The 144,179-nt window shown below is 44.8% G+C and overlaps 5 protein-coding genes across 9 annotated transcripts; 2 read left to right on the top strand and 3 right to left on the bottom strand.

Annotated features, from left to right (window-relative positions):
- Positions 1-25,300: 25,300 nt before the first annotated feature.
- Positions 25,301-27,563, top strand: LOC121582733 (paired mesoderm homeobox protein 2-like). Its single transcript, XM_041898796.1, has 3 exons — positions 25,301-25,612; positions 26,403-26,626; positions 26,842-27,563. Exons 1-3 carry the CDS (start codon positions 25,519-25,521, stop codon positions 27,238-27,240), a joined length of 717 nt encoding a protein of 238 aa, XP_041754730.1. The 5' UTR covers positions 25,301-25,518; the 3' UTR covers positions 27,241-27,563.
- A 9,569-nt stretch (positions 27,564-37,132) lies between these two features.
- On the bottom strand, positions 37,133-45,081 carry LOC121582739 (multiple coagulation factor deficiency protein 2 homolog). Its single transcript, XM_041898810.1, has 4 exons — positions 45,005-45,081; positions 44,368-44,576; positions 37,819-37,978; positions 37,133-37,707 (listed from the first exon to the last, which is right to left on the bottom strand). The coding sequence occupies exons 1-4, from the start codon at positions 45,074-45,076 to the stop codon at positions 37,576-37,578; spliced, it is 573 nt and encodes a 190-aa protein (XP_041754744.1). The 5' UTR covers positions 45,077-45,081; the 3' UTR covers positions 37,133-37,575.
- Positions 45,082-45,174: 93 nt separating this feature from the next.
- Positions 45,175-99,516, top strand: LOC121569325 (tetratricopeptide repeat protein 7A-like). Of its 5 annotated transcripts, XM_041880197.1 has the most exons (22): positions 45,175-45,319; positions 46,907-47,105; positions 48,471-48,634; positions 48,927-49,095; positions 53,099-53,229; positions 53,359-53,483; positions 53,973-54,051; positions 57,524-57,693; positions 61,188-61,251; positions 61,730-61,867; positions 62,493-62,576; positions 63,207-63,311; positions 66,302-66,419; positions 66,791-66,848; positions 67,255-67,327; positions 67,480-67,640; positions 81,148-81,264; positions 81,568-81,674; positions 85,510-85,638; positions 90,418-90,620; positions 98,453-98,685; positions 98,896-99,516. In XM_041880197.1, exons 1-21 carry the CDS (start codon positions 45,263-45,265, stop codon positions 98,669-98,671), a joined length of 2,670 nt encoding a protein of 889 aa, XP_041736131.1. In that variant the 5' UTR covers positions 45,175-45,262; the 3' UTR covers positions 98,672-98,685; positions 98,896-99,516. The 5 variants fall into 5 exon arrangements, with proteins under 5 accessions (XP_041736131.1, XP_041736148.1, XP_041736122.1 ...); XM_041880214.1 differs by having other exon boundaries at positions 45,175-45,509; positions 98,453-99,516; XM_041880188.1 differs by having other exon boundaries at positions 98,453-99,516.
- A 32,408-nt stretch (positions 99,517-131,924) lies between these two features.
- On the bottom strand, positions 131,925-136,444 carry LOC121569354 (protein STPG4-like). Its single transcript, XM_041880246.2, has 3 exons — positions 135,260-136,444; positions 134,891-134,942; positions 131,925-132,965 (listed from the first exon to the last, which is right to left on the bottom strand). Exons 1-3 carry the CDS (start codon positions 135,286-135,288, stop codon positions 132,816-132,818), a joined length of 231 nt encoding a protein of 76 aa, XP_041736180.1. The 5' UTR covers positions 135,289-136,444; the 3' UTR covers positions 131,925-132,815.
- An 825-nt stretch (positions 136,445-137,269) lies between these two features.
- LOC121569347 (calmodulin-1) lies at positions 137,270-141,453 on the bottom strand. Its single transcript, XM_041880234.1, has 6 exons — positions 141,348-141,453; positions 140,442-140,472; positions 138,403-138,546; positions 138,200-138,306; positions 137,984-138,119; positions 137,270-137,889 (listed from the first exon to the last, which is right to left on the bottom strand). Exons 1-6 carry the CDS (start codon positions 141,348-141,350, stop codon positions 137,861-137,863), a joined length of 450 nt encoding a protein of 149 aa, XP_041736168.1. The 5' UTR covers positions 141,351-141,453; the 3' UTR covers positions 137,270-137,860.
- Positions 141,454-144,179: the final 2,726 nt, after the last annotated feature.

The following is a 144,179-nucleotide window of genomic DNA, read 5'->3' on the forward strand; positions in this document are numbered from 1 at the left end:
AAGAACTTGAACGACTGTTATCCAGTTAGCATATCTATTGCGTTCCCAAATTAACTCTGGCTATCTACTCTGATATCAGAGCACTCTCATCTGAGTGTGCCAGAGGGCAGAACAACTGATGAATTTACGAACGCGCAACACCCGCTGAATATGACCGGTGTCAGTAAATGTAGGCAAAAAAAGTAATAGTTAGTCACAAACGCTCTAGATAACATGTTAACAGCCTAACCAGCTCTGCTATGGCGAGTAAAATGGTCAGAGTGAGGTGTTCTCTCATTTGTGTCTGGAAGTAGCTAGCTAGCAAGCTAGCCAACTTTAGCCAGTTAGCTTGGGTGCTTGGTTGGGACAAGCATGCATTGGCAGGCAAGCTGCAGAAGGACGAGGAGCTACAATTCCCCATCGTTTATCAGTGCAATTTTGACGGCCAACTAGCTGAAAAAGTTTGAGAGGGTTTATCTAATGTTCCTTCGTTAGATTTTTAGCTCATCTTGCTCTGGCTAGCATTAGTTGTTGATTTTGTTGTTGTTGATGTGCAAAACTGAGGGAGAGAGAGCCTACCTTTTCATGGTTGTTTGATCAATAGGACTGTAAAGTTCCCAAATGTAAGAGGACTCCCGTGGTGTTTACATATTCGCAGAAATCTATTCAGGTGTATTTTGTAGCTTTTGGCGAATGCGTTTTAATGATCTAAAGTTGCGATGTTGTAATTGCCTGTAAACACACAGTCCAGTTCAAAGTGAATGATGGCAGGCCCGTGTGACAATGGCTTGTTTGTATAAAGGCCTGCTGTAGCTCTGATTGGCTATAGCGCACCGGTCTGTGTAGACTCCGGCCCTGGACAAGACAGATGTTTTTATTCAGTTTTATTCACTGCAGTGTCTATTAATTGCCCAAACGCTCTGCCGCTGTGACCTGTTGGCTTTCAAGAAGGCAGAAGTTTCCATACGTTTTTGTAAAAACTGTCCCACCCATTAAGTCAAAATGTGATTGGTTGATTCCACTGTCACTCCCAAATTTTGCCCTAATACAGTTGAATGGCAGATGCCTTTACAGTGGGGGAAAAAAGTATTTAGTCAGCCACCAATTGTGCAAGTTCTCCCACTTAAAAAGATGAGAGCGGCCTGTAATTTTCATCATAGGTACACGTCAACTATGACAGACAAATTGAGAAAAATAATTCCAGAAAATCACATTGTAGGATTTTTAATGAATTTATTTGCAAATTATGGTGGAAAATAAGTATTTGGTCACCTACAAACAAGCAAGATTTCTGGCTCTCACAGACCTGTAACTTCTTCTTTAAGAGGCTCCTCTGTCCTCCACTCGTTACCTGTATTAATGGCACCTTTTTGAACTTGTTATCAGTATAAAAGACACCTGTCCGCAACCTCAAACAGTCACACTCCAAACTCCACTATGGCCAAGACCAAAGAGCTGTCAAAGGACACCAGAAACAAAATTGTAGACCTGCACCAGGCTGGGAAGACTGAATCTGCAATAGGTAAGCAGCTTGGTTTGAAGAAATCAACTGTGGGAGCAATTATTAGGAAATGGAAGACATACAAGACCACTGATAATCTCCCTCGATCTGGGGCTCCACGCAAGATCTCACCCCGTGGGGTCAAAATGATCACAAGAACGGTGAGCAAAAATCCCAGAACCACACGGGGGGACCTAGTGAATGACCTGCAGAGAGCTGGGACCAAAGTAACAAAGCCTACCATCAGTAACACACTACGCCGCCAGGGACTCAAATCCTGCAGTGCCAGACGTGTCCCCCTGCTTAAGCCAGTACATGTCCAGGCCCGTCTGAAGTTTGCTAGAGTGCATTTGGATGATCCAGAAGAGGATTGGGAGAATGTCATATGGTCAGATGAAACCAAAATATAACTTTTTGGTAAAAACTCAACTCGTCGTGTTTGGAGGACAAAGAATGCTGTTGTATCCAAAGAACACCATACCTACTGTGAAGCATGGGGGTGGAAACATCATGCTTTAGGGCTGTTTTTCTGCAAAGGGACCAGGACGACTGATCCGTGTAAAGGAAAGAATGAATGGGGCCATGTATCGTGAGATTTTGAGTGAAAACCTCCTTCCATCAGCAAGGGCATTGAAGATGAAACGTGGCTGGGTCTTTCAGCATGACAATGATCCCAAACACACCGCCCGGGCAACGAAGGAGTGGCTTCGTAAGAAGCATTTCAAGGTCCTGGAGTGGCCTAGCCAGTCTCCAGATCTCAACCCCATAGAAAATCTTTGGAGGGAGTTGAAAGTCCGTGTTGCCCAGCGACAGCCCCAAAACATCACTGCTCTAGAGGAGATCTGCATGGAGGAATGGGCCAAAATACCAGCAACAGTGTGTGAAAACCTTGTGAAGACTTACAGAAAACGTTTGACCTGTGTCAACAAAGGGTATATAACAAAGTATTGAGAAACTTTTGTTATTGACCAAATACTTATTTTCCACCATAATTTGCAAATAAATTCATTAAAATTCCTACAATGTGATTTTCTGGAGAAAAAAAATCTCATTTTGTCTCTCATAGTTGACGTGTACCTATGATGAAAATTACAGGCCTCTCTCATCTTTTTAAGTGGGAGAACTTGCACAATTGGTGGCTGACTAAATACTTTTTTCCCCACTGTATCTAGCTTCTGATGGCCTAGCCAATGGCTGACTTAGCTAGCTAGATTTATCTCCCCAGAGACCATCAAAGAAAAATCCTGATTGGATTTTTTTCTCTCTTCAGTGTTAACCCTTTCCTTTCCAACAAAAACTGAAGCGATTAAATCAGAACATGTGGTCCTCTGTAGCTCAGCTGGTAGAGCACGGCGCTTGTAACGCCAAGGTAGTGGGTTCGATCCCCGGGACCACCCATATACAAAAATGTATGCACGCATGACTGTAAGTCGCTTTGGATAAAAGCGTCTGCTAAATGGCATATTATTATTATTATTTAGAACATCATTGAAAATAAATATATATCCTTAGCCTTCTCTGAAGGAATAGTAGGCCCATTGTTCTCCACTGTGTTTGGGTTAGTAATCATTTGTAGACTGGCTCTTTTTTCCCTTAGCATGCATTTTTTCACTATTCTGAATGTCTAAAGAATCCATATGTTTTTCTGAAATATGAACACAGAAATACTGGACATTTTGAACTCTTATTATGGTGGTGATTTGACAAAATTACAATCATGGTCTTGAATTGGACTCACATTTTTCTGGTCTCGGTCTTGACTTGGTCTCGGACCCCTTGTCCCCCTGCCGGTCTCGGTCTTGACTCGGTCTCGCCCCCCCTCCAGTCTTGGCCTTGACTCGGACTCGATTTGCTCCGGTCTTGGTCTTGAATCGGTCTCGAACACAACACTGCCGGTAGCCAAATGCACATTCGCACGTAGCCTACTGCCTGGTGCGCATTGCTGCGCTAATAATGTTAACAAATAATAGTTTATCAACATTAAGCTAAACATTCTGATCTGTTGCACCAGATTCATTGCGTTTTAATGTTTTTTTAATGTAGCCTAGGCCTACTGGTTGTATGAATTTGGGGTCTATCGTCCCACAACTGTCCCAGAGTCTGTTTGGGCCGTTTCTTTCTCGACAAGCTGACCAATAGAATAGGTAAACTTTCCTACTATGGGGGATAGTAGATTGACATAGGCTCATAGGCACAGCGCGTCCATAAGGCTAGGAGAAGCTTTCCCTAAGTAAATGTAATTACATTTCCAAAATTATATAGCCTATTTAGCCTACTCAAATTAAATTGTATTTGCCACATGTGCCAAATACAACAGGTGTAGACCTTAGTGAAATGCTTACTTACAAGCCCTTAACCCACAACGCAGATTTAAGAAAAATAAGTGTTAAGTAAAGAATTGATGTTAAAAATAAAAAATAATTAAAGAGCAGCAGTAAAATAAAATAACAGTAGGGAGGCTATATTTACATTTACATTTACGTCATTTAGCAGATGCTCTTATCCTGAGCGACTTACAAATTGGTGCATTCACCTTATAGCCAGTGGGATAACCACTTTACAATGTTTTTTTTTTTTTTGGGGGGGGTAGAAGGATTACTTTATCCTATCCCAGGTATTCCTTAAAGAGGTGGGGTTTCAAATGTCTCCGGAAGATGATGAGTGACTCCGCTGTCCTGGCGTCGTGAGAGAGCTTGTTCCACCATTGGGGTGCCAGAGCAGCGAACAGTTTTGACTGGGCTGAGCAGGAACTGTGCTTCCGCAGAGGTAGGGGAGCCAGCAGGCCAGAGGTGGATGAACGCAATGCCCTCGTTTGGGTGTAGGGACTGATCAGAGCCTGAAGGTACGGAGGTGCCGTTCCCCTCACAGCTCCGTAGGCAAGCACCATGGTCTTGTAGCAGATGCGAGCTTCAACTGGAAGCCAGTGGAGTGTGCGGAGGAGCGGGGTGACGTGAGAGAACTTGGGAAGGTTGAACACCAGACGGGCTGAGGCATTCTGGATGAGTTGTAGGGGTTTAATGGCACAGGCAGGGAGCCCAGCCAACAGCGAGTTGCAGTAATCCAGACGGGAGATGACAAGTGCCTGGATTAGGACCTGTGCCGCTTCCTGTGAAAGGCAGGGTCGTACTCTCCGAATGTTGTAGAGCATGAACCTACAGGATCGGGTCACCAGCTTGATGTTAGCGGAGAACGACAGGGTGTTGTCTAGGGTCACGCCAAGGCTCTTCGCACTCTGGGAGGAGGACACAACGGAGTTGTCAACCGTGATGGCGAGATCATGGAACGGGCAGTCCTTCCCCGGGAGGAAGAGCAGCTCCGTCTTGCCAAGGTTCAGCTTGAGGTGGTGATCCGTCATCCATACTGATATGTCTGCCAGACATGCAGAGATGCGATTCGCCACCTGGTTATCAGAAGGGGGAAAGGAGAAGATTAGTTGTGTGTCGTCTGCGTAGCAATGATAGGAGAGGCCATGTGAGGATATGACAGGGCCAAGTGACTTGGTGTATAGCGAGAATAGGAGAGGGCCTAGAACTGAGCCCTGGGGGACACCAGTGGTGAGAGCACGTGGTGCGGAGACAGCTTCTCGCCACGCCACTTGGTAGGAGCGACCGGTCAGGTAGGACGCAATCCAAGAGTGAGCCGCGCCGGAGATGCCCAGCTTGGAGAGGGTGGAGAGGAGGATCTGATGGTTTACAGTATCAAAGGCAGCAGACAGGTCTAGAAGGACAAGAGCAGAGGAGAGAGAGTTAGCTTTAGCAGTGCGGAGAGCCTCCGTGACACAGAGAAGAGCAGTCTCAGTTGAATGACCAGTCTTGAAACCTGACTGGTTTGGATCAAGAAGGTCATTCTGAGAGAGATAGCAAGAGAGTTGGCTAAAGACGGCACGCTCAATAGTTTTGGAGAGAAAGAAGGGATACTGGTCTGTAGTTGTTGACATCAGATGGATCGAGTGTTGGTTTTTTGAGAAGGGGTGCAACTCTCGCTCTCTTGAAGACAGAAGGGACATAGCCAGCGGTCAAGGATGAGTTGATCAGCGAGGTGAGGTAAGGGAGAAGGTCACCGGAGATGGTCTGGAGAAGAGAGGAGGGGATAGGGTCAAGCGGGCAGGTTGTTGGGTGGCCGGCCGTCACAAGTCGCAATATTTTATCTGGAGAGAGAGGGGAGAAAGAGTCAAAGCATAGGGTAGGGCAGTGTGAGCAGGACCAGCAGTGTCATTTGACTTAACAAACGAGGATCGGATGTCGTCAACCTTCTTTTCAAAATGGTTGAAGAAGTCATCCACAGAGAGGGAGGTGGGGGGGGAGGGGGAGGAGGATTCAGCAGGGTGGAGAAGGTGGCAAAGAGCTTCCTAGGGTTAGAGGCAGATCCTTGGAATTTAGAGTGGTAGAAAGTGGCCTTAGCAGCAGAAACAGATTAAGAAAATGTAGAGAGGAGGGAGTGAAAAGATGCCAGGTCCGCAGGGAGTCTAGTTTTCCTCCATTGCCGCTCGGCTGCCCGGAGCCCTGTTCTGTGAGCTCGCAATGAGTCATCAAGCCACGGAGCTGGAGGGGAGGACCGAGCCGGCCGGGAGGATAGGGGACATAGAGAGTCAAAGGATGCAGAAAGGGAGGAGAGGAGGGTTGAGGAGGCAGAATCAGGAGATTGGAGGGAGAAGGATTGAGCAGAGGGAAGAGATGATAGGATGGAAGAGGAGAGAGTAGCGGGAGAGAGAGAGCGAAGGTTGCGACGGCGCATTACCATCTGAGTAGGGACAGAGTGAGTAGTGTTGGAGGAGAGCGAGAGAGAAAAGGATACAAAGTAGTGGTCGGAGACATGGAGGGGAGTTGCAGTGAGATTAGTAGAAGAACAGCAGGGGGTACCGGTATATACAGGGGGTACCGGTACAGAGTCAATATGCGGGGGCACAGGTTAGTCGAGGTAATTGAGGTAATATGTACATGTGGGTAGAGTTAAAGTGACTATGCATAGATAATAAACAGAGAGTAGCAGCAGCGTAAAATGCAAATAGTCCAGGTAGCCATGATTAGCTGTTCAGGAGCCTTATTTTTTATTTTTTTACATTTTAGTCATTTAGCAGATGCTCTTATCCAGAGCGACTTACAGTTAGTGAGTGCATACATTATTTTATTTAATTTTTTCATACTGGCCCCCCGTGGGGGTTAGAAGCTGTTAAGAAGCCTTTTGGAACTAGACTTGGCGCTCCAGTACCACTTGCCGTGCGGTAGCAGAGAGAACAGTCTATGACTTATTGGCCCCAGCAAAGAGCATCAGCCATATCCCCGGTGAGTGCGCACTGCCCATATTCACTCAATCATTGTTGGGGCAGTGCCACTAAAGTTTGTTTTTGGACAATAATATCCTCCAGTTTAGATGGACATCATATTATATGCGTCTCCCCCTCTCATAGGCCTATTATATCGACGTTGTTTTAATTGATCTGTTTTCTCATTGTCAGCATAGTAGGCTACCCTGTAATTGGTCATATTTAAAAATATTCTGCAAATGTCTCCAGTCATAAATTCTAGTAGAATTGCATGAAATGTGTTTTTCCCATGCAAAGAAAGCAGAAACGTATCTTATATAGCCTATAGCCCAGGCCTCTATACGTGCTCAGGCATGCATTGAACTGTCTTTTTTGCGAACAGTGATTGAGTTAAACTATCCTAAATTATGGATATCCAATCTACATCACAAATAGTAGGCTATTTTACATTAATCCACAAATGCGATGCATGGAATTCTTTATTATAATGATGCATTGTTATGGTGAAAATTTGCTTCCCCAAACTTGCAACTCACATGCCACCTATGCATAGGCTAGGGATTTTGCCGTTCGTTGCTCGTCTTGTTGGCTGAGGAAAAGTATGTGGACAGTTATTCTAACATCTTCAAAATGCGCGGTAAAGACACGTCATTGCATCCTCGACTTGCATGTTCTGTTAAGATTATTTACCATAATCTAAATGTGATCTGTCATTCTGAGCACCATGTGTGGACACCCTAATCAGGTCACGCACCCAATGCATATGGTCCGGTACATTTCTCAAATGTCCGGTAAATTAAAATGCTGCTGGTCAAATGTGATTTTCATAACGGAAACCCTGGCAGGCAGGCAGATAAATATAGACACATGCACATGCACACAGAGGCAAATGGAAAGAATCAGTTGTTTAGCCCAGTGGTTGGGAACAGGAGAGATTAATGTGGGATCTGTAGGAGTTGGAACAGACATGATGCTGCATTATGCCCTCAGACATTAGACCAAGGAAAGGGACTTTCTCAAGACAAGATCTACAAGTAAATTAAAATTTAACATGTAATTATTGGGCAATTCAATAAGAGATTTTTCAGGCGAAAGTTGATCAGTTATTCAGTGGGTTTCATAATCTGGGTATCAGCAGTGTATAAAACTTTATAGGGGGGCATGCCTGCTTATGACAAGTCTTACAATGCATTATAACTGCAGCATAATGCATTATACTGTACACGCAGGCTATGAAGTGTAACCCTTTTTTCGTAGTGAAGTGCTGGGAATACAAACGATCTCTAGTCCCTACTACACTCTTACATGTTGCTTCCTTAGATTGAATGTTCCTGACACTTATAAGTGTTACTTGGAGACTCTAGTAAATGTACAGACAGACACACATACACACTACACACGTAGCGCTCGTGATAGCCCATCCCATGTAGTAGCAAGGTAGATTTTTTTTACATTGAGGATAAATTGACATGGCAGCCAATTTAGAGTAATGACTTCGGTATATTTGGGACTCTGCCCAGTGTCCACTCGTGTGAAAAGGCCATTCTTCTGCACTGGACTGCATAGAGTTTAGCATCATGGGAATGACTGCCAACACTTGATACCAGCTCATTTCCCATGAGAACTTTTGAGTTGAACCAAATAAAATGAATGAGGGAGTGAAATTCTTAGAGAAGTAAGAAGTACTTAATTTTTCCCCCTACAGCCTAATCGTTTTTTATTATCGCATTGGTGCAATTTTCACAAGTATGTGGTACATTTTCACAACTCTTAGTACAAAACTCAAAACAGATCAAAGAGGCAGTTCTCAAAATCAACATTTATTTGGCATATGCACAAGATACAGTGGGATGTATACAAGAATATGACATTGCATTTTACCGTGCGAAGAACTTGGTTGGAAACTTTTGTTCATACATAATGGCAGACATTACACTCGTTACAAGTATTTTGAGTATACTTGAGAAATGTATATACAATTACATTGAGTTTGAATCAATACTATGAAAACTTGGTGTACATTTTACATTTAAGTCATTTAGCAGACGCTCTTATCCAGAGCGACTTACAGTTAGTGAGTGCATACATTATTTTTCATACTGGCCCCCCGTGGGAATCGAACCCACAACCCTGGCGTTGCAAACGCCATGCTCTACCAATTGTGCGCCGCCCCATGGGTCTCCCGGTCGCGGCCGGCTACGACAGAGCCTGGATTCGAACCAGGATCTCTAGTGGCACAGCTAGCACTGCGCTGCAGTGCCTTAGACCACTGCGCCACTCGGGATCCTGTGCATATGCCAAATAAACGTTATATTTTGATAACATAATATTGATGGAATATGACTACATTATAGTGAGAACGTATGCACCGTTTATGAATTCAACCATATCTTCAATGCTCTCCAGGGTTGTGAATCACCATCAATGCTCTGTTGACTACAGCTAAAACATTACCACCAAATAAGTCAGTGTCACAACTGTGGCCTTCACATACATAGGATGTGGTGTAGTGCTGTAACCAGTGTCATGCTAATGTTACCATCCTATGACTTGATGGCCCATAGTCCACCAATATGTCATACAGATGAACCATTGTTTACTTGATTGACCATGCTGGGTGTTCATTCAGTCATTCTGGTGTGTAGTTCACACTAGGTAGGAATTAGTGCATTCGGAAAGTATTCAGACCCCTTGACATTTTCCACAATTTGTTACGTTACAGCCTTATTCTAAAATGGATTAAATAAATAAAAATTCCTCATCAATCTACACAGAATAAATACAAATTCCTCATCAATCTACACACAATACCCCCTAAATGACAAAGCGAAACCAGGTTTAGACATTTTTGCAAATGTATTAAAAATAAAAAACAGAAATAACTTATTTACGTAAGTATTCAGACCCTTTGCTATGAGACTCTAAATTGAGCTCAGATGCATCCTGTTTCCATTGATCATCCTTGAGATGTTTCTACAACTCGATTGGAGTCTACCTGTGGTAAATTAAATTGATTGGACATGATTTGGAAAGGCACACACACCTGTCTATACAAGGTCCCACAGTTGACAGTGCATGTCAGATCAAAAACCAAGCCATGAGGTCGAAGGAATTGTCCGTAGCGCTCCGAGACAGGATTGTGTCGAGGCACAGATCTGGGGGAAAAAAGACTCAACAATCTCCATATCTATATTTAGCTAGCTAACATTAGCTAGTTGAAATGAAGGCATTGGGTATCTTGTGGGGTTTGTGCAATGTAGCTACATGATGCTATTGTTAGATTCCTTTGAGTACAAAACAGTCCAAATACATTCGATTTTAGCTAGCAAGTAGCTGTGGTTGTTAGCTTGAACATTGAAAACACCAAGGTTAGCAGCTAACATAGCTAACAACCCAACACTTACAAGATTGCGCCAGAAGAGATGGCTGCCGTTTTTTATGGCCCTCTAACCAATTGTGCTATTATGTGTGTTTTTTATGATTATTTATAATTTATTCTGTACATAATGTTTCTGCCACCGTCTCTTATGACTAAAACGAGCTTCTGGATATCAGGACAGCGATTACTCACCTCGTATTGGACAAAGATTTTTTCTTCAACGAGGCGGCCGCAAAGGATTTTCTACAGACACACGACAAGGCTCAAATCCCCGTCATTCGCATGAGAAAGAGATATCGTGGACGTAGGTCGGGGTGCCTTGTAATGATCCGACAGCGAGCGAGTAATCTGCCTCTTCCATCAATCCTATTAGCCAATGTACAATCATTGGAAAACAAAATGGACGACCTAAGATCAAGATATCCTACCAACGGCACATTAAAAACTGTATCTTATGTTTCACCGAGTTGTGGCTGAACGACGACATGGATAACATACAGCTGGCGGGATATACACTACATCGGCAGGATAGAACGGCTGACTCCGGTAAGACAAGGGGTGGCGGTCTGTGTATATTTGTAAACAACAGCTGGTGCATAAAATCGAATACTATGGAAGTCTCGAGGTTTTGCTCGCCTGAGGTAGAGTACCTCATTAGCTGTAGACCAAACTATTTACCAAGAGAGTTTTCTATATTTTTCGTAGCTGTCTATTTACCACCACAAACCGATGCTGGCACTAAGATTGCACTCAATGAGCTGTATAAGGCCATATGCAAACAGGAAAAAGCTCATCCAGAGGCAGCACTCCTAGTGGCCAGGGACTTTAATGCAGGGAAACTTAAATCTGTTCTATCTCATTTCTACCAGCATGTTAAATGTGCAACGAGAGAGAAAAAAAATAATAACTCTAGACCACCTTTAACCACACACAGAGACGCGTACAAAGCTCTCCCTCGCCATCCATTTGGCAAATCTGACCATAATTATATCCTCCTGATTCCTGCTTATAAGCAAAAACTAAAGCAGGAAGCACCAGTGACTCGGTTAATAAGGAAGTGGTCAGATGACGCAGATGCTAAGCTACAGGACTGTTTTGCTAGCACAGACTGGAATATGTTCCGGGATTCTTCCGATGGCATTGAGGAGTACACCACATCAGTCACTGGCTTCATCAATAAGTGCATCGATGACGTCGTTCCCACAGTGACCGTACGTACATACACCAACCAGAAACCATGGATTACAGGCAACATCCGCACTGAGCTAAAGGGTAGAGCTGCCGCTTTCAAGGAGCAGGACTAACCCGGACGCTTATAAGAAATCCCGCAATGCTCTCAGACGAACCATCAAACAGGCAAAGAGTCAATACAGGACTAAGATTGAATCATACTACACCGGCTCCAACGCTCATCGGATGTGGTAGGGCTTGCAAACTATTACAGACTACAAAGGGAAGCACAGCCGCGAGCTGTCCAGCTACCAGATGAGCTAAATCACTTCTATGCTCGCTTCGAGGCAAGCAACACTGAAGCATGCATGAGAGCATCAGCTGATGACTATGTGATCACGCTCTCCGTAGCCGATGTGAGTAAGACTTTTATGCAGGTCAACATTCACAAGGCCGCAGGGCCAGACGGATTACCAGGACGTGTACTCCGAACATGCGCTGACCAACTGGCAAGTGTCTTCACTGACATTTTCAACATGTCCCTGACTGAGTCTGTAATACCAACATGTTTCAAGCAGACCACCATAGTCCCTGTGCCCAAGAACACTAAGATAACCTGCCTAAATGACTACCAAACCCGTAGCACTCACGTCAGTAGCCATGAAGTGCTTTGAAAGGCTCGTCATGGCTCACATCAACACCATTATCCCAGAAACCCTAGACCCACTCCAATTTGCATACCGCCCCAACAGATCCACAGATGATGCAATCTCTATTGCACTCCACACTGCCCTTTCCCACCTGGACAAGAGGAACACCTATGTGAGAATGCTATTCATTGACTACAGCTCAGCGTTCAACATCATAGTGCCCTCAAAACTCATCACTAAGCTAAGGAACCTGGGACTGCAATTGATCCTGTACTAGGTAACACATCTGCCACGCTGATCCTCAACACGGGGGCCCCTCAGGGGTGCGTGCTCAGTCCTCTCCTGTACTCCCTGTTCACCCATGACTGCATGGCCAGGCACAACTCAACACCATCATTAAGTTTGCCGAAGACACAACAGTGGTAGGCCTGATCACCGACAATGATGAGACAGCCTATAGGGAGGAGGTCAGAGACCTGGCTGTGTGGTGCCAGGATAACAACCTCTCCCTCAACGTGATCAAGACAAAGGAGATGATTGTGGCCTACAGGGGAAAAAAAGAGGACTGAGCACGCCCCCATTCTCATCGACAGAGCTGTAGTGGAACAGGTTGAGAGCTTCAAGTTCCTTGGTGTCCACATCACCAACAAACTATCATGGTCCAAAAACACCAAGACAGTCGTGAAGAGGGCACGACAAAGCCTATTCCCCCTCAGGAGACTGAAAATATTTGGCATGGGTCCTCCGATCCTCAAAAAGTTATACAGCTGCACCATCGAGAGCATCCTGACTGGTTGCATCACCGCCTGGTATGGCAACTGCTCAGCCTCCGACTGCAAGGCGCAACATAAGGTAGTGTGTAAGGCCCAGTACATCACTGGGGCCAAGCTTCCTGCCATCCAGGACCTCTATACCAGGCGGTGTCAGAGGAAGGCCCTAAAAATGGTCAAAGACTCCAGCCACCTTAGTCATAGACTGTTCTCTCTGCTACCACACGGCAAGCGGTACCGGAGTGCCAAGTCTAGGTCCAAAAGGCTTCTTAACAGCTTCTACCCCCAAGCCATAAGACTCCTGAACAGCTAATCATGGCTACCCGGACTATTTGCATTGTTCCCCCTCACCCCTCCCCACCCCCTCTTTTACGCTGCTGCTACTCTGTTTATTATCTGTGCATAGTCACATTAACTCTACCCACATGTACATATTACCTCGACTAACCGGTGCCCCCGTACATTGACTCTGTACCGGTACCCCCTGTATATAGCCTCCCTACTGTTATTTTATTTTACTGCTGCTCTTTATTTGTTATTTTTTACTTATATATGTTTTACTTAACATCACTCTTCCACCTTTCAAAATTAATTTAAATGTTTATCCGTTTCTGGATTGGTCACAAGCAATCTTTTTCTCGCTCTCTTTTGAGTTGATTTAGATCCAAGAACACAGAATGCTGCTTGTTGGCTTCATCTGTTCTGTTTGTTTCTGGGAGCTGTAAGGTTAGTTTGTAAGTGACTTTCACTTCCTCTCCAGCTCCAGGGCAGCAGGGTCATTTGAGTAGGCGGGATTAGCGCAAGACAAAGACACACCTAGGCCAGAAGTCCAGCCCAAGGCAGTTCAGGGCTCAACCCCCTTGTTTATGTTCAAAGTAAAAATGATACACAAGAAGTGGGGCCGCATAGGGTCACCCATGACCTGCGGATTCCTGCTTTAAGTACAACACACAAAATCATAGTCACTTTTTCACCAAACTTAATCAGTGTTCCATCTAAAAAATACATGTTTCACATTGCAATACATTTCATATAAAGTAACTGACTTTCACAATGCAATGCTCACATTACTTTAGATATGATTTCTCTTCTCTTTAAAAAAACAAAAAACAATTTACTATTACTTAAGTGTAATAAGCTTGCTAGACCACCCGAGATGTGGGGCGAGTACTGGATTGAGCAGAGTAGCCTAACGCTGCCACCACCTTTGTTTGACCAGTATGGTCTCGTGTCAGAGGATAGGACACCAAAACTCAACACAGATATGGCAAACAATGATTACAACACATACACATTGATACCATAAAGAGGGTATGGTATATCGTGAATAACCAATTACTCTTAACCAATCAGATTGCGAGGTCGGAACTAATATTCTTACTAATGGCAGTCCTCTCCCTCCTTGCCATCCTCTTAGAATAGCCATAAAACAAGACAGGAGACAAACAGAAAATATTAAAGGCAAATTGTCTTCTAAATTAGATGCATCTATTGAAATGACCAAATAAATAGTGTTGATGATTGTATAATTGTCTTTTCTTTCTCCTTTCTTGGACTTCATGTAGTCCTCTGCTGATTTGTTACTCTGCAAATTGGTATACAATGCAAACACCTAAATGTAATCTTTATAAAATAAAAACTATGTAGATGCAAGCTGGGAGTCATCAAGATTGCAGACATTTTTGCTTCAATTACATGATCAAGGATGCGCCGCAGAGCCTTCCTGAGGCCACAATTGTTGGGAAAGACAAGCAGGATATCACCAGCATCCATTTCCAGCAGGTCGTCCCCTGTGACAGCCTGGCCTGGAAAATAATTAACAGTTAGCTCCATAGCTGGCTACCCTAGATACCAATACCAGCAAAATACGTTTTACATCGCCTCTTTCTCTTAACGTTTTCTAGCTAGCAAACTTATGGCCGCTAGGACCTCCAGTTTTGTCTAACGTTAGTCAAACTCACTGTGAAGAGCGTCAGCAATTTGAGGATGGTTCTCTGCTAAACTGTCCCTCAATGCATCTCCTGTCAAGCCTCTGTACTTCTCACAGGTCCTATAACATGGAACAGAATACTTCAGGAGAAGCTAGCTAACTGTAGTCTAATTTAGCTAGTCTAGCTAGCTAAATGCTCTTTAGAATCAAAGGCAGACTAGCAAGCTAGCTAGCTAACATTAGCTTGCTATCTGTTACCTAGCTGGCTAGATAGCTAGCTAACATTAACGGTTAGGTTGTTAGCTAGGTAGCTAGCATTAGCTAGATCAACAGCTAGCCAGCTAGCTAGTTTGAGAAAATTAAATTTGGCAGCTTTTTAAAATAGAGCTAGTTTACGTTACCTTTCATTATTGGTCTCCATGTCCATTTTACTCATTGTCTTGCTTGCTAACAAACGATGTAGTAGAGAACCCAACGGCCACTGCCTTCAAAAACGTCAACTGTCACCTCACTAAAACCACATTCACAAAATCTGTTCGCGCTCATGACATCACTAGTTAAAAAATAAAATAAAATTGGGTGCAGTGCCATAATTAGTCGAAAGGATGCAGTATTTTTAAGAAGCGCGATGTGTTCCTTAATCGGCACTTCATCTGAAAATGTAAGGATACATTTAAAACATCTCAATTAATGTATAGAGTAATTAAGGGAATGCTCCACATTTAAAACATCTCAATTAATGTATAGAGTAATTAAGGGAATGCTCCATATATCCCTTAGCCTCTCCTTAAACCCAAAAAGCAAGGGAGCTATCAAACATTTTGTAGTACGGTATTATTAAGGATAAGTTTCCTGATATCCTTCCTTGATATTCTATTCTACAATATTCTATTGGATCTTAGTCCATGCCGCTCTGTCATTGCTTGTCCATATATGTATATATTCTTAAATTCCATTCCTTACTAGTTTTGTGTGTATTGGGTATATGTTGTGAAATTGTTAGATGACTTGTTAGATATTACTGCACTGTCGGATCTAGAAGCACAAGCATTTCGCTACACCCGCTATAACATCTGCTAAACACGTGTATGTGACAAATAACATTTGATTTGAATTGAAAAATAAAGGTCACTGACCAACAATTGAAATTAAGGTATGTTTAAGAGGCCAATTGTTTAATTTAAGGACAATTTTATTCATATTATGGGGTCTTGGTATGTTTTGAGGGGAAATTAAAGGTACATTTAATTATAATTGAAGGCAGTCCTGTTTCCTAGTGCTTAGCTCTCCTAGCTAATGGACCCCCCTCCCCCTATGGGGTCTGGGCTTGTGCACTACTGGTCCTCATGGCTAGTGTCAGACCCGCAGTGGACATATCCATGGTGCACTGAATAGGCTACAAACTGGACATGAACAACTAGGCTATACTCAGATTCAGGTTGATCACTGTAGGTTTTAGCCTGATTAATGACATAAAATAGAGGAGCGCACTACACTCGCAGCGTGCTCTGTTTACAAACACAAAGCTTAAGTAGTTAATTTGCATGTCCAAGAACACGCTACAAGGTGCAGTTTGGTCTGTTCCCAAAAGCCGATGAAATGGCTCCAAGCAACCCCACACTCCTAGCAACCCCACTATCTTATCTGGTTCCCCAAATACCCCCTCACTACCTGTCTTCGTCACCAGCTGCCCTACCCAGCAGCGAACGACAACCTCCCCAGTGCAATCAACCCGCCAAGATCTGCCTGTACTTCTTCAATGAGGTTTAACGGTGGTTGGCATCCAATAAATGTTGCATTACCTTCACCTACTAGACTGTAGTATACATTTAAAACATCTAAATAAAATCAACAAATACCCTACCATCTAACCCTAAACTCACTAAAAACCCACCACTCTACTCCACTATTTTTTTTTTGTCATTTAGCAGACGCTCTTATCCAGAGCGACTTACATGAGCAATTAGGGTTAAGTGCCTTGCTCAAGGGCACATCGACAGATTTTTCACCTAGTCTGCTCAGGGATTAGAACCAGCAACATTTCAGTTACTGGCACAACGTTCTTAACCACTAAGCTACCTGCCGCCCATCTATCTAGTCCTACCTCAGGCCAACAGCCTGAAAGGATGCGACACCACCACTCAACACACCCTGTAAGTCTTCTGATGTCAAGTCTCACACACCCAAATACCTCTCTGCAGCTCACACCACTCCTCTCAGGATCCCTCCCCCTTGAACCATCTTCCTATACTTTCTGCACTGCCTCAGCATACGACAACTTCTGCACTACTAACCCTGGAAACCTTAACCTGCCTCTCACACCGGACATTTCTGATCAAATCAAATCAAATCAAATTGTATTGGCCACATGCGCCGAATACAACAGGTGCAGACATTACAGTGAAATGCTTACTTACAGCCCTTAACCAACAGTGCATTTATTTTAAACAAAAAAGTAAAAATTAAACAACAACAAAAAAAGTGTTGAGAAAAAAAGAGCAGAAGTAAAATAAAATAACAGTAGGGAGGCTATATATACAGGGGGGTGCCGGTGCAGAGTCAATGTGCGGGGGCACCGGCTAGTTGAGGTAGTTGAAGTAATATGTACATGTGGGCAGAGTTAAAGTGACTATGCATAAATAATTAACAGAGTAGCAGCAGCGTAAAAGAATGGGGTGGGGGGGCAGTGCATATAGTCTGGGTAGCCATGATTAGCTGTTCAGGAGTCTTATGGCTTGGGGGTAGAAGCTGTTGAGAAGTCTTTTGGACCTAGACTTGGCACTCCGGTACCGCTTGCCGTGCGGTAGCAGAGAGAACAGTCTATGACTAGGGTGGCTGGAGTCTTTGACAATTTTGAGGGCTTTCCTCTGACACCGCCTGGTATAGAGGTCCTGGATGGCAGGAAGCTTGGCCCCAGTGATGTACTGGGCCGTATGCACTACCCTCTGTAGTGCCTTGCGGTCGGAGGCCAAGCAGTTGCCATACCAGGCGGTGATGCAACCAGTCAGGATGCTCTCGATGGTGCAGCTGTATAATTTTTTGAGGATCTGAGGACCCATGCCAAATCTTTTCAGTCTCCTGAGGGGGGAATAGGCTTTGTCGTGCCCTCTTCACGACTGTCTTGGTGTGTTTGGACCATGATAGTTCGTTGGTGATGTGGACACCAAGGAACTTGAAGCTCTCAACCTGTTCCACTACAGCCCTGTCGATGAGAATGGGGGCGTGCTCAGTCCTCTTTTTTTTCCTGTAGTCCACAATCATCTCCTTTGTCTTGGTCACGTTGAGGGAGAGGTTGTTGTCCTGGCACCACACGGCCAGGTCTCTGACCTCCTCCCTATAGGCTGTCTCATCGTTGTCGGTGATCAGGCCTACCACTGTTGTGTCGTCGGCAAACTTAATGATGGTGTTGGAGTCGTGCCTGGCCATGCAGTCATGGGTGAACAGGGAGTACAGGAGGGGACTGAGCACGCACCCCTGAGGGGCCCCCGTGTTGAGGATCAGTGTGGCAGATGTGTTGTTACCTACCCTTACCACTTGAGGGCGGCCTGTCAGGAAGTCCAGGATCCAGTTGCAGAGGGAGGTGTTTAGTCCCAGGATCCTTAGCTTAGTGATGAGCTTTGAGGGCACTATGGTGTTGAATGCTGAGCTGTAGTCAATGAATAGCATTCTCACGTAGGTGTTCCTCTTGTCCAGGTGGGAAAGGGCAGTGTGGAGTGCAATAGAGATTGCATCATCTGTGGATCTGTTGGGGCGGTATGCAAATTGGAGTGGGTCTAGGGTTTCTGGGATAATGCTGTTGATGTGAGCCATGACCAGCCTTTCGAAGCACTTCATGGCTACAGACGTCAGTGCTACGGGTCGGTAGTCATTTAGGCAGGTTATCTTAGAGTCCTTGGGCATGGGGACTATGGTGGTCTGCTTGAAACATGTTGGTATTACAGACTCAGTCAGGGACATGTTGAAAATGTCAGTGAAGACACTTGCCAGTTGGTCAGCACATGCTCGGAGTACACATCCTGGTAATCCATCTGGCCCTGCGGCCTTGTGAATGTTGACCTGCTTAAAAATCTTACTCACATCGGCTACGGAGAGCGTGATCACATAGTCATCCGGAACAGCTGGTGCTCTCATGCATGCTTCAGTGTTGCTTGCCTCGAAGCGAGCATAGAAGTGGTTTAGCTCGTCTGGAAGTCTTGTGTCACTGGGCAGCTCGCGGCTGTGCTTCCCTTTGTAGTCTGTAATAGTTTTCAAGCCCTGCCACATCCGACGAGCGTCAGAGCCAGTGTAGTACGATTCAATCTTAGGTGCATGATCCCCAGCCCCATGGGCACCCCTACAATTAACTCATACCACTACTTTCCCCAATGCTACACATTCCTTTGTCTCATGCCCTTCTGTCCCGTGTAACTCAGTTGGTAGAGCATGGCGTTTGCAACGCCAGGGTTGTGGGTTCGTTTCCCACTTGGGACCAGTATGAAAAAAAATGATGTATGCACTCTGGATAAGAGCGTCTGCTAAATGACTAAAATGTAAATGCACGCTTCTCACACCTAGGAACCTCCCTCTCACGCCACCCTGTCTGCGTCACACCAAACGATGAGCATCACAAACACCAGGAATCTTCCCCTTCAGTTGGTCAACTTTCACATTTACCGCTACCCCAGTAATCACTCTTTTCAATGGCACCCTTTTCTTGAGAGCAAAACAATTCACATCTCGTCCCCATTCGTTTAACAAGGAGCGCCTGCTCCCTCTGACCAGCAGAAACCAAATTATCACCAGACCATTTCTGGTTACCTTCACCGATTCCACAGCACCCAATTCTGTTTTCACCCACCCTGAAACCATAAATGGATCAGCCAAAGGGCAAGGATCCACTTTTTCCAAGAATTTCACTCCAACCCTCACAGACTCATCTTTATCCTGACCCTCGGTGCAAGTCTCGGGTTCCGAGAACTTCACCACACATACCCCCTCCGATACTTCGACCTCACTCACTTCCATTTCTCCTCCTGTCTTCGATCCGGCATACAACTCACTCTGCTTACACTTTCTACCATTCTTCTTTAACAAACCATCTCCCTTTTTTCCGCCATTTTTAACCGATTCAAGCTCACCCTCTCTCTCTTCGACCTCCTCTGCCTCTCTTTTCCCCTCCATTCCGCCTCCGTATTCCAAGTATACATGTCCTTATGATAATACTGCACTTCTCCTGACATACATGTTGTTCTTGCCCTCTCAAAAAACGCCATTTTAGAACTAACTCCTGATTTGGATGTAAACCGACCTGGCTGCACTCTCGGGTCTGCCGTATATCAGTTCTCAGAGTCCTGCAAGCAGGCACAGGTGCAAGCAATTAGTTCATGATTTATGGATGTACTCCCTTACAAGCTGTCCCACAGCTTCACCACACTTAATCTGACTGCTCTTAATTGATGCTCACTTAAAACCTCTTAAACTGACAGTCCCCAAAATCGGGGCCCTAGAATTACTTGAAAGAATATGTACAGTGCATTCGGAAAGAACCCTTGACTTTTTCCAAATGTTGTTACGTTACAGCCTTATTCTAAAATACATTAATAAAACATTGCCCTCTTACTAGACTGATGACTGAAACCATATTGAAACAGTGAAAAACGTCTGTCAGCTGAACCAGTACCATCCTCCTTCAGGCCATGGATGAGGCATGCAATGATTTCAATCCAGACCTATGTCTGTCTTGGATTCGCCATGCCAAAAGGTTTTTCCCCAGGTGCATGAACAATGAGTATATTTACTGCGATTTCGATGAGAACCTATGTCCGAACGCTGAAGACAGGCATTATGCAAACTAATGCCTGCTAAACATTGTTTCTTTAATTTATTTAATTTGATTACATTGTGAAAGATGTCTTCAATGGTCACACATTTGTTGACACATGGGATAGAAATTGTATTGCCTAATGTCAAAACTGTGTAATATACTGTAATATACAGTACTGTAGCATACTACATTCAAAGGGCAATTTTGAAACATGTATCATACATTTTTTGCTAATAGATTAACTGGTTGTTAAAATAACTAAATTGAGAAGATATCATTATGTTGCATTTTGGTGATTAAACCAATGTACTCATTATATTTCACAGTAAACTTATATTTTGGATCAATGGTTGTGTGGTGAAATCCAAGATGGCGTAGCAGTGCGGTCGTGGTCTTTATGGTGTGTCTGTGTATATAGCCTGTTTTTTGTATTTTTTTGTATTTTTCGTACATATTTCCCATCACACTTTTCATCCTTCTACAAAATATACTTTCCTGCAACCCGCCTCACTCAATGTGGAACGGATTCTATTATTGACTTACCTTTTATCTAGAATCTCCAGTTGAAACCAGCTAGCCAGCTAACTAGCTACTTGCTATTAGCCATCGTTAGCGGTTTTCACCCAGAACATCTGATTTTCTGCCGGAATAACTGAATCACTGGACATTAACACCGGATCGCAACTAGCTAGCCGCAACCGAATGGATGTTGCTATTTGGCTAATCACCATTGCCCCCGAAGCAAGCACCAGTTAGCCTTGAGCTAGCCACTGGATCATCGCAACTAGCTAGCTGCAGCCAAATGGACGTTGTTGTTGGCTAATCAGCCTTGAGCTAGCCGCGAGCCAGGCCCATCTCCCGGCTATCTACCTCTCTGTCAACCGGACGGGACCTCCTAGTGTTGACATGGAGCCCCGCCGATCCAACACGACTGGTCTGCCGACAAGATCGTCTGATGTGGTTACAACAGGCTTCCCGTTACGACGTCGACCACGAAGATCCATCTGCTAGCCCCGGCCCGCTAGCACACGCTAGCCGTGGCCTCTTGCTCGCCAGTGCTATAGCAGCCCCCGAACTACCTCCGAACTCTCCTATTGCTGTTCACCGGACCTTATGATAACTCAGCTATACAGCTGATGCCTGCTGAATTGTTCCTTTATACGGTACCGCATCCTGTTTATGTTTAGCCTCAGCCCAAACTTTGTCGCCATTACCAGCTGTTGTCTTAGCTCTCTCGAATAACACCTGTGATTGCTTTATGCCTCTCTCCCATGTCAATATGCCTTGCTTATTGCTGTTTCGGTTATTTCTTATTGTACTATTTCACTGTAGATCCCCCAGCCCAGCTCAACCTGCCATAGATAGCTCCCACCCCCCATACACGCGGAGACCGACTCAATCAGTGCCTCCAGTGATGCTATCTCTTTCATCGTTACCCAACGCTTAGGTTTACCTCCACTGTACTCATATCCTTCCATATCCTTTTCTGTACATAATGCCCTGAATCTATTCTACAATGCCCGGAAACCTGCCCCTTTTTTTTCTCTGTACCCAATGCACTAGAAGACCAGTACTTAAAGCCTTTAGCCATATCCTTCTTCTACTCCTCCTCTGTTCCTCTGGTGATGTAGAGGTTAACCCAGGCCCTGTAGCCCCCAGTATCACTCCTACTCCCTAGGCGTTATCATTTGTTGACTTCTGTAACCGTAAAAGCCTTGGTTTCTTGCACGTTAACATCCGAAGCCTCCTCCCTAAGTTTGAGTTATTCACTGCGTTAGCACACTCCGCCAACCCTGATGTTCTAGCAGTATCTGAATCGTGGCTTAGGAAGGCCACCAAAAATTCAGAAATGTCCACCCCCAACTACAACATTTTCCGTCTCGATAGAACTGCCAAAGGGGGTGGGGTTGCAATCTACCGTAGAGATAGCCTGCAGAGCTCTATCGTACTATCCAGGTCTGTGCCCAAACAGTTTGAGCTTCTACTTCTAAAAATCCACCTTTACAGAAATAAGTCTCTCACTGTTGCCGCTCGCTACAGACCCCCCTCAGCCCAGAGCTGTGCCATGGACACCATATGTGAACTGATTGCCCCCCATCTATCCTCAGAGTTCGTACTGCTTGGTGACTTAAACTGGGATATGCTTAACACCCCGGCCAACCTACAATCTAAACTAGATGCCCTCAATCTCACACAAATTATCAACGAACCTACCAGGTACAACCCTAAATCTGTAAACATGGGCACCCTCATAGATATCATCCTGACAAATTTACCCTCTAAATACACCCCCCCCCCTCCCCCCACCCCTCACACAAATTCAGACAGCTGATGTTCTGAAAGAGCTGAAAAATCTGGACCCCTACAAATCAGCCGGGCTAGACAATCTGGACCCTTTCTTTCTAAAATTAGCCGGCAAAATTGTCGCAACCCCTATTACTAGCCTATTTGGAAAGCTGCTGCGGTCATCCCCCTCTTCAAAGGGGGTGACACTCTAGATCCAAACTGTTATAGACCTATATCCATCCTGCCCTGCCTTTCGAAAGTATTTGAAAGCCAAGTTAACAAACAGATCACCGACCATTTCGAATCCCACCGTACCTTCTCCGCTAAGCAATCTGGTTTCAGAGCTGGTCATGGGTGCACCTCAGCCACGCTCAAGGTCCTAAATGATATTATAACCGCGATCGATAAAAGACAGTACTGGGCAGCCGTCTTCATCGACCTGGCCAAGGCTTTCGACTCTGTCAACCACCGCATTCTTATTGGCAGACTAAATAGCCTTGGTTTCTCTAATGACTGCCTCGCCTGGTTCACCAACTACTTCTCAGATAGAGTTCAATGTGTCAAATCGGAGGGCCTGTTGTCTGGACCTCTGGCCATCTCTATGGGGGTGCCACAGGGTTCAATTCTCGGGCCGACTCTATTCTCTGTGTATATCAATGATGTCGCTCTTGCTGCTGGTGACACTCGGATCCACCTCTATGCGGACGACACCATTTTGTATACATCTGGCCCTTCATCGGACACTGTGTTAACAAACCTCCAAACGAGCTTCAACGCCATACATCACTCCTTCCATAGCCTCCAACTGCTCTTAAACACTAGTAAAACTAAATGCATGCTCTTCAACCGAATGCTGCTTGCACCCGCCCACCCGACTAGAATCACTACTCTCGGCGGGTCTGACCTAGAGTATGTGGACAACTACAAATACCTAGGTGTCTGGTTAGACTGTAAACTCTCCTTCCAGACTCACATTAAGCATCTCCAATCAAAAGTTATTCCTATTTCGCAACAAAGCCTCCTTCACTCATGCTGCCAAACATGCCCTCGTAAAACTGACTATCCTACCGATCCTTGACTTTGGCGATGTCATTTCCAAAATAGCCTCCAACACTCTACTCAGCAAATTGGATGTAGTCTATCACAGTGCCATCCGTTTTGTCACCAAAGCCCCATATACTACCCACCATTGTGACCTGTACGCTCTTGTTGGCTGGCCCTCACTACATATTAGTCGCCAAACCCACTGGCTCCAGGTCATCTATAAATCACTGCTAGGCAAATCCCAGTCTTATCTTAGCTCACTGGTCACCATAGCAACACACACCCGTAGTCTGCGCTCCAGCAGGTATATCTCACTGGTCATCCCCAAAGCCACCACCTCCTTTGGCCGCCATTCCTTCCAGTTCTCTGCTGCCAATGACTGGAACGAACTGCAAAAATATCTGAAGCTGGAGACTCTTATCTCCCTCACTAACTTTAAGCGTCAGTTGTCAGAGCAGCTTACCGATCACTGCACCTGTACACAGCCATTCTGAAATTAGCCCACCCAACTACCTCATCCCCATATTGTTATTTATTTTGCTAATTTGCACCCCAGTATCTCTATTTGCACATCATCTTTTGCACATCTATCATTCCAGTGTTAATACGAAATTGTAACTATTTTGCACTATGGCCTATTTATTGCCTTACCTCCATAACTTACTACATTTGCACACACTGTATATATATTTTCTGTTGTATTTTTGACTTTATGTTTTGTTTACCCCATATGTAACTCTGTGTTGTTGTTTTTATCGCACTGCTTTGCTTTATCTTGGCCAGGTCGCAGTTGTAAATGAGAACTTGTTCTCAACTGGCTTACCTGGTTAAATAAAGGTAAAAAAATATATATCTACAAACAAAATGAATGCACAATGAAAGGTTTTGAATGTAAGAGTGTTACCAGTTTGGAGTTTTGTACTAAGAGTTTTGAAAATTCACCACATACTTGTTAAAATAGTACCAAAGCGATTAAAACAAACTGTACATCAAGACGAAATAGGACATGAGAGCGTGCTGGTGAGGGACTACTCTGTAAGGAGCACAGTCTACCCAGCACACGCTCATGGACAGATGCTGTAGGTTGTGTCGCCTCCTAGTGGACATAGGCACAATTGCAATTTCACTCAGCAAATGTCACTCAGTTTGTTTTATGTCCTATTTGCACTTTAGGAACATTGTAAAGAAATGAATGCACACACCCTTTTTGAAATCCAAGTTAGACCATGGTATTATGGTATTAATACAGTTCTGCATTATCTGTAGTTTGATTTCATATCAAGAATAAACATGATAAATTAGGATACAGGACCTGTGTAGCTCAGTTGGTAGAGCATGGCGCTTGCAACGCCAGGGTTGTGGGTTCGTTTCCCACAGGGGGCCAGTATGAAAATGTATGCACTAACTGTAAGTCGCTCTGGATAAGAACGTCTGCTAAATGACTAAAAATGTAAATGTAATAGGCATTTTCAATGAACAGTTTTCAATGGTTTCAATTCCATAGACAAGCTTAATGTTTCAATTTTTGTTGTTCAGTGAGCATTTTGCCACTTTCCATCTGTCTTGAGTAAATTCTGTAGCCCTTTTGTGACCGGAAAGATACTTGAGTAAAGCCAGGTAAAGGTAGAGGTGGGTGGGAATGGCATGTGATGTTGGCTAGACACGGTTGGAAAAGCAACAGGTAGCTAGCTCAATGTATGCCAAGCGCTCCTGACTGTAGCATCACAGACCACACCCGTGAAGATGGCCCAGGGAAAGTCACCCACGGATGGTGTCAAGAGTCAGCAGAAGTGGGCAGAGATGTACTCTGAAATTACCACTGTCAGCTCCAGCGCAGGTCAGTCAACATTTTATTTTCAGTCAAAAATTTATTTTCAGTCAAAATGTTGTTGTATGATGAAGTTATATTATTAATAACAAACTATACATTGTCGTAGGCCTTTCATTTATATCTGCCTGAATTAAATGTAAATATCATGAATTGATGCTGTAGTTTTAGTTAATAAGCCTTGTTTTCATTCAAATATTTTGACAATGGACTGAAAAATTTAAGTAATTTTTGTAAAATTCCATTATATTTCTGGACTTTGATGAAAAAGATTGAGAAAGAATACAAACAAAAATGTTACTAATAAAATACTATAAAATACTATTTTGGCCAGTTCCCTGTTCATTCGGTCTGTTCACCATCCAGTGTAATGTGAACAGCCAGTCAACTATGTCAACCAATTTGACAAATTAGTCATTGTTAGCTTTTGTTAACTTAATCTTGGTCAAATCCCCACGTCTCTGGTATCTCTTTCTCACGAGATTGAATTTGGTCAGCAAAGCCTTGTGGCTATTAGGTTGCCCGAGATTGATGGAAAAGATAAAGTCATGTAATCCCTCTTTTTTGAAGGACAGTCCTCAGTGAAATGGGTCCTTACAAATTTTGGCGACTTCCTATATGGTGAAAGTGAAACACAAGTAGGCCTATAGGCCTGGCCAGCCTACATCATGAAACCTGAACTAGAGTATAATCAAGAAACTCAGCCAAAATGTACAGTTTAATTAAAGTCAGAGGGAATGCCTTTGCAGCATCCATTCAAAGTCCTCACACATTCAACCTATCCTTATCCCGACTACAGATGTGGGCAGCCCAGCCAGAAAAGGCCCATTTGACAGTATGGCCATAGGCCTCAGCAGGCGTGGGAGAGCCTACCCATCCCCAGCGCGCAGGCGCCATCGCACCACCTTCAGTCACAAGCAGCTGGACCAGCTGGAGATGGCCTTTGGACAGAACCACTACCCCGACATCTACTGCCGTGAGGAACTAGCGCGGCTCACCAAACTCAATGAAGCACGCATACAGGTCAGTGGGCCTAGGCCTATTTATCAGTCCACACGGATTGTATAAACATTTTTTATCCTGTGTGGGGGGGGGGGGAGTTGATAATACTTGCAATTTCTAACTCAGACTGTTTTCATTTACAAATTAAACGCCATGACATACTTATCCATTATCCTATAAAATGGTAAAATCTCAAATACAAGCTGGTTAAGACTTTTTCTTATTGTATTTGACAGGTATGGTTCCAAAATCGCCGTGCCAAATACCGCAGGCAGGAGCGTGCGTCTCAAAAGGTCTTGCCAATGGGCATGATGCCAGGGCACAGGGCACTGTTGAGCAGCATGTGTGTTCAGTCCACAGGGATGACCTGTCAGTACTACCCTCACTCTCTGGCTCACCATATCCCCCGGTTCCCCTCTATGCTGCCCCAAGGTGGTTACTCCCACTCCCACCACACAAGCTCAGCCAGCCAGTGTCACTGCCCTACAGTCCCACCACAGCCACAATCCCCCCGCCAGCATGAGGACTGGTACAGCCCGCTCCGGAACATTGGAGCCCCACCCAACAACCTGGCCACACCTGTGTTCTCCCTGACCTCCATGCCTGCTCTAGACCCTGCCTCTCACTGGAACTAAAGAAAGGGCAACTTCTATGTCAGGAGGTAGATAACTGTTAATTCTTCGAAAAACACAGCCTATTCATTGCACTGTAGATCAGATTTTTTAAATACAGCTTTTTGTATCTGTGCAGTGATAGGAACTAAGGAACATGAAGAATTTAGAGATTAGTGAGAACGACTTAACTCTTTCACCCCTTGAATACCTGACATTGAATGCATTGCATGTTACATGTTCTGTGACTAGCAGGTTTAAAGTTCAAGGTAGCCTAACTGAGACATTTGTGGGTAATCTAAATAGACTGGCTGAAATATATGCTATCTTTCTCCTAACAATGTATTTTGTATTTTCACAGTAAATAAAGTAGTGTGTATTGGGAGTGATTTGTTTGTTTATGTTAAAAGTGATGCTACACTCTAAAAATTAGGGGTTCAACAAGGGTTCTTCTAAGATCCTCAAAGTTCATCGAGGAACCTCCTTAGTTGGTGGGGGTTCTTGCAGGAACCTAACTGCCCAACTGAAACATTTGGATTTGAATTTGAAAGGACAGCAGGTGAAGGCACTTTACTGAAAAATGTAAAGATCTCAATTTAAGGTAAGGTTTATCCCTTGTATGACCTAAATTGATATTGTTTTATGATGATACAATCTATCTTTCTAAAACAGAAAATGGACACAATTCAATGGATATCAATCAACAAAGAGGTAAGAATATGTAGGCTATAACAATATGTTGAAGGCTAGCTGTATTGGGTGCAGATGACTGAACTGCTCACTTTTGTGTCTGTCTGCAGATATAGATGAGGAGGCATACAAAGGGATGTCAGTTGGTATTGGTATGTTATGCAGATCGCATTTATCATCCTCCTCCCTTACCTCTTCAATGAAAATCCCATCGGCCTCTACATTATGGACAAGGTATGTGTATGAAAACTATTATCAAAACAGTTTGTCATTCACATTCACCACAAAAACCAAGGTATGAATACTGTTGTATGCATGTTTTGTTAATCTGTATAATTACATTTTTGGGGATTCACAGACTTCACCCTCCCTACACCTCTGATGAATATAACAGGAAACCTGTTCGATCACCATGCACTGCAAAATCATTCTGGCTATGGATACGGAGAACACAACATTAACATCAACATGCCAGAGGACTTGGACTTGGGGCAGTGCTGGGAGTTTACCTCATATTTGGATTTTTTAAATTCTATTTTGCCACTAAAATCACAAGACACTGAGAACTAAAATAGTGTTATTGCTATGCATATTATTATCATTAATAATAACAACAACAACAAAAATTAACCCCAAAGTTTCTTCGCAGATCCATTAAATGGGGTTCATTGAAGAACATATAGGGGTTCCCCCACAGTTTCAATTTGAAGAACCCCTAAAGGATACTCCAGGAACCTTTTCTTTTCAGAGTGTAGAAAGTTTTTGTATAATTTCAGCCAGTAGTTGTGAAAATAGCGCTCATGAGTCAAAACTGGTCCCCGGAAATTGTGCACAATTGTGTACAACGTCATCCATTTCGTATGATGTTACTTTTCTGCAATTCATATATGTTACGAATTCCAATTTCTACAATATGTTACGAAATGCTTAAGATCCCATTCAATCTTTTAAAGTGCAAGGTGTGAGTACAATAGGTGTCAATTAACTCAGAGAGAACTGCACTAACATGCACTAAGTGTGCGAATGCCACTGAGACATAATCAACATAAAACGACATCAGAAAATACTTTCATATTTGTTTATTAAAGCATATTACACAGACAACACAGTTGCATCTGTCTACTAATGTCATTTTATAGCTTTCAATTACAAATTTCTAGTCAAATAACTGGATTCACTGAACAACCAACACTGAATGATTAAAATAACTATTTTGTAACAAATAATGTTTCAGTATTGGAAATGTTATAAATGGGTTGAATATAGACCTGGGCCTTATAACATAAAGACCTGGTAACCTTATAATGATATGTTGCTGTTTGAAAGCAATGCATCTCATTAGGAAAAAATAAAGTGTGGTGTATCTACACATAACATTGTCACTTCAATAGGAAGCTAACATTTATAGCAACATAACCATGCATTCTACTAATAGCACATCTGTACAATTAAGTTATCCCTTGAGTATTGGCATCACCCAGAGATTTCACTGTGCTGCAAGTCAAGTGAATCCAGTGAAGAAGAAATCACAAAGCGCAGCACAACATCTCCTGTATTACATTCAGATTATGTTCATCTCAAGTATCAGCCCTGCTGTAAGCAGAGTAAGTAGGTAGATAACAGACCATGTTAGGGATGTATGTGTGGATCAGCAGAAAAAGTACTAATTTGTTATTGCCCGTGTTTGACCAGAACCAGACCTGTACCACGCGTGGCTTTTATGTTACCTGGGTCACATTCAGTACGAACAAATGGAAGAAAGCATTTTGAAAAGAAGAATGCGCATACTTATAGGACTAGCCGAGGTATTACTTTCTCTGTTTTAAAACACTGTCTTCCGTTTTGTTCCAACTGTAGGCAACCCTGTTCATGGCCTGTTTCTGTGTTCAGACAAATCCTACAAACCTGCTTTGCCATTCCCACACTCTCATATTTATTCTGTGGTACAGTATGCTGCAGCTGAGCCGTAACATTCCCACTATGAGTAATAGAAAAGGCCACACTTAAAGTTAAGGACCACAGGCAGTTGTCGTTAATGGCCTAACTTGATTGGATGCATAAATATAAGATATTTTGGTCCATAATCTTAGATTTCATACAGCAAAGCAGCTCTTAGGTGAATATTAAATTCCAACATGACTGAACTCATTTAGTTGTTAGCATACAGTAGGCAAATTTGGCAGTTTCTGTAATAATTTAATAATATACTGATATATATATATATATATATATATATATACACAGTACCAGTCAAAAGTTTGGACACACCTACTCATTCAAGGGTTTTTCTTTATTTTTACTATTTTTTACATTGAAATAACACATATGGAATCATGTAGTAACCAAAAAAGTCTTAGTTTTTTTCAATTGCTTACACATTAAAATTAAAACTTTCCCACAATTAGCAAAACCTTACACTCAGGGAGCAAAACACCGGCCTAGATTTGCACAACTGTAAGCACATTGTCAGCTTCACACTTTTTGCAAAACATTACACACAGTGATTTGCAAAACACTAAACACACTTGTATGCATTTGACACAAATGTATCATGATGTCATTTCCTTGCAATTTAAAGCAAAGGCTTTCAAATGAACACACCCATGAACCAATTGGTTAAACACAGCCACCAGGTGTGCACACACACTGGCGCTTAATTGTAGACACACCAATCAGGTTTAAGCACTATAAAAAGGCAACAGGTAAGTTCACCTGTCTTCAAAAAAAATGGACGGTGTCAGAGGGAGAGGGAGACCTGGAGGAGGGGTAGGACATGCACAAAGAAGAAGACAACCAAATCTGTGTAACGATATTCGTGCTACAATTGTGGACCATGTTATAAACCACGGACTAACAACGAGGGAGGCTGGACTGAGAGTACAGCCTAACCTAAGCAGGTACACGGTGGCATCAATAGTTCGGACATTTCGTCAAGAGCACAGGTGAGAAACGTATCTTCTGTCAACAGAAAATACATACAGTGGGGAAAAAAAGTATTTAGTCAGCCTACAATTGTGCAAGTTCTCCCACTTAAAAAGATGAGAGAGGCCTGTAATTTTCATCATAGGTACATGTCAACTATGACAGACAAAATGAGAAGAAAAAAATCCAGAAAATCACATTGTAGGATTTTTTATGAATTTATTTGCAAATTATGGTGGAAAATAAGTATTTGGTCAATAACAAAAGTTTCTCAATACTTTGTTATATACCCCTTGTAGGCAATGACACAGGTCAAACGTTTTCTGTAAGTCTTCACAAGGTTTTCACACACTGTTGCTGGTATTTTGGCCCATTCCTCCATGCAGATCTCCTCTAGAGCAGTGATGTTTTGGGGCTGTCGCTGGGCAACACGGACTTTTAACTCCCTCCAAAGATTTTCTATGGGGTTGAGATCTGGAGACTGGCTAGGCCACTCCAGGACCTTGAAATGCTTCTTACGAAGCCACTCCTTCGTTGCCCGGGAGGTGTGTTTGCGATCATTGTCATGCTAAAAGACCCAGCCACGTTTCATCTTCAATGCCCTTGCTGATGGAAGGAGGTTTTCACTCAAAATCTCACGATACATGGCCCCATTCATTCTTTCCTTTACACGGATCAGTCGTCCTGGTCCCTTTGCAGAAAAAACAGCCCCAAAGCATGAAGTTTCCACCCCCATGCTTCACAGTAGGTATGGTGTTCTTTGGATGCAACTCAGCATTCTTTGTCCTCCAAACACGATGAGTTGAGTTTTTACCAAAAAGTTATATTTTGGTTTCATCTGACCATATGACATTCTCCCAATCCTCTTCTGGATCATCCAAATGCACTCTAGCAAACTTCAGACGGGCCTGGACATGTACTGGCTTAAGCAGGGGGGACACGTCTGGCAATGCAGGATTTGAGTCCCTGGCGGAGTAGTGTGTTACTGATGGTAGGCTTTGTTACTTTGGTCCCAGCTCTCTGCAGGTCATTCACTAGGTCCCCCCGTGTGGTTCTGGGATTTTTGCTCACCGTTCTTGTGATCATTTTGACCCCACGGGGTGAGATCTTGCGTGGAGCCCCAGATCGAGGGAGTTTATCAGTGGTCTTGTATGTCTTCCATTTCCTAATAATTGCTCCCACAGTTGATTTCTTCAAACCAAGCTGCTTACCTATTGCAGATTCAGTCTTCCCAGCCTGGTGCAGGTCTACAATTTTGTTTCTGGTGTCCTTTGACAGCTCTTTGGTCTTGACCATAGTGGAGTTTGGAGTGTGACTGTTTGAGGTTGTGGACAGGTGTCTTTTATACTGATAACAAGTTCAAACAGGTGCCATTAATACAGGTAACGAGTGGAGGACAGAGGAGCCTCTTAAAGAAGAAGTTACAGGTCTGTGAGAGCCAGAAATCTTGCTTGTTTGTAGGTGACCAAATACTTATTTTCCACCATAATTTGCAAATAAATTCATTAAAAATCCTACAATGTGATTTTCTGGATTTTTTTTTCTCAATTTGTCTGTCATAGTTGATGTGTACCTATGATGAAAATGACAGGCCTCTCTCATCTTTTTAAGTGGGAGAACTTGCACAATTGGTGGCTGACTAAATACTTTTTTTCCCCACTGTAGCTTACTGCATGTACTATATCAACAGTTTTGGTATCTATTCCTGTATCATTTTACAGTAAGCTACATGTATTTTGTTTGGCCAACATAGGTTTGAACGTCGAGAACACCAAGGAGGGAGGGGCCCCATATTCACACAGGAGCAAGAGAGAGAGATCATAAACCTCGTTTTGGCCAATAATGCAATCAGACTTAGAGAAATTCAAGCCCATATTGTCAATGATCACCGAATTTTCAATAATGTCCAACAGGTCTTTCTGTCAACAATAGCCCGTATCCTTAAAAAAACATCAAGTTCTGATGAAACAACTGTATAAAGTGCCATTTGAAAGAAATTCAGACCGGGTGAAAGGCCTGCGGCGTGAATATGTGGTGGAATGTTTTGTTCACTGACTGTAGTATTGTGTACTGCACACATAACCTTTATACTGTACATGTAATTTTACTGTATAACAGACCTATAGTAAATTGATCTACACAATGTGATCTTTTGCTGTATTTCAGAGTTTTGCAAATGGATGCGGAGGAAGTCCCGCATGAGTTGATATATATTGATGAGGCTGGATTTAACCTGACAACAGTGAGAAGAAGGGGAAGAAACATCATTGGCCACAGGGCTATTGTCAATGTACCAGGGCAACGTGGGGGTAACATTACCCTTTGTGCTGCCATTACACAGAATAGGGTCCTCCACCGCCATTCCAACTTGGGTCCTTACAACACTGACCTCATTCTTACATTTTTAGACAGATTACACAATATTATCACAGCAGCAAACCAAAGGGACCAGATGCAATACATTGTCGTCTGGGACAATGTAGCTTTCAATCGTTCTGCTCTGGTCCAAAACTGGTTTCATCAACACCCACAATTTACAGTTCAATACCTTCCACCATACTCCCCCTTCCTAAACCCCATCGAGGAGTTCTGCTCAGCATGGCGGTGGAAGGTTTATGATCTCCGGCCCTATGTCCAGATGGCCCTCATTCAAACTATGGTGGAAGCATATGATCAAATTGAAGCAGCATCCATACAAGGGTGGATTCGTCACTCCAAAAGACTCTTCCCACGTTGCCTTGCAAATGAAAATATAGCCTGTGATGTTGACGAGTCCCTGTGGCCAGATCCAGCTAGGCGGAGAGATGTTTAGGTTATTTTTCTTTTTTATTCGGTACTGAACTGGATATGTAATTTGTTACAGTATTACTGTAAGCTTACAGTATAAACGGTACGTTCAGTAATACTGTATGAAAACTGGAAAATGTTTTGTTGAAATGTTCAGTATTGACTGACTTGAGTACATGAAAATAAATAAATATTTTCATTAGTCTGCACAATTGGTGTCATGTGGTGTTGGTTAATTTATTTTTACACTTTCTCTGTGTAAATGCTAAAAGTGTTTTATGTTGAGCACAGGAGTGTTTAACTGATTCAAACAGAATCAGACCATATGATGGTTGGGTTTATGTTATGACAACAAAATAAGGTTTTTATAAGACATTGTATAGTTTTGACAAAAGTGTTCCATTTTGCAAATGATCTGAGGTGTTGTGCTAATTGTGTGAAGGGGTTTGAAAAACTGGGCCCTGTTTTCAAAATTGTGCTTAAGCACTTGAAAAAAAACTGTAAACAAATCAAAATATATTTTATATTTGAGATTCTTCAAATAGCCACCCTTTGCCTTGATGACAGCTTTGCACACTTGGCATTCTCTCAACCAGCTTCATGAGGTAGTCACCTGGAATGCATTTCAATTAACAGGTGTGCCTTCTTAAAAGTTAATTTGTGGAATTTCTTTCCTTCTTAATGCGTTTGAGCCGATCAGTTGTGTTGTGACAGGTAGAGTGGGTATACAGAGGATATCCCTATTTGGTAAAAGACCAAGTCCATATTATGGCAAGAACAGCTCAAATAAGCAAAGAGAAACGACAGTCCATCATTACTTCAAGACATGAAGGTCAGTCAATACGGAACATTAAGAACTTTTAAAGTTTCTTCAAGTGCAGTCGCAAAAACCATCAAGCGCTATAATGAAACTGGCTCTCATGAGGACCGCCACAGGAATGGAAGAGTTACCTCCGCTGCAGAGGATAAGTTCATTAGAGTTACCAGTCTTAGAAATTGCAGCCCAAATAAATGCTTCAGAGTTCAAGTCACAGACACATCACAACATCAACTGTTCAGAGGGGACTGTGTGAATCAGGCTTTCATTGTCAAATTACCACTACTAAAGGACACCAATAATAAGAAGAGACCTGCTTGGGCCAAGAAACACGAGCAATGGACATTAGACCGGTGGAAATTTGTCCTTAGGTCTGGAGTCCAAATTGAAGATTTTTGGTTCCAACAGCCGTGGCTTTGTGAGACACAGTGTGGGTGAACGGATGATATCCGCATGTGTGGTTCCCACCGTGAAGCACGGAGGAGGAGGTGTGATGGTGCTTTGCTTATGACACTGTCAGTGGTTTATTTAGAATTCAAGGCACACTTAACCAGCATGGCTACCACGGCATTCTGCAGCGTTACGCCATCCCATCTGGTTTGCGCTTAGTGGGACTATCATTTGTTTTTCAACAGGACAATGACCTAACACACCTCCAGGCTGTCTAAGGGCTATTTGACCAAGAAGGAGAGATGACCTGGCCTCCACAATCACCCGATCTCAACCCAATTTAGATGGTTTGGGATGAGTTGGACCGCAGAGTGAAGGAAAAGCAGCCAACAAGTGCTCAGCATATGTGGGAACTCCTTCAAGACTGTTGCATTCTGAAGCATTCCAAGTGAAGCTGGTTGAGAGAATGCCAAGAGTGTGTGCAAAGCTGTCATCAAGGCAAAGGGTGGCTACTTTGAAGAATCTAAAATCTAAAATATATTTTTATTTGTTTAACACTTATTTGGTTACTACATGATTCCATGTGTGATTTCATAGTTTTGATGTCTTCACCATTATTGTACAATGTAGAAAATTGAGTAGATGTGTCAAACATTTTGACTGGTACTGTGTGTGTCATATACAGTGGCTTGCAAAAGTATTCACCCCCCTTGGCATTTTTCCTATTTTGTTGCCTTACAACCTGGAATTAAAATGGATTTTTGGAGAATTGTATCATTTGATTTACACAACATGCCTACCACTTTGAAGATGCAAAATATTTTTTATTGTGAAACAAACAAGACAAAAAAACAGAACTTGAGCGTGCATAACTATTCACCCCCCAAAAAGTCAATACTTTGTAGAGCCACCTTTTGCAGCAATTACAGCTGCAAGTCTCTTGGGGTATGTCTCTATAAGCTTGGCACATCTAGCCACTGGGATTTATGCCCATGCTTCAAGGCAAAACTGCTCCAGCTCCTTCAAGTTGGATGGGTTCCGCTGGTGTACAGCAATCTTTAAGTCATACCACAGATTCTCAATTGGATTGAGGCCTGGGCTTTGACTAGGCCATTCCAAGACATTTAAATGTTTCCCCTTAAACCACTCGAGTGTTGCTTTAGCAGTATGCTTAGGGTCATTGTCCTGCTGGAAGGTGAACCTCCGTCCCAGTCTCAAATCTCTGGAAGACTGAAACAGGTTTCCTTCAAGAATGTCCCTGTATTTAGCGCCATCCATCATTCCTTCAATTCTGACCAGTTTCCCAGTCTCTGCCGATGAAAAACACCCCCACAGCATGATGCTGCCACCACCATGTTTCACTGTGGGGATGGTGTTCTCGGGGTGATGAGAGGTGTTGGGTTTGCGCCATACATAGCGTTTTCCTTGATGGCCAAAAAGCTCAATTTTAGTCTCATCTGACCAGAGTACCTTCTTCCATATGTTTGGGGAGTCTCCCACATGCCTTTTGGCAAACACCAAACATGTTTGCTTATTTTTTCTTTAAGCAATGGCTTTTTTCTGGCCACTCTTCCATAAAGCCCAGCTCTGTGGAGTGTACGGCTTAAAGTGGTCCTATGGACAGATACTTCAATCTCCGCTGTGGAACTTTGCAGCTCCTTCAGGGTTATCTTTGGTCTCTTTGTTGCCTCTCTGATTAATGCCCTCCTTGCCTGGTCCGTGAGTTTTGGTGTGCGGCCCTCTCTTTGCAGGTTTGTTGTGGTGCCATATTCTTTCCATTTTTTAATAATGGATTTAAATGGTGCTCCGTGGGATGTTCAAAGTTTCAGATATTTTTTTATAACCCAACCCTGATCTGTACTTCTCCACAACTTTGTCCCTGACCTGTTTGGAGAGCTCCTTGGTCTTCATGGTGCCACTTGCTTGGTGGTGCCCCTTGCTTAGTGGTGTTGCAGACTCTGGGACCTTTCAGAACAGGTGTATATATACACTGAGCTCATGCGACAGATCATGTGACACTTAAATAGTCCACCTGTGTGCAATCTAACTAATTATATGACTTCTGAAGGTAATTGGTTGCACCAGATGTTATTTAGGGGCTTCATAGCAACGGGGGTGAGTACATATGCACGCACCACTTTTCCGTTATTTATGTTTTAGAATTTTTTGAAACAAGTTTTTTTTTTTTTTTTTTCACTTCACCAATTTGGACTATTTTGTGTACGTCCATTACATGAAATCCAAATAAAAATCCATTTAAATTACAGGTTGCAATGCAACAAAATAGGAAAAATGCCAAGGGAGATTAATACTTTTGCAAGGCACTGTATATACACATCTCTCTAACTCTCTCTCTCTTTCTCAGGGGGGAGGGGGGATTATTTCGGGTAAAATAAAACACCAGGCCACACTTGAACGTCTAAAACGAGATAGAAAGTATGTAGAAATTATAATGGTGCTATATATTTTCAAATTACTGCCCTTTTACTGGCCCGAAAATTGATTTTGACAAACCAATCGGTCAAAAGAAAATCTGTGCGTCCCTCCGTTGAATTTCAAAATCCCGATGTGGCCCTCGAGACAAAAAGTTTGTCCACACCTGGTATGCTGTCTGGATAGGTAAAGGATAGTGATAGCACCACAGAGAGTGTGACAGGTAAATTAAAACAATATATTTTGCTTTGAGATGGAAAGTGTTGTGGTTGTGGGCAGTGCACTGAGCCAGACCTCAGCAGTTAGGCAGCGTCTCGCCTCTACTCCAGGGACTTGGCAAACTCGGCGTAGTCTATGTACCCGTCGTTGTTTTTGTCATCGTCCCTTAGAACGTCATCTATAAGGCTTATGAGGTCTTCCTCTTTCATAGGCTGGCTTTCCTCTCCTCTTTCCTACAGAAAGGTGGAAAAACACACATGCATGAGTGTGTGTGTGTGCGCATAGATGAATAAAATGCATACATGGCATCATTGGCTGTTAATATCATTTGTAATTACACATACCTCTTTGTGTACATGAGTGATGGCTGTGGCCAACTCCAGCCCATCCAGTAAGTTGTTGCCATCATAGTCATGCATCTTAAAGTAGTGTAACTGTAGCTCCTGCGGCAACATATCTGACTCCGGCTTGTCAATCACACCTTCCAGATGCTCCATGATGTGTCTTATACAGAGAGGACATAGGAGAGACACTGGTCAGTGCATTAACCATGTCATATACTGTCAGCCAAATGGTAGGTAAAGCTTTAATTCAAGCGTCTGGGAGACTTCGGCTGAGAGACTGTTTGAGCTCAGGGGTTCGGTGCCGTAGTGAGCTGTTTGGATAATATACAGTACATGGCCATAAGTATGTGGACAGCTGCTTGTCGAACATCTCATTCCAAAATGGTGGGCATTAATATGGAGTTGGTCCCCCCTTTGCTGCTATAACAGCCTCCACTCTTTTGGGAAGGCTTTCCACTAGAAAGAACATTGCTGCCGGGACTTGCTGATGTTGGGCGATTAGGCCTGGCTCACAGTCGGCAATCCAATTCATCCCAAAGGTGTTCGATGGGGTTGAGGTCAGGGCTCTGCGCAGGCCAGTCAAGTTCTTCCACACCGATCTCAACAAACCATTTCTGTATGGACCTCGCTTTGTGCACAGGGGCATTGTCATGCTGAAACAGGAAAAGGCCTTCCCCAAACTGTTGCCACAAAGTTGGAAGCACAGAATCGTCTAGAATGTAATTTAATGCTGTAGCGTTACTTCCCTTCACTGGAACTAAGGGGCCTAGCCCAAACCATGAAAAACAGCCCAAAACCATTATTCCTCCTCCACCAAACTTCACAGTTGGCATTTTGCATTGGGGCAGGTAGCGTTCTCCTGGCATCCGCCAAACCCAGATTCTTCCATCAGACTGCCAGATGGTGAAGCGTGAGTCATCACTCCAGAGAACGTGTTTCCACTGCTCCAGAGTCCAATGGTGTCGAGATTTACACCACTTCAGCCGACGCCTGGCATTGTGATCTTAGGCTTGTGTGTGGCTGCTCGGCCATGGAAACCTATTTCATGAAGCTCCCGACGAACAGTTATTGTGTGGATGTTGCTTCCAGAGGCAGTTTGGAACTCGGTAGTGAGTGTTGCAACCGAGGACAGGCGATTTTTTACGCTCTACGCGCTTCAGCACTCGCCGGTCCCGTTCTGTGAGTTTGTGTGGGCTACCACTTCCCGGCTGAGCCTTTGCTGCTCCTAGACGTTTCCACTTCAGAATAGCTCTAGCAGGGCAGAAATTTTACGAACTGACTTGTTGGAAAGGTGGTATCCTATGACGGTGCCACGTTGAAAGTCACTGAGCTCTTCAGTACGGACCATTCTACTGCCAATATTTGTCAATGGAGATTGCATGGCTGTGTGCTCGATTTTATACACCTGTCAGGAACGGGTGTGGCTGAAAAAGCCAAATCCACTAATTTGGTGTCCACATACATTTGGATATACAGTACCAGTCAAAAGTTTGGACACCTACTCATTCAAGGGTTTTTCTTTATTTCAACTATTTTCTACATTGTAGAATAATAGTGAAGACATCAAAACTATGAAATAACACATATGGAATCATGTAGTAACCAAAAAAAGTGTTAAACAAATCAAAATATATTTGAGATTCTTCAAAGTAGCCACCCTTTGCCTTGATGACAGCTTTGCACACTCTTGCCATTCTCTCAACCAGCTTCACCTGGAATTATTTTCCAACAGTCTTAAAGGAGTTCCCACATATGCTGAGCACTTGTTGGCTGCTTTTCCTTCACTCTGCGGTCCAACTCATCCCAAACCATCTCAATTGGGTTGAGGTCGGGTAATTGTGGAGGCCAGGTCATCTGATGCAGCACTCCATCACTCTCCTTCTTGGTCAAATAGCCCTTACACAGCCTAGAGGTATGTTTTAGGTCACTGTCCTGTTGAAAAAAAAAAAAAAAAGTTCCACTAAACGCGTATCGCTGCAGAATGATGTGGAAGCCATGCTGGTTAATTGTCCCTTGAATTCTAAATAAATCACTGACAGCGTCACCAGCAAAGCACCCCCACACCATCACACCTCCTCCTCCATGCTTCACGGTGGGACCCACACATGCAGAGGTCATACGTTCACCTACAGTCGTGGTCAAAAGTTTTGAGAATTACATTTACATTTACATTTTAATCATTTAGCAGACGCTCTTATCCAGAGCGACTTACAGGAGCAATTAGGGTTAAGTGCCTTGCTCAAGGGCACATTGACAGATTTTTCACCTAGTCAGCTCGGGGATTAGAACCAGCGACCTTTCGGTTACTGGCACAACGCTCTTAACCACTAAGCTAATTACACAAATATTAATTTTCACAAAGTCTGCTGCCTCAGTTTTTATGATGGCAATTTGCATATACTCCAGAATGTTATGAAGAGTGATCAGATTTGCCATGAAAATGAACTTAATCCCCAAAAAACATTTCCACTGCATTTCAGCCCTGCCACAAAAGGACTAGCTGACATCATGTCAGTGATTCTCTCGTTAACACAGGTGAGAGTGTTGACGAGGACAAGGCTGCAGATCACTCTGTCATGCTGATTGAGTTATAATAACAGACTGGAAGCTTTAAAAGGAGGGTGGTGCTTGAAATCATTGTTCTTCCTCTGTTAACCATGGTTACCTGCAAGGAAACACGTGCCTTCATCATTGCTTTGCACAAAAAGGCTTACATTTTAGTAATTTAGCAGACGCTCTTATCCAAAGCAACTTACAGTTAGTGAGTGCATACATTTTCATACTGGCCCCCCATGGGAAACAAACCCACAACCCTGGCGTTGCAAGCACCATGCTCTACCAACTGAGCTACAGGGGACTACTGCCTGCTTCACAGGCAAGGATATTGCTGCTGGTAAGATTGCACCTAAATCAACTATTTATCGGATCATCAAGAACTTCAAGGAGAGAGGTTCAATTGTTGTGAAGAAGGCTTCAGGGCGCCCAAAAAGGTCCAGCAAGCGCCAGGACCGTCTCCTAAAGTTGATTCAGCTGCGGGATCGGGGCAACACCATTGCAGAGCTTGCTCAGGAATGGCAGCAGGCAGGTGTGAGTGCATCTGCACGCACAGTGAGGCAAAGACTTTTGGAGGATGGCCTGGTGTCAAGAAGGGCAGCGAGGAAGCCACTTCTCTCCAGGAAAAACATCAGGGACAGACTGATATTCTGCTAAAGGTACAGGGATTGGACTGCTGAGGACTGGGGTAAAGTCATTTTCTCTCATGAATCCCCTTTCCGATTGTTTGGGGCATTCAGAAAAAAGCTTGTCCGGAGAAGATAAGGTGAGCGCTACCATCAGTCCTGTGTCATGCCAACAGTAAAGCATCCTGAGACCATTCATGTGTGGGGTTGCTTCTCAGCCAAGGGAGAGGGCTCACTCACAATTTTGCCTAAGAACACAGCCATGAATAAAGAATGATACCAACACATCCTCCGAGAGCAACTTCTCCCAACCATCCAAGAACAGTTTGGTGACGAACAATGCCTTTTCCAGCATGATGGAGCACCTTGCCATAAGGCAAAAGTGATAACTAAGTGGCTCGGGGAACAAAACATAGAAATGTTGGGTCCATGCACAGGAAACTCCCCAGACCTTAATCCCATTGAGAATTTGTGGTCAATCCTCAAGAGGCGGGTGGACAAACAAAAACCCACAAATTCTAACAAACTCCAAGCATTGATTATGCAAGAATGGGCTGCCATCAGTCAGGATGTGGCCCAGAAGTTAATTGACAGCATGCCAGGGCGGATTGCAGAGTTCTTGAAAAAGAAGGGTCAACACTGCAAATATTGACTCTTTGCATAAACTTAATGTAATTGTCAATAAAAGCCTGACACATATGGAATGCTTGTAATTATACTTCAGTATACCATAGTAACATCTGACAAAAATATCTAGAAACACTGAAGCAGCAAACTTTGTGAAGACCAATACTTGTGTCATTCTCAAAACTTTTGACCACGACTGTACTCTGCGTCTCACAAAGACATGGCGGTTGGAACCAAAAATCTCAAATTTTGACTCATCAGACCAAAGGACAGATTTCCACCAGTCTAATGTCCATTGGTTGTGTTTCTTGGCCCAAGCAAGTCTCTTCTTCTTATTATTGTCCTTTAGTAGTGGTTTCTTTGCAGAAATTCGACCATGAAGGCCTGTGGCGGTCCTCATGAGAGCCAGTTTCATCATAGTGCTTGATGTTTTTTTCGACTGCACTTGAATAAAGTTTCAAAGTTCTTGAAATGTTCTGGATTGATTGACCTTCATGTCTTAAAGTAATGATGGACTGTCGTTTCTCTTTGCTTATTTGAGCTGTTCTTGCCATAATATGGACTTGGTCTTCTGTATACCACCCCTAACTTGTCACAACACAACTGATTGGCTCAAATGCATTAAGAAGGAAAGAAATCCCACAAATTAACTTTTAACAAGGCACACCTGTTAATTGAAATGCATTCCAGGTGACTACCTCATGAAGCTGGTTGAGAGAATGCCAAGAGTGTGCAAAGCTGTCATCAAGGCAAAGGGTGGCTACTTTGAAGAAACAAAGATATTTGTTTAACACTTTTTTGGTTACTACATGATTCTATATGTGTTATTTTATATTGTTTTGATGTCTTCACTATTATTCTACAATGTACAACTTTTGACTGGTACTGTATATAGAACAAAAATATAAAATGCAACATGTAAAGTGTTAGTCCCATGTTTAATGAGCTGAAATAAAAGATCCCAGAAATGTTCCATATGCACAAAAACTTCTCAACCATGTTGTGCACAAATTAGTTTACATCCCTGTTAGTGAGCATTTCTCCTTTGCCAAGATAATCCATCCACCTGACAAGTGTGGAATATCAAGAAGCTGATTAAACAGCATGATCATTACACAGGTGCACCTTGTGCTGAGGACAATAAAAGGCCACTCTAAAATGTGCAGTTTTGTCACAACACAATGCCACAAATGTCTCATGTTTTGAGGGAGCTTGCAATTGGCATGCTGATTGCAGGAATGTCCACCAGAGTTGTTGCCAGAGAATTGAATGTTAAATTCTCTACCATAAGCCACCTCAAGTCATTTTATCGAATTTGGCAATACCTCCAACCGGCCTCACAACCGCAGACCACGTGTATGGCGTCGTGTGGGCGAACGATTTGCTGATGTCAACAGAGTGCCCCATTGTGGCAGTGGGGTTACATTTTTGTTCAGTATACAAAACATTTGGAACACCTTCCTAATATTTAGTTGCACCCCCCTTTGCCCTCAGAACAGCCTAAATTTGTCAGAGCAGGGAGTACAAGGTGTCGAAAGTGTTCCACAGGGATGCTGGCCCATGTTGACTACAATGCTTCCCACAGTCGTGTCATGTTATCTCCCGAGTGGCGCAGTGGTCTAAGGCGGTCCTGGAGATCCTGGTTCGAATCCAGGCTCTGTCGTAGCCGGCCGCGACCGGGAGACCCATGGGGTGGCGCACAATTTGTCCAGGGTAGGGGAGGGAATGGCTGGCAGGGATGTAGCTCAGTTGGTAGAGCATGGTGTTTGCAACGCCAGGGTTGTGGGTTTGATTCCCACGGGGGGCCAGTATGGAGAAAAAAGAAAAGAAAAATGTAAGTCGCTCTGGATAAGAGCGTCTGCTAAATGACGTAAATGTAATGTTGGGAAAGGGGGATGCCTTGTCAGTTGTACAACTGAATGAATTCAACTGAAATGTGTCTTCTGCATTTAACCCAACCCCTCTGAATCAGAGCGGTGCAGGGGGCTGCCTTAATCGATATCGGCGCCCGGGGAACAGTAGGTTAACTGCCTTGCTCAGGGGCAGAACGACTGATTTTTTACCTTGTCAGCTTGGGGATTCGATCCAGCAACCTTTCCGTTACTGGCCCAATGCTCCTACCCGCCAGGCTACCTGTCACTGGATGTCTTTTGGGTGGTGGACCATTCTTGACACACAGGGTAAACTGTTGAGTGTGAAAAACCCAGCAGCGTTGCAGTTCTTGACACACTCAAACCGGTGCACCTGGGACCTACTACCATACCCCGTTCAAAGGCGCTTCAATATTTTGTCTTGCCCATTCACCCTCTGAATGGCACACATACACAATCCATGTCTCAAGGCTTAAAAATCCTTCTTTAATCTGTCTCCTCCCCTTCATCTACACTGATTGAAGTGGATTTAACAGGTGACATCAATAAGGGATCAATCATAGCTTTCACCTGGATTCACCTGGTCAGTCTGTCATGGAAAGAGCAGGTGTTCCTAATGTTTTGTAAACAGAATTTGGCTCCTAACGTTCTTTTGGCAGGCAATAGTATTGCAAACAAAAGTTATCAAAGTTAATTGTTCTACCCATTCACATTTATGTGGCCTGTTCTTTAGACACAGAATGGAAGAAAATGCTCAGAAACCGAGAGAAAAAGGAAGGTACCTGTACTTGTCCAATAAGAAATGTTTGCTTTTGTTCTGTTGCAAAGCATTTTGGAGCAGTGTACCCTAATGAACACGACCCAGTACTCACTCTCTGTCATGGACCATGTTCTTGTCCAGGTGCAGGTTAGGATGGTGAATCTCCGGTGGGTGTTCGTGGGCTGCCTGCTCATTTGAACTGACAGACAGCAGAAAGCAAGAGACCAGGAGTAGCCAGCCCCACACCACGCTCCTCCTGCCACTTTTTCTTAACACCATTCTGGGCTGTACAGTAACTACACAGACAGCCAGACAGACCAGCTGAGAGAGAGAGAGAGAGAGAGAGAGAGAGAGAGAGAGAGAGAGAGAGAGAGAGAGAGAGAGAGAGAGAGAGAGAGAGAGAGAGAGAGAGAGAGAGAGAGAGAGAGAGCTCCATCTATGAACCCATATGTACATTTTTGGAAACACATAGATAGCAGAAGAATGAGAAGATTGAAAAAATGGAATTGCAATTGTTTCAGTGATATGTTATTCTATGTACAGTTCGGTATGCAAATTAGCTAGTGATGTTGTAGACACAGACACATGGCTGGCTACCGTTAATTATACTATGAGAGTGCACCTTTAGACAAATCTATTTTGTTTTCAAGATCATCCGTTAGTTTAGCAAGATAATCAATACGGTGATAACAAGACCACCATAATGAACTGGATCTTCAGCGATGTGAATGATCGAAATGCATACTCACCAGCTGAAAAACAGATTTGGAACCGTTAGCTTTAACTATTTGTATTTTAACGTCTTCACTCTTTTTGGGCATTGCTGTGAGCCGTAGTCACCTTTCAACCCATGGACACGACAGCTAAATTCTGATTGGATATTGGCATTTTGCGTCAGAGATTTGAAGGCGTGCAGTAGTCTAACCAGACACCTGACAGTGTCCAAAACACGAACATGAATGTAGTTGTTTCGTTGAATTTGAGAAGTAAACACATCTGACAAGCAAATGTCAACCTTTCATATGGAAAATGAAGCCGCCAAATTTATTTTCCGAAGATTTGAGGTTGGATTAGCTATAGAAAACTGTCCTGTGATAGCTTGTAGTCGTAGGTACTGCACTTGACCTAAACATTAGTTTGCTGTGTAGCTAGTTAAGTGCCTCGAGCTGTCGTTTTGTAATGTTTTTGTGAAAGACAATTTAGCAGCCGTCCTGCGAAACTGGCTGCTAAAATGTGTTCTGCCACCATGTCAAGGTATATGAAATAATGTATTGTATTCTTGACAAATGGTCATTAAGATAATCATTCACAAATAGTGTATGTTGTAACATTCAATGAACTTTACTGTACGACCACCATTGGACTGCTTAATGTGTTCGACCCGCCCCTTACTCACAAATAAGGCAGGCGCCAATGAAATGTATAAATTTTTGTATCCAGTTTGTGTAACATGTAAAGTGTCACATTCTTGCCAATGGATTTGCAAAAGGTGTAATCCTCGATCACACCTACAGTGTCATTGCGCAAAATGGCACGCAGCATCATCTGGATATATGTGCAACAAAAGTTCAACATTCACCTTCAGCTACCATTTCTGTCAACCCGTCTACGGATACAATTTGATGCATATATTCGATCATTCCAATGTATGTACCACTCAGAACGCTCTGCAACGCAATGCTTCAAGGCAAACGCAGCGTTCCATTGGAAATGAATGTACTTCTAGTGTACCAAAACGCAAAAAATTGTTGTGATCGAGGCATATACTCAGTCAGTCATGTGTTACCGTGCAGTGCTGAATTGTCTGAGCAGACCATATGGCAGGTGTAGGCTTAGCTACCTATAGCACTAAATCCTGAAGTCGGTCAATGAAAATAGTTGATCATTGACCTTTTAAATACAGTAGCCTACTTGGGATTTTTTTGAGGGATTGGACATACACTGCGGTAAAATCATGAATAATAACTTGCCACCTGTGTGTCTCAGATCCACAGAATTTTACTGTTTTATCTATAAACTCTGAACTCTGGTAGGCTATTAGCGCTAATCCCAGTAGGCTAATTGATCTAGTTAGGGAAAGCTTTTGAAGGAAAGTCTAGGACGGGTTATCTAGGACAAAAGGCACTTCAATACAAACACCTTACGGTGGCATATATGATAGCTAATGTGTTCCCTCTACCGTATTACAATGGTTTGTAGCGTAAGTTGGCTAAAGAAAATAAGAAACAAATAAAATACTTAGACAAGCATTATTGTTTCCTAAAATCTTTACGGTGTGTTGGCCTATTGTATGCTAAATAAATACAAGCATAATAGGGTACAGTCGACTATCGACTGGCTATATAATAACCGAATTCATTAAATAGATAGTTATTATGAAAAATAAACTAAACTGAGTTTACGAAAGTTGAAAAAAATTAACTCACACAATGGGTATACACACATCTCCCTATCTTATCCTCAAACTGAAGAACCTGTACAATAGTATCTTGAGTTTGTTTACAACTCTTTTTCGTTGTGTGTGCTATTTAAGTATACATTATGGTAAAATATTATTTTGACATGTCCACCCAGAATTTGTATGAGGGAAGGTAGGGCAGCAGCACATGCTCATTGATTACATTACACTTTTTTCATGGTCTGTTTGTCAGTGCGCAGTTACTCCCCGGGTATCAGGGGAGTACGGTCACCGAGACAGATCGGGATCTAGAGCGAGCATGGCATCAAGGAGGGTATCCTTCTCGCAATACCGTCTGGAAGCGGAGATCGACCGCTACAGAGCAGAGTGCCAGTGGGACAAGATACCCCCTATCGTAGAGCAACTCGTGGCCGCACGATTTCACGAAGACGGTGAGTGGTGACTACATGTTGGATTTTTGTATAGGTTTGTTTTTTCTCAGTAAGTTTTTGTCACATGTCCAGACAGGGATGGCAATAGTTCTGCATGTGTTGGACTTTGTACTCTGCAAGTAACTTAATGTCATTCCCCTACTCTGCAAACAATTAACAACTTTACTGCAGTTTGGGCATATCTGAAGCTGTTCGTTGTATACATCAATACCGTACACTTCTCAATGGGCGATGTTCAAAACACAGAACATATTGTAATGAACATGTATTAACTGATTGTCACTGTCACTGTAATTCTTTGTCCGTTTTATTATTTTCAATGTATGTAGGCCTATGTATTCAAACACACTACTCAAACACTCAGTGGGTAGGCAAATGTAGCTACTCACCTCACCTGGCTAAAGTAAACATGGGGTAAGGTGACATGGCTCACGACCTTGCTGCTTGCCACTGTTATTGTGTCAATAACCAAATATTTTATGTCATATTATTGGCTGGATGGGGTGCCTACTGCCCACCTGAAACTGTTTTCACCTTTCACCATGCTTGCAAGTGTACATAACTCTTAATGTGTTATTCTAGACTGAAGTGTGTAGAATTCAAGTCATCCCTAGCTGGTCTGCTGTTAAAGTCTGTCTTGACAGTGACAGTTTGCCCACTGTCTTGACACTGTCCCTAGTTGTTGCAATTCAAGACAAGGGTGAAATCACAATCAGTCTCTGACCATGATGTTTTGAGATTACAACACGTGTGTTGGAAATAATGTAACTTTATTCAGATGCTCTGTAGAAGATTTGTTCTTCTCCTGAATAATTAAGAAAAGTTATGCACCTCATTAACATACCCCATGAAACTGATTTGTAACACATTGCTGTTATACTGTAGTTAATGTTTTATAGAGCAGAATGATTTGTTTTATGTGTTTAGACACCATACTGTACATCACATTAAACATTCTGCAGCCCTTATCCTCCCTTTCAGTGATTAACCTTGACTGGGACAGTCTCATAAACATGATGGGCTACAGTATGTCAGAGATGCCAGAACATAAACACCAGTCTCAGACTTGGCGTCAGAACACACCACCAGAGACAGGAGAGGAGTGAGAGAAGTGAGAGCTGGACCAAACAGGAAGGCTCTAATCCAGAATGTGTAAACAAGTGACTTTTATTGCCATCCAGTGACACCACTGGTGTTTTTTCTCCCTTCTCTCTGGGGCTTGTGGGGAATTATGCTATGGTGGACTGGGCTGGGTTTATTTGGGCTACCAAAGCTGCTGACCCCTGACCCTGAACTCCCACTCTGCACTCCACTTAACCTTCCAATACTCTGAATTCTGTCCCAATTCCCTCTGCCCTCCTCCAGATGACTACGGGACGCTGTTATTGGCCGAGGCCCTTCTGGAGGAGTGTCTACAGGACAACCTGAGTCTGTTACGCAACGCCACACCTTTGACGGACATCAACCAGCCCAAACTGTCCCGGTCCAAGGGCTACCTCAACTCCATCCTGAGCAGGGGGCTGCTGGCGGTCTGTCTGAGCATCTCCCCTCTGTGTCACCTCCTTCTACACCTCACTTCCTCCGATTGTACTCAGCTTTCTATCTCGTTAACTTGTCTCACCAAGTTTCCAATTAGTCTATTATTTTCATATTTACCTGTTTTCTCTGTCACCCTTCACTTAGTCTCTCGTAACAGTCTTAACAATAAAATGATGGTTCTGGGTGCCTTCCCTTGGTTCACTTATCTGTTTGTCATTGTGGTGTCAACAACTCACACCCCTCGTGTTGTGTCTCTCTGTCTGTCTGTCTGTCCCCACACAGCCCAGGCACCTGAACGAGGCTCTTCTCCTGATGGCCAAAATACACTATGTCCAGGGCTGTTACCGTGATGCCCAGGGCATGTGTGCAAGGGTGGGTATAGACGAGCTGACGGGGGATGAGCAGCCCCTCTACCACCTGCGTCTGCTCGCAGAGGCCTTTGTCATCAAAGGTACCAATCCTTTCATAAGCAAATACTGGGTGATATGGAATATGGAAAACACATCATGTTTGACCTGTGTGGTATTTGGTTATGGCAATTTGTTTAGTAGACAGACTAAACATTCTGTGTGACCTGAGATTTTTACTTGATTATGACCTATGCTAAAATGGACATTCAATGCACAAAATAAACAAATGACCATGGCCCGTTTTCATCAAGCATCTATTCATTATAATGCAAACGTCAAAACTGATCCTAGATCAACACTCCTACTCTGAGATGCTATTTGAATACGAGCCCAGAGCTACAAATTATGATTTCTATCAGGTATCCTCTGGTTTTAGTCTCCATCTGTACAGTGTTATGATTACATGGAGCTCAGATATGATTTGCATACTGGCACTACTCCCTCTCCGATGAACTAGACAAAGAGAGAGCCAAAGCCTGCAGACTGGCACGTTTCCCTGAAAAACACTAAAGTTGAACAGCACTGTGCATAACTGTGATCTAATGATCTAGTTCCTAATCCCCATGGCAGGAGTTATTATAGGCCTGTGATGACTATAACCTTGTATGGGTTTAGAAGTCGAATGTAGATCAGCTAAATCTTTATCTAAAGGCATGAACAGACCAGTAGGATTGTCGAGGGTCTGCCTGCCGAGAGTGCTTAGCACCTCTGAACAGAGTGCCAGCTGTAATTTGCAAACCTTGTGCAAACCGATTATTCATGTAGAAACGGACAAAAATGATGCCCACCAGCGGTGGTCCCTATAACAGACGCACCGTCTGCAAACGAACAGCCCCCTACTGTACAGACCGACAATCGGTCTGGTGAGTTTTCTCCTTTAGGCTGTGAAAGGAAGGAGGCATTGACCATGTGTTCTTTCTCATTCATTTATATGAGGGAGGACATTTTACTTGACACATTGCTTTACATTGATTTACTTGCAAAATGTATTGTTATCAAATAAAATACAATTTAATTGTCACATGCTTCGTAAACAACAGGTGTAGACTAACAGTGAAATTATTTCTTACGGCCCCTTACCAACAATATAATCAAATAAATCAATAATAATAATAGAAAAACAATATTTAGTAACACAAGGAATAAATACACAATGAGCAATGATAGTGTAGCTTGGCTATATACATAGGGTACCAATACCGAGTCGATGTGGAGGGATACGAGGAAATTGAGGTTGATATGTACAATACAGATACAGTTGAAGTCAGAAGTTTACATACACTTAGGTTGGAGTCATTAAAACTCGTTTTTTAACAAATACACAAATGTCTTGTTAACAAATTATAGTTTTGGCAAGTCGGTTAGGACATCTACTTTGTGCATGACACAAGTAATTGTTCCAACAATTGTTTACAGACAGATTATTTCACTTATAATTCACTGAATCACAATTCCAGTGAGTCAGAAGTTTACATACACTAAGTTGACTGTGCCTTTAAACAGCTTGGAAAATTCCTGAAAATGATGTCATGGCTTTAGAAGCGTCTGATAGGCTAATTGACACCATTTGAGTCACTTGGAGGTGTACCTGTGGATGTATTCCAAGGCCTACCTTCAAACTCAGTGCCTCTTTGCTTGACATCATGGGAAAATCTAAAGAAATCAGCCAAGACCTCAGAAAAAAAGGTGTAGACCTCCACAAGTCTGGTTCATCCTTGGGAGCAATTTCCAAATGCCTGAAGGTACCACGTTCATCTGTACAAACAATAGTACACAAGTATAAACACCATGGGACCACGCAGCCATCATACCACTCAGGAAGGAGACGCGTTCTGTCTCCTAGAGATGAACGTACTTTGGTGCGAAAAGTGCAAATCAATCCCAGAACAACAGCAAAGGACCTTGTGAAGATGCTGGAGGAAACAGGTACAAAAGTATCTATATCCACAGTAAAACGAGGCCATATATCGCCATAACCTGAAAGGAAGAAACCACTGCTCCAAAACCGCCATAAAAAAGCCAGACTACGGTTTGCAACTGCACATGGGGACAAAGATCTTACTTTTTGGAGAAATGTCCTCTGGTCTGATGAAACAAAAATAGAACTGTTTGGCCATAATGACCATCGTTATGTTTGGAGGAAAAAGGGGGACGCTTGCAAGCCGAAGAACACCATCCCAACCGTGAAGCACGGGGGTGGCAGCATCATGCTGTGGGGGTGCTTTGCTCCAGGAGGGACTGGTGCACTTCACAAAATAGATGGCATCATGAGGAAGGAGAATTATGTGGATATATTGAAGCAACATCTCAAGACATCAGTCAGGAAGTTAAAGCTTGGTCGCAAATGGGTCTTCCAAATGGACACTGACCCCAAGCATACTTACAAAGTTGTGGCAAAATGCCTTAAGGACAACAAAGTCAAGGTATTGTAGTGGCCATCAGAAAGCCCTGACCTCAATCATATAGAACATTTGTTGGCAGAACTGAAAAAGCGTGTGCAAGCAAGGAGACCTACAAACCTGACTCAGTTACACCAGCTCTGTCAGGAGGAATGGGCCAAAATTCACCCAACTTATTGTGGGAAGCTTGTGGAAGGCTACCCGAAACGTTTGACCCAGGTTAAACAATTTAAAGGCAATGCCACCAAATACTAATTGAGTGTATGTAAACTTCTAACCCACTGGGAATGTGGATAAAAATAGAATGTGAAATAAATAAAAGCTGAAATAAATCATTCTCTCTACTATTATTCTGACATTTCACATTCTTAAAATAAAGTGGTGATCCTAACTGACCTAAGACAGGGAATCTTTACTAGGATTAAATGTCAGGAATTGTGAAAAACTGAGTTTAAATGTATTTGGTGTATGTAAACTTCCGACTTCAACTGTAGTTAGGGGTAAAGTGACTAGGCAACAGGATAGATAATGTTATGTGTGTGTCTTTGTGTCTGTTTGTTCCGCAACGCAAATCAGTTCCTGGTTTCAGCAGTGGTTACAAATAAAATGGGAGCCTATTCAGAATTTAGTCTAAGTAATGCAATAAAGCTGTCTCTAGGGCAGTGTTTACCAACTCCAGTCCTCGAGTACCCCCAACAGTAAAAACAATTTTGTAGAGTCAGACAAGCACACCTGATTCAACTTGTCAACTAATCATCAAGCCCTTGGCAGTGTTTCCCCAACTCGTTCCTCGCGACCCCAGGGGGTGCATGTTTAGATTTTTGCCCTAGCACTACACAGCTGATTAAAATAATCAACTAATCATTAAGCGCACGCACACAGTGAAAAAGAGGGCATTGTCCATTGTCACACAGCACACTGCTGGTCCATGTCTGGGTAATTGTGTTTGATAAGCATCACTCATCATCATCATGAGATTCATTACATTCAAGGAGTCATTGCTTCCTGGCCATTGACACATTGACGTCATCACAGGGTCTGCTGCTTAAATTGAAGGGAAGAATTCATGAAGCAGCCTTGTTGAGGTCTATCATTTAATAAACCATAATGGACTATAAATAATGTTAGTAGAATAATACTAGAGTCAAGCCAATATGCTAAAAGGAAAGTGCTTAAGAGAGAGAAGATCTAATGGGAATCACTCAACTATGTAAAGGGTTTGACATTGCATAGTTTCTCAACGTCTTTCCAAAGTTTCCATGATATTGTTTAGGGAATGTTATGCGATAGGAATATTTGTTAGATGAGGTCTTGTCTATTGGCAGCTGCTCCTTATTTGATTAAGGCTGACATCTGGTCTTAAATGTTATCCTCCCTACCGCCCTGCAGTCCTGGAGGTCTCCTCTCACTCTATTTATTCATGCCAATAACCTTATTCCCCCTCCAGCCATCTACTGACTGTCTCGAAATGTCACAATAGCAACAGTATTATTTGTTTTCAGTGTCAAATGCATCACCTAACTTTCTTTCTTTCTTTCTTTCTTTCTTTCTTTCTTTCTTTCTTTATTTCTTTCCTCGTTCTCTCTCTCACTCTCTCGCTGTCTGTCTCTTTTTCTCTCTCTCTCTATCTCTCCCTCTCTCCCAGGTCTGTCCCTGGACCACCAGGCAGTGTCAGCTGCCTCCCGTGTCCGTCTGTCTGAGAGAGAGGAGGAATGTCTTTCCTGCTACCTGAGGGCCTGTGACACCGCTCTCGTTTACCTGCAAGAGCTCGATAAGGTGTGTGTGTGTGTGTGTTTTTGCTGGTTATTTCTACCCACATTTTCAGATAATACTTGTTATTTCATGATGAAAAGCAGCACAAAACTACTTTTTTACCAACTTAAGTTTTTACTGTTGTGTTGGCAGACGGTGGTCACCCCTAGTTCTAAAGCAGCTAAGACCAGTTTGGCCCCTCCACCACTGGACATTGACCTGGGCTTCTTCCAGCAGGCGGCTCTACAGAGTGCATACCTGTGTCTGCTGCATAGGGGGTGAGTCAATGGCCCAGTAGAGCAGTCAAAGATGGTGGAGGCTTCGCCTCTCTCTGGAGCAGTGCATTATAATTTCAGCAACAGCGAGTGGCACTTTTATTTTTGACCAGTAGGTGTCAATATTGCACCTCAGATAGGACAGAGTTATTGCTTGTAGTGGCATGATTGAGCAACACTCATTTATACTTAGATGGAACAGCATGCCGTGCTGCTGGCACTGAATAACAAAGCCCTAAGCTCTGAATAAAGCCCTAAGCTTTTCATGTTATCTGTGTTGTCCTAATCAGCTACATATTCTGTTAGCATCATTCTCACTTTGTGAGGCCTTTGTCACTGACAGCTCAGCTGTTTGACTTGTTTAATTGACGTGTCTGTCTGTCCGTCTGTGTGTGTGTGTCTGTCTGCCTGTCTGTGTATTTGTCTGACCGTCTGTCCATCTCTCTGTCTTGTCTGTCTGTCCATCTGTCTGTCTGTCTGCCTGTCTGTCAGGCACCTGGCCCAGGGAGCCCATCAGCTGCGCAGGGTCCTCAGGGTGGTGGAGTCTCGGGGCTCCCAGACTTTCAGAAAGGTGAGGAGGGCTCATATTGTCACATAGCTAGCAGGATGAGTCACTGACTGTCTATATGTTGTGACGTCACGAGAGGCTACACAGCTTTCAGCGGGGTTGCTCAAGTAGTGCAAGGAGACAAGGTTCAAACAAAACAAGGATTTTATTATAGGTCTTGGGAAATTAACGAAAATATAACAAAATTCTGTTCTCTTGTGGCTCTTTAAGGGTTAACAGTTCAGGGATGTCTCTTCCACATCCAAAGTCATAATTCTCACTCGCTCAGATAACTTTTCCCCAGCCTTACTGTAGTCCACGTTGCAGCTAGTGGCCAACCCAGCAAAAAGTCCTTCCAAATGTCTCTCACGTATTTCCACAGGTGCATATATCCAAAGGTGAGTATTTCCCAAAGGTAAGTATCTCCAAATCCGTATATTCCTCATGGAAGTGGACGTGCAGCACTCTTGTCCTCCAGAGAGCCCAGGTTGGAGACTGTGTCTCTTCACCCCCACACACTCCCTCAGTGTGTCTCTTCACTTCCCAAACCTTCAGCTCATCAGCTCCTCATTTGTTTCAGCTGCGTGGGAAGATTGGCCATAGAGGGGTGGAGTTCCCGACCATACCAGCAGATGGAGCCATAGCTGTCTGGGTTTGCAGCCACCTCAGGGGGATGTAACGTCCCTCCAGGACACAGCCCTCGTGACATCACACATCCCCTCCTCGGGACCGACGTCCTCGTCGGGGTAAAGGCAGCGAAGAAGGCATCACGCCGGGAGAGGGCGTCCGCATTGCCGTGGTGCTTGCCAGACTGCTCTCTCTTCAACTCCTCCAACTCTAGGACCAGGGACTCAGCCTCCTGTTGTCTCTCCTTGAGTTTCTTACTGAACGCATCAGCCTTGGTTTTAGCAGAGTTTAGCTTCTGTTGAGCAGCTTTCAGTTCCTTCTCTCTCTCTGCCTCCGCATTCTTCATCTTGTTCTCCAACACCTTGTACTTCTCCTCTGCCTTCTTCTGGACCTCCTTACTACTGCGCAGGGTCTCCTCACACTCCTCGATGGTCCTGCGCAGCCTCTCCAGCTCCTCCTGTTGCTTAGGGAAGGAGCTCTGTTGGAGTTTAGCCTGGAGGATATCTAACTCTTCTGTCTTCATGTCTAACTGTTGCTTTAACAAACGATACCTCTCAGCGGTCCCCTTCAGACCAGACAGTTCTTTGTCCAGATTCTGTAGCTCCGTCTCTGTGTCGGTCTGGGCACCTGCCATCCCTATCCGAGCCCGGGGCGGGAGTGAGTAACTCGGAGGATTGCACCGGAGCCTTCCCAGGATGAGTCTTGCCTCTCCGTTTCCGAGGTACTCGGGTTATCCTCTCCTGAGACTCTCTCCAGAGTGGGTAAAAGGCTGGGCAGTCTCGTCCAATTAGGACAGGGACGGGGAGGGAATCAACCACCCCCGCTCGTCGTGTGTATGGTTCCCCGTGTGCTGGTCATTGTAAGTTCAGTAATGGGGTATTCTCTGGTGTCCCCATGGACACAGGAAACTGGGAGGACTTTCCCCGGGGTCAGACACGTTGGGCCCACCAAATCCTTACGCACCAGGGTGGCCCGGCTACCAGAATCCAGTAAGGCCTCCACATCATGGTGATTCACAGTTACCGGGCAGGTGGGGGGTCGATCTGGGCCGCCATCTACGACTCCCAAGAGCGAGGCAAAACGGTGTGTGGGTGCTGAGCTGGAGGACTCCGCAGTGGGCATAGGTTCATCGGCTGGTTTCCCACACTGCCAGGAGATATGTCCCATCTCCCCACACCGGTAACACTGTCGTGTTTCCCCCTCCTGGTGTACTCTTCTTGGACCCGCCTGGTTTCTGGCTCCCCCTGGAGCCGGGATAAGTCCTGACGTGGCTGGGTTCGAGACCTTGGGGTCCTTTGGACGGGTTCTTCCCATTTGTGGTGGGGCCGCACTCCTGGGGTCTTTTCGGGAAGCATTCAGCATCTCCGCTGTGGCCTGGTACTTTTCCACAGCTTCCACGGTCAGATCAGCCGTGGTCAAGGCCTGTTGACTGATGAACCGTTTTGCCTCATAAGGCAGGGGCGCGTAGGTAACGATCCACCACAACGGCCTCCACCACCGCCGCTGCTGTATTCCTCTGCGGATCCAGCCATTTCCTTGCGATTCGGACAAGTTCATGCATCTGCGCCCGAGGAGGTTGGTCTGGTTGGAAGGTCCAGCCGTGAAAGCGCTGGGCCATACCAAACTTTGTGAGTCCATATCTGCTGAGGATCTCAGACTTCAGGGCATCATAGTCAGTAACCTGGTCAGGGCCCAGGTCCCGGACAGCATTCAGCGATTCCCCGGTTAGAAAGGGGGCTAACAGACCAACCCACTGTTGCTTGGGCCAGGCTTCCCTAGTGGCCGTGGCCTCAAATGCATGCAGGTATGCCTCAATGTCATCGGTAGCTCCCATCTTAGATATAAAGTCACTTGCCTTTATTGGGCGGGTATTTTGGACCACCCTCTGTCTCTGTAACTGCAATTCCTCTGCCTTCAGAAGGTTGGCTTTCTTTTGCTCCTCCAAGAGAGCCACGTTTGCTTGCATCTGGGCTTGCTGGCCAGCAACAAGGGCTTTCAATATGTCCTCCATTTCAGTCGGGCGGGGGAGCCTACGGCCAACTTGGAAAACTGGGTGATCAAACCTTCGGTATCCTCCTCTGACATGCACTATTAACGCTTGAGCGTGCCCGTATTCTCCACCATCTGTGACGTCACGAGAGGCTACACAGCTTTCAGCGGGGTTGCTCAAGTAGTGCAAGGAGACAAGGTTCAAACAAAACAAGGATTTTATTATAGGTCTTGGGAAATTAACGAAAATATAACAAAATTCTGTTCTCTTGTGGCTCTTTAAGGGTTAACAGTTCAGGGATGTCTCTTCCACATCCAAAGTCATAATTCTCACTCGCTCAGATAACTTTTCCCCAGCCTTACTGTAGTCCACGTTGCAGCTAGTGGCCAACCCAGCAAAAGTCCTTCCAAATGTCTCTCACGTATTTCCACAGGTGCATATATCCAAAGGTGAGTATTTCCCAAAGGTAAGTATCTCCAAATCCGTATATTCCTCATGGAAGTGGACGTGCAGCACTCTTGTCCTCCAGAGAGCCCAGGTTGGAGACTGTGTCTCTTCACCCCCCACACACTCCCTCAGTGTGTCTCTTCACTTCCCAAACCTTCAGCTCATCAGCTCCTCATTTGTTTCAGCTGCGTGGGAAGATTGGCCATAGAGGGGTGGAGTTCCCGACCATACCAGCAGATGGAGCCATAGCTGTCTGGGTTTGCAGCCACCTCAGGGGGATGTAACGTCCCTCCAGGACACAGCCTCTCGTGACATCACAATGTATTTTATGTTTACGACAACGTGACTTGACTAAGTCAGGAAACAGTCCTGGCCCTAGTTATATCCTAGTTATGTTTTGTGGCATTATGGTATGTTAAATGTGTCTCATAGGCTGCAGCGCGGAAGCTGGCTGAGGTGTTGCTGAGCTCGGTGAGTGAGGACAGCTACTGGGCCCCCATGTCTCTCCCACCCTCCGCCTGGCTGCAGAGAGAAGGGAACGCCGGCCCAAAGGATGCCATGTACCCCTCTTCCAAACCACCCCAACGCTACAGTACTGACAGGTCTATACCTCTCCTCTCTACCTCTTTCCTTCCTTCCTTCCTCTCTCTCTCTCTCTCCCTCCCTTTCTCTCCCCTCTCTTTCTTTTCTATTAATGTGTAGTTCCATGAATCCACTGATATTACTCAATCCCCATTCAACATTAGCACTGGCTTGAGAGATCAGCTCACATTCCCCTACAGTGAGTTGTGTGTGATCCTACTGAACCGTTGAGCTTAAATAGCCCCAGAGCATCAATAAGGTCTAAAACAGACCTCCCTTGACACCCAGATGTCCACTATTCCAGTCATACAAAACCCACACATGGAACATAACTTGATCTCACCACATTCTGACCTCGTATTGGCTAGGAGCTGTGTGGCCAAGGCCTTTATCCATACTACTATAGTGCTTGGCAATCTACGGTATACTTCAGCCACCTCTCGGGTTACTGTATCACCGCCTGGTACGGCAACTGCACCGCCCGCAACCGCAAGGCTCTCCAGAGGGTGGTGCTGTCTGACCAACGCATTACCGGGGGCAAACTACCCCGCCCTCCAGGACACCTACAGCACCCGATGTCACAGGAAAGACAAAAAGATAATCAAGGACAACAAACACCCGAGCCACTGCCTGTTCACCCCGCTATCATCCAGAAGGCGAGGTCAGTACAGGTGCATCAAAGCTGGGACCGAGAGACTGAAAAACAGCTTCTATCTCAAGACCATCAGACTGTTAAACAGCCATTACTAGAACATTAGAGTCTGCTGCCTATAGACATAGACTAGAAATCACTGGCCACTTTAAGAAATGGAACACTAGCCACTTTAATAATGTTAACATATCTTGCATTACTCATCTCATATGTACAGTGGGGGAAAAAAGTATTTAGTCAGCCACCAATTGTGCAAGTTCTCCCACTTAAAAAGATGAGAGAGGCCTGTAATTTTCATCATAGGTTAAAAAAAAAATCCAGAAAATCACATTGTAGGATTTTTAATGAATTTATTTGCAAATTATGGTGGAAAATAAGTATTTGGTCAATAACAAAAGTTTCTCAATACTTTGTTATATACCCTTTGTTGGCAATGACACAGGTCAAACATTTTCTGTAAGTATTCACAAGGTTTTCACACACTGTTGCTGGTATTTTGGCCCATTCCTCCATGCAGATCTCCTCTAGAGCAGTGATGTTTTGGGGCTTTCGCTGAGCAACACGGACTTTCAACTCCCTCCAAAGATTTTCTATGGGGTTGAGATCTGGAGACTGGCTAGGCCACTCCAGGACCTTGAAATGCTTCTTACGAAGCCACTCCTTCGTTGCCCGGGCGGTGTGTTTGGGATCATTGTCATGCTGAAAGACCCAGCCACGTTTCATCTTCAATGCCCTTGCTGATGGAAGGAGGTTTTCACTCAAAATCTCACGATACATGGCCCCATTCATTCTTTCCTTTACACGGATCAGTCGTCCTGGTCCCTTTGCAGAAAAACAGCCCCCAAAGCATGATGTTTCCACCCCCATGCTTCACAGTAGGTATGGTGTTCTTTGGATGCAACTCAGCATTCTTTGTCCTCCAAACACGACGAGTTGAGCTTTTACCAAAAAGTTATATTTTGGTTTCATCTGACCATATGACATTCTCCCAATCCTCTTCTGGATCATCCAAATGCACTCTAGCAAACTTCAGACGGGCCTGGACATGTACTGGCTTAAGCAGGGGACACGTCTGGCACTGCAGGATTTGAGTCCCCGCGGCGTAGTGTGTTACTGATGGTAGGCTTTGTTACTTTGGTCCCAGCTCTCTGCAGGTCATTCACTAGGTCCCCCCGTGTGGTTCTGGGATTTTTGCTCACCGTTCTTGTGATCATTTTGACCCCACGGGGTGAGATCTTGCGTGGAGCCCCAGATCGAGGGAGATTATCAGTGGTCTTGTATGTCTTCCATTTCCTAATAATTGCTCCCACAGTTGATTTCTTCAAACCAAGCTGCTTACCTATTGCAGATTCAGTCTTCCCAGCCTGGTGCAGGTCTACAATGTTGTTTCTGGTGTCCTTTGACAGCTCTTTGGTCTTGGCCATAGTGGAGTTGGAGTGTGACTGTTTGAGGTTTTGGACAGGTGTCTTTTATACTGATAACAAGTTCAAACAGGTGCCATTAATACAGGTAACGAGTGGAGGACAGAGGAGCCTCTTAAAGAAGAAGTTACAGGTCTGTGAGAGCCAGAAATCTTGCTTGTTTGTAGGTGACCAAATACTTATTTTCCACCATAATTTGTAAATACATTTATTAAAAATCCTACAATGTGATTTTCTGGATTTTTTTCTTCTCAATTTGTCTGACATGTACCTATGATGAAAATTACAGGCCGCTCTCATCTTTTTAAGTGGGAGAAAAAAATAAAAAATATAAAAAATAATATGCCATTTAGCAGACGCTTTTATCCAAAGCGACTTACAGTCATGTGTGCATACATTTTTACATATGGGTGGTCCCGGGGATCGAACCCACTACCCTGGCGTTACAAGCGCCATGCTCTACCAATTGAGCTACAGAGAACTTGCACAATTGGTGGCTGACTAAATACTTTTTTCCCCCCACTGTATATACTGTATTCTATACTATCCTACTGTATCTTAGTCCATGCCGCTCTGACATCGCTCGTCCATATATGTATATATTCTTAATTCATTCCTTACTTAGATTTGTGTGTATTGGTTATATGTTGTGAAATTGTTAGATATTACTTGTTAGATATTACTGCACTGTCGGAGCTAGAAGCACAAGCATTTCGCTACACCCGCTATAACATCAGCAAAACACGTGTATGTGACAAATAACATTTGATTTGATTTGATTTGTAGAAGAAGACATACTGTGCATTGCATTCACACTTCCATTGCCTTCTTTTTCCCCAAGGCTCCAAGATGTCGTACTGAGACCTTTGTGCCATTTCTATTCAGCTAAATCTCCCATGCAGATTGTGGACTCTTGTTGCCTTTGGTCGAACTTTAAAGGCTTTGTCATGGACTTACCTTTGGCTGTTCCACCATATCTACTATCTACTATAGGATCTTATTGGTATGAACTATACTCAGAGGAGATCAAGCGCTACACCCCAGGCAACATGCATGAGTGAGAACACCTGAACAGAAATGGAGAATGCACTCAGGGAAGTCAATTACAGATTCATTGTCATGGGTTACTTGTTTAGAAGTGCCCTGATAGTATCTTGTAATTATATCTTTAGTTGGTACGTCATGGGCTCAGTCAGAGGGCAGTTAAGACGAGCACATGTACAAACGTGTACACACGTGCGTGCATGTGCATGTACGTGCGCACACATTTGTGCATGTACGAGTGTGTGCGCGTGAGAGACACCTGAGAGAGTGGCGTACTGAGATACTGTAGGGGTGGTCGGAGGGTTGTGTTACATCACCACAGCAGGTGAAGTAGGAAGGCGTGGGGCAGTTGCGTGACGTGTCACTTCCTGTTCCTATTTCCTGTGTCTCCCCGCAGCGTCTTCTGTCCCCAGGACGTGGTTGAGGAGGCCGTGCTCCTGCTGCTCATCACAGAATCCACGGTGAGACAGCCCTCCTTCCCTCCCTCTCGCGCTCTCTCTGTCTCCCTCTCTCTCTCGCTCACAAATGTGTGTGTGCGCACGTACATGCACACGTATGCACACACGTGTGTAGACGTTTGTACATGTGCGTGTGCCTGCATGTGAGAGATACCTGAGAGAGCCACCTTCCTTGGTTCCTCTCCTTTTTCTCTTGCACCTTTCCCATTCCTCCCACCCATCACTTTGAAGTACAGTATCTCTCTCTCTTCCTCCCTCTCTCTTCCCCCCCCTGAGTCTATATCTATTACCGAAATTGATATGCTTACTTTGACATTTGTTGATTGGACATTCTTGTGGATATTCTTGTGCCCTCCCCTTCATCTACAATGTACAGTATGTCGATTCTACGTTGATCTCAAAACATCTTGATAGGAGTTAGGCTGGCTTTTAGTTGTCCTGTCAATACAGGTGAAGACAGCTATGTGATCTCCCCCTATAGGCCAGCGGAGACGCAGTCATCAGCCGAGCGCCCGACCATAAGGAGGAGCGGGAGACCAGTCTGCAGGACGCCACCTCTGTCTACGACCTGCTGAGCATCGGCATGGCCAGGAGGGGGCAGTATGCCATGCTGTCTGAGGTAAGCCTGCCTCAAAAACACTGGAGGCCAAAGTACTTCAACCTAACTAGCTACACTGTGTGAAGGGAAAGCTTTGCCTTTGACAACTTTTTAATGCCCTTGTTGTGTCGTAAGCAGGGTTAGGGACTCTCTCGCTCTTTCTCTCAGAGAATCTCTCTCTCTCTCTCTCTCTCTCTCTCTCTCTCTCTCTCTCTCTCTCTCTCTCTCTCTCTCTCTCTCTCTCTCTCTCTCTCTCTCTCTCTCTCTCTCTCTCTCTCTCTCTCTCTCTCACCCAGTGTTCTCTCTCTTTACATTCAGGTTGGCAGCATTTTTCTCCAGGTGAATGAGAGTGAGCACTGCCTCACTAGGCCAAACAGGTGAACCCTCTCACGGGTGGGGCCATGCAGGGTATTACTAGGCTTGCTAACAATAAGTGGCTGGTTATGTCTGTCTGCCTGACTAACATCGTTCCTCTCATAGGTGTCATGGCGTGGGCCACTAGTTAGAGCTCTTCAAATTAACATCTAACCCTCAACCTTCAACCTCACTCTCCTTCAACAACGTGTGTTGATATATAAAATGCATCTGTGTGTGTGGGTACGTGTGCATGCGTGTGTGTGTGTGTGTGCATGTATGTGTCCTCCAGTGTCTGGAGCGGGCCATGAAGTTCTCGTTTAATGAGTTCCACCTCTGGCACCAGTTGGGCTTGTCACTCATGGCGTGTGGGAAGGTGAGCTCATCATCATATCTTTTCACACACTCCCCCACACATGTATGCACTCGCACACTCGCGCACACACACACACACTATCCTACTCTAATCTGGCACTACTACCTGCTCGCAAGCATATGTAATCACTCATCCTCTAAATATTGCTGTGAGGTTGTGTGTACGTTAGTCAGTAGAATGCATGAACCAGAATGACTGAGTGATAACGAGAGATGAGTAGTGTGACTGGAATCCTCCGATTGAAACAGGAGAATTGATCTGCTCCCTTGCCTGGCTGCCTGCAGGATGAGGTGACACTGCAGATCAATGGAGAACTCTGGAAATAGGCTGCTCCCTATAAGGATGGGGGGGCCGCCTCAGTGTCGTCAGATCTGCTTCTATTTAGGGCCAGCCGTGTGTGTGAGAGAGCGAGTGTGTGTAGTGCATTGTTGAATGACCTATATGACTCCCTTTCTTTGTCATTCTATATGGAAGGTACATATGTGTGTGATATATACTCCTGTTCTATCACTAGACTAGTTTGTCTCTGTAACTACAGTATGAGAGTGTGCATAAGCATGAGTGTATGTGTGTGTGATGACCTTTCTCGATGTGTCAGTGACCGTGTGTGTGTGTCTGTGTGTTTTACAGGGTGTGGGCGCCGTGTCTGTGCTCAAGGAGTGTGTCAGGATGAGACCCGAGGACCCCTCACTGCCCATGTTGGCCGCCAAGGTCTGCATCGGCCAACTGCACTGGGTGAATGACACACACACTATTTCACAATACCTTTACACTACATACCGTGCTTACCATCCATACGGGTCACCATCCAGAATCGCTGCACCCATTATTAAATAATAGCGCTCCACACAAACACCCCCCTCCACCACCCCACCACTGTGATAACCAGCCCACCACTGTGATAACCACCCCACCACTGTGATAACCAGCCCAGCACTGCCTGTCCTGTTGTTGATCCAGGAGGGGGGTAGTGTAGGATTAGGAGACGCATGGTGGCATGGCACATCTGTCAGTGCTAGAGAGACTAAAGAGCTTACAGCCTTAATCACAATAAGACACTATGGGACCAAAGAGCAACAAATGACACACATCTTGACCCTTTCACCGACCATGGAACTACACATTTGCACTATAAAGTCTGGGACTTTGGGACTTTGGGACTAGAGTCATTCGTAGGAGTGGAGTCCCCAAATAGGGATTCCTGATAGTCCGACTGGGGAATGTTATTTTTTATAGTTGAAATAAATAGATATGATTTTGTTGCATTATTTGATTGTAAAAATTACATTTAGGGAATTTTCTAAGGGAAAATATTTGTTTTGGGAATTTTACAAATTCTTTCAATATTATTACACTGAACAAAAATATAAACGCAACATGCAACAATCTCACATATTTTACTGAGTTACAGTTCATATAAGGAAATCAGTCAATTGAAATAAATAAATTAGGCCCTAATCTATGGATTTCACATGACTAGAATCTGTTGGTCACAGATACCTTAAAAAAAGGTAGGGACGTGGATCAGAAAACCAGTCTGTATCTGGTGTGACCACCATTTGCCTCATGCAGCGCGACACATCTCCTTCACATAGAGTTGATCAGGCTGTTGATTGTGGCCTATGGAATGTTGTCCCACTCCTCTTCAATTGTTGTGCGAAGTTGCTGGATATTGGCGGGAACTGGAACACGCTGTCGTACACATCGATCCAGAGCATCCCAAACATGCTCAATGGGTGACAAGTCTGGTGAGTATGCAGGCCATGGAAGAACTGGGACATTTTCAGCTTTCAGAAATTGTGTACAGATCCTTGCAACATGGGGCCGGGCATTATCATGCTGAAACATGAGGTGGTGGTGGCAGACAATGGGCCTCAGGATCTCGTCACGGTATCTCTGTGCATTCAAATTGCCATCGATAAAATACAATTGTGTTCGTTGTACAATAACCCCCTCGCCACCATAGGGTTCAATGTTCACAACATTGACATCAGCAAACCGCTCGCCCACACGACGCCATACGTCTGCCATCTGCCCGGTACAGTTGAAACTGGGATTTATCTGTGAAGAGCACACTTCTCCAGTGTGCCAGTGGCCATCGAAGGTGAGCATTTGCCCAATGAAGTCGGTTACGATGCCAAACTGCAGTCAGGTCAAGACCCTGTTGAGGACGACAAGCACGCAGATGAGCTTCCTGAGACGGTTTCTGACAGTTTGTGCAGAAATTCCTCAGTTGTGCAAATCCACAGTAGCTGTCCAGGTGGCTGGTCTCAGGCGGTCCCGCAGGTGGAGGTCCTGGGCTGGCGTGGTTACACGTGGTCTGCGTTTGTGAGGCCATTTTCAAATGAATCGTTTTCCATATCTTACAAATGTGTGTATTGAACTTGTATTTTTAGAGGCAAAAATATATCTGTTTTGAGTATCTGCTGTCAACTCCGTCAGTGGCTTGTCAACTCCGTCATTGATGGCTAACCCACTTAAGATATATTTTTTTATATTCAGAAAACAATATCTTCATCACTGTTCTACAACATACAGTATGCTTAAACTATTGAAGTATTTGCTTTGCTAGACCTAAGGCTTAATCTTTGCTTTATAAATGTTGTTTTATATTCTAAATCTAGAAAAACATGCTAAAATGCTAACGAAATAACCCCTGGAGCATTTAATAGTGCTATAAAACAAAACAAAAATAAGTTTGGAGATTTGTATTACATATTTGAATAATCTTATGTTAGAATTTAACAAAACATTTTTGTTCTTCATCACTGGAAAAGATAAACAAACTGTTGAGATTGACATCATTTAAAAGCTTACAAACAGGTTTGTCAAACTATTTAAACATTTCTTGAAAAGAAACGTAAAAAAACGTTAAACGTTATCTAAAAACGCATGAACTCCGATTTATTTCATATTCGCATATGTTGTAGCTTAGACCCTATTTTACATGATCTGAGTTTTTTGTGTTGTGCCCACCATCGGTAGAGACACAACATGCTCTTGAATACAGGAGCACTTTTATCTCCTACATGTTTTGGCATTTCCATGGGCAAATATGTTTTGTTTAAATCAAAATGGATACTGTCAAAAAGGAACTAAATTCAAATGCATATACCCCATAATAACATAATGGCTCTCTTTCTTTCTATTGTATGGAACTTTGTTGATAGCGTCCGTATTCAGAGAAAGAGAGGGATAGAGAAAGAGGAGGAGGAGGATGAGGGAGGGGAGAGATAGAAAGAGAGAGTAAAGGGCTTATGGTACAGGAGTAAGGCAGGGGAGGGGGGATAGTCATGGATAGTCTAAGCAGCTGTCCTGCTGTTCTGCTGGCACCGTGTCAAAGGCATGTCACCGACCCCTCCCCATACCTCACACTGAGTGACACACTTTTACCTCATCCCAGCTCATCCACACTGACTGCAGTCTGGCGCTGTTTGACGGGGGACTCTAGTGCGCTGTTCTTCACCTGAATCTACAGTGTCCTTAAACTAACCACACACTGCCCACGATACTGCCCTTCAGACTATACAAACGCTCTATACTGTACAAATACAAAAGCTCACTAAACAAGACAATCCAAACCAACTGAACATGCCTTTAAACACTTGAGCTCACAGTTAAGCTCACAAGGTTACATACTAAGTACTTCAGCAGACTAAACACTGTACTTCTAGGGACCCATACCACATCTGTCTGTTATCTTTGTGTGTATCTGTGTGTGATAGCTGGAGGAGGCTGAGGCCCTGTCTCAGAGTGTGGTGTCCATGGGAGAGGAGGCTGCAGAGTTTCTGCCCCGTGCGTACCTGACTGTGGGGCTGTGCTGCAGTCTGCAGGCCTCTGATGGTAAGAGACACCACTATGAGCTGCTGTAGAGGCAGGATTGGTTTCCTGTAACAAACAGTGTCCCTTGTCCAGATACAGCGGGAATCCACCACTTAGAGAACCCACTAAACTCACTTGTCCTGATAGTCCATACTTCCTTCTTCATTTGCCTTCCCCATCACCTGTGCAGTATTTAATTCAGAGGTGAATTGTGTATGAATGAATATGAGTTGTTACTCACAAAGGGTGACATAATATTTTCAGGATGCAAAAGACTGTAGAGCTGTGCGAAAAATACCGTAAACCTCATTATAATCTACCGTGAAAATGTTGCCCAAAATGTATTGTTTTCCATTGATGGATTTGTCCATCTGTACCTAATCTCTCTCCAGCAACTCTGAAAGTTGATCGGGATGGGTTCAACAGACGAGCACTGCAAAATCTGCATAAGTACGTACCAACCTCTCTCTGTCAGTCTAAGTAAGTAGCCTTGCCACGAGGCTTGGCTTGTGCAAGTCAGAACGGCTCATAGGAGCAGGTCTCCTGTTTCTGTAGCGTTAGGCAGCTTTATGTACAAGTACACCCCCTGGACAGGACGCTAGTCTATCGCAGGGCCTTACCCCGAATCTATCTCCTTAATACTGAGTGCCAAGCATCGGGTCCCATTTTTACAGTCTTTTGTATGACTCAGCCAGGGATCGAACTCCCAACCTTCCAATCTCAGGGCGGACAATCTAACCACAAGGCCACTCTGTCAGTCTAGGTTGATCTTAACCTGTGTGTTTGTTTTTATAGTTAGCATACACTACAGTTTGTGTGTTATTCTGTCAGTGAGTGTGACCTCTCTCCTCTGAAGAGCCCATGCACTGGACCCCCAAGACGCTAAGATTGCTCTCTACCTGTCTCTCCAGCTGGCTCTTGTACGCCAGGTCAGTCAGCACTGCCACACACACATGTACTGTAGTACACACACACACACCATTACGGCTCATCTTAGTGCTTCTCCATCTTGGATCTTCTGCCTCTCGTGTCCTTCGGTTTCTCCTCTCCCCATTCACTGTGGGTATGTGTGTTTATGCAGGTGGCAGCTGCCATGGATCCCCTGCAGGTGGCTCTGTCTCTGTGTGGGGACGACCTACACTCCCTCCACCTACTGACCCTTCTGCTTAGCGCCCAGAAACACCACCAACACGCCCTCGAAACCCTCACACTTGCGCTCAGCCATCACCCTGAGAACTTCAAGTAGGACACCACTCTCCTTTATTATGTAACTGTGTGTGTGTGTGTTTGTGTGTGTGTCTGTGTATAAGACTAACTCCGGTGTGTGTCACCCAGCCCCAGACCTCTGTATGGGGATAGGGTGTCTCAGCTCCTCACCAGAGACACACACACACACTCACTGAAGGCCTTATTTAGATGTGTCAGACCGGGCTTCTGCACTGCGCTACGGAGACTACCCTCACACACCCTTACCCTTTTCACACTGCCGCACTGACCCCAACTCTACCATGTAGGTTGGAGTTGCAGTACTCCCTCTCCCTTTGAGAAGCAGACAACATTATGCAGTAATTAAAAAACACAGACACACTGCATTATGCTCATTAGTCAACCATGCAATTGGCCCGTGCCTCAGTGTTGCCTTGCTATAAGAAGAATATGCATATTTGATAGCCACATGCTATTTATATTATTTCGCAGTGCCACCTCACCCTAGTGTCTGCAATAATGATCTAATACACATGTTCTTCACAGCACGACCATTTGGGGTCAGTGTTGGTCTCTATGGTGTCAGAGGCAGAGAGGGGTACGGCAAAAATAGATAGCAGTAAATGAACGTGATATAGCGACAGGGAAATAAAGAGATATGGAGTCGGAGAAGAACAGAGTGAATCAAACATGGTTACATTTACAGTAGCTTCCGAAAGTATTCACCCCCTTGGCATTTTTCCTATTTTGTTGCCTTACAACCTGGAATTCAAATTGTTTTTTGGGGGGGTTGTATCATTTGATTTACACAACATGCCTACCACTTTGAAAATGGCAAATATTTTTTTTTGTGAAACAAACAAGAAATAAGACAAAAAAAAACAGAACTTGAGCGTGCATAACTATTCCCAAAGTCAATACTTGGTAGAGCCACCTTTTGCAGCAATTACAGCTGCAAGTCTCTTGGGGTATGTCTCTATAGGCTTGGCACATCTAGCCACTGGGATTTTTGCCCATTCTTCAAGGCAAAACTGCTCCAGCTCCTTCAAGCTGGATGGGTTCCGCTGGTGTACAGCAATCTTTAAGTCATTCCACAGATTCTCAATTGGATTGAGGTCTGGGCTTTGACTAGGCCATTCCAAGACATTTAAATGTTTCCCTTTAAACCACTCAAGTGTTGCTTTAGCAGTATGCTTAGGGTCATTGTCCTGCTGGAAGGTGAACCTCCGTCCCAGTCTCAAATCTCTGGAAGACTGAAACAGGTTTCCCTCAAGAATTTTCTTGTATTTAGCGCCATCCATCATTCCTTCAATTCTGACCAGTTTCCCAGTCCCTGCCGATGAAAAACAGCCCACAGCATGATGCTGCCACCACCATGCTTCACTGTGGGGATGGTGTTCTCGGGTTGATGAGAGGTGGTGGGTTTGCGCCAGACATAGTGTTTTCCTTGATGGCCAAAAAGCTCAATTTTAGTCTAATCTGACCAGAGTACCTTATTCCATATGTTTGGGGAGTCTCCCACATTCCTTTTGGCGAACACCAAACGTGTTTGCTTATTTCTTTCTTTAAGCAATGGCTTTTTTCTGGCCACTCTTCCATCAAGCCTAGCTCTGTGGAGTGTACGGCTTAAAGTGGTCCTATGGACAGATACTCCGCTCACCGCTGAGGAGCTTTGCAGCTCCTTCAGGGTTATCTTTGGTCTCTTTGTAGCCTCTCTGATTAATGCCCTCCTTGCCTGGTCCGTGAGTTGTGGTGGGATATTTTTTTATAACCCTACTCTGTTCTTCTCCACAACTTTGTCCCTGACCTGTTTTGAGTGCTCCTTGGTCTTCATGGTGCCGCTTGCTTGGTGGTGCCCCTTGCTTAGTGGTGGGGCCTTTCAGAACAGGTGTATACAGTTGAAGTCGGAAGTTTACACACACCTTAGCCAAATACATTTAAACTCAATTTTTCACAATTCCTGACATTTAATCCTAGTACAAATTCCCTGTTTTAGGTCAGTTAGGATCACCACTTTATTTTAAGAATGTGACATTTCTGAATAATAGTAGAGAAAATGATTTATTTCAGCTTTTATTTCTTTCATCACATTCCCAGTTGGTCAGAAGTTTACATACACTCAATTAGTATTTGGTAGCATTGCCTTTAAATTGTTTAACTTGGGTCAAATGTTTTGGGTAGCCTTCCACAAGCTTCCCACTATAAATTGGGTGAATTTTGGCCCATTCCTCCTGACATAGCTGGTGTAACTGAGTCAGGTTTGTAGGCCTCCTTGCTCGCACATGCTTTTTCAGTTCTGCCCACACATTTTCTATAGGATTGAGGTCAGGGCTTTGTGATGGCCACTCCAATACCTTGACTTTGTTGTCCTTAAGTCATTTTGCCACAACTTTGGAAGTGTGCTTGGGGTCATTGTCCATTTGGAAGACCCATGTGCGACCAAGCTTTAACTTCCTGACTGATGTCTTGAGATGTTGCTTCAATATATCCACATAATTTTCCTTCCTCGTAATGCCATCTATTTTGTGAAGTGCTCAGTCCCTCCTGCAGCAAAGCACCCCCACAGCATGATGCTGCCATCCCGTGCTTCACAGTTGGGATGGTGTTCTTCGGGTTGCAAGCACCCCCTGTGACGTCACGAGAGGCTACACAGCTTTCAGCGGGATTGCTCAAGTAGTGCAAGGAGACAAGGTTCAAACAAAACAAGGATTTTATTATAGGTCTTGGGAAATTAACGAAAATATAACAAATTTCTGTTCTCTTGTGGCTCTTTAAGGGTTAACAGTTCAGGGATGTCTCTTCCACATCCAAAATCATAATTCTCACTCGCTCAGATAACTTTTCCCCAGCCTTACTGTAGTCCACGTTGCAGCTAGTGGCCAACCCAGCAAAAAGTCCTTCCAAATGTCTCTCACGTATTTCCACAGGTGCATATATCCAAAGGTGAGTATTTCCCAAAGGTAAGTATCTCCAAATCCTTATATTCCTCATGGAAGTGGACGTGCAGCACTCTTGTCCTCCAGAGAGCCCAGGTTGGAGACTGTGTCTCTTCACCCCCCACACACCCCCTCAGTGTGTCTCTTCCCTTCCCAAACCTTCAGCTCATCAGCTCCTCATTTGTTTCAGCTGCGTGGGAAGATTGGCCATAGAGGGGTGGAGTTCCCGACCATACCAGCAGATGGAGCCATAGCTGTCTGGGTTTGCAGCCACCTCAGGGGATGTAACGTCCCTCCAGGACACAGCCTCTCGTGACATCACATCCCCCTCCTCGGGACCGACGTCCTCGTCGGGGTAAAGGCAGCGAAGAAGGCATCACGCCGGGAGAGGGCGTCCGCATTGCCGTGGTGCTTGCCAGCCTGCTCTCTCTTCAACTCCTCCACCTCTAGGACCAGGGACTCAGCCTCCTGTTGTCTCTCCTTGAGTTTCTTACTGAACGCATCAGCCTTGGTTTTAGCAGAGTTTAGCTTCTGTTGAGCAGCTTTCAGTTCCTTCTCTCTCTCTGCCTCCGCATTCTTCATCTTGTTCTCCAACACCTTGTACTTCTCCTCTGCCTTCTTCTGGACCTCCTTACTACTGCGCAGGGTCTCCTCACACTCCTCGATGGTCCTGCGCAGCCTCTCCAGCTCCTCCTGTTGCTTATGGAAGGAGCTCTGTTGGAGTTTAGCCTGGAGGATATCTAACTCTTCTGTCTTCATGTCTAACTGTTGCTTTAACAAACGATACCTCTCAGCGGTCCCCCTTCAGACCAGACAGTTCTTTGTCCAGATTCTGTAGCTCCGTCTCTGTGTCGGTCTGGGCACCTGCCATCCCTATCAGAGCCCGGGCGGGAGTGAGTAATTCGGAGGATTGCACCGGAGCCTTCCCAGGATGAGTCTTGCCTCTCCGTTTCCGAGGTACTCGGGTTATCCTCTCCTGAGACTCTCTCCCGAGTGGGTAAAAGGCTGGGCAGTCTCGTCCAATTAGGACAGGGACGGGGAGGGAATCAACCACCCCCGCCGTCGTGTGTATGGTTCCCCGTGTGCTGGTCATTGTAAGTTCAGTAATGGGGTATTCTCTGGTGTCCCCATGGACACAGGAAACTGGGAGGACTTTCCCCGGGGTCAGACACGTTGGGCCCACCAAATCCTTACGCACCAGGGTGGCCCGGCTACCAGAATCCAGTAAGGCCTCCACATCATGGTGATTCACAGTTACCGGGCAGGTGGGGGGTCGATCTGGGCCGCCATCTACGACTCCCAAGAGCGAGGCAAAACGGTGTGTGGGTGCTGAGCTGGAGGACTCCGCAGTGGGCATAGGTTCATCGGCTGGTTTCCCACACTGCCAGGAGATATGTCCCATCTCCCCACACCGGTAACACTGTCGAGTTTCCCCCTCCTGGTGTACTCTTCTTGGACCCGCCTGGTTTCTGGCTCCCCCTGGAGCCGGGATAAGTCCTGACGTGGCTGGGTTCGAGACCTTGGGGTCCTTTGGACGGGTTCTTCCCATTTGTGGTGGGGCCGCACTCCTGGGGTCTTTTCGGGAAGCATTCAGCATCTCCGCTGTGGCCTGGTACTTTTCCACAGCTTCCACGGTCAGATCAGCCGTGGTCAAGGCCTGTTGACTGATGAACCGTTTTGCCTCATAAGGCAGGGCGCGTAGGTAACGATCCACCACAACGGCCTCCACCACCGCCGCTGCTGTATTCCTCTGCGGATCCAGCCATTTCCTTGCGATTCGGACAAGTTCATGCATCTGCGCCCGAGGAGGTTGGTCTGGTTGGAAGGTCCAGCTGTGAAAGCGCTGGGCCATACCAAACTTTGTGAGTCCATATCTGCTGAGGATCTCAGACTTCAGGGCATCATAGTCAGTAACCTGGTCAGGGCCCAGGTCCCGGACAGCATTCAGCGATTCCCCGGTTAGAAAGGGGGCTAACAGACCAACCCACTGTTGCTTGGGCCAGGCTTCCCTAGTGGCCGTGGCCTCAAATGCATGCAGGTATGCCTCAATGTCATCGGTAGCTCCCATCTTAGATATAAAGTCACTTGCCTTTATTGGGCGGGTATTTTGGACAACCCTCTGTCTCTGCAACTGCAATTCCTCTGCCTTCAGAAGGTTGGCTTTCTTTTGCTCCTCCAAGAGAGCCACGTTTGCTTGCATCTGGGCTTGCTGGCCAGCAACAAGGGCTTTCAATATGTCCTCCATTTCAGTCGGCGGGGAGCCTACGGCCAACTTGGAAAACTGGGTGATCAAACCTTCGGTATCCTCCTCTGACATGCACTATTAACGCTTGAGCGTGCCCGTATTCTCCACCATCTGTGACGTCACGAGAGGCTACACAGCTTTCAGCGGGATTGCTCAAGTAGTGCAAGGAGACAAGGTTCAAACAAAACAAGGATTTTATTATAGGTCTTGGGAAATTAACGAAAATATAACAAAATTCTGTTCTCTTGTGGCTCTTTAAGGGTTAACAGTTCAGGGATGTCTCTTCCACATCCAAAATCATAATTCTCACTCGCTCAGATAACTTTTCCCCAGCCTTACTGTAGTCCACGTTGCAGCTAGTGGCCAACCCAGCAAAAAGTCCTTCCAAATGTCTCTCACGTATTTCCACAGGTGCATATATCCAAAGGTGAGTATTTCCCAAAGGTAAGTATCTCCAAATCCTTATATTCCTCATGGAAGTGGACGTGCAGCACTCTTGTCCTCCAGAGAGCCCAGGTTGGAGACTGTGTCTCTTCACTTCCCCACACACCCCCTCAGTGTCTCTTCCCTTCCCAAACCTTCAGCTCATCAGCTCCTCATTTGTTTCAGCTGCGTGGGAAGATTGGCCATAGAGGGGTGGAGTTCCCGACCATACCAGCAGATGGAGCCATAGCTGTCTGGGTTTGCAGCCACCTCAGGGGGATGTAACGTCCCTCCAGGACACAGCCTCTCGTGACATCACACCCCCTTTTTCCTTTAAACATAACAATGGTCATTATGGCCAAACAGTTCTATTTTTGTTTTATCAGACCAGAGGACATTTCTCCAAAAAGTACGATCTTTGTCCCCATGTGCAGTTGCAAACCGTAGTCTGGCTTTTTTATGGCGGTTTTGGAGCAGTGGCTTCTTCCTTGCTGAGCGGCCTTTCAGGTTATGTCGATATAGGACTCGTTTTACTGTGGATATAGATACTTTTGTACCTGTTTCCTCCAGCATCTTCACAAGGTCCTTTGCTATTGTTCTGGGATTGATTTGCACTTTTCGCACCACAGTACGTTCATCTCTAGGAGACAGAACGCGTCTCCTTCCTGAGCGGAATGACGGCTGCGTGGTCCCCATGGTGTTTATACTTACGTACTATTGTTTGTACAGATGAACTTGGTAACTTCAGGCGTTTGGAAATTGCTCCCAAGGATGAACCAGACTTGTGGAGGTCTACAATTTTTTTTCTGAGGTCTTGGCTGATTTCTTTTGATTTTCCCATGATATCAAGCAAAGATGCACTGAGTTTGAAGGTAGGCCTTGAAATACAGTGGGGAGAACAAGTATTTGATACACTGCCGATTTTGCAGGTTTTCCTACTTACAAAGCATGTAGAGGTCTGTAATTTTTATCATAGGTACACTTCAACTGTGAGAGACAAAAATCCATACAATCACATTGTATGATTTTTAAGTAATTAATTTGCATTTTATTGCATGACATAAGTATTTGATACATCAGAAAAGCAGAACTTAATATTTGGTACAGAAACCTTTGTTTGCAATTACAGAGATCATATATTTCCTGTAGGTCTTGACCAGGTTTGCACACACTGCAGCAGGGATTTTGGCCCACTCCTCCATACAGACCTTCTCCAGATCCTTCAGGTTTCGGGGCTGTCGCTGGGCAATACGGACTTTCAGCTCCCTCCAAAGATTTTCTATTGGGTTCAGGTCTGGAGACTGGCTAGGCCACTCCAGGACCTTGAGATGCTTCTTACGGAGCCACTCCTTAGTTGCCCTGGCTGTGTGTTTCGGGTCGTTGTCATGCTGGAAGACCCAGCCACGACCCATCTTCAATGCTCTTACTGAGGGAAGGAGGTTGTTGGCCAAGATCTCGCGATACATGGCCCCATCCATCCTCCCTTCAATACGGTGCAGTTGTCCTGTCCCCTTTGCAGAAAAGCATCCCCAAAGAATGATGTTTCCACCTCCATGCTTCACGGTTGGGATGGTGTTCTTGGGGTTGTACTCATCCTTCTTCTTCCTCGAAACACGGCGAGTAGAGTTTAGACCAAAAAGCTATATTTTTGTCTCATCAGACCACATGACCTTCTCCCATTCCTCCTCTGGATCATCCAGATGGTCATTGGCAAACTTCAGACGGACCTGGACATGCGCTGGCTTGAGCAGGGGGACCTTGCGTGCGCTGCAGGATTTTAATCCATGACGGCGTAGTGTGTTACTAATGGTTTTCTTTGAGACTGTGGTCCCAGCTCTCTTCAGGTCATTGACCAGGTCCTGCCGTGTAGCTCTGGGCTGATCCCTCACCTTCCTCATGATCATTGATGCCCCACAAGGTGAGATCTTGCATGGAGCCCCAGACCGAGGGTGATTGACCGTCATCTTGAACTTCTTCCATTTTCTAATAATTGCGCCAACAGTTGTTGCCTTCTCACCAAGCTGCTTGCCTATTGTCCTGTAGCCCATCCCAGCCTTGTGCAGGTCTACAATTTTATCCCTGATGTCCTTACACAGCTCTCTGGTCTTGACCATTGTGGAGAGGTTGGAGTCTGTTTGATTGCGTGTGTGGACAGGTTTCTTTTATACAGGTAACGAGTTCAAACAGGTGCAGTTAATACAGGTAATGAGTGGAGAACAGGAGGGCTTCTTAAAGAAAAACTAACAGGTCTGTGAGAGCCGGAATTCTTACTGGTTGGTAGGTGATCAAATACTTATGTCATGCAATAAAATGCAAATTAATTACTTAAAAATCATACAATGTGATTTTCTGTATTTTTGTTTTAGATTCCGTCTCTCACAGTTGAAGTGTACCTATGATAAAAATTACAGACCTCTACATGCTTTGTAAGTAGGAAAACCTGCAAAATCGGCAGTGTATCAAATACTTGTTCTCCCCACTGTATATATATATATATGTGTGTATATATGTAGATGTCTATATATATGTACAGTGGGGGGAAAAAGTATTTAGTCAGCCACCAATTGTGCAAGTTCTCCCACTTAAAAAGATGAAAGAGGCCTGTAATTTTCATCATAGGTACACGTCAACTATGACAGACAAAATGAGGAAAAAAATTCCAGAAAATCACATTGTAGGATTTGTTATGAATTTATTTGCAAATTATGGTGGAAAATAAGTATTTGGTCAATAACAAAAGTTTCTCAATACTTTGTTATATACCCTTTGTTGGCAATGACACAGGTCAAACGTTTTCTGTAAGTCTTCACAAGGTTTTCACACACTGTTGCTGGTATTTTGGCCCATTCCTCCATGCAGATCTCCTCTAGAGCAGTGATGTTTTGGGGCTGTCGCTGGGCAACACAGACTTTCAACTCCCTCCAAAGATTTTCTATGGGGTTGAGATCTGGAGACTGGCTAGGCCACTCCAGGACCTTGAAATGCTTCTTACGAAGCCACTCCTTCGTTGCCCGGGCGGTGTGTTTGGGATCATTGTCATGCTGAAAGACCCAGCCACGTTTCATCTTCAATGCCCTTGCTGATGGAAGGAGGTTTTCACTCAAAATCTCACGATACATGGCCCCATTCATTCATTCCTTTACACGGATCAGTCGTCCTGGTCCCTTTGCAGAAAAACAGCCCCAAAGCATGATGTTTCCACCCCCATGCTTCACAGTAGGTATGGTGTTCTTTGGATGCAACTCAGCATTCTTTGTCCTCCAAACACGACGAATTGAGTTTTTACCAAAAAGTCCTATTTTGGTTTCATCTGACCATATGACATTCTCCCAATCCTCTTCTGGATCATCCAAATGCACTCTAGCAAACTTCAGACGGGCCTGGACATGTACTGGCTTAAGCAGGGGGACACGTCTGGCACTGCAGGATTTGAGTCCCTGGCGGCGTAGTGTGTTACTGATGGTAGGCTTTGTTACTTTGGTCCCAGCTCTCTGCAGGTCATTCACTAGGTCCCCCCGTGTGGTTCTGGGATTTTTGCTCACCGTTCTTGTGATCATTTTGACCCCACGGGGTGAGATCTTGCGTGGAGCCCCAGATCGAGGGAGATTATCAGTGGTCTTTTATGTCTTCCATTTCCTAATAATTGCTCCCACAGTTGATTTCTTCAAACCAAGCTGCTTACCTATTGCAGATTCAGTCTTCCCAGCCTGGTGCAGGTCTACAATTTTGTTTCTGGTGTCCTTTGACAGCTCTTTGGTCTTGGCCATAGTGGAGTTTGGAGTGTGACTGTTTGAGGTTGTGGACAGGTGTCTTTTATACTGATAACAAGTTCAAACAGGTGCCATTAATACAGTTAATGAGTGGAGGACAGAGGAGCCTCTTAAAGAAGAAGTTACAGGTCTGTGAGAGCCAGAAATCTTGCTTGTTTGTAGGTGACCAAATACTTATTTTCCACCATAATTTGCAAATTAATTAATTTAAAATCCTACAATGTGATTTTCTGGAAAAAAAATCCTCAATTTGTCTGTCATAGTTTACGTGTACCTATGATGAAAATTAGAGGCCTCTCTCATCTTTTTAAGTGGGAGAACTTGCACAATTGGTGGCTGACTAAATACTTTTTTTCCCCACTGTATATATTTGTATAATCTAAAGCTTATATTCTAGTGATTTCTCTCCCTCATATACATATGCACACACACACTCCTTCTCCATAGAGACATTTGACTGCTTTGACCCATTTAAGAGCTCTTTGCCAGGCTCAGCCAATCACAGCCCTCCCTGCGCCAGGAATGCCCATCGCCCCGGTAACCATGAGGTCATATTGGCAGAGGGAGCAGTCAACATCAGTTGTTATGGAGAAAGAGAGAATGTGTGAAGGAGTGTTTGAATAGCGTACGTGCACAATGACATGCATGTACAGTATGTGCACGCGTGTGCACGCGTGTGCATGTGTGTGTGAGGCTAGTCATAGGATCTCTGCACCACTACAGCACAGACTGTCAACTTGTTGTAGCACACACTGAGTCCTTGTGGTTTCTCTTTCACTTTCTGTCTTTCTTGTTCTCCTACTAGACTGTATTTAAACTACGATACATTTATGAGAGTTATCCAAAAAATATGTGTGTAAATCTCGATTCATTTCTCACGTCTTTTTTATCTCTGTCTTTTTATCAGCTAGTAGACAGGCGTGCATTTCCAATTGAAATGGGATTCTAGCACAGAGTGAGAGAGCTGAGGAGGTTGTGGAAATGGAGAGGGGAAGGGAGGCGAGAGAGAGAGAGTGTACTCTTGCAGTTCGTTCTAAAGAGAATGATTAATCCCATGCTTTGATTCTGGATTCATCTTGCGGCATGTCACAGGATGAGTGTGTGTGTGTGTGTGTGTCTGCTTGCATACACACACACACACACACACCCAGTAGGAAGCCCACTAACACTACGGCACACCACTCCTTTACTAAAAGCTGCTCTGCACGGGTGCTAATAGGAAACCCTCAGCCCCCACTGGCCCCGCTGACAGGTGTATCCTTAACACCACGTTCGTCAGCAACAGTTTTCTTCCTCATGTCAGATGATACAGCGTGCATATCTCCCTCCCCTCCTCTCGCCCCTCCATCCCCCATCCCTCCCTCCATCACCCCACTCCGTCCACCCACCCGTTAACCGGTAATGAGCCACATTTCACCAAGAGTTTTTCCCCTGCTGCCGGCCGTCTGGCAGCGCTATTGATCACCAGTGCTATCTTTAGGCTTGGCCGATATACCGTATACCAGGGTATTTCGAAATACTGACGGTATGATTTTGGGTTGGGGGCAACACCGCCTCGCGGGGGTGCGTGCTACGCCACTTCTTAGCACTAACTATAAGTTAAGTATAACTATAAGAAATCTAAGCTGTGTCAAATAAATTATATCCAGCTCAGGGCTCCAGCTATGCATTTGGTTGGCTAACTTGCTAGCTAAGTGGCTATATGTCAAGATCAAGCTTCTTGGTTACAGCAGAGACATTCAATCCCCTCCTGAATCAAGATCCCTGTTGCCTAACTTGTTTTGCGAGTCAAAGAATAGCGCCCCCTGTGTACACTTCCGGTAATACTGTATACCCTGATATGGTACAGAACGGTATGAAAATCTGGATAGTGCCCAACCCAAGCTCTCTGTCAGCAAGAGGTGTGCAGAGAGAGGAATAATTCGAAGAGGCTCCAGTTGGGGGAGCAGGGAGACAGGAACAGACAGACAGACAGACAGACAGACAGACAGACAGACAGACAGACAGACAGACAGACAGACAGACAGACAGAGAGACAGAGAGACAGAGAGATAGCAGGCAGAGGCAGACAGGCATCCGCTTTGGGGCTATAAGTCCCTCTCTCTATCTCTCTCTCTCTCTCTCTCTCTCTCACGGATGAGTGAGGGCCCTGACTCTTTCTCTCTCCCTCTCTCTGTTTTTTCCTTCACATACTGTACCTCTCTCTGACTTTCCCAGCTCAGCCTCCCACTGTAGCATACTGTAATCCTCCAGACTCATACAGAACCCATCTGTTGAAGAACAGAGTACCAAAGCTCTATGAACATACAGTGATAAACATGCTTATCCTACATGATGGTAGTATCAGGTCCTGGTTGATGTGCCAACAGTATGTGCTGACCTAGCAAACACAGCAGTGTTGTGTCACCATTGAGCCAGTGTGTGGTGGTGTGTGTTTTTCCTGATGTGTTGAGTATATGGTACAGCACACAAATGTATGTATCGATGTGTAAAGTGCTAATAGTGTACTAATTGATGTACAGTGGGGGAAAAAAGAATTTAGTCAGCCACCAATTGTGCAAGTTCTCCCACTTAAAAAGATGAGAGAGGCCTGTAATTTTCATCATAGGTACATGTCAACTATGACAGACAAATTGAGAAAATAAATCCAGAAAATCACATTGTAGGATTTTTAATGAATTTATTTGCAAATTATGGTGGAAAATAAGTATTTGGTCAATAACAAAAGTTTCTCAATACTTTGTTATATACCCTTTGTTGGCAATGACACAGGTCAAACGTTTTCTGTAAGTCTTCACAAGGTTTTCACACACTGTTGCTGGTATTTTGGCCCATTCCTCCATGCAGATCTCCTCTAGAGCAGTGATGTTTTGGGGCTGTCGCTGGGCAACACGGACTTTCAACTCCCCTCCAAAGATTTTCTATGGGGTTGAGATCTGGAGACTGGCTAGGCCACTCCAGGACCTTGAAATGCTTCTTACGAAGCCACTCCTTCGTTGCCCGGGCGGTGTGTTTGGGATCATTGTCATGTTGAAAGACCCAGCCACGTTTCATCTTCAATGCCCTTGCTGATGGAAGGAGGTTTTCACTCAAAATCTTACGATACATGGCCCCATTCATTCTTTCCTTTACACGGATCAGTCGTCCTGGTCCCTTTGCAGAAAAACAGCCCCAAAGCATGATGTTTCCACCCCCATGCTTCACAGTAGATATGGTGTTCTTTGGATGCAACTCAGCATTCTTTGTCCTCCAAACACGACGAGTTTAGTTTTTACCAAAAAGTTATATTTTGGTTTCATCTGACCATATGACATTCTCCCAATCCTCTTCTGGATCATCCAAATGCACTCTAGCAAACTTCAGACGGGCCTGGACATGTACTGGCTTAAGCAGGGGGGACACGTCTGGCACTGCAGGATTTGAGTCCCCTGGCGGTGTAGTGTGTTACTGATGGTAGGCTTTGTTACTTTGGTCCCAGCTCTCTGCAGGTCATTCACTAGGTCCCCCCGTGTGGTCCTGGGATTTTTGCTTACCGTTCTTGTGATCATTTTGACCCCACGGGGTGAGATCTTGCGTGGAGCCCCAGATCGAGGGAGATTATCAGTGGTCTTGTATGTCTTCCATTTCCTAATAATTGCTCCCACAGTTGATTTCTTCAAACCAAGCTGCTTACCTATTGCAGATTCAGTCTTCCCAGCCTGGTGCAGGTCTACAATTTTGTTTCTGGTGTCCTTTGACAGCTCTTTGGTCTTGGCCATAGTGGAGTTTGGAGTGTGACTGTTTGAGGTTGTGGACAGGTGTCTTTTATACTGATAACAAGTTCAAACAGGTGCCATTAATACAGGTAACGAGTGGAGGACAGAGGAGCCTCTTAAAGAAGAAGTTACAGGTCTGTGAGAGCCTGAAATCTTGCTTGTTTGTAGGTGACCAAATACTTATTTTCCACCATAATTTGCTAATAAATTCATAAAAAGTCCTACAATGTGATTTTCTGGATTTTTTTCCTCAATTTGTCTGTCATAGTTGACGTGTACCTATGATGAAAATTACAGGCCTCTCTCATCTTTTTAAGTGGGAGAACTTGCACAATTGGTGGCTGACTAAGTACTTTTTTTCCCCACTGTATGCTGTATTGATGTTGCTGTCTGTCTGTGCTCCTTGTCACTCAGCCTGCTGTTCACTAAGGTGAAGCTGGAAGAGGCTCTGTATGGGCCGGGCGTAGCACTCCAGACCTGCCAAGACATGCTGCAGCTATGGCAAAGCCGCTATGACTTCACACGCACCAGGTGTGTGTATGGGTGTGTGTAGTGTGTGTCTGTGTCTATATGTCTGCCTGCCTGTCTCTCTGTTTGTGTGGTTAATGTGTGTGTTACATGTGAGTGTCTTTCGCTTGTGTGTATAATATGTTTGTGATTCATGTGTGGGTGTGTGCATGCATTTGTGTGTTTGTGCGTGCATGCATTAGTGACTGTGTATGCATGTGAGTGTGTTTGTCTACTGCACTGGGTGCATGACTATAATGGCTGCTGCTGAGTGGGAGCTGGGAACGATTCTGCTGTGTATTGATTAGCTGCCATGTGGTGTTGCAGTGAGGGGGATGACAGCAGCAGTATCCACCCACCAGAGCCACTTCCACTCAGCCGCAAACCCAGCGGCCTCCACCTCACCCTGCCAGACTTCCAGGACAGTGAGACTGGTGTGTACTGTACACAGCCTCTTGGGTGTATTGATGTTCATGTAATCTTTGTTTAGACAGGTTTGTCTCATTGAGATAATACACAAATCTATTTAGCAAGAGAGACCTGTATTTAGATAGTGTGTCTTTACAAAATATGGTTCTGCTGTTTGTAAATTAGGGGTTTTCATGTATGTGTATTGATTCAGAATTAACTGTTCCAGGACTAGGGTCTGTCTCCACAAAGCATCTCAGAAAAGGACCAAGGAATGTTGTTAAAAGCTGGGGCCATATCAAAAAAGCGTCTCAGAGTAGAAGATTTTAAGAGAATAGAGACATTTTACTCCTACTCTTATGGGTAAAAATAAAAGCTATGCATGAAGCCTCTTTAGTCATAAGAGTCCACTATAGTCGACAGATATTTAGGACACCTCATGTGCTGTCCTAACCAGTTAAGAGTTACCAGCAGGTGTCTTGATAATAGAGTCAGTGGTTCCTGCGCCACATGCAATTGCTTTGGAGTTGTTCAAATAATGTTTTGATATGATTAACCCATAAATAATCTAGACCTATATGCAACCGTAAGCCTTATATTTTGCGCTTTTGACAATTATTTCACGAGGCCTATTTCACATGACATGCCTAAATACTTATAACCACTAGGATAATAAATAAACATGTTTTTCTTTCGATTATTTAATTACCAACATCATGTTATTTAAATGTGTCCCACTGGAGCGCAACATCACGTTGTTAAAAAAAGTTGCCTATATTGGGCATGCCAATAAATTGGGCAATTGAAGGCATCTAGGGCTTATGTTAACTTTGATTGTGTTCGATGAAAATGATAGGCCTTTCAAACATTGTATGAAACTTTGTATGCAACATTATTTGCAAGTGACTTGATTGATGCCTACTGTGCCAATGCGATTTAGAGTTGTTAAACCGCGGAGTTACGAGTGTGTTGATATAACGACAATATTGTCAAAATTCTGCTTTCAACAACTATCAGAATTAGTAAAAAAATAAAAAAAGGTTATGCATGCCAACATATTAGCACAGAGTTTTGTACTGTCTTTGATATTAGGCAATAAATAACAGTAGACAAAGTGATCGTGTCATGCGAAAATTATATCAAAACGTTTTATCATTGCAACATTTGATGTAGGCTACAGTCACTGTGGTTGTCTGAAGCGTGCTATAGAAGTCACAGCTGGCGATTGCTTATTCCCCATCATTTGCAACAAAGGCAATGAGCGTCATCACCATCTTTAATTTGGGGTACCTCAGACTGTCGTGGTTTTAAGGAAAGATAGCGATGACATACGTTAACGTTGATATTGTTGCAAATTATGGGGAATAACCAATCGCGACGAGGCAGCTCCAGCTGTGACCTTTATTGCACGCTTCAGACAACCACAGTGAATGTGACTGTACATCAAAAGTTGCAATGGTAAAATATTTGATATAATTTTCGCCTGACACGATCACTTTGCCTACTCTTAATTATTGCCTAATATGTTGGCATGCATTTTAAAAAACAACAATTCTGATGGTTGTTTAAAGCGTAATTTTGACAATATTACCGTTATATCAACACACTCGTCACTCCCGTTTAACAATTCTAAATCGCTTTAGCACAATAGGCATAATAAGATAATAAGTAACTTGCCGATAATGTTGACAACGTTGCATACAACGTTAGCCCTTTCAATGATTTTCATCGAACACAATCAAAGTTAACATAAGCCCTAGAAGCCTTCAATTGCCCAACGTATACGCATTGATGACTACTGTGCCAAAGCGATTTAGAATTGTTAAACGGGAGTGACGAGTGTGTTGATATAACAGTAATATTGTCAAAATTACGCTTTTAACAACCATCAGAATTGGTAAAAAAAATTAACAGTTATGAATGTCAACATATTACTTATGAGTAGGCAAAGTGATAGTTTCAGGCGAAAATTATATCAAACGTTTTACCATTGCAATATTTTATGTACATTGACATTCACGGTGGTTTTCTGAAGCGTGCTATTGAGTTCACAGCTGGCGATGCCTCATCGCGATTGGTTATTCCCCATCATTTGCAACAAAGTCAATGAGGGTAATTACTATCTCCTTTGCAGTACCTCGAACTGTCATGAGTACCAGCTGAGATGAACTTTTATGAGTTGATTTTACTCCTGGCTCAGAGTTTGTCTTGGCAGTGTCTTAACATCATCCTAAAATCTACTCTGAGCTGGGAGTTGTTTTTGTCTTAAAACAGGTTTTAACAGGATTCCTAAGACCGTTTTTGAGGCCATGTCTAGACAGTTCATTCAGCTTTAGTATTCTGATCATAGAGTTCTGTTCATGGAATTCCGAACGCGTCTACACCTACATTTAAATGTGTCTACCTTGTCCACAATGTGTCCGGATTCCCTATTCCTGCGCTATATTCAAATGCCTGGGTGGAATAGGCAAAATATTATGATAATACACAACAACAACCTTAATCGCCTCTGTATAGGAGATTCGATTGACCGCTCTAACTTTTGCAACCTCAATCTCCTTCACCCTTACAGGGCACTCCAGGAACATGGGATCGTGATCACCACCACAATTGCAACACAGTCGTCCTTCTACACACCGTTCTTCAATATACTCTGTCCGTCAGCACACACTTGAAATATAGCCAAATCCTTTACAGTTCTTACACTGCAATGGTTTGGGGACGAAAGCTCTTACAGCATATCTTACATAACAAAGCTTCACATGCGTAGGTATTTGCTCTTTATCAACAAACAACAGGACCGACAGACCTTATTTTTCTCCATTCACCCAGCGGGTCAGACTCCGGGCCCCATCCACACCAGGAATTTTCTTCAGGTATTCAACCTGAACATCTGTGTCCCCTGAGAGTACTCCTTTGACGGGTGCTCTACTCCGAAGTTCAAAACACAAAACTTCTGTTGTCCGGATTCTTTTGAGGCTCACTGTAATCTTCCTCTGTTCTTCAGAAATACAGTTCATTAAAATAAGACCACTCCTGGTCACTCTGACAGACTCCACTTTTCCCAGCGCATACTTCACAATTTTTTCGACACCTCAAACGGGTTTCCCACATATGCATCCTTACTCAACAAACGCATCCAAACAAGAAGCGATTCATTATCATTCATACACGTATCCTCCACTCCAATTTTAGACAATTTCCTTTTTGTTCCAGTTTTTCTCTACTACTGTTGTCCATTCAGAACATTTGTCTTCACCAACTTTGCTCGACGCGCTGCTTGATTCAAACTCAGCATCCACTTCCGCCATCTTTCCTCACTCTTCAGACTCAAACTAAACTTTTTATTTGGTGTCTTCCTCCGCTTTTTTCTTCCTTTCTAAATATCAGCTAGCTGGCTAGCATTTATGAGGCCAGCAAACACGTTCCTCACACGCTAGGAACGTAGTTCCTCCAACGTTATAATGAAAATGTGCCTCGGTCCCAAAACACAAGTTTTCTGGAGACTTGTGTGAGGACTGCTGATGACGTCGCCCACTGTATGCGCTTTCGGTAGCCTGATTGCATCCAGACTGAGGAGAAATCCGCACACAATGCATCCCCGACCACCTTCTGAAGTGGTCAGCCAGATCTAAACACAATCAGACCACAAAGCGTCTTTTCAATGCGATCTTCATATTCTGATAGCAGAAGTCGCATGTAAGTGTCAAGTGTAGACACGACCTGAGATGCTTTGTGGATAAGGGCCTAGGCTTCGTATGTATGTGTACTGACTAAGTATACACTTCCTAGATCAAGCTATGTGTGTATGATTGTGTATAATGCTCTATGTGTGCTGACTATGAACTGTCCCTGGGTCAGGTTCTCAGAGTGGTCCGTCCCTTACTGTATCTCGCCTGGAGCAAGCCATGTCAGAGGTGTCAGCCATCAGCTCTGCCCAAAAACAGGGCCCCGCCTACACCATTCTGGAGCGCATCTGGCTGCAAGCAGGTACAGGAGGGAGGGAGTGTACATACAGTGAGGGAAAAAACGTATTTGATCCCCTGCTGATTTTGTACTGACAAAGACATGATCAGTCTATAATTTTAATGGTAGGTTATAGAGACAGAATAACAACAAAATAATCCAGAAAAACGCATGTCAAAAATGTTATGAATTGATTTGCATTTTAATGAGGGAAATAAGTATTTGACACCCTCTGCAAAACATGACTTAGTACTTGGTGGCAAAACCCTAGTTGGCAATCACAGAGGTCAGACGTTTCTTGTAGTTGGCCACCAGGTTTGCACACATCTCAGGAGGGATTTTGTCCCACTCCTCTTCGCAGATCTTCTCCAAGTCATTAAGGTTTCGAGGCTGACGTTTGGCAACTCGAACCTTCAGCTCCCCTCCACAGATTTTCTATGGGATTAAGGTCTGGAGACTGGCTAGCCACTCCAGGACCTTAATGTGCTTCTTCTTGAGCCACTCCTTTGTTGCCTTGGCCGTGTGTTTTGGGTCATTGTCATGCTGGAATACCCATCCACGACCCATTTTCAATGCCCTGGCTGAGGGAAGGAGGTTCTCACCCCAAGATACATGGCCCCGTCCATCGTCCCTTTGATGCGGTGAAGTTGTCCTGTCCCCTTAGCAGAAGAACACCCCCAAAGCATAATGTTTCCACCTCCATGTTTGACGGTGGGGATGGTGTTCTTGGGGTCATAGGCAGCATTCCTCCTCCTCCAAACACGGCGAGTTGAGTTGATGCCAAAGAGCTCGATTCTGACCACAACACTTTCACCCAGTTCTCCTCTGAATCATTCAGATGTTCATTGGCAAACTTCAGACGGCCCTGTATATGTGCTTTCTTGAGCGGCATAGTGTGTTACCAATTGTCTTCTTGGTGACTATGGTCCCAGCTGCCTTGAGATCATTGACAAGATCCTTCCGTGTAGTTCTGGGCTGATTCCTCACCGTTCTCATGATCATTGCAACTCCACGAGGTGAGATCTTGCATGGAGCCCCAGGCCGAGAGAGATTGACAGTTCTTTTGTGTTTCTTCCATTTGCGAATAATCGCACCAACTGTTGTCACCTTCTCACCAAGCTGCTTGGCGATGGTCTTGTAGCCCATTCCAGCCTTGTGTAGGACTACAATCTTGTTCCTGACATGCTTGGAGAGCTCTTTGGTCTTGGCCATGGTGGAGAGTTTGGAATCTGATTGATTGATTGCTTCTGTGGACATGTGTCTTTTTATACAGGTGACAAACTGAGATTAGGAGCACTCCCTTTAAGAGTGTGCTCCTAATCTCAGCTCGTTACCTGTATAAAAGACACCTGGGAGACAGAAATCTTTCTGATTGAGAGGGGGTCAAATACTTATTTCCCTCATTAAAATCCGAATCAATTTATAACATTTTTGACATGCGTTTTCTGGATTTTTTTGTTTTTATTCTGTCTCTCACTGTTCAAATAAACCTACCATTAAAATTATAGACTGATCATTTCTTTATCAGTGGGCAAACTTACAAAATCAGCAGGGGATCAAATACTTTTTTCCCTCACTGTAACTATCTAGTGTACACTGGAGTCAGCTAGGACAAGTGTGTGCTTCTTACCAGCTGAAATGAGCTACAGGAGGGTGCGTAGACTCTACCACCGGAGTGTACACTACTGCTGCCAGCTATAGGAAGGGAGTGAGAGGGCACACCACTGGAGCTAGAGGGTGTGCATCCTACCCTATAATTGTGAACTGAGCAGAGAGAAAGGCCATCATTATACCAATGGGTGAGTTAGGGTTGAGTTCCCTGTGTTGGATTTTAAGCAAAGGTAGTTTTCGTCATCTGGCATTTGTCTTCTATTTGACCCTTGAGAGTGAACCGTTAAATAATTTCACTGCAAAACCCACTGAACTTTACATCACATGTACAGTAGATACACATATACATATACAGTGCTATGAAAAAGTATTTGCCCCCTTTCTAATTTTCTCTACTTTTGCATATTTGTGATACTGAATGTTATCAGATCTTCAACCAAAACCTAATATTAGATAAAGGGAACATAAGTGAACAAATAACACAACAATTACATATTTATTTCATAAACAAAGTTATGCAACACCCAATTCCCCTGTGTGAAAAAGTAATTGCCCCCTTACACTCAATAACTGGTTGTGCCACCTTTAGCTGCAATGACTCCAACCAAATGCTTCCTGTAGTTGTTGATCAGTCTCTCACGTCGCTGTGGAGGAATTTTGGCACACTCTTCCAAGCATGAACTGCTCGTTTCAAGTCCTGCCACAACATCTCAATTGGGATTAGGTCTGGACTTTGACTAGGCCATTCCAAAACTTCCAATTTGTTGCTTTTTAGCAATTTTCATGTAGACTTGATTGTATGTTTTGGATCATTGTTTTGCTGCTTGACCCAGCTGCGCTTCAGCTCACAGACGGATGGTCTAACATTCTCCTGTAGAATTCTATGATACAGAGCATAATTCATGGTTCCTTCTATTAAGGCAAGTCGTCCAGGTCCTGAGGCAGCAAAGCATACCCAAACCATCACACCACCACCACCATGCTTGACCTTTGGTATGATGTTCTTACTGTGGAATGCAGAGTTTGGTTTTCGCCTGTATCAGAGAATTCTACAGGAGAATGTCAGACCATCCGTCTGTGAGCTGAAGCTGAAGCGCAGCTGGGTCAAGCAGCAAAACAATGATCCAAAACATACAATCAAGTCTACATGAAAATTGCTAAAAAGCAACACATTGGAAGTTTTGGAATGGCCTAGTCAAAGTCCAGACCTAATCCCAATTGAGATGTTGTGGCAGGACTTGAAACGAGCAGTTCATGCTTGAAAACCCACACGTCTCTGAGTTAAAGCAGTTCTGCATGGAAGAGTGGGCCAAAATTCCTCCACAGCGACGTGAGAGACTGATCAACAACTACAGGAAGCATTTGGTTGGAGTCATTGCAGCTAAAGGTGGCACAACCAGTTATTGAGTGTAAGGGGGCAATTACTTTTTCACACAGGGGAATTGGGTGTTGCATAACTTTGTTTATGAAATAAATATGTAATTGTTGTGTTATTTGTTCACTTATGTTCCCTTTATCTAATATTAGGTTTTGGTTGAAGATCTGATAACATTCAGTATCACAAATATGCAAAAGTAGAGAAAATTAGAAAGGGGGCAAATACTTTTTCATAGCACTGTATATGTCAGTCGTTAGAGACATCTGTCATATCTCCCTCCCAGCACAGACAGAGCCAGTATAGTGAATGTATCTGTGTGTCCCCTCTCCCAGACAGCCATGCCCAGGCAGGGATGTGTGTCTGGGCAGTTATGCCCTTGTCTCTCCTCTCCCTCTCCAGTCACATTCCTCTTGTCATGGGTCATCATTTCCTGCCTCAAATCTCACATCTTGATCGGCCAAATAGTCAGGCAGCACGAACACACACAGCACTTTTCTTCTGCTCAGGGCAGGACACAGGACACAACCACCCAGCATGACTTGGCTCCACATACACACAGGCACACATGGGCACGCACACACACAGCCACTATGCATGATCTCACACACACTCACATGTAGGCACAGAGAAAGGACTATTGTAGGTGGATTCGTTAATATTATTGGTGTTCTTCATTTTGGTGAGAGCCCAGGTGAGGAATATGAACAAGTGTTTAAATAAAATGGGATCCGGAATAGTGTTTTTATATTTTCTGAGTAGCGTTATTTGAGTGCATAATAGCGTGCACAAATAGCTTCCATCTAGCTCACATCTGTGCCCACTTCGAAAAACAGATAAACAAACATTCACACACACTTTACTTGGCTAGCGCACAAAGGCATATACAGAATGGGAAAACACACACACACACAGACAGCCTAAGTGAAAGTGTTTTAGGCAAGCCTCACCACAGAGTTTCTAATGGTTAAGCCGTCAGTCACTCTGGTGTCCACTCTCCCCCAGAGACAGCTCTATCCCAATGTCCTGCCCTCCATTGGTCAGTGGTGGCCTGAGGGAGGGGCCTGTGGACAGCCCACTGTCCGGCCCACTATCCAGCCTGTAATTGGCCAGTGTGGTGCTTGTGGGCGTGTCTGTACTGAGGGCAGCCTGGGGTTTGTCTTGAGCCACAGCAGCAGCATGCAATGCCCTTATTTAGGCATGAGCCTCATTACTTCCCAGGGACTGCATTCTGGCCGATTGTGTGTGTGTGTGTGTGTGTGTGTGTGTGTTAGGATAAATGTGCGTCTGTATCTCTGAGCCTATGCCTGTATCTTCTTTCAGTCCAGTATGTGGGTATGTGTCCAATGTCATGTTGGTATGTGTCGTTTCCTCAGCTGCAATATTCCCCAAGTCAACCTGGTAAATGAGAATGAGTTCTGAATCAACTTACCTGGTAAATGAGAATGAGTTCTGAATCAACTTACCTGGTAAAACAAAGAGAAATGAAACATATGGGCGGCAGGTAGCTTAGTGGTTAAGAGCGTTGTGCCAGTAACCGAAAGGTCGCTGGTTCTAATCCCCGAGCCGACTAGGTGAAAAATCTGTCGATGTGCCCTTGAGCAAGGCACTTAACCCTAATTGCTCCTGTAAGTCGCTCTGGATAAGAGCGTCTGCTAAAATGTAAACAAGAATCATTCATGTCGAACAATGGTGGCCATGCAGTTGGTGACACGTTAGCCTGACTCTATTGGCACATAATGGACTGCTACTGTCTCAACCGATGCTCGTGCTCTCTCCTCTCTCTCTCTCTCTGTCTTCCCCTCTCTCTCCCATAGGAGAGTTGTTCATGGCAGAGGGGCGTGTGAAGGAGGCCCAGTTCTGTGTGCAGGAGGCAGCGCTGCTCTTCCCCAACTCCCACTCTGTGCTGCTGCTAAGGGGCCAGCTGGCCGAGCTCAAAGGGAACCAGGACGAGGCCAAGTGTTTCTACGATGAAGCCCTGGCCATCCACCCCAACGGACACCGCATACAGCTGCACCTGGTGAGAGAGAGAGAGACACAAACATACGGGTACACACAGTCCTGGTGAGAGTCACACACACATCAACAGGCCTATTATCATCAGTAATGACAGATAACCATCATAAAACTATTTGCTGTGAGCCACAGCACTCTGTAAGAAATGGTCCAATTGTAAAGAGTCCCAGATCTCCCTCTCATCTCCCTCTCCCCCCCTCATCTCCTGATCTCTCACCCCCCATCCTCCCCCCCTCATCTCCTGATCTCTCCCCCCCCATCCTCCCCCCCTCATCTCCTGATCTTCCCCCCCCATCCTCCCCCCCTCATCTCCTGATCTCCCCCATCCTCCCCCCCTCATCTCCTGATCTCTCACCCCCCATCCTCCCCCTCATCTCCTGATCTCTCACCCCCCCATCCTCCCCCCCTCATCTCCTGATACAACTCTCCCATTACCCTACATGCTGTCTCCATAGTGACCATACATTGGTTGTGTAGCCGTAAATGCTTCTCTGGCTTAAACAGTGGCCGCAGTGTGACCACATAAGGCCAGTACCTTTCTCTCGCTCTGGTGTCTGTGTGTGTGTGTGTGTGTGTGTGTGTGTGTGTGTGTGTGTGTGTGTGTGTGTGTGTGTGGGTGTGTGCGCGTGCGCGTGTGTGCGCGTGTTAGAGTACACAGTCCCCATGGGGTGAGAGAGGGTGCTCTTGTCTTCCATATTTGGCCAGTGGGAGTACCAATCCCTGGGGTGAGGAGCCGAAACACAGCCAGCTGGCACTGGCCCACTGTCTCTTATGACAGATGTGTGTCTGTATCACTGTGTGTATCACTGTGTGTGCGTGCCTGTACGTCACTATGTGATTGTGCGCCTGTATGTGTGTTTCTGTGCGTATGTGTAAGCAGAACAGCAAGTCATGTGGCCAATCCTGCTTGCTCCATTCCAAGTATTACCAATTCAGAACCAATACTGCAGTTGTTCCTCTGAGAGATAGTATCTCCAGTTAGGGTGGGACCTTTTTAGATGTGTGTGGGTGTGGTAGGTTCACCATAATGCCCATTCAATTCCCTGTCTCTTTGCCTGCACCAGTTTGCTGTAATGAAGGTTTTGGTGTTCATCCTAACCTCCTATTCCTAAACCGTGGCGGCCATTTAAACATGGTCCTGTTCTCGTTTATGAACTTTATTTACAAGCAAGTTAATAATAACTTGGTTTAACGAGCTACGGTAATTAGAAATGTACCTCAACACCGTTAGCGGATGTTCTCCAGACTTGCTCTTTCTTCCGCTCACTGCCTAGCAACAGCTCATTCCCCTCCATCTTTCTGGGCGTTACCCCCAAATATCCTCCCCCAACTCCCCCATAAAACAGTGTTATAGGGTGATGATGATGTAGTCTATGTTCAACATAACCAGCAGGTTACACCAAGGGAGAGGCTTAACCAGACACTGCTATTATTATATTCACTAGGCCTATACAGTCTTATTATATTCACTAGGCCTATACAGTCTTATTATATTCACTAGGCCTATACAGTATTATTATATTCACTAGGCCTATACAGTATTATTACATTCACTAGGCCTATACAGTCTTATTATATTCACTAGGCCTATACAGTATTATAATATTCACTAGGCCTATACAGTCTTATTATATTCACTAGGCCTATACAGTATTATTATATTCACTAGGCTTATACAGTCTTATTATATTCACTAGGCCTATACAGTATTATTATATTCACTAGGCCTATACAGTATTATTATATTCACTAGGCCTATACAGTCTTATTATAATCACTAGGCCTATACAGTATTATTATATTCACTAGGCCTATACAGTATTATTATATTCACTAGGCCTATACAGTATTATTATATTCACTAGGCCTAAACAGTATTATTATATTCACTAGGCCTATACAGTCTTATTATATTCACTAGGCCTAAACAGTATTATTATATTCACTAGGCCTATACAGTATTATTATATTCACTAGGCCTATACAGTATTATTATATTCACTAGGCCTATACAGTCTTATTATATTCACTAGGCCTATACAGTCTTATTATATTCACTAGGCCTAAACAGTCTTATTATATTCACTAGGCCTAAACAGTATTATTATATTCACTAGGCCTAAACAGTATTATTATATTCACTAGGCCTAAACAGTATTATTATATTCACTAGGCCTAAACAGTATTATTATATTCACTAGGCCTATACAGTATTATTATATTCACTAGGCCTATACAGTCTTATTATATTCACTAGGCCTATACAGTCTTATTATATTAACTAGGCCTATACAGTCTTATTATATTCACTAGGCCTAAACAGTATTATTATATTCACTAGGCCTAAACAGTATTATTATATTCACTAGGCCTAAACAGTATTATTATATTCACTAGGCCTAAACAGTATTATTATATTCACTAGGCCTATACAGTCTTATTATATTCACTAGGCCTATAGAGTCTTATTATATTCACTAGGCCTATACAGTCTTATTATATTCGCTAGGCCTATACAGTATTATTATATTCACTAGGCCTATACAGTATTATTATATTCACTAGGCCTATACAGTCTTATTATATTCACTAGGCCTATACAGTCTTATTATATTCACTAGGCCTAAACAGTATTATTATATTCACTAGGCCTAAACAGTATTATTATATTCACTAGGCCTAAACAGTATTATTATATTCACTAGGCCTATACAGTCTTATTATATTCACTAGGCCTATACAGTCTTATTATATTCACTAGGCCTATACAGTATTATTACATTCACTAGGCCTATACAGTCTTATTATATTCACTAGGCCTATACAGTCTTATTATATTCACTAGGCCTATTCAGTCTTATTATATTCACTAGGCCTATACAGTCTTATTATATTCACTAGGCTTATACAGTCTTATTATATTCACTAGGCCTATACAGTATTATTATATTCACTAGGCCTATACAGTATTATTATATTCACTAGGCCTATACAGTATTATTATAATCACTAGGCCTATACAGTATTATTATATTCACTAGGCCTATACAGTATTATTATATTCACTAGGCCTATACAGTCTTATTATATTCACTAGGCCTATACAGTCTTATTATATTCACTAGGCCTATACAGTCTTATTATATTCACTAGGCCTAAACAGTCTTATTATATTCACTAGGCCTAAACAGTATTATTATATTCACTAGGCCTAAACAGTATTATTATATTCACTAGGCCTAAACAGTATTATTATATTCACTAGGCCTAAACAGTATTATTATATTCACTAGGCCTAAACAGTATTATTATATTCACTAGGCCTATACAGTATTATTATATTCACTAGGCCTATACAGTCTTATTATATTCACTAGGCCTATACAGTCTTATTATATTCACTAGGCCTATACAGTATTATTATATTCACTAGGCCTAAACAGTATTATTATATTAACTAGGCCTAAACAGTATTATTATATTCACTAGGCCTATACAGTCTTATTATATTCACTAGGCCTATAGAGTCTTATTATATTCACTAGGCCTATACAGTCTTATTATATTCACTAGGCCTATACAGTCTTATTATATTCACTAGGCCTATACAGTATTATTATATTCACTAGGCCTATACAGTATTATTATATTCACTAGGCCTATACAGTATTATTATATTCACTAGGCCTATACAGTATTATTATATTCACTAGGCCTATACAGTATTATTATATTCACTAGGCCTATACAGTATTATTATATTCACTAGGCCTATACAATATTATTATATTCACTAGGCCTATACAGTCTTATTATATTCACTAGGCCTATACAGTATTACTATGTTCACTAGGCCTATACAGTCTTATTATATTCACTAGGCCTATACAGTCTTATTATATTCACTAGGCCTATACAGTATTATTATATTCACTAGGCCTATACAGTCTTATTATATTCACTAGACCTATACAGTCTTATTATATTCACTAGGCCTATACAGTATTACTATGTTCACTAGGCCTTTATACTGTTTGTCAGTCCTATACTCTGTTCTCACACCACCAGCCACAGGAACATGAGGTGTGTGTGGGTGTGTGTGTGACTGACGTGAAAAGTGTGTGTGTGTGACTGACGTGTGTGTGTGTGTGTGATACATTATGAAAGGCAGTGTAGGTAGTGTGACTCATCCCCAGGGCCAGTTGGTTGGGTGTATTTTAGGATGGGTAGTGATGGCTGGGTTGGGAAGCCAGTGGAGCTGAGCTTCCCTGCTCTGCCTTCTTCCTGACTCTGCTGTTAAATGATTCTCACCACCACTCTCAACATCCTCCACATCCCAGCACCTCTGCTCCTCTCTCTGCTCTGCCTGCTGCTTTGCTGTGAGTCAGTTAGCTACACATAGGCCTCTTCTCACTGAACCAGCTGCTCTCTTCCTCTCTGTCTCTTTCTTGTTTCTTCTACTCACACATACACACATATATATTCACAGACAGATGCAGACACACACACACACACACATACAAATATACAGTCAAGGACAATCACTTCATCTAATAGAATGAATTGCGTTTCAGTGATCAAATGTCTCTCTCTCTCTCCTCCCCTCTCTCTTTCTCTTCCTCTCGGTCTCTCTTCTCTCTGGATGGGGGTGGCTGGCAGCTCATTTGATAATGCAAATACATTATTTATAACACTTTGCTCCTTCTCGGGCGCTTTATGGGATTGCCTAGCAACCAGGGAAATATATTCTATTGAGCAATACCTCTGATAACCAGCTAGAGAGAAAGATAGGAGGAGGGGAGTTGGCGTGTGTCTGTGTCCACCTCTTTCTCTGTTTCTGTCTCTCTCTCTCTTTGTTCTCCCTCCCGCTCTTTCTCTTTCTTTGTTTCCTTTTTCTTTCATTCTTTCGCTTTCTCTCTCCCCTCCCCCATCTCTCTCCCTCTTTCTCTCGCTAGCTGAATGGGTGTGTATTTGAGTGATTGGATTAGCTTGTTTAGCTTGTGTTGTGTTGACATAAGGTGTCTCATATCGGTTGGCTCCCCTGGGTGTATGAGTCAGGTCAGGTCACGAGCAGGTTAGTCCTTTTCCGGAGCACCCTGAATCTGGCAAGCGAGACTAGTGTCAAGCGGGCAGGCAGAGAGACAGGGAGGGGGAGATCAAGAGCTGTGATAGCGACGGGGCTACCAGAGGGCTACTAGGGATAACTAAGCCTCCCAGCGATAGGGCTTTTAGGAATAGGGCATTGCAAGGCCAGGGCCCAAGTAATCGTAGCTCACTCTCAGCCCAGCTCAGCCAGGCAGGCAGGGATTACATCGCCACCACATCTCTGATGGGATTAGTGGGTTCAGGTGTGGGGCACCACGCTATGTCACGGCCCAGCCACCAGGGCACCACGGGGATGAGCCTCAGATACATACTACTGGCACAGGGCCCTCTCTGCCTGTCTTTTACTCTCTCTCTCTCTCTCTCTCTCTGGTTCTCTCTCAATGTCTCTCTCTCTCTTCCTCTCTCCTCTTCCTCTCTCCTCTTTCACTCTACTTCTCTCTCTCTTTCTCTCTCTCTCTCTCTCTCTCTCTCTCTCTCTCTCTCTCTCTCTCTCTCTCTTCCTCTCTAATGCAGTCTCTTTCTCTATCTCTCTCTTTTTCTTTCTCTCTCTCTACTGCTCTCTCCCCTCTCTCTAAACACAGAGTTTATTTTCCTCTGCCTTGTTTACGTCGCAGTATAGGGTGTTTATTTCATTGAACCATTGACCTAAGAGGATTAGACTTGGCAGTATCATGTAAACCAGAGGAGAGGAAATACAGTGGTGAACCCTCGCTGCCCCACTGTTTGTGTGTGGGTGTGTGGGTGTGTGGGTGCGTGCGCTGGTGCGCCAGCTGCTTCAAAGAATTGAACCTTCAGAACCGATTCTTGAGTGGTTATTTCCCATAAGTCTAAGAGTGTAAGTCCTTGGTGACAGTAGGGAAGTGGAATGGCAACGAATAGATCAAAGACCCGCTGGCAGTGTGAGATGATGAGGACGCCAGTGCCTTAACAATAATAATAATAATAATAATAATAATAATAATAATAATAATGTGCCATTTAGCAGATGCTTTTATCCAAAGCGACTTACAGTCATGTGTGCATACATTTTTACGTATGGGTGGTCCCAGGGATCGAACCCACTACCCTGGCGTTACAAGCGCCATGCTCTACCAATTGAGCTACAGAGGACCACAATGGCAACACACACCATGTGATATACTGTATCTTCCACTGTGACTCTGCACCCCACCTTAGATCTCCTTCTGTCTTTTCTTCAGCTCTGGTCAGTAGCATAGAGAGAATACAGTAGGAACTGTAGGAAAAGGAGTGAGAGAATATGGAGTTACAGCAGTGAGGAACTTGGAGACTGAGAGACAAAGGGAGCAGAGCATCCTCATTGGAGGTTGCGTCAGAGCCCCTAGACAGCTCTCTGAGTTTCAGCCCAATTAATCTGGGGCTTGTGAGCAGAGCCTGCATAACAAGACTCGTCTGTTTGACCTCAGGCAAGCCCTGCTCTGGAGGCTTTGTGTGTGTGTTCATGCCGTTGGTCGGTTGCGTGATACCCTGTTATGCTGCTGGACTCTGGAGACACACAGAGAGAAGTTCTAAAGAGACATGTCACGCTGGGCTGACCACTACTGCCCTCTCACACAGCCACAGCCACAAACACACACACACACTGACACAAGCACTGACACACATTGACACACACTGACACAAGCACTGACACAAGCACTGACACACACTGACACAAGCACTGACACACACTGACACAAACACTGACACAAACAATGCCCTCTCACACAGCCACAAACACACACACACTGACACAAGCACTGACACACACACTGACACACACATTGACACAAACACTGACACAAACACACACACACTGACACAAACACTGACACAAACACACACTGACACACACACTGACACACACACTGACACACACACAAACACTGACTGACACACTGACACACACACTGACACAAACACACACACACTGACACAAACACTGACACAAACACACACACACACACTGACACAAACACACACACTGACAAACACACTGACACACACACTAACACACTGACACACACACTGACACACACACAAACACTGACACACACACTGACACACACACTGACATATAGGGAGTAGTCATCCTCATCACGTCCTTTCTGGAAATGCCTCTGGCTGCAATCCCCCAACACGCCAGTGCAAATGAAGAGTTGGGACAAACAGGAGCTTTAACTAGCAACATCTCATCCTCTCAGGCATCTGGACATGGCTTCCCCTCCCCTGTTTTGGTGTGTCCCATTAAGACCCAAATGTGCCCTTAGTGCCCCTCTGACACGCTATATCTAGTGTCAGAGGGTTCTCATGGTTTAGATACGGCCAAAGCTAGATCCAAAGCGACAGATGTAGGATCTTAATTTACGCCAGTTTGTTACTGCAGGAAAATAATCCTGCAGCAACAGGAAATGTGAATTATTATTATTATTATTATTATTATTATTATGTGGATTATAATTAATGGACATTTTTAATAGGGGTTGATACATTTTTCGTTAGGGCAAATCAAGTCTGACATTTTAAAGTGGAAATTACAAACTTTAGAAACCTTTTAAAATCTTGAATAAACTACAAGTTTGCCTTTCATGCAACAAAAGAGTGATCAAATTAAGATCTTACATCTGTAGATCTCTGTCTCTCTCTCTCTGTAATCTCTCAATTAATTATCCCCCATTCAAACTCACCTTTCATCACTCCACCTCCTCCCCTTTCATGCCTTCCCCTCCTCAGGGCCAGTTGTTGGTGCGGTCTGGCCGTGTGGGTCTGGGGGAGAAGGTGCTGCGGGACGCGGTGCAGGCCCAGAGCACGTCCCATGAGGCGTGGAGCGGCCTGGGGGAGGCCCTGCAGTCGCAGGGCAGCAGCCAGGCTCCAGACTGCTTCCTCACAGCCCTGGAGCTGGAGTCCTCCTGCCCCATCAGGCCCTTCACCATCATACCCCGCGAGCTGTGAGGAGCAGACAGAGGGTACTACTGTATTACACACTCACACACATATATACACACACACGTATGATCATTTACACGTGCAAATTGGTGCAATATATCTTCTCTTGTCCTTTCTCACTATTTTTTGCTCTCTGTCTCTCTCCTCCCTTCCCCCTCTCCCTTTTATCTACTCTCCTCATCTTTATCTTTATCTATGCACTCATAATAATCGCTCACATGCATTCATAGACAAGTCAAGTGTATGGTGACACTGTTATACAGACCGTATACATCCACTACACTGTTATACAGACCATATACATCCACTACACTGTTATACAGACCGTATACATCCACTACACTGTTATACAGACCGTATACATCCACTACACTGTTATACAGACCATATACATCCACTACACTGTTATACAGACCATATACATCCACTACACTGTTATACAGACCGTATACATCCACTACACTGTTATACAGACCATATACATCCACTACACTGTTATACAGACCGTATACATCCACTACACTGTTATACAGACCATATACATCCACTACACTGTTATACAGACCATATACATCCACTACACTGTTATACAGACCATATACATCCACTACACTGTTATACAGACCATATACATCCACTCTCAGGGATCATTCCTATAGTATCATTCCATTTTCTTCTCATCGACTGAGACCCTTCAGCCTGTGTATGTAACTGAAATAATCCATTATGTTCAAATCACTGGTTGTTTGTATTGTATATTTCTGTATTATTAATATTATGATTAATTGTGTGTGTGTGTGTTTTAAACTCATTTGTCCATCTTTGTCCTCATAAACAATGACTTAAAATCACTGTGGGATTGTTTGTCTTCATCTGTCTTGTCACTTGTGACTAATCTTCATCACTTCCTAGTGCCTAACCACATTAAAATGGGCAGTGGGACTTCAGCTGCTATCTTATGTAATACTGCCAGCGCAGTTTCTGCCACGAAACTCACAACCCCCTCTCTCTCTCTGCTCTCTCACTACCCCCTCTCTCCTCTTTCTCTCTCTGTATCCTCTCTCCTTTCTCTCTGCTTTCCCTCACCATTGCTGTCTCTCTCTCTATCTCTCCCTCCCTATCCCTCCCTCTCTCTCCTCTTTTCACCTGATGTGATGTGGCCTGGTTGCCTAGCAGCCATCCCGTGTTTGAGGAACGGGGGAAGCGGAGAGATATCTAGTCTACTGGGCAACATAGGCTGCTGTAATCAATGGCTCTCTGTTCTACATTGATTTCTGTTTCGAGAAAAAGAATCCAAGTCCCCTCTTTGCAAGCACAATTTATTAACCCTTTCACACCCCAGGATAGAGTTATGACTAAAAAGTACAGTGCCTTGGAAATGTATTCATCCCCCTTGGCGTTTTTGCTGTTTTGTTGCATACAACCTGTAATTTAAATGGATTTTTATTTGGATTTCATGTAATGGATATACACAAAATAGTCCAAATTGGTGAAGTGAAATGAAATGTATTTGTTAAATAAGCCCCTAAATAAGATCTGGTGCAACCAATTACCTTCAGAAGTCACATAATTAGTTAAATAAAGTCCACCTGTGTGCAATCTAAAACTCACGGACCAGGCAAGGAGGGCAATAATCAGAGAGGCAACAAAGAGACCAAAGATAACCCTGAAGGAGCTGCAAAGCTCCACGGCGGAGATTGGAGTATCTGTCCATAGGACCACTTTAAGCTGTACACTCCACAGAGCTAGGCTTTACAGAAGAGTGGCCAGAAAAAAGCCATTGCTTAAAGAAAAAAATAAGCAAACACGTTTGGTGTTCGCCAAAAGGCATGTGGGAGACTCCCTAAACATATGGAAGAAGGTACTCTGGTCAGATTAGACTAAAATTGAGCTTTTTGGCCATCAAGGAAAACGCTATGTCTGGCGCAAACCCAACACCTCTCATCAACCCGCGAACACCATCTTGGAATGGCCTAGTCAAAGCCCAGACCTCAATCCAATTGAGAATATGTGGTATGACTTAAAGATTGCTGTACACCAGCAGAACCCATCCAACTAGAAGAAGCTGGAGCAGTTTTGCCTTGAAGAATGGGCAGAAATCCCAGTGGCTAGATGTGCCAAGCTTATAGAGACATACCCCAAGAGACTTGCAGCTGTAATTGCTGCAAAATGTGGCTCTACAAAGTATTGAATTTGGGGGGGTGAATAGATATGCACGCTCAAGTTCTGTTTTTTTGTCTTATTTCTTGTTTGTTTCACAATAAAAAAATATTTTGCATCTTCAAAGTGGTAGGCATGTTGTGTAAATCAAATGATACAAACCCCCCAAAAAACCATTTAAATTCCAGGTTGTAAGGCAACAAAATAGGAAAAATGCCAAGGGGGGTGAATACTTTCGCAAGCCACTGTATCAGTCTTTCTGTTTCACATAGGCCTACTTCGCTCACACATGATCAAAAGCCACATGCATGTCCGTATTTTAAGTTGATGATAGATCACTCACTGTTACTATTGTCTTCCAATCCTTGTCTTTACTACCTCCATCACCCTCCACCACTCTCTCCCCCTGTCCTCCCCCTCAGTAGCCCGTGTGTGACACCTGCGCCGGGCTGGTGTGTGGGAGATGGATGTCCTAATCCAGGTGTTTTCAAACCTCTACTCGTGGACCCCCAGACATTTCACTATTTTGTTGTAGCCCTGAACTAGTTCACCTGATTCACCAGTGAAGGGCTTGATAATTAGTTGAGAAGTTGAATCAGGTGTGCTAGCTTGAATAGATCAAATACATGGAATGGCTGGCGGACCCCAAGGAGAGTATAAAAAGCACTGGCCTAATCCATGCGGATGTGAAGTGATCTATAATGTGGTGGGGTCAGGACAAGGCTGGTAAAAGAAGACAGATTAATGAATGGGCCGGCTTGCTGCAAAGCCTCTCAGGATGGCATCAGCTGATGAAGGGCTCAGGGCAGCTCTGCTCATCACCCGGCCAGCCCAGACTGAATAATTAGCCTACGTGACATCTAAAACACTTTACAGTGCCTTCAGAAAGTATTCACTTTTTCCACATTTTGTTGTGTTACAGCCTGAATGGATTAAATAGAGATTTTTTTGTCACTGACCTAGACACAATACCCCAAAGTGGAATTATGTTTTTAGACATTTTTACAAATTAATAAAACATGAAAAGCATAAATGACTAGAGTCAATAAGTATTCAACCCCTTTGTTATGGCAAGCCTAAATATGTTCAGGAGTAAAAATGTGCATAACAAGTCACATAATGTCACGATGTATAATGATTAGAAGACAGGCGCAGGAATACATATTAGGGGTTTTATTTACTCCACCCAACACCAACACGTGTATACCAAAGGGATGTAACCCAAACAAAGAGCGAGGTGTAACCTCTACACAATACACGGGACGAGACCCGTAAACAACAAGAGCACAATACACGGTACTCACGAGACCATGGGACACTAATTGACAAGGACAATGGGGAACAGAGGGCACATATATACACATACTAATCAGAGGGAATGGGAACCAGGTGTGCGTAATGAGACAAGACAGTCTGGGGTTGGTGGTAATGATCCATGTCAGTGACGCCTAGAAAGCCGGTGACGTAGACCTCCGGAACTGGTGAACGGAATGAGCAGCAGTACTGGGGGGATCCGTGACACATAATAAGTTGCATGGACTCACTCTGTGTGCAATAATAGTGTTTAACATGATTTTTGAATGAACACCGCATCTCTGAACCCCACACATACAATTATTTGTAAGGTCCCTCAGTTGAGCAGTGAATTTCAAACACAGATTCAATCACAAAGACCAGGGAGGTTTTCCAAAGCATTGCAAAGAAGGGCACCTATTGGTAGATGGGTAAAAAATAAAAAAGTGGACATTGAATATCCCTTTGAGCATGGTGAAGTTATTAATTACACTTTGGATGGTGTATCAATACACCCAGTCACTACAAAGATACAGGCGACCTTCCTAACTAAGTTGCCAGAGAGGAAGGAAACTGCTCAGAGATTTCACCATGAGGCCAATGCTGACTTTAAAACAATTACAGAGTTTAATAATGGCTGTGATAGGAGAAAACTGAGGATGGATCAACAACATTGTAGTTACTCCACAATACTAACCTAATTGATAGAGTGAAAAGAAAGAAGCCTGTACAGAATAAAAAATATTCCAAAACATGCATCCTGTTTGCAACAAGGCACTAAAGTAATACAAAGCAATTAACTTTTTGTCCTGAATACAAGGTGTTATGTTTGGGGCAAATCTAATACAACACATTACTGACTACCACTCTCCATATTTTCAAGCATAGTGGTAGCTGCATCATGTTATGGGTATGCTTGTAATCTTTAAGGACTGGGGAGTTATTCAGGATAAAAAAATAAACGGAATGGAGCTAAGCCCAGGCAAAACCTTAGAGGAAAACCTGGTTCAGTCTGCTTTTCACCAGGTGCTTCTACAAAGTATTGACCAAGGAGTGTGAATCATTTTCAATAAATGTGCTAAAATTTCAACAAATATGTTTTCACATTGTCATTATGCGGTATTGTGTGTAGATGGGTGAGAAAAACATCTATTTAATCAATTTTGAATTCTGGCTGTAACACAACAAAATGTGGAATAAGTCAAGGTGTATGAATACTTTCTGAAAGCACTGTACACACGGCCTGTATATCCCTGTATAGTAGGACAGGGGAGGCTGGAATAGAGATTCTAGGAGTTCTGTGTTCTCCAGTCCAGATATGATCAGGCATTTGTATTGGGGTGGCTAAGGCTCAATTTATACTCCACTAGAAGTACTCCGTAACTGCTTTGTGACTTCACCACACACCACACAGAGGGCTCCGTTCAGAGATTTTGTGCATCCTGTAAGTTGTAACTTTATGCACGCTCCAGTGACATATTGCTATGGAGACCGTTTGGAGTATAATACCAGTCTTAGATCTGATTCCAAGTGTGTTTTGTGTGTGACATACCTACAGTTGAAGTCGGAAGTTTACATACAGTGGGGAGAACAAGTATTTGATACACTGCCGATTTTGCAGGTTTTCCTACTTACAAAGCATGTAGAGGTCTGTAATTTTTTATCATAGGTACACTTCAACTGTGAGAGACGGAATCTAAAACAAAAATCCAGAAAATCACATTGTATGATTTTTAAGTAATTAATTTGCATTTTATTGCATGACAAGTGATAAGTATTTGATACATCAGAAAAGCAGAACTTAATATTTGGTACAGAAAACTTTGTTTGCAATTACAGAGATTATACGTTTCCTGTAGGTCTTGACCAGGTTTGCACACACTGCAGCAGGGATTTTGGCCCACTCCTCCATACAGACCTTCTCCAGATCCTTCCGGTTTTCGGGGCTGTCACTGGGCAATACGGACTTTCAGCTCCCTCCAAAGATTTTCTATTGGGTTCAGGTCTGGAGACTGGCTAGGCCCTCCAGGACCTTGAGATGCTTCTTACGGAGCCACTCCTTAGTTGCCCTGGCTGTGTGTTTCGGGTCGTTGTCATGCTGGAAGACCCAGCCACGACCCATCTTCAATGCTCTTACTGAGGGAAGGAGGTTGTTGGCCAAGATCTCGCGATACATGGCCCCATCCATCTTCCCCTCAATACGGTGCAGTCGTCCTGTCCCCTTTGCAGAAAAGCATCCCCAAAGAATGATGTTTCCACCTCCATGCTTCACGGTTGGGATGGTGTTCTTGGGGTTGTACTCATCCTTCTTCTTCCTCCAAACACGGCGAGTGGAGTTTAGACCAAAAAGCTCTATTTTTGTCTCATCAGACCACTTGACCTTCTTCCATTCCTCCTCTGGATCATCCAGATGGTCATTGGCAAACTTCAGACGGGACATGCGCTGGCTTGAGCAGGGGGACCTTGCGTGCGCTGCAGGATTTTAATCCATGACGGCGTAGTGTGTTACTAATGGTTTTCTTTGAGACTGTGGTCCCAGCTCTCTTCAGGTCAATGACCAGGTCCTGCCGTGTAGTTCTGGGCTGATCCCTCACCTTCCTCATGATCATTGATGCCCCACGAGATGAGATCTTGCATGGAGCCCCAGACCGAGGGTGATTGACCGTCATCTTGAACTTCTTCAATTTTCTAATAATTGTGCCAACAGTTGTTGCCTTCTCACCAAGCTGCTTGCCTATTGTCCTGTAGCCCTTCCCAGCCTTGTGCAGGTCTACAATTTTATCCCTGATGTCCTTACACAGCTCTCTGGTCTTGGCCATTGTGGAGAGGTTGGAGTCTGTTTGATTGAGTGTGTGGACAGGTGTCTTTTATACAGGTAACGAGTTCAAACAGGTGCAGTTAATACAGGTAATGAGTGGAGAACAGGAGGGCTTCTTAAAGAAAAACTAAGAGGTCTGTGAGAGCCGGAATTCTTACTGGTTGGTAGGTGATCAAATACTTATGTCATGCAATAAAATGCAAATGAATTACTTAAAAATCATACAATGTGATTTTCTGGATTTTTGTTTTAGATTCCGTCTCTCACAGTTGAAGTGTACCTATGATAAAAATTACAGACCTCTACATGCTTTGTAAGTAGGAAAACCTGCAAAATCGGCAGTGTATCAAATACTTGTTCTCCCCACTGTACACCTTAGCCAAATACATTTAAACTCAGTTTTTCACAATTCCTGACATTTAATCCTAGTAGAAATTCCCTGTCTTGGGTCAGTTAGGATCACCACTTTATTTTAAGAATGTGAAATGTCAGAATAATAGTAGAGAGAATTATTTATTTCAGCTTTTATTTCTTTCATCACATTCCTAGTGGGTCAGAAGTTTACATACACTCAATTAGTATTTGGTAGCATTGCCTTTAAATTGTTTAACTTGGGTCAAACGTTTTGGGTAGCCTTCCACAAGCTTCCTACAATAAGTTGGGTGAATTTTGGCCCATTCCTCCTGACAGAGCTGGTGTAAATGAGTCAGGTTTGTAGGCCTCCTTGCTCGCACAAACTTTTTAAGTTCTGCCTACACATTTTCTATAGGATTGAGGTCAGGGCTTTGTGATGCCCACTCCAATACCTTGAATTTGTTGTCCTTAAGCCATTTTACCACAACTTTGGAAGTATGCTTTGGGTCATTATCCATTTGGAAGACCCATTTGCAACCAAGCTTTAACTTCCTGACTGATGTCTTGAGATGTTGCTTCAATATATCCACATAATTTTCCTTTCTCATGATGCCATCTATTTTGTGAAGTGCACCATTCCCTCCTGCAGCAAAGCACCCCCACAGCATGATGCTGCCACCCCCGTGCTTCATGGTTGGGATGGTGTTCTTCGGCTTGCAAGTTTCCCCTTTTTCCTCCAAACATAACGATGGTCATTATGGCCAAACAGTTCTATTTTTGTTTCATCAGACCAGAGGACATTTCTCCAAAAAGTATGATCTTTGTCCCCATGTGCAGTTGCAAACCGTAGTCTGGCTTTTTTATGGCAGTTTTGGAGCAGTGGCTTCTTCCTTGCTGAGCGGCCTTTCAGGTTATGTCGATATAGGACTTGTTTTACTGTGGATATAGATACTTTTGTACCTGTTTCCTCCAGCATCTTCACAAGGTCCTTTGCTGTTGTTCTGGGATTGATTTGCACTTTTCGCACCAAAGTACGTTCATCTCTAGGAGACCGAACGCGTCTCCTTCCTGAGCGGTATGACGGCTGCGTGGTCCCATGGTGTTTATACTTGCGTACTATTGTTTGTACAGATGAACGTGGTACCTTCAGGCGTTTGGAAATTGCTCACAAGGATGAACCAGACTTGTGGAGGTCTACAAAATTTTTTCTGAGGTCTTGGCTGATTTCTTTTGATTTTCCCATGATGTCAAGCAAAGAGGCACTGAGTTTGAAGGTAGGCCTTGAAATACATCCACAGGTACACCTCCAATTGACTCAAATGATGTCGATTAGCCTATCAGAAGCTTCTAAAATCATGAATTTTCCAAGCTGTTTAAAGGCACAGTCAACTTAGTGTATGTAAACTTCTGACTCACTGGAATTGTGATACCGTGATTTATAAGTGAAATAATCAGTTTGTAAACAATTGTTGGAAAAATGACTTGTGTCATGCTCAAAGTAGATGTCCTAACCGACTTGCCAAAACTATAGTTTGTTAACAAGAAATTTGTGGAGTGGTTGAAAAACGAGTTTTAATGACTCCAACCTAAGTGTATGTAAATTTCCGACTTCAACTGTATGTGTGTTGTAGACTTGTGCCCAATATATCCCAGGATAGACTTAATTGTCTCTTAATATTGTACGTTGCTCTTCATTCTCCCCTATGTATAGGTGGATCCCAGTGTCTGTGTCTGCTGTGTGGCAGCATCATGGTGATGTGAGGTGGACCTGGCAGGGTTCTCTTGTTACCCTCCGAGGTGGCTGGGCTGCCAGGTCCCAGGTCACTCATGCTGAGCACTGTGGGGCTGAGAGGGGGGTCAGGTGTCTGGGCCCAGTTACACCCCTATGACAGCCTGCCTGCACCCCCCACACACACACACTGACACACAGTGTGATCGATGTGGTTGTTGTGTCTCAGTGGGGAACAACTGGACTGACTGGGGGGGGGGGGGACATAATAGTGCCCAAAGTAGTGTTGCACGGTATACCGCTACCACGGTAACAAACCGTTATGATACTTGTGATACCAACATTTTAGAAAACTGTACTATCGTTTCATATAAAGCTTGCCAAGAGTTTTGGCCCCATAGAAATTGAATTACTAGAACAGGTAAAGACCCCCAGAACTCGGCAATTTGACTGTACCCTCAAGGGTACTCAATGTGGCTGCGGGTTCAACCTTCATGGAACGAATCCCGTTCTAGTCATTCTATTTCTTTTTTTTTTTTCTTCTTTTTTTTACCTTTATTTAACCAGGTAAGCCAGTTGAGAACAAGTTGTCATTTACAACTGCGACCTGGCCAAGATAAAGCAAAGCAGTGCGATAAAAACAACAGCACAGAGTTACATATGGGGTAAAACAAACATAAAGTCAAAAATACAACAGAAAATATATATAAAGTGTGTTCAAATGTAACAAGTTATGGAGGTAAGGCAATAAATAGGCCATAGTGCAAAATAATTACAATTAGTATTAACACTGGAATGATAGATGTGCAAGAGATGATGTGCAAATAGAGATACTGGGGTGCAAATGAGCAAAATAAATAACAATATGGGGATGAGGTAGTTGGGTGGGCTAATTTCAGATGGGCTGTGTACAGGTGCTATGATTAGCCCTGTACAGTACTGTATGTGAGGTGGTATTCAGGACAAAAAAGGAGCAACCATATGAGACTGCCAAACTCCAGGGGGTTATTGTAGGGCAGAGGGAAGTTAATAGAGTGGATGCTAACAATAGATTATGTGTGGCAACCAGAATTTCAGAACAAGGTGATAACTTCAGGCCAGGAGGGCAATTATGGCAGGTCATTGGTGTGGGTTTTCACATAAACCTACATGGTTATATCCCTTTAACGATCAGCAAAGGAACCGGCGACCTAACAATGTTGACACATAAAAGCGGCAGCCATTGAAGAGGCAGATTTCCAATTGTAACTCATTCTCCTTGATAATGTTTATGAGGTTAGCCAGTTAGTGTAAATGAGTTACAGCAGTAGAGCTATCACCAACCTTGCCCCCGGTTTGTATTTCACCAATCCGACTCACCTGATCGCCCTCAAACAGCCGTGGTCCTCGTCCATGTGCCAAACATCATGCCAGCACCCTTACAGGATAAACAATTACCCCTTGTTTCACTAACAGCAGCCTATTCAACCTTATTAAACTTTTATATGTCATTTAATAGAGCTGTAATGTCGGCCTATCACAGCTGTTAATGACATGGTAAAAAGATACCTGGTCACCCGCCTTGGTGTCATGCTGCCTTCTGAATTCTTTAGCCAGCTGTCAACACAGTGGTGTCGGTGGCGATGGGAGTGGATATGACCCTGCCGGAGAGGACATAAGTGAACAGCACTCCAAAGTTTAAAGCAAAGTTAAACTAAGCAAACTCAACCTGCTTTTCTGTTAAAATCAAAAATTCTAATTTTACACAGGCTCAGAAGGATCCTGTAAGGGCGGGACATTTTCTGGTGACCGTAGTCCTTGCAGTGCGTCTGCCGTCTTAGAGTCCCCAAAATTTTCCGGCTGCAGATACAATGATGTCCAACTTCTTGGACACTTGTGCAGTACAATTAATAACTGTGGCTATAAATGCTACAAAATCCACCTTCTTCACAATGAGTGTATCCAGATCACTTGATTGACTGAAAACATTTGTAGCGGGTTGCGGTGCATCCACCGCCATATCTTCTTCAGCACTGTGGGCTCTTGCCCTTCGACTCACTTCACCGCCTCCAAATAGGAGATCTGCTGTACAGCCCTGATCCTTGACACCTCGACCTCTTTCACCCTAAAAAAGCAAGTTTAGGCCGGGCAGCCATCTTGGTTCAATGCATTGTCAATAAACAAAGGTTGTTTTTGCTCGTTTGGCGTTGTGCAGTCATCAACATCCACTATCATGGCTTGGTCCCTCCCAATATTCTCCTGAATTCATTTAGCCATTCCGGAAATCAAAAGGTCACGGAAATACAAAAGGTAATGTTTAAGTTGCCTGTTCTGCCTAGTTGGCCTTCTAATGAAAGTGAGTGACTTAATCCTGCAATAAACCTTGGCTGCAGTTGACCCAACTGTCACCACCCTGAAAAGGATTTTACATGGAGTTTAGAAGGAGGTGATCAATTAAACAAGCTTATCTCTTTCCCTTTGCTTTTCGATATCACAAAATGTCACGCAATTAATAGACAATAGAACCAAATTGTCTTATAATAACATGTAGGCCAGTAGCCTCAGTGCGTGCTTTGCCTTTTTTAAGAGTAATTTATTCTGCTTTTTTGGAGAGAAGGTATATCCTGGGTCAATCAGATTATGCTTTTCTCACTAGCCACATGTATATGTGGTTCTAGCATGCATCCTTCGTCCTGATCTTGTCCACATTCTAATTGTGCCCACATTTTTAGACAGGTGTAGACAATCAAAAGACACATTGTGATCTGACTGTGATAAGATTGTCAGTGTTGATGTGGATGCGGTTGAGGAGTCAAACGCAGGACGCATAGGCTGAGTCAAACAAGACTTTACTAACTGTATAAACAATACAAAATAAAGGACCTCAAAACAAGGAGGCGAGCGACAACGCAACACAGTGCGTCACAATAAACTAAGTCCAGAGTACTGCACAGGTGACACCAACGGACAGGCAGAAAATAACACACAAACTAACGAAAACAACACAGGAAACTTATAGGGCACATAATCAGACCCAAACGGACACAGGTGTAACAGACAGACCCAACCAAACGAACATCGAAACATTCAACGGTGGCAGCTAGTACTCCAGGGACGACGAACGCCGAAGCCTGCCCGAGCAAGGAGGAGGAGCAGTCTCGGCAGAATTCGTGACAGTACCCCCCCCTTGACGCGCGGCTCCAGCCGTGCGCCGACCCCGGCCTCGGGGACGACCAGGAGGACGCGGAGCCGGGCGCGTGGGATGACCACAGTGGAACTCAGTCAGGAGGGATGGATCTAGGATATCCCTCCTAGGCACCCAGCACAGTTCCTCCGGGCCGTACCCCTCCCACTCCACGAGATACTGGAGACCCCCCATCCGACGTCTCGAGTCCAAGATGGTCCTGACCGTGTACGCCGGAGCTCCCTCGATGTCCAGTGGTGGCGGAGGGGTCTCTCCTATCTCACCTTCCTGGAGTGGACCAGCTACCACCGGCCTGAGAAGAGACACATGGAACGAGGGGTTAATATTCTTATAATCAATAGGCAGTTGTAACCTGTAACACACCTCGTTCAATCTCCTCAGGACTTTAAAAGGCCCCACAAACCGCCGACCCAGCTTCCGGCAGGGCAGGCGGAGGGGCAGGTTTCGAGTCGAGAGCCAGACTCGATCTCCCGGTGCGTACACCGGTCCCTCACTGCGGTGGCGATCGGCGCTCGCCTTCTGTCGACGGATGGCCCGCTGCAGATGGACATGTGCAGCGTTCCACGTCTCCTCCGAGCGCCGAATCCACTCATCCACCGCAGGAGCCTCGATCTGGCTCTGGTGCCATGGTGCCAGAACCGGCTGATACCCTAACACACACTGGAAAGGGGTTAGATTGGTGGAGGAGTGGCGGAGAGAGTTCTGTGCCATCTCTGCCCAGGGGATATACCTTGACCACTCCTCCGGCCGGCCCTGGCAATAGGACCTCAGAAACCTACCCACATCCTGGTTGACTCGTTCTACCTGCCCATTGCTCTCTGGGTGGTAACCCGAGGTAAGGCTCACCGAGACCCCCCAAGCGTTCCATGAACGCCCCCAGACTCTGGAGGTGAACTGGGGACCTCGGTCAGACACTATATCCTCGGGAACCCCATAGTGCCGGAAGACGTGGGTAAATAGGGCCTCAGCGGTCTGTAGGGCAGTAGGGAGACCCGGCATTGGGAGGAGACGACAGGCCTTGGAAAACCGATCCACAACGACCAAAATGGTGGTATTCCCCTGGGAGGGGTGAAGGTCGGTCACAAAATCCACCGAGAGGTGGGATCATGGTCGTTGTGGAACGGGCAGGGGATGTAACTTCCCCCTGGGCAGGTGTCTAGGCGCCTTACACTGGGCGCACACCGAGCAGGAGGAGACGTAAACCCTCACATCCCTAGCTAACGTTGGCCACCAGTATTTCACGCTAAGGCAGTGCACTGTCCGGCCAATACCTGGATGTCCAGAGGAGGGTGATGTATGAGCCCAATAAATAAGGCGATCACGAACCTCGAGCGGAACGTACGTCCGCCCCACAGGACACTCTTGGGGAGTAGGGTCGGTACGTAACGCCCGCTCGATCTCCGCATCGACCTCCCACACCACCGGAGCCACCAGACAAGACTCCGGCAGTATGGGAGTAGGCTCAATGGACCTCTCCTCTGTGTCATACCGCCGGGACAGGGCGTCTGCCTTACCGTTCTGGGACCCTGGGATGTACGTGATCTTAAAAACAAACCGGGTCAGGAACATGTTCCACCTAGCCTGACGAGGGTTTAATCTCCTAGCTGCCCGGATGTACTCCAGGTTACGGTGGTCAGTCAGAATGAGAAAGGGTGTTGAGCCCCCTCAAGCCAATGCCTCCACACCTTTAGGGCCTGAACCACGGCTAACAGCTCCCTGTCCCCTACGTCATAATTACGCTCCGCCGGGCTGAGCTTCTTAGAATAGAACGCACAGGGGCGGAGTTTAGGTGGCGTGCCGGACCGTTGCGACAGAACTGCCCCAATACCGGCCTCTGACGCGTCTACCTCAACTTGGAATGGATGCGCCAGCACCGGAGCCGAAGTGAACAGGTTCTTCAGTTTAACAAATGCCCTGTCCGCTTCAGCTGACCACTGCAAACGCACCGGGCCCCCCTTCAGCAGGGACGTAATGGGAGCTGCCACCTGTCCAAAGCCCCGGATAAACCTCCGGTAGTAATTAGCAAAACCCAAAAACTGCTGCACCTCTTTTACAGTGGTTGGAGTTTGCCAATTACGCACGGCAGACACACGGTCAACCTCTATCTTCACACCAGACGCGGACAATCGATAACCCAAAAAGGAGATGGACTCCTGGAAAAACAAGCATTTCTCTGCCTTAACATACAAGTCATGCTCCAACAGCCTCCTCAACACTCGGCGCACCAGGGCTACATGCTCGGCTTGTGTAGAAGAGTACACTAGGATGTCGTCGATGTACACTACCACACCCTGCCCATGCATGTCCCGGAAAATCTCGTCCACAAAGGATTGGAAGACTGAAGGAGCATTCATTAACCCGTATGGCATGACGAGATACTCGTAATGACCCGAGGTGGTGCTAAATGCTGTTTTCCATTCATCTCCCTCCCTAATGCGCACCAGATTGTACGCGCTCCTGAGATCCAACTTTGTGAAGAACCGCGCTCCGCGTAATGATTCAGTCATAGTCGCAATCAGAGGAAGAGGATAACTGTACTTAACCGTGATCTGATTGAGACTACGGTAATCAATACACGGGCGCAAACCCCCGTCCTTCTTCTTCACAAAGATGAAACTCGAGGAAACCGGGGAAGTGGAGGACCGTATGTATCCCTGTTCCAAGGACTCGGCTATGTAAGTCTCCATAGCCGCTGTCTCCTCTTGAGACAGGGGATACACACGACTCCGCGGAAGTGCCGCTCCTGTTTGGAGATCTATCGCACAATCCCCCTGTCTATGAGGTGGCAACCGTGTTGCCCTAGTCTTGCTGAACACAAGTGCTAAATCCTCATATTCAGGGGGAATGCGCATTGCGGGCACTTGGTTCAGACTCTCCACCGAGGTCGCCCCTACGGAAACACCTAGACATCTCCCTACACACTGGGCAGACCACTCCATAAGAGCCCTCTGTTGCCACACAATGGTAGGATCATGGGCGCTTAACCAGGGAAGCCCCAGCACCACGGGATACGCAGGAGAGTCGATCAGATAAAACTGAATGATCTCCTCATGACCCCCTTGCGTAGTCATCTTAAGTGGTGCTGTGACTTCTCTAATCAACCCCGACCCCAGCGGCCGGCTGTCTAGGGCATGAACAGGGAAGGGGGCTTCCACCGGCCGAAGGGGAATTCCTAACCTAGAACAAAATTCACGATCAACAAAATTCCCAGCTGCGCCTGAATCTACTAGCGCCTTATGCTGGGAATGAGGTGCCACCTGTGGAAATCTCACAGGTATACACAGGTGACCAACAGAGAGCTCTGGGTAAGTGGGGCGCCTACTCACCTGAAATGACTCCCCAGTGCGTGACCTGTTGTCCCCTCTCCCAGGAGACCCTCCCCAGCACCTAGCCGCAGTGTGCCCTCCACGGCCACAGTTGGTGCAGGGGACGGCCCCCCCTCGGGTTCTCTCTCCTCCTCTCCCTAGCGCCCAGCACCCCCAAGCTCCATGGGAATCGGCTCGGAGGTGCTGGAGGATGGAATGGACGACCCCCATTCGGGGACGTCTGCGGGTAGCCAGCAGGGTGTCGAGACGGATGGAAATGTCCACCAACTGGTCGAAGGATAGGTTGGTGTCCCTGCAGGCCAGCTCACGACGAACGTCCTCTCGTAGGCTGCATCGATAGTGGTCGATGAGGGCCCTCTCATTCCACCCCGCATCCGCCGCTAGAGTCCGGAACTCCAGGGCGAACTCCTGTGCACTCCTCTTCCCCTGTCAGAGGTGGAACAGACGCTCCCCCGCCGCCTTCCCCTCAGGTGGATGATCAAACACTGCCCTGAAGCGGCGGGAGAACTCCGCGTAGGTGATGGTGGCGGCATCTATTCCCCTCCATTCGGCGTTGGCCCACTCCAACGCCTTGCCGGAGAGACGGGAGATGAGGGCGGAGACGCTCTCGTATCCCGAGGGCGCCGGGTGTATGGTGGCCAGGTAGAGTTCCACCTGCAGGAGGAACCCCTGACACCCGGCTGCGGTACCATCATATGCCCTCGGGAGCGAGAGCCGAATGCCACTGGGTTCCGGTGCTGGGAGAGGAGGACTGGCCGATGGTGATGGTAAGGTGTGCGACGGTGTGGGCACCTCTCCGGTGACCAAACGGCGCAGAGTGTTGGACACCTCGTTCATGGCGGCCCCAAGTTGCCGGATCATGGTGTCTTGATCGCTGAACCGTTCCTCCAGCGACTTGGGTGCCGCCGCTGCTCCTGCTGACTCCATAGCGGGTGTGTTATTCTGTCAGTGTTGATGTGGATGCGGTTGAGGAGTCAGACGCAGGACGCATAGGCTGAGTCAAACAAGACTTTACTAACTGTATAAACAATACAAAATAAAGGACCTCAAAACAAGGAGGCGAGCGACAACGCAACACAGTGCTTCACAATAAACTAAGTCCAGAGTACTGCACAGGTGACACCAACGGACAGGCGGAAAAGAACACACAAACGAACGAAAACAACACAGGAAACTTATAGGGCACATAATCAGACCCAAACGGACACAGGTGTAACAGACAGACCCAACCAAACGAACATCGAAACATTCAACGGTGGCAGCTAGTACTCCGGGAATGACGAACGCCGAAGCCTGCCCGAGCAAGGAGGAGGAGCAGTCTCGGCAGAATTCGTGACAAAGATCTTCCTGATCACTTCAAGTGGTAGTCATTAACCCATTGTGTCTGGATATCTTACAAGTGTAGACGGATCTGGACAGTGAAATAATTTAAATCATCATTATATTGCCTTCTGAAATCATAGAAATGTGGCACCATTGACTTATGGCATCAATGTTTTTAAAAATAAATAATTAAATATTATTTTGAAAGAATATCTGTCAAATAATGTGCATACAGGGAGGGACCAGGAAATCTGGCCACAATGCAGACACAGTGGACAGATAGGAGACCCACGTTAACGCCATTGTAGTGCAGCCCAGCTGAAGAAGTTCCTCTGTGTTGTCTTAGGAAGTCAGCATTTATTTGTATTTATTTTTGCAATTTTACCCCCTTTTTCTCCACTATTTCGTGATATTACGATCTTGTCTCATCGCTGCAACTCCCCAACATGCTTGGGAGAGGCGAAGGTCGAGTCATGCGTCCTCCGAAACATGACCCGCCAAACCGCGCTCCATAACACCCGCTCGCTTAACCCGGAAGCCAGCCGTACCAATGTGTCGGAGGAAACACTGTTCAACTGACGACCGAAGTCAGCCTGCAGGCATCTGGCCCGCCACAAGGAGTTGCTAGAGTGTGATGAGCCAAGTAAAGCTCCCCTGGCCAAACCCTCCCCTAACCCAGATGACACTGGGCCAATTGTGCGCCGCCCTATGCGACTCCCAGTCCCAGCCGGTTGAGACACAGTCTGAGATCGAACCCCAGGCTGTAGTGACGCCGCAACACTGCGATGCAGTGCCTTAGACCGCTGCGCCACTTGGGAGGCCGTGGAAGTTAGCATTCTTATCTCTACAACCCCAATTGTCTCACTTCTGAGAAGCAGAGGTTACATCATGTAGGTCTGATATCTTACAGTAATACTATTGATCAACAACTCCATTTTTGAATCCAAACAACTCAGATGCTTATAAAAGGGTCTTAGATTCATTGCTCTTTCTCTTATTTGTTACTGACTTGCTGTAGTGAGATACCTACACTCTTTCTCTCCCTCTCCCATGAGCTATGGTCCATGGCACAAGCCATGGTTTCTTTGTCTCTCTCTCAATAATGCCTTGTAATGCTTGTTAATGCTTTGTAACTTAAGGTTATGCCTTGTATAATGTTATCATTCATTTTACGAAGTAATTAAATACACTTGTATTTAGAGTTCCATTCTCAGACATTTCGTCATTGCCTATTAATTTAACTCAACTATAGTCTCTTGCATATTGCTATTTATCTTATGGAGTCAGATAAACATTTGAATTGGCTAATTGCTTAGTCTTATTATGAGTATCGCATGTGAAGTATTTACAGTGCCTTGCAAAAGTATTAACCTCAAGTTTTCATACACTAAGTTGATGGTGCCTTTAAACAGCTCGGGAAATTCCAGAAAATGATGTCATGGCGTTAGAAGCTTCTAATAGGCTAATTGACATCATTTGAGTCAATTGGAGGTGTACCTGTGGATGTATTTCAAGGCCTACCTTCAAACTCAGTGCCTCTTTGCTTGACATCATGGGAAAATCAAAGGAAATCAGCCAAGACCTCAGAAAAAAAATTGTAGACCTCCACAAGTCTGGTTCATCCTTGGGAGCAATTTCCAAACGCCTGAAGGTACCACGTTCATCTGTACAAACAATAGTATGCAAGTATAAACACCATGGGACCATGCAGCCGTCATACCGGTCAGCAAGGAAGAAGCCACTGCTCCAAAACCACCATAAAAAAGACAGACTACGGTTTGCAACTGCACATGGGGACAAAGATCGTACTTTTTGGAGAAATGTCCTCTGGTCTGATGAAACAAAAATAGAACTGTTTGCCCACAATGACCATCGTTATGTTTGGAGGAAAAAAGAGGTTGCTTGCAAGCCGAAGAACACCATCCCAACCGTGAAGCGCGGGGGTGGCAGCATCATGCTGTGGGGGTGCTTTGCTGCAGGAGGGACTGGTGCACTTCACAAAATAGATGGCATCATGAGGAAGGAAAATGATGTGGATATATTGAAGCAACATCTCAAAACATCAGTCAGGAAGTTAAAGCTTTGTCGCAAATGGGTCTTCCAAATGGACAATGACCTCAAGCATACTTCCAAAGATAACAAAGTCAAGGTATTGGAGTGGCCATCACAAAGCCCTGTCCTCAATCCTATAGAAAATGTGTGGGCAGAACTGAAAAAGTGTGTGCGAGCAAGGAGGCCTACAAACCTGACTCAGTTACACCAGCTCTGTCAGGAGGAATGGGCCAAAATTCACCCAACTTATTGTGGGAAGCTTGTGGAAGGCTACCCGAAACGTTTGACCCACGTTAAACAATTTAAAGGCAATGCTACCAAATACTAATTGAGTGTATGTAAACTTCTGACCCACTGGGAATGTGATGAAAGAAATAAAAGCTGAAATAAATAATTATCTCTACTATTATTCTGACATTTCACATTCTTAAAATAAAGTGGTGATCCTAACTGACCTAAGACAGGGAATTTCTACTAGGATTAAATGTCAAGAATTATGAACAACTGAGTTTAAATGTATTTGGCTAAGGTATATGTAAACTTCCGACTTCAACTGTATGTATTCACCCCCTTTGCTATGAAGCCCCTAAATAAGATCTGGTGCAACCAATTACCTTCAGAAGTCACATAATTAGTTAAATAAAGTCCACCTGTGTGCAATCTAAGTGTCACATGATCTGTCACATGATCTCAGTGTATATATACACCTGTTCTGAAAGGCCCCAGTGTCTGCAACACCACTAAGCAAGGGGCACCACCAAGCAAGCGGCACCATGAAGACCAAGGAGCTTTCCAAACAGGTCAGGGACAAAGTTGTGGAGAAGTACAGATCAGGCTTGGGTTATAAAACAATATCCGAAACTTTGAACATCCCACAGAGCACCATTAAATCCATTATTAAAAATGGAAAGAATATGGCACCACAACAAACCTGCCAAGAGAGGGCCGCCCAGCAAAACTCACGGACCAGGCAAGAAGGGCATTAATCAGAGAGGCAACAAAGAGACCAACGATAACCCTGAAGGAGCTGCAAAGCTCCACATCGGAGATTGGAGTATCTGTCCATATGACCACTTTAAGCTGTACACTCCACAGAGCTGGGCTTTACTGAAGAGTGGCCAGAAAAAAGCCATTGCTTTAAAAAAAAATAATCAAACACATTTGGTGTTTGCTAAAAGGCATGTGGGAGACTCCCCAAACATATGGAATAAGGTACTCTGGTCAGATTAGACTCAAAGTGAGCCTTTTGGCCATCAAGGAAAACGCTATGTCTGGTGCAAACCCAAAACCTCTCATCACCACGAGAACACCATCCCCACAGTGAAGCAGGGGTGTGAATAGTTACGCACTCTCAAGTTTTCTGTTTTTTTTGTCTTATTTGTTGTTTGTTTCACCCCAAAAAATATTTTGCATCTTCAAAGTGGTAGGCATGTTGTGTAATTCAAATGATACAAACCCCCCAAAAATCCATTTTAATTCCAGGTTGTAAGGCAACAAAATAGGAAAAATGCCAAGGGGGGTGAATACTTTCGCAAGCCACTGTATAATATCATATATATTGTATATACACATGTCAAATATTACTGCCCACTACACCATGTGTAGACACATGTTTGAAAGTGTGGGCACAATCAGAATGTGGACAAGATCAGGACACAGGACACATGTTAGAACCAGGTATAAACGGGTCTAGATAGAAAGAGACAAGGAGAGAGAGGGAGAGAGTCAGTCAGAGACAGTCTTTCATTGATGCAGGACATAAGAGAAGGGCTGTACTAAATTGTCACTATGGGGCATATGTTACAGATCAGAGTGTTGTTATGGTGACCACTGACCATGAAGGATTATAAGATAAGATCTAGCCTACTTTATTGTCAGAGAACGGAATGTGTCTTTATGCTCACACCCCAACCCCCAGACACACACACACCCCAAGGGACTGGAAGCAATTGGTCAGCCACAGTGCAGCGCCCCTGAGCAATTGTAGGGGGTTAGGTGCCTTGCTCAAGGGCACAACAGCAGGCAATGGTATCTAGGATAATGCCAGGAACCCTCCGGTGGCCAGCTCACTCTGCACCAGATTTTCTTATCTAAACACGCAACCCTCCGGTTGCTTGCCCGCTTCTCTAACCACTAGGTTACAAGTGGCTATAGTGCCCCTGACCACAGCCTAGACCCTAGAGCAATGATGCATCCACCACAAATACCCAGATACCACATAGTACTTATGGTACCAGGCTTGTAGCGCATGCTAATAGGCATGTCTTTCAGTCATCCTCCAAGTGTGCTCCTTAGTCTCCTAAATAATGACAACGGAAATAAGAGCCCAGCTCTTGAACCACTTGAGCCACTTGTATGTGTCGCTAGCTGAAGTCAAGTAAGTGAAGTGTTGGGGGGTTTAAACTGATGTGCTGAGATAATGACATTAGGGATATATTTGCGATTGTTGTGAGAATACAGACATTGTGAACTGACATCAATACAGTGAAATGGAACTAGTGAGATGCATAGAGTGATGTCTCAAAATATGTCCTCCCTGTTTTTTTCTCTCATAGCTGCACAGAGGAGAGTATTTTCTCTCTGTTTATTCCCACAATCAAGACTATAATGAGAATGTGGTTTCAGCCAATCAGCATCCAGGACCGAAACTATCTGTTGTATAAACCCCCACAACTACTTGGCCTACTCTCCACAGGTCTGATTCCCATCAAGGCTATGGTCTATGCCAGTGTAACCTGTCCTATGTGGTTGTTTTGCTCATTGACAGTAAGAATAGCCCTTTTATTGTCTGACACTGGCTGCTCCTCTAATGTTGAATGTGCAGCAAGCCACACTAAGCTACTGTATGTGATGACTGAACTGCATTCCCCCCCTCACTCACGAGTACATAGCAGAACAGATAGTGTGGAAGCAAAACAGCCTGCATGACAGGCTGCCAGCAGAGAGAGAGCGAGAGAGCGAGTGGGGTATGCAGAAGGACTTAGGTCTGGATTAAATCCGTAGCGCCGAAGATCAACGTTGTAGCGCAGTTGAAATGTAAACATAATTTTCGATTGAGCCGACATATGCAGCGTTTACCGTGAATGCAGTCTCCGCGAACGCGATCACGCTATAACGCTGATTTTCGGCTCTATGGATTGAATCCAGCTGGGGCCGGCATTATGGCCGGGCCTTAGGGGGCCCGCCCTACCGTACCTCCTTGCCCATACAAATAAAATTCTTAAATATTGCTAATTTATTTGACCGAGACGCGTGCAGACAGAAAGACGCATCAATCTCAGATAAAGCATCTGAGCAAGTGAAACAGTACACCTCTGTCAGTATGTGTAGCCCATGTAACTAATGCTGTCTGGCCAAAAAAAAGTTTGGCATGTCATACTCTTTTTGGCCAGACTGCATTACATTTACATTTACGTCATTTAGCAGACGCTCTTATCCAGAGCGACTTACATTATCTTTTTATTTTTCATACTGGCCCCCCGTGGGAATCGAACCCACAACCCTGGCGTTGCAAACGCCATGCTCTACATCCCTGCCGGCCATTCCCTCCCCTACCCTGGACGACGCTGGGCCAATTGTGCGCCGCCCCATGGGTCTCCCGGTCGCGGCCGGCTACGACAGAGCCTGGATTCGAACCAGGATCTCTAGTGGCACAGCTAGCACTGCGATGCAGTGCCTTAGACCACTGCGCCACTCGGGAGATTTACGTCATTTAGCAGAAGCTCTTACAAATAGGTGCATTCACCTTATAGCCAGTGGGATAACCACTTTACAATTATTATTATTTATTTATTATTATTATTTTTATTTTTATTTATTTTTTTTGGGGGGGGGGGGGTTGGGGTAAGGGGGGGGTAGAATGATTACTTTATCCTATCCCAGGTATTCCTTACAGAGGTGGGGTTTCAAATGTCTCCGGAAGGTGGTGAGTGACTCCGCTGTCCTGGCGTCGTGAGGGAGCTTGTTCCACCATTGGGGTGCCAGAGCAGCGAACAGTTTTGACTGGGCTGAGCGGGAACTATGCTTCCGCAGAGGTAGGGGAGCCAGCAGGCCAGAGGTGGATGCACGCAATGCCCTCGTTTGGGTGTAGGGACTGATCAGAGCCTGAAGGTACAGAGGTGCCGTTCCCCTCACAGCTCCGTAGGCAAGCACCATGGTCTTGTAGCAGATGCGAGCTTCAACTGGAAGCCAGTGGAGTGTGCGGAGGAGCGGGGTGACGTGAGAGAACTTGGGAAGGTTGAACACCAGACGGGCTGCGGCATTCTGGATGAGTTGTAGGGGTTTAATGGCACAGGCAGGGAGCCCAGCCAACAGCGAGTTGCAGTAATCCAGACGGGAGATGACAAGTGCCTGGATTAGGACCTGTGCCGCTTCCTGTGTGAGGCAGGGTCGTACTCTCCGAATGTTGTAGAGCATGAACCTACAGGATCGGGTCACCGCCTTGATGTTAGTGGAGAACGACAGGGTGTTGTCCAGGGTCACGCCAAGGCTCTTCGCACTCTGGGAGGAGGACACAACGGAGTTGTCAACCGTGATGGCGAGATCATGGAACAGGCAGTCCTTCCCCGGGAGGAAGAGCAGCTCCGTCTTGCCAAGGTTCAGCTTGAGGTGGTGATCCGTCATCCATACTGATATGTCTGCCAGACATGCAGAGATGTGATTCGCCACCTGGTTATCAGAAGGGGGAAAGGAGAAGATTAGTTGTGTGTCGTCAGCGTAGCAATGATAGGAGAGGCCATGTGAGGATATGACAGAGCCAAGTGACTTGGTGTATAGCGAGAATAGGAGAGGGCCTAGAACTGAGCCCTGGGGGACACCAGTGGTGAGAGCACGTGGTGCGGAGACAGCTTCTTGCCACGCCACTTGGTAGGAGCGACCAGTCAGGTAGGACGCAATCCAAGAGTGAGCCGCGCCGGAGATGCCCAGCTCGGAGAGGGTGGAGAGGAGGATCTGATGGTTCACAGTATCAAAGGCAGCAGACAGGTCTAGAAGGACAAGAGCAGAGGAGAGAGAGTTAACTTTAGCAGTGCGGAGAGCCTCCGTGACACAGAGAAGAGCAGTCTCAGTTGAATGACCAGTCTTGAAACCTGACTGGTTTGGATCAAGAAGGTCATTCTGAGAGAGATAGCAAGAGAGTTGGCTAAAGACGGCACGCTCAATAGTTTTGGAGAGAAAAGAGAGAAGGGATACTGGTCTGTAGTTGTTGACATCAGAGGGATCGAGTGTTGGTTTTTTGAGAAGGGGTGCAACTCTCGCTCTCTTGAAGACGGAAGGGACATAGCCAGCGGTCAAGGATGAGTTGATCAGCGAGGTGAGGTAAGGGAGAAGGTCACCGGAGATGGTCTGGAGAAGAGAGGAGGGGATAGGGTCAAGCGGGCAGGTTGTTGGGCGGCCTGCCGTCACAAGTCGCAAGATTTTATCTGGAGAGAGAGGGGAGAAAGAAGTCAAAGTATAGGGTAGGGCAGTGTGAGCAGGACCAGCAGTGTCATTTGACTTAACAAACGAGGATCGGATGTCGTCAACCTTCTTTTCAAAATGGTTGACGAAGTCATCCACAGAGAGGGAGGATGGGGGGGGAATTCAGCAGGGAGGAGAATGTGGCAAAGAGCTTCCTAGGGTTAGAGGCATATGCTTGGAATTTAGAGTGGTAGAAAGTGGCCTTAGCAGCAGAAACAGATGAAGAAAATGTAGAGAGGAGGGAGTGAAAAAATGCCAGGTCCGCAGGGAGTCTAGTTTTCTTCCATTTCCGCTCAGCTGCCCGGAGCTCTGTTCTGTGAGCTCGCAATGAGTCATCAAGCCACGGAGCTGGAGGGGTGGACCGAGCCGGCCGGAAGGATAGGGGACATAGAGAGTCAAAGGATGCAGAAAGGGAGGAGAGGAGGGTTGAGGAGGCAGAATCAGGAGATTGGAGGGAGAAGGTTTGAGCAGAGGGAAGAGGTGATAGGATGGAAGAGGAGAGAGTAGCGGGAGAGCGAGAGCGAAGGTTGCGACGGCGCATTACCATCTTCCTAGGGTTAGAGGCAGATGCTTGGAATTTAGAGTGGTAGAAAGTGGCCTTAGCAGCAGAAACAGATGAAGAAAATGTAGAGAGGAGGGAGTGAAAAAATGCCAGGTCCGCAGGGAGTCTAGTTTTCTTCCATTTCCGCTCAGCTGCCCGGAGCTCTGTTCTGTGAGCTCGCAATGAGTCATCAAGCCACGGAGCTGGAGGGGTGGACCGAGCCGGCCGGAAGGATAGGGGACATAGAGAGTCAAAGGATGCAGAAAGGGAGGAGAGGAGGGTTGAGGAGGCAGAATCAGGAGATTGGAGGGAGAAGGTTTGAGCAGAGGGAAGAGATGATAGGATGGAAGAGGAGAGAGTAGCGGGAGAGCGAGAGCGAAGGTTGCGACGGCGCATTACCATCTGTGTAGGGGCAGAGTGAGTAGTGTTGGAGGAGAGGGAGAGAGAAAAGGATACAAAGTAGTGGTCGGAGACTTGGAGGGGAGTTGCAGTGAGATTAGTAGAACAACAGCATCTAGTAAAGATGAGGTCAAGCGTATTGCCTGCCTTGTGAGTAGGGGGACGGTGAGAGGGTGAGGTCAAAAGAGGAGAGGAGTGGAAAGAAGGAGGCAGAGAGAAATGAGTCAAATGTAGACGTAGGGAGGTTGAAATCCCCCAGAACTGTGAGGGGTGAGCCATCCTCAGGAAAGGAACTTATCAAGGCGTCAAGCTCATTGATGAACTCTCCAAGGGAACCTGGAGGGCGATAGATGACAAGGATATTAAGCTTAAATGGGCTAGTGACTGTGACAGCATGGAATTCAAATGAGGAGATAGACAGATGGGTCAGGGGAAAAAATTGAGAATGTCCACTTGGGAGAGATGAGGATTCCTGTGTCACCACCCCGCTGACCAGATGCTCTCGGGGTATGCGAGAACACATGGTCACACGAGGAGAGAGCAGCAGGAGTAGCAGTGTTTTCAGTGGTAATCCATGTTTCCGTCAGCGCCAAGAAGTCGAGGGACTGGAGGGTAGCATAGGCTGAGATGAACTCTGCCTTGTTGGCAGCAGAACGGCAGTTCCAGAGGCTGCCTGAGACCTGGAACTCCACGTGGGAGGTGCGTGCAGGGACCACCAGGTTAGAGAGGCAGCAGCCACGCGGTGTGAGGCGTTTGTGTAGCCTGTGCGGAGAGGAGAGAACAGGGATAGGCAGAGGCATAGTTGACAGGCTGCAGCAGATGGCTACAATAATGCAGAGGAGATCGGAATGAAATTAACTAAACATCTGGGAAAGGAGAGAGCGGGGCCTCCCTTACCACAACCCCCAAATATAACTCTCCCAACTTCCACCTCAGAAACTATAATTGTTGTAAACTACAGCGGTTCAATGTTTTCTAGGAATAGACTAACTTAGTTTATTCAGCTAGCTAACTAGGTGCAGTATTATTCCGTGAAAATCGTCCGGGCACCTCGTCATAAGACGCCACAGCCAGCTAGCATGCCGGCCACAACAAACCACCAGTGTATCAACACGCAAGCAGATCGTTCGTGTCCGTGTCTAACGTTGTGGGTTAGTCCCGACAGCTTGAGCGAGTCCGTCGTCAACTTATTCAGCCAGTTAGTTAGCTAGAATAGTTAGCAAACTAGCTAGCCATTGCTTTCAGACAAAGAAGAACCCCTCCTTTCACGGCACGAACACACAGAGAGAGCCAAACTAACGTTAACTAGTGTGATGTCACGAGAGGCTGTGTCCTGGAGGGACGTTACATCCCCCTGAGGTGGCTGCAAACCCAGACAGCTATGGCTCCATCTGCTGGTATGGTCGGGAACTCCACCCCTCTATGGCCAATCTTCCCACGCAGCTGAAACAAATGAGGAGCTGATGAGCTGAAGGTTGGGGAAGGGAAGAGACACAGTCTCCAACCTGGGCTCTCTGGGGGACAAGAGTGCTGCACGTCCACTTCCATGAGGAATATAAGGATTTGGAGATACTTACCTTTGGGAAATACTCACCTTTGGATATATGCACCTGTGGAAATACGTGAGAGACATTTGGAAGGACTTTTTGCTGGGTTGGCCACTAGCTGCAACGTGGACTACAGTAAGGCTGGGGAAAAGTTATCTGAGTGAGTGAGAATTATGACTTTGGATGTGGAAGAGACATCCCTGAACTGTTAACCCTTAAAGAGCCACAAGAGAACAGAATTTTGTTATATTTTCGTTAATTTCCCAAGACCTATAATAAAATCCTTGTTTTGTTTGAACCTTGTCTCCTTGCACTACTTGAGCAATCCCGCTGAAAGCTGTGTAGCCTCTCGTGACGTCACAGATGGTGGAGAATACGGGCACGCTCAAGCGTTAATAGTGCATGTCAGAGGAGGATACCGAAGGTTTGATCACCCAGTTTTCCAAGTTGGCCGTAGGCTCCCCCGCCGACTGAAATGGAGGACATATTGAAAGCCCTTGTTGCTGGCCAGCAAGCCCAGATGCAAGCAAACGTGGCTCTCTTGGAGGAGCAAAAGAAAGCCAACCTTCTGAAGGCAGAGGAATTGCAGTTGCAGAGACAGAGGGTGGTCCAAAATACCCGCCCAATAAAGGCAAGTGACTTTATATCTAAGATGGGAGCTACCGATGACATTGAGGCATACCTGCATGCATTTGAGGCCACGGCCACTAGGGAAGCCTGGCCCAAGCAACAGTGGGTTGGTCTGTTAGCCCCCCTTTCTAACCGGGGAATCGTTGAATGCTGTCCGGGACCTGGGCCCTGACCAGGTTACTGACTATGATGCCCTGAAGTCTGAGATCCTCAGCAGATATGGACTCACAAAGTTTGGTATGGCCCAGCGCTTTCACAGCTGGACCTTCCAACCAGACCAACCTCCTCGGGCGCAGATGCATGAACTTGTCCGAATCGCAAGGAAATGGCTGGATCCGCAGAGGAATACAGCAGCGGCGGTGGTGGAGGCCGTTGTGGTGGATCGTTACCTACGCGCCCTGCCTTATGAGGCAAAACGGTTCATCAGTCAACAGGCCTTGACCACGGCTGATCTGACCGTGGAAGCTGTGGAAAAGTACCAGGCCACAGCGGAGATGCTGAATGCTTCCGAAAAGACCCCAGGAGTGCGGCCCCACCACAAATGGGAAGAACCCGTCAAAAGGACCCCAAGGTCTCGAACCCAGCCACGTCAGGACTTATCCCGGCTCCAGGGGGAGCCAGAAACCAGGCGGGTCCAAGAAGAGTACACCAGGAGGGGGAAACTCGACAGTGTTACCGGTGTGGGGAGATGGGACATATCTCCTGGCAGTGTGGGAAACCAGCCGAGGAACCTATGCCCACTGCGGAGTCCTCCAGCTCAGCACCCACACACCGTTTTGCCTCGCTCTTGGGAGTCGTAGATGGCGGCCCAGATCGACCCCCCCACCTGCCCGGTAACTGTGAATCACCATGATGTGGAGGCCTTACTGGATTCTGGTAGCCGGGCCACCCTGGTGCGTAAGGATTTGGTGGGCCCAACGTGTCTGACCCCCGGGGAAAGTCCTCCCAGTTTCCTGTGTCCATGGGGACACCAGAGAATACCCCATTACTGAACTTACAATGACCAGCACACGGGGAACCATACACACGACGGCGGGGGTGGTTGATTCCCCTCCCCATCCCTGTCCTAATTGGACGAGACTGCCCAGCCTTTTACCCACTCTGGAGAGAGTCTCAGGAGAGGATAACCCGAGTACCTCGGAAACGGAGAGGCAAGACTCATCCTGGGAAGGCTCCCGGTGCAATCCTCCGAGTTACTCACTCCCGCCCGGGCTCTGATAGGGATGGCAGGTGCCCAGACCGACACAGAGACGGAGCTACAGAATCTGGACAAAGAACTGTCTGGTCTGAAGGGGACCGCTGAGAGGTATCGTTTGTTAAAGCAACAGTTAGACATGAAGACAGAAGAGTTAGATATCCTCCAGGCTAAACTCCAACAGAGCTCCTTCCCTAAGCAACAGGAGGAGCTGGAGAGGCTGCGCAGGACCATCGAGGAGTGTGAGGAGACCCTGCGCAGTAGTAAGGAGGTCCAGAAGAAGGCAGAGGAGAAGTACAAGGTGTTGGAGAACAAGATGAAGAATGCGGAGGCAGAGAGAGAGAAGGAACTGAAAGCTGCTCAACAGAAGCTAAACTCTGCTAAAACCAAGGCTGATGCGTTCAGTAAGAAACTCAAGGAGAGACAACAGGAGGCTGAGTCCCTGGTCCTAGAGTTGGAGGAGTTGAAGAGAGAGCAGTCTGGCAAGCACCACGGCAATGCGGACGCCCTCTCCCGGCGTGATGCCTTCTTCGCTGCCTTTACCCGACGAGGACGTCGGTCCCGAGGAGGGGGATGTGTGATGTCACGAGAGGCTGTGTCCTGGAGGGACGTTACATCCCCCTGAGGTGGCTGCAAACCCAGACAGCTATGGCTCCATCTGCTGGTATGGTCGGGAACTCCACCCCCTCTATGGCCAATCTTCCCACGCAGCTGAAACAAATGAGGAGCTGATGAGCTGAAGGTTGGGGAAGGGAAGAGACACAGTCTCCAACCTGGGCTCTCTGGAGGACAAGAGTGCTGCACGTCCACTTCCATGAGGAATATAAGGATTTGGAGATACTTACCTTTGGGAAATACTCACCTTTGGATATATGCACCTGTGGAAATACGTGAGAGACATTTGGAAGGACTTTTTGCTGGGTTGGCCACTAGCTGCAACGTGGACTACAGTAAGGCTGGGGAAAAGTTATCTGAGCGAGTGAGAATTATGACTTTGGATGTGGAAGAGACATCCCTGAACTGTTAACCCTTAAAGAGCCACAAGAGAACAGAATTTTGTTATATTTTCGTTAATTTCCCAAGACCTATAATAAAATCCTTGTTTTGTTTGAACCTTGTCTCCTTGCACTACTTGAGCAATCCCGCTGAAAGCTGTGTAGCCTCTCGTGACGTCACACTAGTCACCCATGTCCCGAATTCCTTGAACGACTCGGGCTATCAATATGTAAAAAAAAAAACACAAATGTAGGTTATGACTTACCCCTAGCAGCTACTGTTAGCTAGCCAAGTGCAAAGCTAGCCACTGAATTGACTCAGCCAGTTCGCGTCTGTTCGCTCGGTCGTTCCAGCTATTGTTTACTAGTAGCTATCCAGGTAGCAACAAGCTAGCTAAATTTCAAATACAGTAGCCACTTGCTACCTAATGTTAACGGTTCAGACAATGAGGTTAGAAAACAGCTGAATGGTAGGCAATTATTGTATGTAATTATTGTAGGCAGCCAGCTGGCGTAATTACAGGCACTCTCAGGCGTGAAACAACTATACCGTTGCTAATAGCTACTCGCCAGCTAGTACAGGTGGTGGGTTAGCTAGCTAGCTTCGTGCTACACCCAGCACAGCCGAATACAATACTAACCTACAATAAATACATACAACCACCCACGATAACTACCTACAATACCTAACTACAATCTAAATACATAGTTTAAGCCTTACTCGACAAAGCCCAAGCTATGTATAAAGCCAAGCTTACCCGACGCCAAGCTTACCCATCAGATAGATGGGCTACATATAGTATGATAGAGGGGCGATGTGTCGCTCGCTCAGAAGTTTTCTCAGGTTAGATAGTCTCGGCCATTTGCTAAAGGCGTCCACATACATAGGTTTGGTTTGCTCCTAGCAGGACTTGGCTAGACAAAGCGAACGTCTGTGCTCGCATACTCTCTAAAGACATTTACTTGAAAAACGAGAAAAAAGTGCAATATTACTGTTGTTTATCCCTCTTGAGCCACTGTAGCAACAACAGAGCCAGAAACACTTCCTCAAAATCTGTCATTAATTTTCACGTTTCTGCCGAGGTCTCAGTAGCGCAATTTTACATCTAACTAAGATGTTTGGTGCAGTATTTCTCAAGTGAAAAAATGTGCATGAAAACTAGTCATCTCTCGTTGAATGACAACAAACACTTAATGTTCCCACTCCTCCTAGGAGTACTACTGTTTACCAATCATCAAAGAAGGGGTGTAGACATCGGCTACCAACTTCGCATACGGTAAGCTTTAGTGAATAAAAGTTGGTAGGTGCACAGTGCACTGTTCGGATACTGGAAGTAATTTGGACAAAAGCGCGATAGTAACCTACTTTTTAAAGTGATTTGTTTGACAATCAGATGAAAACACCATGACTGGTAATATTCATGCCACATTAAAAGGTAATACATTTTGACAATTAAATTACATGTCTTTACTATAAAACCCATAGAAAAAATGTAGGAGGTCCCGTGAAGAAAATATGCCCCCCTATGGAAATCAAACGCCCGTCCAACTGATTCGTTCTTGCACCGGCCCTGAATCCAGCCCTTAGTCAACCAGCATTGCAATGCAGATTAATATAATTAGGTTTCCCTGGTTAGTGTCTCTAAAATTGATTTAGGCAAAACAAAAGTATTTAATAATGGTATGAGGTCACCCATCTGCCAGGAAGGCTCATAGGTCCCTGGTTCTGCGGTCCTCTGTCAAACAAGACACACACACTCACTAGAACACAGCTAGCTAGATCTTTACTGATCATGACTGTGGGAGAGAGAATAGCTCACAACATACCAGCTGCAAAAATTACGGTTTCTGTTTAGATTTTTATAAGGGGCTCAATTAACCATCCAAAATGACATGAAGTGTGTGTGTGTGTGCGTGTGTCACCCACCGAGCGTACACTGTGAAGACGGGGCACAGTGGATCTGAAACAGCACGTGACTCCTTTAGTTGGGCCGGTCCTCATATTGTAGTGTTCAGGAGCAGGGCCCTCCCTCTGAACACAAACAATAACCATTTGATTCATTACTTACAGTAGGCTAACTCACACACAAAGGCAAATAAACCTGCTCAGAGGGACCAAGGTTGAATAGTTGCCTTGAAGATTATTTACTGCCATGAATCAGGTTTATACAACCGTTCAATGCCAAAACATGGTGAAGTTGGATCATTGAGGCAGTTCCAATTGTATGGCTATTTATACTTAAACCACAGCATATACAGTATATTAATTACATGAGGTTCAAAACATTTATTTCAATGGCTTCCAGCTATCCTTTTCCCTGCCCAAACATACTGTTGGCCATAAGCAGAAAATAGCCCACAGCCTCTCCTACCTTTCCTGTTCCTGGACATTTGTATGTCTTTGACCAAGCTGAGCCAGTAATCCATCCATCCCTAGCCCTCCTGATATGGTGATTCATAGTACAAAGAACAAGAGAAGAAAATAAAAGGAGCTTCTAGGAGGAGCCTTTCTCTGTCCCCGAGCTGGGAGGTTCAGACTAGCTAGCTATAGCTATCATTACGTGCCATTTGATTCCGCTGGGCAAATTCACTTCATATCCCCCACCTGCCCGTCAGCTCGCAGGGGAGCTGATCCGCGGTGGAGGTGTTAATGCAGGTGTATTTCACAGGAGATTTTAGAAAGGACACGGGGGACCGAAGCACTCTCGCCTCCCTGTGATGAGCTGTCCTGATGAGCTGTCCTGCTGATCTGCCGCTGTGTAAGGTGCCTGGCCTACTTTTTTGCTGCTGTTAGAGCGAGTGCCACATTCTCCCAGCGTGGCACAGATAACTGGCCCATGCCGCAAATGTCTGCTGAACCTTTGACCTTTCATTAATCACGGGTGTGCTGCAGCGAAGTTCCTCGCCACCTCTATTTCCATGGATACACCACGTGTACAAAGTGCAGATCCCCCAAGCTGTTATCCTCAACCACAAAACTTCAGAGGCCATGGCCAAACAATAAAGATTTTATTTGGATAATCCCAGCTAGGCTATCGAGTTAATGTCATTAAAATACAATAGATTGGAAATAAAGGCTCCAAAATTGTTTGGTTCTGAGTGCACAAACACAAAACAAATCTGGGGCACATTTTGGTCAGTACGAAGAAGAAACGAAGAAATGAAGTCAAATCAGAATAAAAAAACTATCCCCCTCTGTAGGGTTTGCAACACCGTAAGCCCTGGGCATATTTCTCTGGGAATATGTGAAAATCTATTTCACATTCTTAGCCTGCAGAGGAATCCAAGAGAAATCCTCAGTTTACTATTTGAATGAGTTTGATAGGGACTCTGGCTGAATATTCTCAGTGTAAAACATTAAGACTTGTGTGACCCTTGACCCACTGATATATGGCGAACCTGCTTCAATTCATCAACTAGACAGCTGTCTGAATGGCTGTGGCCACAAATACAATCGCCACGGGATTTGTTGAGCTCTTTAACCTTTGACAATAAACTTGGACTAGCCCTGACACACCACTAACAGTGAAAAAAGCTCCCTACTACATAATAATGACACCCTTGAGATTTCTTAACACATTTCGTTCTCTGTCAACATGAGACAGCTGCCAACACTACTCAAATATCTATCAAGTACGGATGCACTTGCTGCAGCACACACAGTGCAACCGAACTTGAATCATCAATCAACACAGTGCCGTAATATGAATCAAATGCGGTCAGAGAACAGACTCTGTTATGGGTGTCATAACCAAACCGACTGAAACACGTAGGAAATGTGTAAGGGCTTTAGTCATAGCCAGTGAAGACTAGATACTCACAGGTAGAAAGTTGGCACTCTGCACTGCCGAACGAAACGTGTCTGCAAGGAGAGGAGTGGTGAGAGAGGAGATTAGGTGCTGTAGAGAAGAGGGCATAGATCAGTGGAGGCTGGTGGGAGAAGCTATAGGAGGACGGGCTCATTGTAATGGCTTGAATGGAATAAATGGAATGGTATCAAACACATCACACATGAAACCACGTTTGACTCTGTTCCATGTATTCCATTCCAGCCATTACAATGAGCCCGTCCTCCTATAGCTCCTCCCACCAGCCTCCACTGGCATAAATAGAGGCCAGACCTAGGGGCCAGGGTTCTGGTCTGGAAGCACGCTTTTGACTGCACCTACAGTATTGCTTCGGTACTGCAGTTTAACTGAATCACGGCCGAGAAAGACAATTCCCATTGATGGCCCCATAGAGAACTCAAATTTGAACATTCCTAATAAGACACTTTATTCATCACCTTTGTACACAAAACATCCAAAATTATTGTCGCCAAAGCCCAAAAAAAATCCATCACTCACAGCCGAAGATATTAACATTTTATATTCATGCTCTGAGTTCATGACACCAGCTAGCTAGGGGAAGTGACAGTTGGCTTGTTTAGCTGTCCAGGTGCTCTGACAGAGTTCACACAATAGTTTTGTCTGTCCAGTGTACACTGAGCGTTAATGCGCAGGTGTAGTAATCCCAGCAAGAAAGACGGCAGCAACCACGAAATGGCGTATGCGAACGTGAGTAGATTATGTTTAAAACAAAGGTCGGCCATCTTGGAGGCAGTCTCTAGTTCTTATTATACCTCAGTGGGCCAGACCTGTTGTGTGGTGCTGGAATGGAGAGGTCAGGTTGTTGTTTGTACATGTTTTGAAGAGATGAAAGCTCACAGGAAAAATATATCAAGGGATGATTCAAATATCAAGGAGATGAATCAGAGGCAGTCTGCTTGCAGTGATTCAGATTTAACAGTGTAAAAATTATAATGATAGATTACGCAAGTGTTTAGTTGCAGCGTATCTTTGGAACTGGTTTCTCGGTCACATTGTAGTGGCATGGTGAAAGGTCAATTCCTTGGACAAAGATGGACAATATAAACTCTCAGGTTATAATGTCAAATAAAACGGTGTTATTAGAAGATCAATTACTGCTGATAACACCCCCTTCTCCTCACCTCCCTATCTCCTCTCCCCCCACGACCCCTCCCTTTGTCACCCTCCTCTTGACATCCTCTCCCCACCTTGTCACGGATGCCCAGGGTGTAGTTGTTTGGCCAGGGGCAGTTCTTAAAGGAGTAGGAGGCCTGGCGTTGGAGGGCCTCCTGGGTGGAGTCAGGCTCCCAGTAGCAGCAGGTCCCCCTTATGCATCTGAATCTGGGCGTCTCTCCCCGTACCCTTAAAGCCATACATCCTACAGACCGGGTTCAGGCCAGCCTCCTCAATGAAGTCCCGGATGTGGTAACTCCCAGGAATGGGCGTCTCCTGGGGGAATGACAATGAAAGGAAAAGGAGATATACAAATGAACTGTCTCTTGTTGTCAAATTGACTGGGGCCAGCAAATATATTATTGTCAAATTGACTGGTCCGTTGTTGAATTGACAACAAGAGATTTGCTGGCCCCAGTCAATTTGACAACAAGAGATGGTCCGTCCTTTGTTCACCAATTTGAAGGTTGCACCATTAGAATGCAATTTTGTGTGGGCCCCAATAATGTTTTTGGGGAAAGAATATTGTGAAACACTATAATTCCACTATTACTGTAGATATACAGTATTAAGGACATTTTCTGAAATTACAATGCAAAAATATTACAGATAGCTCCTTTAATATTACATAATTTCTACACAATTCCATCATCCTAATAGTAGAACTGTGTGAAGATGCGTGACTGAAACCAACTGTAGTTGTTTTCCCCTCACTGAAAACATCTACTTTCTTTAGCCAACTCTCTTGCTATCTCTCTCAGAATGACCTTCTTGATCCAAACCAGTCAGGTTTCAAGACTGGTCATTCAACTGAGACTGCTCTTCTCTGTGTCACAGAGGCTTTCCGCACTGCTAAAGCTAACTCTCTCTCCTCTGCTCTTGTCCTTCTTGACCTGTCTGCTGCCTTTGATACTGTGAACCATCAGATCCTCCTCTCCACCCTCTCCGAGCTGGGCATCTCCGGCGCGGCTCACTCTTGGATTGCGTCCTACCTGACCGGTCGCTCCTACCAAGTGGCGTGGCGAGAAGCTGTCTCCGCACCGCGTGCTCTCACCACTGGTGTCCCCCAGGGCTCAGTTCTAGGCCCTCTCCTATTCTCGCTATACACCAAGTCACTTGGCTCTGTCATATCCTCACATGGCCTCTCCTATCATTGCTACGCTGACGACACACAACTAATCTTCTCCTTTCCCCCTTCTGATAACCAGGTGGCGAATCGCATCTCTGCATGTCTGGCAGACATATCAGTATGGATGACGGATCACCACCTCAAGCTGAACCTCGGCAAGACTGCCCGTTCCATGATCTCGCCATCACGGTTGACAACTCCGTTGTGTCCTCCTCCCAGAGTGCGAAGAGCCTTGGCGTGACCCTGGACAACACCCTGTCGTTCTCCGCTAACATCAAGGCGGTGACCCGATCCTGTAGGTTCATGCTCTACAACATTCGGAGAGTACGACCCTGCCTTACACAGGAAGCGGCACAGGTTCTAATCCAGGCACTTGTCATCTCCCGTCTGGATTACTGCAACTCGCTGTTGGCTGGGCTCCCTGCCTGTGCCATTAAACCCCTACAACTCATCCAGAATGCCGCAGCCCGTCTGGTGTTCAACCTTCCCAAGTTCTCTCACGTCACCCCGCTCCTCCGCACACTCCACTGGCTTCCAGCTGAAGCTCGCATCTGCTACAAGACCATGGTGCTTGCCTACGGAGCTGTGAGGGGAACGGCACCTCCGTACCTTCAGGCTCTGATCAGTCCCTACACCCAAACGAGGGCACTGCGTTCATCCACCTCTGGCCTGCTGGCTTCCCTACCTCTGCGGAAGCATAGTTCCCGCTCAGCCCAGTCAAAACTGTTCGCTGCTCTGGCACCCCAATGGTGGAACAAGCTCCCTCACGAAGCCAGGAAAGCGGAGTCACTCACCACCTTCCGGAGACATTTGAAACCCCACCTCTTTAAGGAATACCTGGGATAGGATAAAGTAATCCTTCTACCCCCCCCTTTACTCCAACCCACCCCCCAAAAAAAAAGATAAAAGAAGAAACAAAAAAGACAAATAAATTCAAATAAAAATAAAAATAAAAGTATTTACTTGTAAAGTGGTTATCCCACTGGCTATAAGGTGAATGCACCTATTTGTAAGTCGCTCTGGATAAGAGCGTCTGCTAAATGACGTAAATGTAAATGTAAATGTAAGGTACCCATCCACCAGCCGCCTCTGTCACACTGGTCCCCTTTCTCATTGCCCTGTAGCTGGAAGAAAGACCAAACAGAAGAACAGCTTGTTTATGGACTGTATTTTGAGGTCTATGTGACAAAATAATACAGACTTAATTTATTTCTGCATTTTAGTCACAAATACCTATAGCTAATGTATTTCTTTGCCAAGAGACTGAATCTAACTTCAGTGTATTAACAGACATAATATCGTATGACAACCAACTCCTCCTGAGGGCAAAGATGATCTCACTTCACAGCCTATTTCTGCTCTAAACAAACGTTTTATTTTTTATCACCCAATACAGTATCTATACAAAGATGGAAATAACACTGAATAGTCTCAAGCTTACCCTCTCCTCTGTCCTGCATGATGCATCATTGCGGGATATGTCACCAACTTTGGAAGTGTTTTTTTCCTACGGCCATTGTTTTCCCTGTGCTGTGTGTATGCACTTCACCGTCTGCTGTTTGTCCAACAGAGATCCAGTTCCAGCTTCTCCCTCTATCAGACTGTGACTCAACAGAGATCCAGTTCCAGCTTCTCCCTCTATCAGACTGTGACTCAACAGAGATCCAGTTACAGCTTCTCCCTCTATCAGACTGTGACTCAACAGAGATCCAGTTACAGCTTCTCCCTCTATCAGACTGTGACTCAACAGAGATCCAGTTACAGCTTCTCCCTCTATCAGACTGTGACTCAACAGAGATCCAGTTACAGCTTCTCCCTCTATCAGACTGTGACTGCTACTAGTAGCAGCTCCACCAACAATCCGTTTTTCAACAAGCTGACACTGTATGACCCAGCTAATGCTGTGTGACCCAGGTTGAAGTTTAGGATGTTATGACACAAATCAAAATTGCCATAGTTACTGTGACATTAGTTGCTTTGTGATGTCACACAGGCCTACTGCACGATCAGGTAATAATGTGTCCCAAATGTGTCATAACTGGTTTTCTAGTGGCATTATAGTGCGACAATCATCTTTATAGGCTACTTTTTGGTATCTCTGTGGGACCAGGCGCAGAATATTCTACTTCTGCCCCATTGTTAGGCTACATGGAACATATGATATGGCATATTATATTATATTATATTATGATTCCAAGGAACCAGGAATTCATGTTTAAACTTCTTGTCAAGGGAGTCTCATGTCATGTGATACTGAGGCTGTGTTTACACAGGCAGCCCAATTCTGATCTTTTTCCACTAATTGGTCTTTTGACTAATCAGATAAGCGTTTTTTTTCAAAAACTGGGCAAAAGATCAGAATTGGGCTGCGAGTCAGAGACACAAACACATGCTAAAAAAGGCACCCACACAATCCAATGTTTAATCTGTCCCCAAAATGAAATCTGTCACGAGAGACTGATGTTTAGTGAAGTATTATTCACATCCGTACATCAGCCCCTAATCCGCCCCCCCAAGAACACTTTAAAGACATGTAGGCCTCAGACAATTATTTAATGTAAGGGATACCCAATGTAATGAATGTAGAGAGCAAGTCTTATGCAAATCTGTAAAAGGTGTAAAAAGCAAACATCTCATTAAATTCTAACTGTGCGTAATGGTAGTCACTTTCTTTTGACACTGAGGAAATAGTTTGTGCTGCTGTTTTCACAGTATACTAGCCTCAAGGTGAGAGATCTGATGAGTAACACTTACAGGCGTCATAAATGTATTTTTGTGCACATGTAAAGTACACGTTGGCCATAAGGTTAATCAAAAGTATGTTACTGCAATCCTATTACCTTGCTGCCTTTCCAAGCCCACTACTCAGTGCTGTACAGTACTTCCTGAGTGACTACTAGTAGCTAGCATGTCACTATGCAGGGTGACAGGGATAGAGGCTCAGGAAGCATGGGTGAGTTATACAATAAAGAGCTTTATTTCATCTTCAAAATAACACTTAGCATATCTGGAAAAAAAAGTCAATTTAACCTAAAAACAATGGCCACAGTTCTATTTACATCCTTGGCGTTCTGACATTACAATTACCTGCAATTCAGGCAAACTCGTGCCAAATAAGATGAGACAGTCAGCTTCTGCCTGGTACTGAGCCAACATGGTCAGACAATGCATCTATTTAGCAAAGGGTCTGGACAAGAGTGTTAATCTAATGGAGTACTATTAAAAATAGAAGCCTTTGAACCCATTGTCCTTTTATTTAAATGACAATACAAATTTGATCAGAGCTGAATGTTATGAGGCATTGGCTGATGCCCATTTTCACTTCAGGGAATTTACATGGTTACTTTAGTAAATATCTTTCATGTCTGTTTCTATGCAAAAGGAACATCTTTCGTAGATACAAAAATCAAACTCTACGATCCATTACGGCTGAGAAAAGACAACTTTCAAATCTGGGTCAATTGTAAATTTTATTGGAAAACAAAAATATACAACTTGGAATGGATTATTTGAAGCATGGCCAAAGGCCATAAAAAGAAAAGTGAGTAACATTAAAAAGCATAGTAAAATTAAAACAAAGTTGTTTTCTGGTATAGAACAGCAGATCCAAAAAGAGTTTGTACGAGTATCTAGAAGACACCCCAGTCATTTTTTGCAGTAGTGCAATGCTGAGAGATTTCATATACTTTGTCCATAGTCCATGCAGTGTTAACTCCTCTACACCGTTTCCATTCCAACATTGCTGCCAAGTGACAACCAGCTGACAGGTATCCAATGTCGCCACGCGTCCGGGGCGGAGCAGACATGACGTGAAGGTTCTAAACTCTCGCCAATCCCCGGGGCTGCGACGGGCATCCGTTATTACAACCATGCCGTCACTCCAAAACACGATGACAGCAAAAGAAAGGGACATGGGGACTCAGAGCCTATGCAGTTTACATGCAGTTCCTTTGGACAGCAGGGAGGGCTATTAAGATTTTACAGATAAATTACAAAGAAAAAAAGGCAAGTTATTTATATAAGAAACATCTTTACAAGGCCTTCACTTCGCCGTCATCATTTGTACGAACTCTGCAAATGAGATAAAAAGCCAATGTTAGTTTGACACAATCCAAGAGAAAATAATCAAAATTGAGGAAATTTGTTTTAAATATTTTGTACCAACCTTCATAGTTGACCTGGCCATCTCCATCAATGTCTGCTTCTCTAATCATCTCATCAACTTCCTCATCAGTCAGCTTCTCCCCAAGGTTTGTCATCACGTGGCGCAGCTCAGCAGCACTGATGTAACCGTTCCCATCCTAGAGCAGAGCACAAGTCAGTTAGAGAGCACTGCCCTACACCCAAACACCTTCTCTGCATTCATCCTGACAAGTGTTACCTTGTCAAAGACACGAAATGCTTCTCTGATCTCCTCCTCACTGTCTGTGTCCTTCATCTTCCTCGCCATCATGGTCAGGAACTCTGGGAAGTCTATCGTTCCATTACCTGGGAGGGAGAACAAACATGTTTAGGACATCTCTTTAGTGACTGTGTGCGCACACGTCTAGTCATGACAGGAAGTTGTGCCAAAGCTGGCCTCACCATCAGCGTCCACCTCGTTGATCATGTCCTGCAGTTCAGCCTCTGTGGGGTTTTGGCCCAGAGAGCGCATGACAGTGCCCAGCTCTTTGGTGGTGATGGTGCCGTCGCCATCCTTGTCAAAGAGCGAGAAAGCCTCTTTGAACTCTGCAGAGAAAGATAACAGAAACTAATGCCTTCCCCTTGAACTGCCAACAGGGGAAGTGACACCTCAGATACAGGAAACCCACAAAGGCCAGTCTAAAAAAAGGTGTTGCACAATGAAATAACTATGGCCTGCAAAACTCTCCATCAATATACCCCACCCTGCTATAAAATTGTGCTTTCAAGACAACTGGGGACTCAGGAAAAACGAGTCAGTAATCTTCAGGTCGGAGCTCTAGAAAGGACACGAGTTTCCGACTTGGAATTCAGCAGAATGACTGACAAGCAGTCTGCCGTGATAGCTAGGGGCCTTGTTGAGCAAAGTCTGCAATCAGTCATGGCTTGCAACAGCATAGAGAAAACCACAATGTGGCCTGCAGTTGAGGCACCGTCACTTTAAAGAGGAACTTCCTTTGTTGCAGGGGTACTGTGTAATAAATAGACCTGCCAGTGTCTGGAAACCCTTACGGGGGTCACAAAGAAAAATAACCATGACAACGCATCAATTGCCTCCACTTTACAAAAGCCCTAACAGATGGGCCAGAAAACACAGTCGAGCCTACAACTAGTGACGATGCCCTTTGAAAGTCAAGGCTCCAGGATTCCGGTCTGGAAGAACGCTTTTGAATTCCCAGAGGACAGCCTCGGTATTGCAGTTTAACTGAAGTCCAGCTCAGAAAGACAATTCGCATAGAGAAATCACACTTGAAAATTCCTAATAAGGACACTAGTCACCTTTATGCACAAGACTCCCATTAAATTAAATAAGGCAGAGCCCCCAAGAGTTTCCGCCGCACGTTCACGAGATATTGCGGTCTGTCCAGTGCGCAGGCTTAGTCGACCCAGTAAAACCAGATCTAGAAAGATGGCAACCATGAAACGGCATATGCAGTAGATTACGTTGAAAACATGGGTCGGCCATCTTGGACACAGTCTAGTTCTTTTTTTAGCTCAATATCTGAAATCCTCTGTAAAAAAACATTGTCTTTCAGGGGATACTTGCCTACAATTTTCAACCCACACGATAAGATGCATGTTGTCAGCAACCACCATCTGAACTAGGCTTTACACATTGAAACGTACCGCATCAGTCAGCATTTTCTGAAAAATGTTAAGATAAATATATATGTTTTAGATTTGTTTGTGTCCCAGTCACCTGTTGATATTGTCCCAACATATTTTGCATGTCAAGTTCTCCAGAAGGAAAGTGTCACTTTCTACATCATGATGCAAAACACATCGTGGCAAGTGACAGTGCTTTTTGAAAAATCATACATCTTGAAAACATGTTGGGACTAACAGTAGACTAATGAAAGAAAATACCACCAAAAAAAAATAGTCAACTCAACTAGTGTTAACTGACCACTGTCCTGGGAGGGGGAACCACCTCAGAAGACCACATATCATGAACTTTCCAACATCTCCATACTGGCAAAGTTTTTTTTTTTTTGAAAAAAGGTTTTGCATACACTGATTCATGTTCAGACTCAAGATTCCAACTGAACATAGTCTCACTCTGCTTGCCAGCCTTCCTGCAATGAACTAGCTAGCAGCATTCCATCCAACAAGGACAGGACACACCCAGGTCAAAGGCTGCAACCAACACAGTCTGGCAGTTGACCAAGATGTGGGACCATAGGATCACTTTCAGATTTGATCATTTATGACATGGAAATCATATAAATGCATGTTGTGTTGCTTTCCATGAGGAAGTCTTTTAGACCTGGGGTTAGAAAGCCTGCATGCCCATTCATTATCGTTTTATGACCAGCTTGTCCCGATGCAAGCCTTAAAAGGCAAAAATATAAATCCAATGCAGAGTAGGAGGTGGGGGGGGGGATTCCACACAGTGTGCCACGTGCCAGGGTAGGGGACAGACGAGTGCAATGCTGTCTTACCGGCAATCTGCTCCTCTGTCAGCTGATCAGCCTGGGGGGGAAAGAAATAGGTTATTTAAAAAAAACAATTTGGCCCACCACTTAACACAGGTAAAGTAACTAACCGACTACTGGTGATGTCAACTGGCTTGCATTAACTTAAACGTTAGCTCTCTGAATCCATCAAACTGACCATCTACTAATAACAGTTAGCTACAGTATTTAGCTAGTGAACCTATCTTAGTAGTTCTAGGTGTAACGTTAGCGAGTCAAATTTCACATAAATACATAACGTCAGCTATACAGACAGTTAGCTTGCGAATAACAAACACAGTACCAGAAAATCTCCAAATTTCAGGAAACTCGAGAATGCCCTGGAAACTACTAGAGACTGCCAATTTGATGGCTAGATACTAGCCAAGACAGAACAGTAACGTTAAGCTATGTAGCTAGTTAGCTGGCTAACGTTACTAGTACACGTTAACTTCAAGTAGTTAGCCAGTTAGCTAATGAATGTTCATCCTAGCCAACCGCAAATTGGCGGTAATCTTTGCTAGTTACCTAACATTAACTTATTCGGCTACGTACAGTAAGGTCTTGCTTATTAACGTTAGCTAGTTAACTAGTCCGCGTCAGCTGCTTTCTATGTGACGTTAACTAATGTATCAAGTTACCAACATTTTACAGTCACTAACTAGCTAGTTACTATACTAACTGTTACTGCAAGATATGAGATCATGCTAAAGTATCCAACTCACGACTACAGACAGCAAAATTTCTGCGCCAGCAGGTTCGCCTATTCAGACAGCATGGCTGTCAAGCCCCAGTAACGTCAAGAAACCACTTTTGTCGAGAGAAAACAGTGAAGGATGACAAATGCTGAACCATAAAGAGGGAGGGGAAAAAAGGTGAATTTGGTTGACTTACCATTGCGATATAGTAGCAGCGGGTAAATTACGACGCTTAGCAAGGGGATATATATGCACCTAAAACTTGCAACCTCACCGAATGCACTAGCAGACAGTTTGACGCGCCTTTAACCGTTGTCCTTTAACTCCTCCCACATTTGAGATCCCTCCGCCAACTTCCTTTCTCGTAATTTACTAAATTAGTACAAACACACATGTATTGATATTCATTGCAAAATTCATTGTAAAATTACCGCAACTATGTTAATATTTCACCGAAACGAATTTATATGCCATATTTAAACATAAAAGTGCATTTAGGAGATGGACTAGCCAGCTGCGCATGTATACTTTCTGCTAGTCAGTGATATGCCTTGCGCGGCACAAGACGTAGTTGGATGAAATAGCTATCTCTGATTGGTGTGTTTGTACCTGCAATGCGTCACTCCCTTGGTCTTGCGTTGCCGCTGCATTGTAGTCCACACAGACATCGCATTTGAAATAAGCACAGAATTGTAGCTCTCTGTAGTGTAGGAATCATCTCGTAGATGGAATATCATATATAGTAGATGGAAATTACATGCATTCCGTTTCAGAGAGCTCAAAGTATACATAGCACAGACTCCATGATCCACTTTTCCTGGTGGGGACAGTTTTCAAAAAAGGGAGTGCCACTGCCACAGCATTCAACACCTTGTATTATATTTCTGTGCTCTCTTCAATTTTCATGTTGTGGAACATATGCCACACCAAGCCTTATTACTTAAAAAAAAAAAAGTGTATATATATATATATATATATATATATATATATATATTGGCTGTTATTCTATGATGATGATCACGGAGTTGGGAGGGGGGTTAATGTCATGAGCAGGGCCGGCTCTAGCATTTTGGGGACCCTAAGCGAGATTTGGTTGGCCCTCTACACATTTTGCCATGACTAACAAAATCAATGGGAGACCCGTAGTGGTCAGGACCCCTGGGCATGTGCCCTGCGTGCCTAGTCGGTATTCGGCCATGATTATTAAGTTTAGATAGCTGGCTAGACTAATTTACCAATCTAAAAATTGTTAGCTGACATGGCTTATTGAGTCACTGTCAGTGACTGACATAACAAGAGAAAAATTGCTGATGCACAACCAAATTTCGAACTTGCACATTGTGTATTCTACTATTCTAACTCTCAACAGTAAATTGAGGCCCCCAAGCAACCTGGGGCCCTAAGTGACCGCTTATGTCACTTATGCAGCTTACTGGATTCTCAGGTCTAATTGAGTTGGTAGTGAGTATGGGAGTATCTGATAGCCTGATTTCTTATGCTTAGCTGCTCTCCTTTCTCCCACTGGCCACCTGTCTCTGTCTCTGTCCCACTTGAGCCACAGGGCAAGGGGAGGATGGAAATTTAGGCCGGATTTTACTCCCAGTGCAGATTATGTTAGCCTGAAAGAGATGGCACAAATGCCTAAAACTGTCACAGGAACCAGATAAACTGGGATCTGTGTGTGTGTGTTTCCGTGCCAAAATGCAGCATATATGAGGCGTGCCCCGTGTTATACAATGTTTATGTTCATGAACCAACTTTGTGTTGTAAATGTTTGTGTCTCTGTATTTAAAAACACTTGGTGTGACTGAAAGGATTTTCTGATTCTGATAATGCATTGTTTCATTTATAATGCTGCAATTATGTTATTGTAAACCAAAAATATTTGATATGTTATAAACGGCCACAATATGGGCACACCATTACATATGTATCTATTATGGTGCTTTCCATACATTTGCATAATCAGCTGGGTGGTTGATGACATGCCCTCTCATTCCCCCTGGGTCCCCTGTAGTCCCCTGTAGCTCAGTTGGTAGAGCATGGCGCTTGCAACGCCAGGGTTGTGGGTTTGTTTCCCACCGGGGGCCAGTATGAAAAATGTATGCACTCACTAACTGTAAGTCGCTCTGGTTAAGAGCGTCTGCTAAAATGACTAAAATGTCCCTGGGGACTTGTTTAGGGTCAAATAAAGGTTAATATGGATGGGCCTGATTGGAACCCTGGAGAAATTAGTTCATGGTCTATAAAACGTGAAAGCAATCTCTGTGATGTAAGTTGTGAGGGGTTCGTGGGGGGATGTGTGTACAGAGAATACAGAATATGTATGGGTTTATGTTTTGGTTTCATTACATTTACATGCACAAGTTTACTCATTGTGTGTGCACGTGTGCGAGCATGCACACGTGCACATACTGTATATCCCTATGCGCTAGCCCAGTAATCTCCCCTTTTATGTCATGTCACCTCTCCTCTGCATGGTATGAATGTGTGGTATGAGTGTGAGACCTTATCTGCAGCAGGCAACCCATCCCAGAACACACTCCTCCAGATAGCTGCTCTCGGTCTCACACCATAAGGTCAAGGGTCATGTGTAGGGGAGGCAGGGCCGTAGTCAGGGACTCTGGTACTGTGTCCTCCACTCCATCTTCATTAGCGTCACTGCAACATCATGCCTAGATAAGAGTTGTTATTTTCCTTCTATACAAGCTATAAAGTTTCACTGGCACAAGTGGCATGTGAGGAGTTCCAGAGGTAAAAGCAGGTGACAAATATGAGAGGATGTTTACCTGTGTAACTAGAAGACGTTGTCATCATTAATGTATGAGGGCTTTGTAATGCACCTGTTGGCTCCATGCCAGGAGGGAGGGTCACCTTTCATGATGGGGAACAGTTGTAGTGTGTGTAGTATGGATGTGAATAGGTGTTATAATTAGTGTGTGTGTGTGTGTGTGTGTACGAGCGTGCATGTGTGGGTTTTTTGTGTTTGTGTGTTGTATGAATTTAAAATGCATCTATTTTTTATGAC

This window comes from Coregonus clupeaformis, chromosome 1 (genome assembly GCF_020615455.1).
Source record: "Coregonus clupeaformis isolate EN_2021a chromosome 1, ASM2061545v1, whole genome shotgun sequence".
NCBI classification, from domain to species: domain Eukaryota; kingdom Metazoa; phylum Chordata; class Actinopteri; order Salmoniformes; family Salmonidae; genus Coregonus; species Coregonus clupeaformis.

What these genes read in the sequence shown, in the direction of transcription:
- LOC121582733 (XM_041898796.1), top strand. Translation starts at nt 25,519, where the DNA reads ATGGCCCAGGGAAAGTCACCCACGGATGGTGTCAAGAGTCAGCAGAAG. An exon ending in CACTGTCAGCTCCAGCGCAG is followed by an intron (nt 25,613 to 26,402) that starts GTCAGTCAACAT and finishes TCCCGACTACAG; the next exon opens with ATGTGGGCAGCCCAGCCAGA. An exon ending in TCAATGAAGCACGCATACAG is followed by an intron (nt 26,627 to 26,841) that starts GTCAGTGGGCCT and finishes TGTATTTGACAG; the next exon opens with GTATGGTTCCAAAATCGCCG.
- LOC121582739 (XM_041898810.1), bottom strand. Translation starts at nt 45,076, where the DNA reads ATGCCCAAAAAGAGTGAAGACGTTAAAATACAAATAGTTAAAGCTAAC. An exon ending in CCAAATCTGTTTTTCAGCTG is followed by an intron (nt 44,577 to 45,004) that starts GTGAGTATGCAT and finishes TCTCTCTCTCAG; the next exon opens with CTGGTCTGTCTGGCTGTCTG. An exon ending in TCACTCATGTACACAAAGAG is followed by an intron (nt 37,708 to 37,818) that starts GTATGTGTAATT and finishes ACCTTTCTGTAG; the next exon opens with GAAAGAGGAGAGGAAAGCCA.
- LOC121569325 (XM_041880188.1), top strand. Translation starts at nt 45,263, where the DNA reads ATGTCAACCTTTCATATGGAAAATGAAGCCGCCAAATTTATTTTCCGA. An exon ending in AGAGGCCTTTGTCATCAAAG is followed by an intron (nt 49,096 to 53,098) that starts GTACCAATCCTT and finishes CCTCTCTCCCAG; the next exon opens with GTCTGTCCCTGGACCACCAG. An exon ending in CACTCATGGCGTGTGGGAAG is followed by an intron (nt 62,577 to 63,206) that starts GTGAGCTCATCA and finishes TGTGTTTTACAG; the next exon opens with GGTGTGGGCGCCGTGTCTGT.
- LOC121569354 (XM_041880246.2), bottom strand. Translation starts at nt 135,288, where the DNA reads ATGATGCATCATGCAGGACAGAGGAGAGG. An exon ending in CATGCAGGACAGAGGAGAGG is followed by an intron (nt 134,943 to 135,259) that starts GTAAGCTTGAGA and finishes TCTTTCTTCCAG; the next exon opens with CTACAGGGCAATGAGAAAGG. An exon ending in CAGAGGCGGCTGGTGGATGG is followed by an intron (nt 132,966 to 134,890) that starts GTACCTTACATT and finishes TCATTCCCCCAG; the next exon opens with GAGACGCCCATTCCTGGGAG.
- LOC121569347 (XM_041880234.1), bottom strand. An exon ending in GACAGAGGAGCAGATTGCCG is followed by an intron (nt 138,547 to 140,441) that starts GTAAGACAGCAT and finishes CTTTCTCTGCAG; the next exon opens with AGTTCAAAGAGGCTTTCTCG. An exon ending in CATTTCGTGTCTTTGACAAG is followed by an intron (nt 138,120 to 138,199) that starts GTAACACTTGTC and finishes GCTCTGCTCTAG; the next exon opens with GATGGGAACGGTTACATCAG.